This window comes from Oncorhynchus masou, chromosome 29, assembly GCF_036934945.1.
Source record: "Oncorhynchus masou masou isolate Uvic2021 chromosome 29, UVic_Omas_1.1, whole genome shotgun sequence".
NCBI lineage: Eukaryota > Metazoa > Chordata > Actinopteri > Salmoniformes > Salmonidae > Oncorhynchus > Oncorhynchus masou.
The window spans coordinates 38,941,043-39,057,086 of record NC_088240.1 but is presented as its reverse complement, the minus strand read 5'-3'; the positions used below and the strand labels follow the sequence as shown (position 1 = coordinate 39,057,086).

Below are 116,044 nucleotides of genomic sequence, written 5' to 3'. Positions count from 1 at the left end.
CTAACAGCAATAGTCATAATGGTTTCTGATAAGTATACTGTGCCTGGACGTTCATTTAACCTATCTATGGTTGTGTATTTTCCCGGTAGTTTTCAAATTGTCCATCACCAGAAAAATTCACTATTCTTCCACGTTACCGCCAAAACCGAAAGTGTCATTCAAAAGCATTATAAAATATATACTGTAAATGTCTGGATTTGATCAGAGCTTTGATCAGCATGAAATGCTCCATGTGCCCGATGAGCAATGTATTAAACACATATTATGAGCCCTACATTTATGACATATAATGAGTCCAAGCCCATAAAGGCCCAAATGATTATGTTGTTATCTAATTGGCTACATACTGTAGGTACATTAAGCACTACAGAAAAATGTAAGAACCCATAGATGTAATTAGCTATATGCTCCCTTTGGGTAAATAAATTGATCTAGCTCCAGTAGGCTAATCTTTTTGAGTGTGAACTATATTACTGTATTGTGTTATACTGTATTATATGGACTGAAATTACGCACATCGTTCAAACCATGGTAAAGCAGAAGAGAATGTGCGATTCTGGTGCAGCACATGCGGCTGTTATGTACTTGAGTGAAGACCCAAAAGCGGTTTTAACAGAAACAGAGTTCTTTTAATGAAAAAACAGGAATGGCATAGATCCTCTTCCGACGTTGTCAATGGCACAATAGAATACCCGCAGAGAGGGTGACAAATGAAACATAAAGTCCCTCTGATGAATAGCTGGGTAGCGGCGACAGGCTGCAGGTCGCTCTGGGTCGGTGCGGGTCACAGAGGAACGGTGGTAGCTGATCACACGTAGCATATGATGAACTGGACACGGTGCAAACAAAAGATAGTTAGTAGAGTGCAGGATGCACCTGCCAGGCAGACTCCGACAGGATAGGACTAGGAGAAAGCAAACGAGACGATAGCTTGCTTCTGGCATGGGAAACACAAACGAGAATCTGACACCGAAAGTAGCAGGAACAGAGAGAGAAATAGAGACCTAATCAGAGGGAAAAAAGGGAACAGGTGGGCAAAGGGTGAATGAGCTAGTTAGGGGAGATGAGGAACAGCTGGAGAAGGAGAGAAAGAGAAGGTAACCTAATAAGACCAGCAGAGAGAGACAGAGTGAAGAGAAAGGACAGGAACAGACATAATAAGACATGACAGCGGCCTACAAAATTACCAATATAGGCTAGCAAATTTGATTTTGAAATATAATTGTTGTATGCCGATTTGTATAATTTTCAGGCTGACGCATACGGTACAGTGCATTCGGGAAAGTATTCCATCCACATCAATCTACACACAATACCCCATAATGACAAAGCGAAAACAGGTTTTAGGAATGTTTGCAAATGTACTAAAAATTAAAAACAGAAATACCTTATTTACATAAGTGTTCAGACCTTTGCTATGAGACGAAATTGAGCTCAGGTGCATTCTGTTTGCATTGATTATGTTTCTACAACTTGATTGGAGTCCACCTGTGGTAAATTCAATTGATTGGACATGATTTGGAAAGGCACACACCTGTCTATTTAAGATCCAACAGTTGACAGTGCATGTCAAAGCAATAACAAGGCCATGAGGCTCGAGACAGGATTGTTTCGAGGCACAGATCTGGGAAAGGGAGCATTGAAGGTCCCCAAGAACACAGTGGCCTTCATCATTCTTAAATGGAAGAAATTTGGCACCACCAAGACTCTTCCTAATGCTGGCCACCCAGCCAAACTGAACAATCAGGGGAGAAGGGAATAGGTCAGGGAGGTGGCCAAGAACCTGATGGCCACTCTGACAGAGCTCCAGGGTTCCTCTGTGGAGATGGGAGTGGCCAGACGGAAGCCACTCCTCAGTAAAAGGCACACGACAGCCTGCTTGGAGTTTGAAAAAAAAGAAATGTAAAGGACTCAGACCATGAGAAACAAGATTCTTTGGTCTGATGAAACCAAGATTGAACTCTTTAGCCTGAATGCCAAGCGTCTGGAGGAAACCTGGCACCATCCCTATGGTGAAGGATGGTGGCGGCAGCATCGTGCTGTGGGGATGTTTTTCAGTGGCAGGGACTGGGAGACTAATCAGGATCTAAGTAAAGATGAACGGAGCAAAGTACAGAGAGATCCTTGATGAAAACCTGCTCCAGAGTGCTCAGGACCTCAGACTGTGGCCAAGATTCACCTTCCAACAGGACAATGACCCTAAGCACACAGCCAAGACAATACAGGTGTGGCTTCGGGACAAGTCTCTGAATGTCCTTGAGTGGCCCAGCCAAAGCACGGACTTGAACCCGATCGAACATATCTAGAGAGACCTGAAAATAGCTGTGAAGTGACGCTTCCCATCCAACCTGACAGAGGTTGAGAGGAACTGTTGAGAAGCATGGGAGAAACTTCCCAAATACTTATGTGCCAAGCTTGTAGCATCATGCCCAAGAAGACTCAAGGCTTGAATCACTGCAGAAGGTGCTTAAAGATCAGGGGCGGCAGGTACCCTAGTGGTTAGAGCATTGGACTAGTAACTGAAAGTTTGTAAGATCGAATCCCCAAGCTGACAAGGTAAGAATCTGTTGTTCTGCCCCTGAACAAGGCAGTTAACCCACTGTTCTTAGGCTGTCATTGATAATAAGAATTTGTTCTTAAGTACTTTACACCACTGCGTATTGCTCACTATGTCTACTGCAGAGCGGCATGAGAATTTGTTTTGATCAGTCATGAAAATAAAAATATTGAAAACAAGTCACCTCACTATTTTAAAAGGAGATGTAGAATAAGCTACGTCTATAGGATGAAAAATACCTTATTTTTGGCGACGGTACAGCCAACCTGCACTAGATAATGCAGTCAAAACTTGAAGTCAAAGTATCGATAATATCGTCCAAAATAAATATTGAGATATGTAACTCTATAAATTTAAAGCAGGGTCCTCAATTACATTCAGCCGTGGGAGAAATCATTTATTGAGCAGATGGCCGGGGAACACTACAAATTCACTGCAAGAATCCCATACAGATAGTATTTGACAAAAACAGAATTATTTCAAATGTTGATTTGGTGAAACAATCACATATGCCTCTATTTGTATGCTTAGGGATACTTGGGAACATATTCCCTAAATTAAAATCACTTGAGCAAATTTCCTGGTGATTTTACAGTCTTATGTCCAAAGTCAAAACTGATTATGTCACGACTTCTGCCGAAGTCGTTGCCTCTCCTTGTTCGGGCGGTGCTCGGCGTTCGACGTCACTGGTCTTCTAGCCATCAATCTCTGACCAATATATATGAAGTCAGCAGGAGAGGACACTATGCCCATGGACCTGGAGGAACGCGTTCAGGAACAAGCGAGGGAGCTTGACTGTATCAGCTCCGTCATGGATCACATTGTCATGAAAATGGATCGCTGGGAGAGACAGGGAGTTTCTCCAGCACCACCACCACCACAACCGGAATCTCCAGTGAACATTTTTTCCTTTCCTGAATCGAGGATCCATTCACGGCAGTATCCACACGGAGATACTGCCGGCTGCCAGGGTTTCCTCCTCAAACTGAACTTATATCTAGCCACGGCCTCCCCAGTACCATCTGACCGTGAGAAGAGTTACGCCCTCATGCCTCACCGGGAAAGCCCTGGAATGGGCCAGCGCTGTGTGTAGAAGGGAGGATGCGGCGTTGGACCATTTTGAGGAGTTCACCCGACAATTCCGGATAGTATTCGATCACCCACCTGAAGGCAAAGCAGCGGGTGAGCTCCTCTATCATCTGAGGCAGGAGACGAGGAGTGCCCAGGATTTTGCTTTGGAGTTTAGGACCTTGGCTGCCGGCGCTGGATGGAGCGACAGGGCCCTGATCGACCATTACCGTTGTGGTCTACGCGAGGACATCCGTCGGGAGCTGGCCTGTAGAGACACCACCCTCACCTTCGACCAGCTGGTGGACATGTCCATCAAGCTGAACAACATGCTGGCTACTCGTGGACATCTAGATCTGGGTCTGGTTGTTCCATCCTCCCGCACCCTCTCTCCCGAACCTATGGAATTGGGAGGGATGGTGCGCAGGGAGACCGGAGGGGGTTCCCGCTCGAGCAACATTCATGGTTGCAGAGGGCACACTGCTGATCGGTGCCGGGTTGGTTCCTCTGGGAATAGAGAGGGCAGGCAGGGCATTCTGGCGTCACCCCAGGTGAGTAGGCACCATTCTCATCCAGAGCCCTCTAATGCACTAATGTTTGTCTCTGTCTCTTTTCCTGATTTTTCACTGCATTCCCAGTATAAGGCACTAGTAGATTCAGGTGTGGCTGGGAATTTCATTAATAAAAGTCTAGCTCATAGTTTAGGGATCCCTATTGTTCCTGTGGATATGCCTTTCCCTATTCATGCCTTAGATAGTCGACCATTAGGGTCAGGGTTTATCAGGGAGGTAACCGCATCTTTGTGTATGATAACGCAGGAGGGTCACAAGGAGAAGATTAGTCTTTTCCTTATTGATTCTCCTGCGTATTCTGTGGTGCTAGGCCTACCCTGGTTAGTTTGTCATAACCCCACTGTTTTTTGGCCACAGAGGGCTCTCACGGGGTGGTCGCGAGAATGCTCAGGTAGGTGTTTAGGGGTTTCCGTTGGTGCTCGCCTTCTGTAAAAATAAGGCAACTCAATTACCACCCCATCGACGGGGGGGATTGTGCGATAGATCTCCTGGTAGACGCTACATATCCCAAGAGTCATGTGTATCCCCTGTCGCAAGCGGAGACGGAGGCTATGGAGACATATGTCTCTGAATCCCTGCATCAGGGGTTCATTCAGCCATCCATTTCACCCGTCTCTTCGAGTTTCTTTTTTGTGAAAAAAAAAGGATGGCGGTTTACGCCCGTGCATTGATTATCGAGGTCTTAATAAAATCACAGTGAAATATAGTTACCCGCTACCTCTGATCAATACGGTTATTGACTTAATGCACGGGGCACGTTTTTTCACAAAATTGGATCTCACGAGTGCGTACAATCTGGTGCGTATTAAGAGGGGTGATGAGTGGAAGACGGCATTTAGCACTACCTCAGGTCATTATGAGTACCTGGTCATGCCATATGGGTTGATGAATGCTCCATCAGTTTTCCAATCATTTGTAGATGAGATCTTCAGGGACCTGCACGGGCAGGGTGTAGTGGTGTATATCGATGATATTCTGATATACTATGCTACACGCGCCGAGCATGTGTCCCTGGTGCGCAGGGTGCTTGGTTGCCTGTTGGAGCATGATCTATATGTCAAGGCTGAGAAATGCTTGTTTTTCCAACAATCCATCTCCTTCCTAGGGCATCGGATTTCCACTTCAGGAGTGGAGATGGAGAGCGACCGCATTACAGCCGTGCGTAATTGGCCGACTCCAACCACTGTAAAGGAGTTGCAGCGTTTTTTGGGGTTTTCCAATTACTACCGGAGGTTTATCCGGGGTTTTGGTCAGGTGGCAGCTCCCATTACCTCACTGCTAAAGGGGGTGGCCCACTTTAGCTAAGGACGTGAGGATTTATGTTTCTTCCTGTTCGGTGTGCGCCCAGTGCAAGGCTCCTAGACACCTGCCCAGAGGTAAGCTACAACCTCTACCCGTTCCTCAACGGCCATGGTCGCACCTGTCGGTGGATTTTTTGACTGATCTTCCACCTTTACAGGGTTACACCACGATCCTGGTCATTGTGAATCAGTTTTCAAAGTCCTGTCATCTCCTCCCTTTGCCCGGTCTCCCTACGGCCTTACAAACTGCAGAGGCCCTGTTTACACACGTTTTCCGGCACTATGGGGTGCCTGAGGATATAGTGTCTGATCGGGGTCCCCAGTTCACATCAAGGGTCTGGAAGGCGTTCATGGAGCGTCTGGGGATCTCGGTTAGTCTTACCTCAGGTTTTCACCCCGAGAGTAATGGGCAGGTGGAGAGTTAACCAGGATGTGTGTAGGTTTCTGCGGTCTTATTGCCAGGATCGGCCGGGGGAGTGGGCAAAGTTCGTGCCCTGGGCAGAGATGGCTCAGAACTCGCTATGTCACTCCTCCACTAACCTTACTCCCTTTCAATGTGTATTAGGGTATCAGCCGGTTCTGGCTCCTTGGCATCAGAGCCAGACCGAGGCCCCTGCGGTGGACAATTGGTTTCGGCACGCTGAGGAAACCTGGGAGGCAGCCCACGCCCACCTTCAGCGTGCCATAAGGCGCCAGAAAATTGGCGCAGACCGACGCCGCAGTGAGGCCCCAGTGTTCGCACCAGGGGACAGGGTCTGGCTCTCGACCCGAAACCTGCCCCTTCGCCTGCTCTGCCGGAAGCTGGGTCCGCGGTTTGTGGGGCCGTTTAAAGTCCTGAGGAGAGTGAACGAGGTATGTTATAGGTTACAACTACCCACTCATTACCGTATTAACCCCTCGTTCCATGTGTCTCTCCTCAGGCCGATGGTGGCTGGCCCGCTCCAGGAGGCTGAAGTGCGTGATGTTCCTCCGCCTCCTCTAGACATCGAGGGGGTTCCGGCGTACTCTGTTCAATCCATTTTGGATTCGAGACGTCGGGCGAGGGGCCTTCAGTACCTCGTGGACTGGGAGGGGTACGGGCCGGAGGAGAGATGCTGGGTTCCGGTGGAGGACGTGTTAGATCCTTCCATGCTATCAGAATTCCACCGTCTCCATACGGATCGCCCTGCACCTCGCCCTCCGGGTCGTCCCCGAGGCCGGTGTCGACGCGCGGCGGGGGGGGGTACTGTCACGACTTCTGCCGAAGTCGTTGCCTCTCCTTGTTCGGGCGGTGCTCGGCGTTCGACGTCACCGGTCTTCTAGCCATCATTGATCCTTTTTTCATTTTCCATTGGTTTGTCTTGTCTTCCCACACACCTGTTTTCAATCCCATTCATTACCTGTTGTGTATTTAACCCTCTGTTTCCCCTCATGTCTTTGTCAGAGATTGTTTTATTGTCAGTATAGTGTGATTGTTGCATAGGTGCGCGTCAGGTCCTCGTACCCATGTTTGGTTTGTTTGTTCATTTATTGTTATGGAGCATACTCGTGGAACTTTATTAAAAGACTCCATTTTACACCCAGTTTGACTCTCCTGCGCCTGACTTCCCTGCCACCTATTACACCTATGCATGACAGATTAAAAAATAAAATATAATAATAACAATAAACTAAGAAGACTTGGGGGACCAAATAAAATTACCTATTTGAGAACCCTATTAAATTATTGCCTATTGGGGAATCCTGGTCTAGGGTTAATAATATATTTCAAAATAGCCCCTAGGGCTTCTATTGGTCATATTTTGTACAACACATTTATCAGTCACATCATGTTTTGTTTTTTATTCCCGTTGTGATTGGTCCCTGAACCCATGAGGCCATTTTGAACTATATAAAGTCTCATTTGTCAATCAATCTGTGAAACCCTATCGGGCAGATGGGAATGAACAATGAAGAAGAAGCAGCAGCAGCACTGGCTTTAAAACTCCCACAGTCCACCAAGGGTTGACAAATTTCTTTATCACTTCAGATCACTCTTAATTCATGGTGCTTAGTTGAAGAGCAAAGTTTTGGCAGAGTTCCCTTCCCTTTGCCTAGTTCTCAGAATGAGGCCTATTTCTGACTCGTTTCAGGAAACGAGGCATATGTGGTGTATCACTACTTCACAGGAGAGGCATTTAAATGTAAACATTTTATTTTTTATCAAGAAATGGCAGAAATGCCTTCTGGAACATGTTCCTTAATAACAAACTTATATGCCACGTGTAAATACGAATACAATTGTTAAATTACGAGCATAGTTGGTTTAGCCATGGAAAAAGAAGGGGACCTTCCCGCTCGCCATGATTGGCTGAGTTAATGGATGGGCTGGGCATGCCTAGAAATGAGTTCTGATTGGTCTGAAATGTAGCACGCTTCTGTCTATAACATGAGCTTCCCAGTATGTGCAGGTAGTCCTTTCTGAGACAGCTTTTTTGAAAGATATCACGAAGATATGCAAAGGTGTTTGATTGCAAATATGCGGAAGCAGTCAAAAAGAGAAAGGGCAACCATGGCATCTGTTAAATAGATAATTTCACATGTAAACTTTGTCAGAAAGTTGTTTTCATTGCAAGTTAACGTGTACTGTTAGCTAGCTAGCTAACTTTAGCTGGCTGGCTCGCTAGCTAATGTTACGAGTATGATCTGTGCAGTAATAGTATTCGTATCTCATAGCCATTTGCATTACTATGAATAGCCCAATGTTAGCTCGCTAGCTAACACTGAACCTAGTTGGCTAGCTTAGCTACAGATTCATGCAGGGTAGTAACATTATGTGTTGGGGTTATGGTTTATCATTTGAGTTTATTTTATTTTTACAGGGACAGTGCACATTAATCAACGTTTCAGTAAAAGTGCCGGTTTTAGCCAGCCGGCTAATTTTCAACCGCAGTCCCTGGGCAGGTTATTAAAAACAATTACAATATAGACAATCATTGAGCAGTGAGCACACGCAGAGCAACATAGGACAAGCAAGACATAGCATACAGACAGAGCAACATAGAACAAAAAGCAGCAAGACAAAATTCATAAAAGCAACAGTGTTTCCACACCTCACAAGCTACAGACAACAGACAGCATAGAAAGTGGAAATACACAGCTATGGATTATGTTCACAAATCTGATTGACCTTTAGCCATCTCTTCATGCATTTTGTGAAAGTGTGATATGTGGTGCAGTTATGTGTGTCTGGTGGCAGTGTATTCAGACATGGGAAGCTCTCACAGAGAAAGTGGATTTACTAAAGGTGTTTTTCCTTAAGGGAACTATACAGTCACCTCTCATGGCAGACCTTGTGGATCTGCTGCCATATGTTTGGGCTTTCTGTTGAACAAAAATACTGAGTGGAGGGGGAGCCAGGCCATTTAGGATCTTCAATACAAGACATGCGTCGTGTATTGCACAAGATTTTCCCAAGTCAGGAGCTCATGCTGTCTGAGGATGTAACAGTGATGATGGCTATTGGGCTTCTTATCAAGCACTTTGAGAGCCTGTTTGTAGACTGAATAGGTTTTAATGTTGTACAGCAAGATGGGGCCCGACTAGTCAAGCAGTATGTTAAGTGGGGGAGTATCATAGATTTGAAGTACTGTTTTGCTACCTCCTGTAGTCAAACAATTTCGTATAAATCGGAAATTAGCTAGGTTGAATTTGGTTATCTGAATTATCTTTATCATATGCTTTTTAAAAGAGAGGTCGGAATCAAGTATGATGCCAAGGTACTTAAAATCAGATACCACCTGGAGCTTCTCCCCTGACACATAGACATCTGGCTCAGTAGCATCTGTTTCACTCTTTGCGAAGAACATGCAAACAGTTTTTTTCACATTGAGATGCAAACACGATTTTAGCTAGCTACATGTCTAAACAAAAGACTCCACTATGCAAGTAACCATTTTACTGTCTGTTTACACCTTCTGGATCCTGCGCATGTGAGAAATAAACATATATTTTATTTTATAAAGTGTGTGTTTACCAGAGAGGGAAATGTGAAGAACAACAGGGCCTGCACAAAATTCAAATTAGGATGTATCGTTATGCCAACGAAACAGTGTCTAAGTTCTAAAATTATCTGGCAGAATGCCCTTCTTTATTTCTTCACACTCACAACCATAAGTAATTTTCTGTAATTAGCTCGCCATTAACTTGTAAATCAGGATCTTGTTGTGAGTTTATTTTCTTGTAATCATTTATACAAATGAGTTAAAATTAAGATGTTGTCAGCGATATGATATAGTAATTATTTGAACAGGCTTGCCAGCTAACTTAACATGAGCTAGCTAGCTAACAAGCTAGAAACGAACTATAACATTGTTTAGAAAGTTGCGTTTAGTTGCCTGGTTTGCTAAACGGACATATACTAAATTAATTTTTAACTGATGGGTTTATTGGTGTTAAAATACACCAGTTATGTATTTTGGACTATCAGGCTGTTGATGTCATGCAGCCTGTCATTTTTTGTTGTGTTTATATTTTTTCATAACAACAATGACAAGTTTGATGTCAGGTGACAATAGAATGTTCATGATGTCACTGCGACAAATGTCTACCAGCCTTTAGTCTTGAAATCTTTGGTTGTTTAGTACACTACTGTACACACTCTGTTTAGCACATGACCTCACATGTGAATCATTAATGAGATGGGTGGGGCTAAGGCTTAATTAAGAGGGTGTGAATGATGCTGAATGGGTGTAGGCAAAGAAGAGCTCTCCAGTAGGTGTACCAAAACATTAATTTTCTTTAACGTGGCGTTACAAGTTTATCAACTTTCGAAGCAGAATTACTTTCCCATTGTTCCTCAACCGTCGTGTATGATATACCATTTTCTATCTCTGAGTCTCTACTTTTATCCCATGTAAAAACATTTTTTTAAAATATATTTATACATAAGACTGAATCGAGCCAGTTGGTCACATTTAGGCCAATATAATATGGCTCTGCTTAAGCCTATTGTACACAGTATGTAGGGAACAGAACAAAAAATCCATGACATTTTACAGGTAGGGCTAGTAGGCCGTTCCATCTCTGTGGGATCGAAAGGGTCCCGAATGAGATGGCGGAAGAGGTTGTGCTCGGCCAGCACCTCCATCATGACCAACCCACTGGCCTAAATCATGATCAAGGTCATGGACGGGAACGATTTCGCATCAGGTAAGAAATATTTAATTTCATCCTTGAAAGTCATGAATGATTTCAGGAAAATGCTGTCTTTTTGGACACTGTTGGACTTAACACACTATGACACAAGCAAACTAGTAGTTTCACCCCACAACTGTTAGGCTATGAGCCTAACTTACCAAGGCTACATTTAGACAGGCAGCTCAATTCTAATATTTGTTTCACTAACAGGTATTTTGACCAATCAAATCAGCTCTGGAAAAAATTGATGTGAAAAGATCTGATGTGATTGGTATTGATATGTACAGGCTTTACATACTGTATGCATTCACAAACAACCTGAGAAGGTAGGTCACTATGAGGTCAAAAACAAACAATGGCACATTTCAAACAGAGCACACAGACACTCTGCATGTAAAAATAAGGTTGTCTCTTTGAGCATATGTCAATGATTCCATTTCTGATTTGCCAATTGCTCCCATCCACAGAGGTCGAATCTGTGTGGTCACACGATTGTCGTGTGTGTGTATGGGCCATCTGTTTTTCAGATGTGCACACTTCCAGCAGCAAAGCGTTGCTCGGGGTTTTCCAGTCAAATATGCAGACACATGGAAATAAAACCAGAGCATATGGAAAAGAGCAACGCTATGAGGTTTCTGGCTTGGGAATTGCAGGTCAGACACCAAATATAGGCATAAAGTAGTACAGATTTAAGGTTGAATGGCGGGAACCCGGTTACTGCCCAAAACCACTCCCTTTTCTAGGATAAATAACTGTGAGAAACCGGTAAATTATAATAAATTATTTATATGAACAACATGGTGTTAAATGGAACTCTTAAAATATGTGCTATGTCTAAATCTGACTTCTCTACAGCCTCTGCATGATGAATAATCAATGCTCAGGATGGGGACAGACAGTCCATCTCAGTATGGAGCGCAGTTCACAATGCACGTAGACTTATCATCTCATCATGGTAACTTTTTTTCTTGTGACAGGTAGACCTACATTTGCTGCAGCATAGCCCATGCTCCAGTATTATAAAGAGAATGCACATCTAATTTATCCATCTCCATCTGGCTTTCAGTGCAATTAATTAACAAGGTGACCATCAGTCTTTTTTTATTGCAGCTACAAATCAAATCAAATTTATTTATATAGCCCTTTGTAGATCAGCTGATATCTCAAAGTGCTGTACAGAAACCTAGCCTAAAACCCCAAACAGCAAGCAATGCAGGTGTAGAAGCACAGTGGCTAGGAAAAACTCCCTAGAAAGGCCAAAACCTAGGAAGAAACCTAGAAAGAAACCAGGCTATGTGGGGTGGCCAGTCCTCTTCTGGCTGTGCCGGGTGGAGATTATAACAGAACATGGCCAAGATGTTCAAATGTTCATAAATGAACCTTGAAATCAGCCCTTGCCTTGACAGGAAGCCAGTGTAGGGAGGCTAGCACTGGAGTAATATGATCAAATTTTTTAGTTCTAGTCAGGATTCTAGCAGCCATATTTAGCACTAACTGAAGTTTATTTAGTGATTTATCCGGGTAGCCGGAAAGTAGAGCATTGCAGTAGTCGAACCTAGAAGTGACAAAAGCATGGATTAATTTTTCTGCTTCATTTTTGGACAAAGTTTCAGATTTTTGCAATGTTACGTAGAGGGAAAAAAAGCTGTCCTTGAAAAAGTCTTTATGTTCTTCAAAAGAGATCAGGGTCCAGAGTAACGCTGAGGTCCTTTACAGTTTTATTTGAGACGACTGTACAACCATTAAGATTAATTGTCAGATTCAACAGAAGATCTCTTTGTTTCTTGGGACCTAGAACAAGCATCTCTGTTTTGTTCGAGTTTAAAAGTAGAAAGTTTGCAGAGTACAGAGTTTTAAAACATCCTTTTACTCAAATATCTTAGCTTTAAATCCATGCACGTGCGAGCACTCAGTCTTTCTCTCTCTCCATCAACGCCATTCAAATTGCATCCGAAATCGATAATCCTGTTCTATATATAGCCCTATATATAGATGTCTTAGCCTACCTCATTTCAGGTAATACATTCAATGCGGTATTGGCCTTATGTCTTGATAGAACGTATAGCCTCTGGCTCTTTCACAATACACAAGCACCTGTCCTCCACTGGCCTCTCCTTAAAAAACGTACATGTAGTTTGAAAGAAGAGCGACCGCGTGATGGCAGTAGGCCATAGCAGTTATGTATTCAGATGCATAACATCAAGGATGTCATTAGAATTGTAAAGATAAGGACAAGAAATGTATTTCATTTATTAACTGTTGAAAGCGAGGAAGGAATGAAGTAACAATAGAGAAAGAAAGTGGAGGTAGTCTAATAACATTAGGGGCAAAATTATGAAAGATACACAACATGACCATAAGTATGTGGACACCTGCTGGTCAAACATCTCATTCCAAAATCATGGGCATTAATATGAAGTTGGTCCCCCCCTTCGCTGCTATAACAGCCTCCACTCTTCTGGGAAGGCTTTCCACTAAATGTCGGAACATTGCTGAACCTTCTTCCATTCAGCCATAAGAGTATTAGTGAGGTCGGGTGCTGATGTTGGGCGATTAGGCCTGGCTCGCAGTCAGCGTTTCAATTCATCCCAAAGGTGTTCGATGGTGTTGAGGTCAGGGCTCTGTGCAGGCCAGTCAAGTTCTTCCACACCGATCTCAAGAAACCATTTCTGCATGGACCTAGCTTTGTGCATGGGGGCATTGTCATGCTGAAACAGAAAATAATTTTTACGAACGTCAAGGAATGCTGTAGTGATACGATTTATCTTCACTGGAACTAAGCGGCCAAGCCCAAACCATGGAAAACAGCCCTAAACCATTATTCCTCATCCACTAAACTTTACAGTTGGCACTATGCATTTGGGCAGGTAGCGTTTTCTTGGCAGCCGCCAAACCCAGATTCGTCCATCAGACTGCCAGATGGCAAGCTTTACACCACTCCAGCCGACGCTTGGCATTGCGCATGGTGACCTTAGCCTTGTGCACGGCTTCTCAGCCACGGAAACCCATTTCATGAAACTCCCGATGAACAGTTCTTGTGCTGACATTGCTTTCAGAGGCAGTTTAGAACTCGGTAGTGAGTGTTGCAACCGAGGGCAGACAATTTTTTATGGGCTACGCAGTTCAGCACTCGGCGGTCCCGTTATGTGAGCTTGTGTGGCCTACCACTGCGCGGCTGAGCCGTTGCTGCTCCTAGAAATGTACACTTCATACTACCAGCACTTACAGATGCCCGGGGCAGCTCTAGCAGGGCAGAAATTTGGCAAACTGACTTGTTGGAAAGGTGGCATCCTATGACATTGCCACGTTGAATGTCACTGAGCTCTTCAGTAAGGCAATTTTACTGACAATGTTTGTCTATGGAGATTGCATGGCTGTGTGCATGATTTTACGACTTTTGTATATCTAGTGTATGTACAGTGCATTCAGAAAGTATTCAGACCCTTTTCCCCATATTTTGTTACGTTACAGCCTCATTTTAAAATGTATTAAATAGTTTTTTCCCCCTCATCAATCTACACAAAATACCCCAGAATGACAAAGCAAAAACAGGTTTTATACATTTTTGCAAATAAAAAACTAAATAACTACATAAGTATTCAAGCCCTTTCCTCAGTTTTTTTACTTTTATTTAACTAGCCAAGTCAGTTAAGTAAAAATACTTTCAAGTACTACTTATTTATGACCAGTTTTACTTTTACTTCACTACATTCCTAAAAACAACTATGTACTTTTTACTCCATACATTTTCTCTGACACCCAAAAGTACTTCTTACATTTTTAATGCTTGGCAGGACAGAAAATGGTCCAATTCAATCACTTATCAAGAGATCATCCCTGGTCTACCCTACCGCCTCTGATCTGTCAGACTCACGAAACACAAATGCTATGTTTGTAAATTATGTCTGAGTGTTGGAGTGTGCCCCTGGCTATCTGTCAATAAATAAAAACAAGACAAGTGTGAGTCTGGTTTGCTTAATTTAAGCAATTTCAAGTCATGTATACTTTTACTTTTGATACTTAAGTATATTTTAAACCAAATAGATTTAGACTTTTACTTAAGTAGTATTTTACTGGGTGACTTACGTCATTTTCTATTAAGGTGTCTTTACTTCTACTCAAATATGACAATTGGGTACTTTTTCCACCACTGGCAATATGTTTGGAAAATCAAATCAGAATAAAATCACAGTTTGAATCGCAATACATATAGAATCGTGAGAGTGGCAAAACATATCATATTGCCACCTAAGTATCGAGATAATATCAAATATTGAGGTCCATGGCAATTCCCAACCCTAACAGACAGACGGGGTCCCTGGGTTTTGGCCATACATTTCTGGTAGAGAATAAATGTTTTTATTATTTCATCGATAGTATTTACAATAATGTCATTTTAGCTCATGAGACAAAGACTCGGTGACTTTGAGTAACTAAAGAATGTTTTCAAAGAAACTATGAAATTTGGAAACATATTAAAGAGAGTTCTGTTCACCACTGATACAAAGTAGCCCTGATACAAAGTAGCCACAAGTGTCCTCTTCTCACAGCCACTGTGCTAAACCACCACAAGCACAAGCATGCGGGTGGTTCAGTATTTAACATTTAGCTTGCTTGGTGCGCCACCTTGTGAAACATTAGTGTTAAATCTAATTTTCAACTTCCTTTACCATTTGAAAATGGCGGCGGTGGTTGTCAAGTAAACGAAAGGCGCTAACTAGTTTTTGTAAAATGGCGAAAATTTAGCGAGAATTGGTTGTATCTAGCTTTTTGATTGTTAAGGTGGCTGCGGTATTCAGTGAAGATTTTTACCATCTACTTCATTGCTGCTGTTTTAAGTGAAACATGGTCATGGCAGAAACAGAGGATGAAGAGTCAACTCTGGTAAATTGACGTGTTGCACCGTAGTTAATTCTCTATTCACTGATTGAATATGTCACAAAAGTAACCGAGGTAAAAACCAGTTTCAAATTGGATATTCGACGGATATTCGCGCTTTCAAACCACTTGAACCACAGACATCAAATAAGATGTTGAAAAATTGCGCACACATTGCGCAGGTATTATTTTCAGATTTGGACATTAATTTGCTTTCCAAAACTACTAAACGTGGAAATGTGAGCAGCATTTTGTATTCCGAGTTTAATTAGTTAGGAGTGTAAACAAAGTACAAACTTTTTTTTTTACATTCGAATGTCAATAGCTCCTTGGTCATGTGACCTACTTCACTCAAACAAGGTTCAGAATGTCCACTGACTACCCTTCTATATTGCACACACTTTGGTTTGTTCATTTTCATCTCACACGTTTTTACATGAATTTTCAAACTTTCTAATTTCAAAGGCTCCTTGGTCATGTGATCTGCTGACTTCAAACAAGGTTCAGAATGTACACTCAGTGGGCCTACACATTGCACACCCTTTAGTTTGTCCATTTTCATCTCACTCAATTTTACATACATTTTTCAAACTTGAAAATATCAATAGCTCCTTGGTCATGTCAGTTACACACCTAAGAAGCATGCAGTGGATATACACCCATATTGCATAACCTCTAGTCATGTATCTTCTATATATATTGTTGTATATTAATATTAGTTTGAAAATTAGGGGGTTCAGTCCAGTGTTAACCCTTTTCTTGAATATTTATCTATAATAATTGGTTGTTCTAAGTACTTACTTTCCCTTTTTTTGTTTTTTTTGCCACTGTATTTAACAGCAGTACACAATAGGAGAGCAACAGATAATATCTCCTTTCATCGTTAATATCAATCATAAAGGAAAAGGGCAAAGTTCGAGAGTCATGCTATTAATTGTCCAAAGCAGGGTTGGGGAGTGAGCGAGTGAGGTAGGCTGCAGTGGGTTAGCTGGTCAATACATATACTGAACATGTAACCACAGTAATGGTGGCCAGAAAATCAATGAATAAAAATTGAAATTTGACAAATTAAACAGAAATTGTAGACCTGTAATCTTTTCCAACATGTCAACAGACACTTACCTTCAAATAAGTACAACACATTTCAGTGTTAACTTTCTCTTATCCCTGGTTGATGTACATTTCAGAGCCTCTTCAGTGTGGATGGGGTATAGCATACACTTTCAACAAAGACAGAACTTCTAGTTTGTGTTCTTCACTCTGAACTCTTGTCTTCATTCCTAGGCACAGCACATGGAACCCCCGTTGGTATGCAAAACATTCAATCTAAAACAAAACAAAGCATAACACGTTATAAATATTATCAAATATCAATGCAGTATGACGAATTAGCCATCCATTGTGTATCATAAATTGTCATACATGCCGTCACTGTTGTCAAGAGATTATAAACATGTTAAATAAAGTTACTAACCCAGTCAGTCTTTGGGCCACATCCAGGTTCTTTATCAGTGTCACACATGAAACAGTTGTTGGCTTTGTTGAACTCTGAAATCATAGGCATAAACTGAATTTATGGCTGTCCCACACAACTACATAAAAATAAAGAATTTACATTTACTTTGAATTAAATGTCATTACATACCAGCCATTTTTAGTATATTCTACAGCCATTTCTTTTCGCAGTTGCTCCATGCGTTTTTGTGAAGGTTCTATGTAAATTTGGGAGGGGATGTTGGGGAAATTCTGTGCAACTTCCTTGGCCATCTACACACAAAGAAATGGCCCTAATTGTCACATAACAGCTAACCATTCATTATTGAAAATATAACTATCAAACCTGCATTACAAAGACCCCACAGCTGAAGGTGTCCTGCTGCACGGTGTGAGTTATTTCACCCTCCTTTCCACTTCATGTCCACCCAGTCATCTTTTCCATGGCAGGATCTTCTCATTTTGAAGTATCCTATTTTTTTATGTAAACATAATGGAATTAGTTGATTAGTTATAGGCAAATTAATTCACAGGCCAAAACTGTATGCTGATTTCCTTATCACTATAATCTAGTAGAGGTCATTTCCTTTATGCCCCATTCGACACACAGCCTAAATTATAGACACTGAACCATTTACAGGAGAATAATGAAAGTAGCATATAGGATCAAACCCTGTCAGAGTGAATAAATGTAGAGCGTTTGTAGACTTTAAGAAAAAAATATTAAGTGACAGTTTCATCAGTACGTGCTTAAAGAAAGTCATATCATAGTCACATAGATCACAGATGACAGTGCCCATCAAGTCTATGACAATAGAGAATTAATTGTAAGCACCAAAGTGTGTTTGTCAAAATAATATCTGAAAATGTCAGTTGTTGAACATAATACTTCTATTTGCAATAGCAATTTATGATATATGCATTTGAGGAATATTCCATGTATCAACACTACATGTAGGACGGACATAAGCAATTCCCACATACAGTATACACACAGAGGCATTTTTCAGCTATGATTTTACCACTCAGAATCCAGAATGGATATGACAATGGGGCCAGCACAGGACGTAATACACCCTTACACCAATTTACTTTTTGATCTTCTTGACTTCTTATCTGGTAAACTGCTACTGTGTGTATAGAAAAGAGCCCCAATTATGGGTTAGTGTACTCCAGTAAAAAAGGTCTGGTTTTGATGAAAAACTATTGCCCAGAGTCCCTGTTCATAGGGGCATGAGAGACTAGTCACTGGTAGAATTGAGTTGGCACTTTATTAGCCCAAACACCGACAGACCAATAAGGTTGAGGTTACTCATGGACAGTAATTAGTATTTTTTATTTTTTTTGCATTAACTGTCTAAGAATAGGATAGGATCCAAAGCGTTAGGAAATATTTGTTCCCATAAATGCAAAGGCCCGGATGTCTCTCCTCATACCTCTGGTATTTTAGTCAGACTGCCAGACTGTGTAAAAACTTTACGATGGGGCTGGCAATGGAGTTCCCATTAACTAAGCACCACAGAGACCAATAAGGAGAGAATACATACAGGTCAAGGGTGCCAATTGAATGTCAAGGGGTGTGTCTGTGCCTTTTGGATTACTCTCTCTTTGCAGAGAACCCCTGTGGTTCAAGTCAAGAGCTACCCTTCCCCTTTCAGTCTGCTCTGTGCATGTCTGAAAGTGGGTGTAGGCCAGCAGCCAAGAGAGTTTTTCACAATATGTCATAAAAAATTAATACACTTATGAATGTATGTAAAATGCTAATATGTATTAGATCCAGTACAATGGAATAACTATAGCTACCCTTATATAGTCAGTGGACCTTTTGAACCTTGTTTGAAGTCAGTAGGTCACATGACCAAGGAGCTATTCAAATTTGAAAGTTTGAAAAATTTATGTAAAATTGTATGAGATGAAAATGGACAAACTAAAGGGTGTGCAATACATAAGGATCGTCAATGGACATTCGGAACCTTTTTTGAGTCCAGTAGGTGACATGACCAAGAAGCTATTGAAATTTTAAAGTTTACAAATGTAATGTAAAAACGTGTGAGACGAAAATGGACAAACTAAAAGGTGTGCAATATGTAGGCCCACTGAGTGTACATTCCGAACCTTGAAGGCTGGACAGATCTGACCACTGGTAAGGATGCATAGAGAAGAAGGCTCATAGAGAAGATTAAGCATATTAGAAGGACAAACTCATTTGCTTTTATGGAGGACTGGCTTGACTTGTGAGGATGACCACACAAATGATTGTCATCATGAGCAAATCTATTGTTTTTTTTTACCCAAAATTGCAAAGGAAATGTTGTGATCTGTTTAATAATTAGGGATAGCCCCTTTTTCTTTTGGAACGTTTGCCTAAAATGACATACCCAAATCTAACTGTGTCCCACATCCTTACTAGGATGACTGAGTTTATTATTCACTAACACAATCTGTGTCTCAATTTGTACCATATCTAACCATATATTGAATGGATCGTTTTGCCTTATCTGTGGTAATACAGTGAGACCTAATGCTAGCTTGCTTCCTTTTGCTCTTTTTGTAGAGTAATTTTCTGTTGAAACAGATGTACAACAATGCGTTTGACTTTCCCTCGACATGTCCATAAATGATGTGATATTTTGTCTGTTTCAGGCACATTACTATGAGTATCAACATAATTATTCCGTGGCTTTGGAGGCAGTCAACCAAGTGACTGTTAGTTTCCCTGGGTTTCTCCCTGCCTTTATTAAGAATATGAAGCTTCTATTGACCCTGCAGGACTGTGAGAAAACTGTAGGCGCAGCACAGAGGTGAAGTATCCCATCTTATAGGTGTTTTTGCTCTAGAAATGGGGTTTTCTTGTTAACTTAAAATAATGATACTGGAAATATTAGCTGGCTTAATTTGTAGTTTATAAAGATTTGTTTGGATCAAATAAACACTTTCATTGCTGGATTTGGCCAATCAATAGCAGCCATGTAAAGAACGAGCCAGTCAGCCTTTGCAAGTGGGTCCGTATTCAAGTGCAAATGAAAATGGAGCGTGATGCCTGGAACCAGTGCATAATGACTGATCCATTGTTCCTGACTGCTCGCCCGCTGGACCCTGGCCAGAGCCACAGAATATAAAAAGGCCTTTGAGTTGAAGCGCTAGAGCTACACGTTTCCCAGGATGCACTCCTCCAGGTTCTATGAACTGCAGGAAGGAGGATCACTCAGGTGGAGCCTGTTTCTAAGGGAATTAAGCCCAAGACCAGAGCCATTGGTTTAGCCCTGCTGAGCCGTAGCTTTGTGAACAGGGATGGACACATGCAGTGCACAGTCCTGCTCTTTTTTTTCTCATTGTCTAACTTGGTGTTCTTCCTTAGATTGTATTCTCTACTTTTGCTCCAGCCTTGCCTGTCACATAAGCCATCATGGGAAAAACTCATATAAAACCCTGACAGCACCAAGTTTTCATTAGGATCAAACAAACATTGTTGGTCATTAATGTGATGTTTCCTCCCCCATTCCATACTCTTGCAGAAGGATAAAAACAACCTGGAAGCCCTGAGAATGCTCACTTTTCCCTCCTTATGCAGAGAGGGAGACATCACAGAGGTAAAGTTCAAACAGTACAAGCTAACATGGGAAACAGATTACACTAAAACCCATTGCCACACAACTAATTGTGAAGGGTGACTGTTTTCATGATGTGTACATGGTCAAACGGGATACCCTTTTTCCTTTTTGACAGTCAGTGAACCAGCTCTCAAATCTCATCAGCAGCTTGGACACCCAAGAGCCTCACAGCCCAGAGCTTTTCTACAGGATGCCCTTCGCTTTCACATGGGTGGTAAGACGTGTTTGATGGTTTGCAATAAACATATTTTACATAAAAGACACTGGTTACACCTCTGAAGAGATGTCGAACCCCTTCCCTTCACACTTGTAACATTGCAACAGTCTCTGAACTAGTACATGCCATGTGTGACATGGGGTATACACAAAGAAATACTCTAAAATTATCATTTACTAGTGTGGAATAAATCAAATCAAATCAAATTGATTTATATAGCCCTTCGTACATCAGCTGATATCTCAAAGTGCTGTACAGAAACCCAGCCTAAAACCCCAAACAGCAAGCAATGCAGGTGTAGAAGTACGGTAGAAATAGAAATTAGACAGTGATTCAGCAGAACCACATCATGGTGGACAAAAGCCTTCTCCCAAGCCCAAGGGGATGCTTATCTGGCCACTGAGCTGCGCTACCAGTTGGTTCTGCAGGGAAGAATCAAATGTGCTGTGAAGTCATAAAAGACTGCCATGACTCTGGATGAAACAAGTGTCTCAGCTTTGACAGGTTATGCTGATTGTTCTAGCATATGCTTTTTAGCTTTAATGCAGCAATGTATGTGATCACGCATGGTAGCCTAGTGGTTAGAGCGTTGGACTAGAGTCATGAAAGGTTGCGAGTTCATAATCCCCCAGCTGACAAGGTACAAATCTGTCGTTCTGCCCCTGAACAGGCAGTTAACACACTGTTCCTAGGCCATCATTGAAAATAAGAATTTCTTCTTAACTCAGTTGCTTAGTAAAATAAATAAATATATACCTATACAAAATTGGGTAATATTTATTGCTTAGTTGAGAAATGAAAGCAATCTATTAACTAATATTAAACCGTTTTTAAATGACTTACACATTATCTGTATTTCCAGGTATTATCAGGTGCCAGCTGATCGAGGGACACTTAGAGGATGCAGAGCAACAGCTGGAGTTTCTCATAGAGATCCAGCAGTCGGGAAATCAGGGTTAAGGCTGATAGAGGAAAGATATTCCACTGTTTAATCCAGTTCAAAGGCCAAGCCAAAGTAACCCTATTACACTTTTGACATTCATATCCACTATTTGGAAATAAAGTAAAGCCCAGTAGCCTTTTGCACAACTTTTTGTTGAGTAATTCTTGGTATTTTCTGTGTTTGTTAAGCCATTTACAGTGACATCAGCCTGAATGAGTAACCTCTGAGTAACAGCTGGTTCTGTGACTCTTAAGTTTTATGGCCTCTGCTGGTCCAGAGGATACTCTCTGGTTATGTCCCAAATGTATTGCTTTTGTAGTACACTATGAAGGGAATAGGGTGCCATTAGGGATGCACATTCTGCTGTACGATTGTGGTATAAACAATACTGTTTATACCAGTAGAGCTACCCTAGTCCTACTGAGCTGAATACTGTGGAGACCCTGTGACACCCTTGGCTTGCTATCTCCTCTCTTTCAGGAGCTGCTGTACCTGTGAGCTGTGCTGGCTATGAAGAAACACAGGCCACAGGATGATGTCACCAACCCGCTGAACGATGCAGTGGACACACACACTGCAGGGCCTGCCGCTGGTGGTGAAACTATTTTGAGAAGCTCGACCCTGACTTCCTGCTGCAGATTGTCACGGAGTACATAGAACTCTATCCTGCTAAGGTCAGTCTGGAGGGGGATGTGTGTGGATACATTTGTTCAAAACATAATTTCACACTTTATTCAGACAGTGTAGAAATTGTAAGGGGATATACAGTAGATGAGGGGATAAAGTTGGCGAAGGGGTTCTGCACATCTATGGATCCATTTATAGAGATTACTGTCCAGCCTCCTGCCACTCAGCTCCAGCATTAAACCTCTGTTTTGGACACTGTGGTCAAGATAGTACCTGGACTCCTTCAGTGTGGCTTGCCATTGGCCAAAGTCAGGTTTCAGTCAGGTGAGTTTCAACTGTATTGCATGTGACAGAATTCTGCTCTGTTTTCATGCCAAGTGGTTCTCAACATGGATGACAACAATAGGTTTGATGGCAATGCTGATGTCCTTTAGGTGACATTGACACTGCACAGAGCAGCCTCTAATATTGCCTGGACCAGTGTCCCTCCCATGCTGAGGCCTACCTGCTCATGGAACAGATCCACCTCCAACAAGGCAATTACAAGCTCTCCTCCTAGTCTCTAGAGTTCTGCCTCAGCCACAACTTTGAGGTAAGAACAGTATTTCAGATGAATGTGATATTAGATCAAACGGAACTGTTATGGGAACATCCCTCCTCGAATAACTCTGTGTGCCTCTCCCTGCCAGGTCCATGATCATCCTGTGTATCACCTAATAAAGGACCAGGCACAGAATGAGAGAAACTGAAATGACTGAAATATATTATTATGATCATGCGTCTAGGTCTCACCCAAGATATGCGCATAATTCACAACATTGCTATTGCTTAGATATACGGGAACCCAGCCTTGTGCTGACCTTTAGGCCTGGGATGTACAGGCCAAGGTGTTGGAGCTGCCAGACGCCGTCCCTATGCAGAAGCAGCTCGCTGCACAGATCTGTGCCGAGATCGCTAAACACTACACGAGTCTTAGAGGCTATGAGAGCGCAGTGAAATTCTACAAGGAAGCGCTTGTCTATTGTGAGAGGGATAGCAAGTTCGGTGCAGCTGAATCAAGCCTTCAAGTGTGTGCTCTCTGCAGCTGTAATTGTAAATCCCTAGCATCTCTTTCTGTCTCGGTTCTGTGCTGTTTTTGTATAGTTTGCTCATTTGCTTATTACGATAGTTTATCTTATCCGCTAAATTCTAATATAAATAAGTGACAATTTTGGGGGTGAATGTATGTTTCACACCCGGCCAGATATATTACTACATGTGCTCATAGGAAAGGATAATATTATTATCATGTTAGAAGATAATCGGTTAAGAAAGCTTAATTTTGAATGTTTTCATTGCTAGTAGGTGATGTTGGAGCTGGCTCGGTTGTACCTTACTCTAGATTATGTAAATGGCTGCCAACAGCAATGCAGTGTCATTCTGAAGAGTGACCAGGTCAATGAAGATGCAAAACTGGTTAGTATACGCCATCTCTGTCGAGTCCCATTTGAAAATGTTGTTGTAAAACTTGATTAATCAAATCAAATTGTATTTGTCACATGTGCCAAATACCACAGATGTAGACCTTACCGTGAAATGCTTACTTACAAGCCCTTAATCAATAGTGCAGTTCAAGAAATAGAGTTGAGAAAATATTTTCTAAATTAACTAAAGTTAAGGAATTTCATCCCGCTCCACTACAGCAATGTTGATGTTAATGGGGGCCTGTTCGGCCCTCCTTTTCCACGAGTAGCTCCTTTGTCTTGCTCACATTGAGGGAGAGGTTGTTGTCCTATCTCTGACCTCCCCATAGGCTGTCTCATCGTTGTCGAGTCATACTTGGCCACGCAGTTGTGGGTGAACAGGGAGTACAGGAGGGGACTAAGCACACACCCCTGAGGGGCCCCAGTGTTAAGAATCAGTGTGGCATATGTGTTGTTGCCTACCCTTACCATCTGGGGGCGGCCCGTCAGGAAGTCCAGGATCCAGTTGCAGAGGGAGGTGTTTAGTCCCAGGGTCCTTAACTTAGTGATAAGGCTTTGTGGGCAATATGGTGTTAAATGCTGAGCTGTAGTCAATGAATAGCATTCTCACATAATGTCGGTGTTCCTTTTGTTCAGGTGGGAAAGGGCAGTGTGGAGTGCGATTGAGATTGCTCTATCAATGTATCTGTTGGGGTGGTTTGCGAATTGGAGTGTGTCTCGTGTTGATGTGAGCCATGACCAGCCTTTCAAAGCACTTCATGACTACCAAGGTGAGTGTTACGGGGCGGTAATCATTTAGGCAGGTTACCTTCGCTTTCTTGGTCATGGGTTCTATGATGGTCTGTTCGAAACATGTAGGTATTACAGAGTCGGTCAGGGAGAGGTTGAAAATGTCAGTGAAGACACTTGTCAGTTGGTCTGCACATGCCCTGAGTACACGTCCTGGTAATCCATCTGGCCCCGTGGCTTTGTGAATGTTGACCAGTTTAAAGGTCTTGCTCACATCGGCTATGGAGAGCGTGATCATACAGTTGTCCTGAACTGCTGGTGCTCTCATGCTTGCTTCAGTGTTGCTTGCCTCGAAGCGAGCATAAAAGGCATTTAGCTCATCTGGTAGGCTCGCGTCACTGGGCAGCTTGCGGCTGGTTTTCCCTTTGTAGTCCATAACATTTTTCAAGGCCTGCCACATCCGACAAGCATCAGAGCCGATGTAGTAGGATTCAATCTTAGTCCTGTATTGATACTTTGCCTGTTTGATGGTTTCGTTTGAGGGCATAGCGGGATTTCTTATAAGCGTCCGGATTAGTGTTCCACTTCTTGAAAGCAGCAGTTCTAGCCTTTAGCTCAGTGCCGATGTTGCGGGTTATCCATGGCTTCAGGTTGGGAAATGTTTATACTGTCACTGTGGGGACGACATCGTCAATGCCGGTGACTGATGTGGTATACTCCTCAATGCCATTGGATGAATCCCGGAACATATTCCAGTCTGTGATAGCAAAACAGTCCTGTAGTGTAGCATTCACGTCATCTGACCACTTCCATATCTAGCGAGTCACTGCTACTTCCTGCTTTAGTTTTCGCTTGTAAGCAGGAATCAGGAGGATATGGAGGGCGAGGGAGAGCTTTGCATGCGTCTCTGTGTGTGGAGTAAAGTTGGTCAAGAGTTTTTTATTCTCTGGTTGCACATGTGACATGCTGGTAGAAATGAGGTAAAACGGATTTAAGTTTGCCTGCATTAAAGTCCCCGGCCACAAGGAGCGCCGCTTCTGGGTGAGCAATTTCTTGTTTGCTTATGGCCTTATACAGCCCTTTGAGTGCTGTCTTAGTCCCTGCATTGGTTTGTGGTGGTAAATAGACGGCTACGAGTAATATTGATGAGAACTCTGCGTAGATAGTGTGGTCTACAGCTTATCATGAAGTATACTACCTCAGGGGAGCAATACCTCGAGACTTACCTCAAGAGTTATTGACAAATAGACACACACCCCGCCCCTCGTGTTACCAGATGTAGCTGCCCTGTCCTGCCGATGTACAGAGAAGCCAGCAAGCTCTATATCATCCGTGTCGTCGTTCAGCCACTTCTCGGTGAAACATAAGATATTACCATTTTTAAATGTCCCGTTTGTAGGATATTCTTAATCGGAGATCGTCCAGTTTGTTTTCCAATGACTGCATGTTGGCCAATAGTACGGAGGGAAGTGGTGGTTTACCTACTCGTCGGCAAATTCTTACAAGGCACCCCGCCCTCCTCCCCCTTTTCCTCCGTCTTTTCTATTCGCTGATGATGGGAGATTTGGGCCTTGTCTTGACAAAGCAATATATCCTTCGCATCGGACTCAATAAAGAAAAAATCTTTGTCCTGTTCGAGGTGAGTCATTGCAGTTCTGATGTCCATAAGCTCTTTTCGATCATAAGAGGTGGTAGCAGCAACATTAGTTACAAACAATGAGGGGGGAAAAAAAGCCTGTAAAATGGCAGCCATCTCCTCTGACGCCATAGAATCCCCTCCGGCGCCATAGGTTCTATCTTTCCTCGTATATGATGGCTGACCTGACTTTTAGGAAGCAGCACTATGAGCAATTTTTTTCCCACTTTCAGCAGCTACTGGAGCGCAAACCAGGTGTGACAGGGCTCTGTTACTCCTGGATCTGAATACACAACTTCCCCACTGAAATAGAACTTAAATGGAGATTTGCAAATCTTTAAAAGGAAACTTAAGAACCTCAATGTAAATATACACTGCTGAGTTGACCTCCCCTGGACGGGAAGTAATGTCTTTCCCATATGTTCCTGCTAGACAACTACCCAACACTGGCACATCTAATCGACCTGCTGAGGAGATCTGGGAAGTTCGAGGAAGTTCCCAGGTTTCTGGAGATGGCTGAAAAACAATCCTCCAGGGCCAAGTTTGACCCTGGGTTTAACTATTGCAAAGGACTTTATCTGTGGTACGTATATGAATAACATTTATTCAATCCATGTATATTTATTTAGAATGGTATGTTTTTAATAATGAGGTTGTATTTGGTGCCCAGGTACACAGGTGAACCCCGTGATGGGTTGCGATATTTCAACAAGGCCTGGAAAGACAACGATTGGGGTCTGTCTTAACCCAGACAACGATACTATGGGAGGAGAAGTCTTTGAGAACTGACATGGTGAGTGTCATTTTGGAGTCACTTTTGTTATAAATAAGAATAAGATATGTTTCTAAACACTTCTACATTAATGTGGATGCTATCATGATTATGGATAATCCTGAATGAATTGGTAATAATGATGAGTGAGAAAGTTACAAAGGAATAAATATCATAACCCCCCAACAAATGCTAACCTCACCTGTTACTGTAATGGTGAGAGGTTAGCATGTCTTGGGTGCATGATATTTGTGCGTCTGGAACTTTCTCACAAATAATTATTCATGATTCATTCAGGATTATCCGTAATCATGGTAGCATCCACATTAATGCAGAAGTGTTTCGAAACATATATTCTGTTCTTATTTACAGTAAAAGTGACTCTAAAATGACACAATACATTGTTTATCATTCCTTTCTATTGGGCTCTAAATATTCTGAAACACAACCAAAACAAACAGCAAATGCTTTCAACAAGTGTGTAGTCACAAGTAGGAATATGGGACCAAATACTAAACTTTTGACTGCTTTAAAAGACATATTTGCCCCAATACTTTTGGTCTCCTAAAATGGGGGGGGGGGGTCCTATGTACAGAAAGTGTTGTATTTCTCAACAGTTCACCCGATATGGATGAAAATACCCTCAAATTTAAGATGACAGTCTGCACTTTAGCCTCATAGTCATTGTATCATCTCACACCCAAAGTGCTGGAGTACAGAGCCAAGACAACAAAACGTGTCACTGTCCCAATACTTTTGGAGCTCAATGTAAAAAAAAACAACTTTTTTTTAAACATTAGCTAAAACACATCTGTAAATTAATGTTATCCTTGCTCATTTATCTGGCTGTCAAGTTGTCATTGATGTAACTGCTCTTCATTTTCCATTTTCATCTATGCTCAGGAACTCCACTGAAAAGCAGGAGTCGGAGCAGCTTGCTGTGAGAACGGCAGAGAATCCCCTGAAGGAGTTAAAGCCCCACACAGCCAGTGGACACGTCCAACTACGGATCCTAGAGAACTACTGCTTTCTGGCCACCAAGCAGAAAACCAATGTTGAGAAAGGCCTGAATGTTTTCACAGAGATTGCGAACAATGAGGTAAGTCAACTCCAGATGGTGTACATGAGTGGGCATACACACCCTTAGAGCAACGCTAAGCTCACTGGATGCATTATCTCAGGCTTTCTCTTTGCTTAACACTTTATTGAGGTTGACTTTGGAGGTTTTCTTAACAGCTTATCTATTGAGCGACTTTCCCTTTTTATGGTAAGTAGTTTTTGTGTAAGAATGCACAACTTAAGAAGTTGTGTAAGAATGCACAACTTAATTCTCCTTATTGCTGACAAGGAAACATTCCAATTGACATTTTTGCATACCCTTGTCTACTTAATAGAAATCAAAAGGCATGTTAGATGTGATTGACTGTAAAACAACACTTAACTAACCTGAGCTCCCTGTTTTAACTTAGAAGGATCATGTGCCTGCACTGCTAGCCATGGCGACGGCCTACATGATTCTCAAACAAACCCCTCGAGCCAGGAACCAGCTCAAACGCATAGCTAAGATGAACTGGAGCATTGTTGACACTGACGAGCTTGAGAAGATCTGGCTGCTTCTGGCCAACATTTACATCCAGTCAGGGAAATATGACATGGGCGGGGACCTCTTGAAAAGATGTCTTTGCCATAATAAGGTCAATGTTGGGGGGTGGGTGGGCGGGCGGGGGGAGTAACATGGTATTTATTACATTATCTGGCTGCATAGCGAAGAGCCATACTGTAAAACCCTTGATCAAAACGAATCAGACTGGATTTTTGTCAATCACAGTAACGGTCATTGTTCATTTTCATGCTGTAAAGCTTCTGAATACATTATGGAGAAAGAGCAGGCATTCAAGGATGCAGCGCGGAACTATGAACCCCACTATAGGTATGTTTAAGGAAATGTTTTATATGCTCATGTTTTCTTTCGGTTTTTGGAGGCTCATCCCAATTATCCAAGGATGAGGAAGGACAGCTTTGTGGTCTCGGCACACACAGAGAGAGAGAGAGAGCGAGAGAGAGACCGTGTTTGATTGTTTGATCTCATTTGATGTTTTTTGTTGACATGCATTATTATTCTTAAGTATTTGGAAGTTATTATGGAGGATATTTTTCTCATCGTGTATCAAGGGAATTTTGGAGAGATGAGAAACAGTGCTTTTAATAATCATGTGACAACAATACAAAACACGTATTGTTATAGACTTATTTTTACCATGTGTTTTTCTTGCAATACAATGAAAACAGTGACTCTGTTGCAACACTCAATGAAGAAAGATATATTGTTGTGCAATAAATGTCACTGAGGCCAGGCACCACTGGCTGAAATTACATTTTAGCATCTACCAATCAATTTGAGATTTGTTGGTATTTCCATTTAATATTAGTATTTTCAAAAAAGTAAACATACAAATGTCAGTCTAGATGGAAATGTATATTTTCTTTAGTTTATCATACTGACATCATAAAAATGTCAGGAATTTTAACCACTTTAAAATTGACATACAGTACATCCATAATTTCAAAGCTCACTACATTGAATTGCACCTCATTTAAAAGTAAATATTATTGAGAATTGAACAAACTGGACTATATGTAGTAACTTACTTTGAAGAGATGGTAATTGGGTCTAAGTAGATGTTTGGCATTTGGTAGTCTAAATTCAATGTATTTGTCTTTACTGCCATTTCCTGGAAGTAAGACGCTTCCCACACACCAACTCACTTTCCTCAGCTTCAGAAGCATCTACATTCACCAAATATTGTGTGGTTATCCTTAGATATAGGGTACGTTCGTAAATTCACACTGGAGTGCCAGAGTGTGCTCTGGGCATTCTTAAATTCAGAGCGTTTTGCTCTCGGAGCGTTCAGGGCGCACACTGGATACTTCTGGCCGAGGAGTAGGGTTGATCAGACATAATTGCAGTCAAGCACTCAAGCTAGATGGCTAAAGGTCCAGTGTTGTACCCTGAACATAAATGAGAGAACATCTCACTCTATTTTTATCACCCTAGCAGAGCTGGTTAGGCTGTTATCATGTTGCTGGCAATAATTGAATTACGCATTTTTGCTGACGTTTACTGACACTGGCCATATTCAACGGGTGTTGAACATTTGTAAAATTCATCAATCATTCTGCACGTGTTGAGCATTCATAAAATTCAGCAGTTATTCTGTGCTCTGGCACATGCAGACGAGAGTGCTCTGAAATCAGAGTAAATAGCCAGAGTGAATATACACTGCTCAAAAAATAAAGGGAACACTTAAACAACACAATGTAACTCCAAGTCAATCACACTTCTGTGAAATCAAACTGTCCACTTAGGAAGCAACACTGATTGACAATAAATTTCACATGCTGTTGTGAAAATGGAATAGACAACAGGTGGAAATTATAGGCAAATAGCAAGACACCCCCAATAAAGGAGTGGTTCTGCAGGTGGGGACCACAGACCACTTCTCAGTTCCTATGCTTCCTGGCTGATGTTTTGGTCACTTTTGAATGCTGGCGGGGCTTTCACTCTAGTGGTAGCATGAGACGGAGTCTTCAACCCACACAAGTGGCTCAGGTAGTGCAGCTCATCCAGGATGGAACATCAATGCGAGCTGTGGCAAGAAGGTTTGCTGTGTCTGTCAGCGTAGTGTCCAGAGCATGGAGGCGCTACCAGGAGACAGGCCAGTACATCAGGCGACGTGGAGGAGGCCGTAGGAGGGCAACAACCCAGCAGCAGGACCGCTACCTCCGCCTTTGTGCAAGGAGGAGCACTGCCAGAGCCCTGCAAAATGACCTCCAGCAGGCCACAAATGTGCATTTGTCTGCTCAAACGGTCAGAAACAGACTCCATGAGGGTGATATGAGGGCCCAATGTCCACAGGTGGGGGTTGTGCTTACAGCCCAACACCGTGCAGGACGTTTGGCATTTGCCAGAGAACACCAAGATTGGCAAATTCGCCACTGGCGCCCTGTGCTCTTCACAGATGAAAGCAGGTTCACACTGAGCACGTGACAGATGTGACAGAGTCTGGAGACGCCGTGGAGAATGTTCTGCTGCCTGCAACATCCTCCAGCATGACCGGTTTGGCGGTGGGTCAGTTATGGTGTGGGGTGGCATTTCTTTGGGGGGCCGCACAGCCCTCCATGTGCTCGCCAGAGGTAGCCTGACTGCCATTAGGTACCGAGATGAGATCCTCAGACCCCTTGTGTGACCATATGCTGGTGCGGTTGGCCCTGGGTTCCTCCTAATGCAAGACAGTGCTAGACCTCATGTGTCTGGAGTGTGTCAGCAGTTCCTGCAAGAGGAAGGCATTGATGCTATGGACTGGCCCGCCCGTTCCCCAGACCTGAATCCAATTGAGCACATCTGGGACATCATGTCTCGCTCCATCCACCAACGCCACGTTGCACCACAGACTGTCCAGAGTTGACGGATGCTTTAGTCCAGGTCTGGGAGGAGATCTCTCAGGAGACCATCCGCTACCTCATCAGGAGCATGCCCAGGCGTTGTAGGGAGGTCACACTACTGAGCCTCATTTTGACTTGTTTTAAGGACATTACATCAAAGTTGGATCAGCCTGTAGTGTGGTTTTCCACTTAAGTTTTGAGTGTGACTCCAAATACAGACCTCCATGGGTTGATAAATTTGATTTCCATTGATAATTTTTGTGTGATTTTGTTGTCAGCACATTCAACTATGTAAAGATAAAAGTATTTAATAACAATATTTCATTCATTCAGATCTAGGATGTGTTATTTTAGTGTTCCCTTTATTTTTTTGAGCAGTGTATGAACGCACCCATATTCTCGAGACTTGCCCAGAGGGAATTGTTGATATGTTGTCAGTTATTTATTATAGAGAACGTTTTCTTCAGAAACATTTGCCAAAAATGCTTTTTACATACATGTCTTTAGTATTTTACAGATAGAAAAATTGTTAAATAATTTATCCACAATCTACTCTGATTCAGTCCACTTCTGGAGTGTCATAACAAAATAGAACCAAAATATTAACGCTGACTTAGTGGATATGTGGATATGCAAATACGTGTATATTTACTGAGACTTTGCATATTTTAATACAATATTTCAGATTTTGTTTTAAATATAAAAATAAGTATTATATTGTTATCTACATTCAACTGATGAAAGTGTATTGTGATTTGATTAAGTCATTACATAGCAAATCAGGGCATTTGGTTTACGTCCCAAATGGCCCTGGTCAAAAGTAGTGCACTTCATTGGGAGAGTGCCATTTGGGATGGAGACATGCAGTTATTTCCAAGGTAGGAATGAGTGTGTGCATCCAACTCAGTGCCAGTCAGTTACATTAGGGTTGATTTAGATTTTATGGTGTCATCCACTCTGTTGATAATGTTGTTTTGCTGTTGTTTGTTATTTTTTAATGAAGGGAAATACCACTCTGGGAGTGGACAGAACCCTCCCATAGGGACGTTAAGGGTACTATATTGAATGTTGACTCCCACTGCCAAGACACACACCCAAACTCGTAAGTATTGTACCAGTAGCCTAATGACCATTGAGCTTTGTTAATGACCCATAACATGTCTTTCAAATGGTTTTCTTTCCAACAGTATTTGAAAAGTCATCTATGAAGTTTAAGTTATAAGAACAGCATGTACATTATGCCAATTACCAGTGTATTGAGAAATAATATTGAAATACACACCGTAATGTGGAGTAGTGAACTACATGTAGTTCAATTAGTAATTGAATTAGCTTGGTGGTAGTTGAACTAAATTCAAATCTTGGTAGTGTTTTCAGTAGTTAATTCCTTTTTGCCATGTAACTAGTGGAACTACACACTACTATTTTTTGCAAAAATAGTTGAAAAGGCAAGATTTATTTTATTTTTCGCAATCAGACCTGCCTAATTTTCAATTTTTTTGTGTTTAATCGGCTAAATTACGCATTATGTAAACATCTGACTCCAGAGTGATGTGTTCTTGCAATTTGTAGTCTATGACATTTCATATTTGATAATTTTTCATGAAGTAGTTTGGATGGAGTGAACTACTTTTTCAAAGTAACTTCAGTTCAGTAAACTATATATTTGATCATTTTTCATGAAGTAGTTTAGATGGAGTGAACTACTTTTTCAAAGTAACTTTAGTTCAGTAGACTATATATTTCTTAAGGGTAGCTTTAGTGTAGATTAGCTTCTTCCAGAGTGAAGTAATTGGTAGCTTGGTAAACTATGTCTTCAGAGCAGCTTCCCCAACACTGCATGCACACACACTAATGGAAATTGTATGGAGTAACTTCATGTTTTGTAAAGAGTTGATATTAAGAATATAGAATGAATATTCCAACAGTAACTGTTTAGTTATTACTTTTTCAGTTATGGACATATAAGAGAATGGCTGTTCTACTATTCATATATGCCTATTTCAACTAGAAGATGTACTATAGACCATTCCTGTATTAATGCAAATGGTCACTTCCACAACTCTGAGCTTGTGCTGTAGGCTAAGTACCAAGAAGGAGAGGAGAACAGACATGGTGAATTGTGTCACTTGTTGATCCTACTTGACAAGACTCCTAACTGGGCACCGGAGTATTCCTCCCCGAATGGCTACGGCGTCCACGTCTTTTCTTTACCCCCTCAAGCATCGGACACTTTATGAATACCATCTGCTAGGGTGACTTGGCAAACAGGAATATGTTGGGATATGTCGCAGAGGGTCCAAAATGTTCGGCGAGTGGCACATTTTCAGTCATTCCTTTTCTTCAGGCTAAAAACTCAAGTTTGGACTTAGATTCTAGTGTAAACCGCAACGTTAAACGTATGAACCTGTCGTGTAATGCTCTTTACTGAGCCATCTGATAAGTTATTCTGTAGCTATCGGTTTTGCTTGAATATTTGACCATTCAATATTTGACCAACAGTTCGCTCTCTTATTGTATGACTATACATAACATTCACGCTACATAATCTAGCATAGCTCAAATTAATATACAGCTATGCTCACTTATTTCTGAAGGGTAGACCTATACCGCGTTTTATGTAGGCGACATTCTGTTATTCTTCTAAGTAGCCTGATTGGATGCGGTGCTTATGAGAGAGGTATAGGATACGTTCCTCCGCTATTTGTAACCCAGCAACCGTCTCAATGAATGGCTGGCTGAACAAATCCTATTATTTTAAGAATTGACACCATTATTAGATCAGACCTATCCCGCAGAGTCGACTATTTCCAATATTGCCTGAGACAAAGTGACTGCAAGATAATACTTTTTTTTAAATTATTATTATTTGGGGCACACGGAGAGGTCTAGCTTTGTAGCTGGAGTAAATCAAAGTGAGTTTTGCAACTGACACAAATAGACGCATACTTTATGTGCTAAATGATAAATTCATAATTTGTTCTAAGAATGCCTGCTACTTTGCAATGTTTCACTCATGTAATAATTTCATGGATTTGGGGTTTGACAGAAAGATCCGTTCTACGTACACGTGCCAACTAAAAAGGGTTCCACCCTCTACCTGAAAGGAGCGCACCTGGATCCAACGAGACGGAAGTAGTTTGTAGAGATTGAGAAACGCTCCACAACTGTACCGACTCTATTCTTTTGGGGCAACAATTTATCTGGAAATCCGCATATTTTGAAGAGGATTTTCTTTTAGCGATATTCTTGACATAATTTAATTGACTTTTTTTTCATCAAGGGTTTGGATTGCAGTTCCCATCCGTATTATGTAATGTCCAGGTAAGTCACATTATTTTTCCGTTAAGAATGTTAAACTGCAGTGCTATGACGAGTACATTGTATAGTAGCCTGATCTATCCTGTCGTTTAGGAGACAGTAACAACTCTTTTAACAACTCTTTTAATGGACAAAGTACTAGATCCAAACAATCACATATCTTGTTACGTTTTTTTTCTTTTCCATGCATGTGAGACTGAGTTATGATCTTGCTTATTGCCTCTGTTTATTTGGCACATTTGTCACGTTTCTTTCTAATTTACTTTTTAAGGTTACCTCCTTGCAACTGACTGTGTGTTTTGGTGAAGTGCTGTGTCAAGTAAATCTACCCCACCCATCTCCAGAAGAATGAGTGGTCTCCGCAGAGTTTTCCGAAGGCGATTACACCCCTTGAAACTGGTGATAGTGGCCCTTACCTTTGTCACATTTTTGTTCCTTATACAACGTGAGGTAGTAAGCCAAAGTCCCACACAAGAAGAGCCCTGGCTGAAGGAGATAGCTGTCAAGCGGGATGCCGTGCTGGGCATGGTGATGGGGGCCGTCAATAACTTCAGGGACGCCATGCCAAAGATGCAGATCAGAGCCCCAGTGCGCCAGCAGGAGACTGCAGGGGACTTTTCCTGTTTGTCAGGGACGTACACGGCTGCTGAGCTGAGGCCAGTCCTAGAGCGTCCACCTCAGGACCCCAACGACCCCGGAGCCTCTGGGAAGCCCTTTCACACAGACAAACTGAGCCCTGCTGAACAGAAGGAGAAGGATCGGGGAGAGGAGAAACACTGCTTTAACCTCTACGCCAGCGACCACATCTCTCTCAGCCGTGACCTGGGCCCTGACACCCGACCACCGGAGTATGTTATTTGTCAATAATTAACTAGCCATTTTTGTGCTGTTATGGTAGCTTTTACAGTTGTTTCCATATACATGCTCTAAAATGTATTGCCGCAGTGGCATATGCTTCAGTTCAAACCAACATGGCCATGTAAAGATGTCTAGTAAATCTTGGGGTCAGTGGCCCTGTTTATGATGAAAATTCTATCATTATAGGTTCTGTTGTAAAACAATCTAATGGGAAGCGAACATCTCGAAGGAGGTTTCTCCTCATCACATAGCAGCTCCACCGTGTGGTGTTCACTAGAACCATTCCTCTGTAGAGGGATTCAGTTTCCATATATTTATATGTCTTGTCTCAGTGGCTCAGTATGAAACCAAAGTCACATACTGAATGACCACAGAAGGAAGGAGAAAACAACATTATATAATGTGTCTCCAACTGACAGGATGGTTTTAACCCAAACAAGTCTTTGATATTTTCTTTTAGTTATTGAGGAAAATTTCACTCTAGGGTTTTTCTGTCTGAAACATTGTTTCAGCATGTGTGCCCAGTAACTGTGTTTGGGGGACTGTGTCTGATTTTGTTGGCATTTTCAAGGGAGTCCCATATCCCAATGACACAACTGAAACATGCATCCCTTTAAGGGAGGACTTCAGATGTTTCAGCCACAGTCCTGCACTGAAGCCCTCTCAGGGACCATAAAAGACACCACCTAATTTTGTTATTTTCTTTTGTAGATGTATCGAGCAAACATTCAAGCGTTGTCCACCCTTGCTGACCACCAGCGTGATCATTGTGTTTCACAACGAAGGCTGGAGCACTCTGCTGAGGACGGTGTACAGCGTCCTCCACACCTCCCCTGCCATCTTCCTCAAGGAGATCATCCTGGTGGACGATGCCAGTGTGGACGGTAAGGAACTAACCAGCCGGCCAGGCAGATGGCAGGACCACCGTGTTCTCACTTTAATTTTAGTCAGGCAGCCTGCTTGGCGGCCCGCTGGTGTGCCATGAAATGTACAGGCTGGCGCCCTGGCTTCTTGTGAAGGGGGTTCTAGCAGGAAGCAGCACTGCTAGTGAATGCCTTCCTAAGAGGGGCTAGCTAGTCTGTGGAGAATTGAGTCAGAGTTTGCTCTTGTAAACAGGCGTCAGGCTGAGGGAAACAAGGCCGAGGGAAAATAGGATGGTCATTCCACCTCCAAAAAGCATAAGAAAGATGATTTTAACACCACCGTCTTAGATTGTTCTGACATTGTTTCTGTAATTAGAAACCGGTAGGATTAGCATTTATGCAACATTATTTTGTTGAAATATAATTTTATCTCTGAGAAATTAAGCTAAATGATAACACCCAAATTTGCCATTTTAATTTATAGGATCCATATATAGTACCTAACATCCGATTTGGACCAAACTTTTTTCTAACAATGAGTTAGAAATGAAGCGGGCAACCCGAATGAAGGCACCGCCTTGTGGCGGACCTGGCGCCTGCAAGCTGACTTCGGTAGCCAGCTGGACGATGTTTCCTCCTACACATTGGTGCAGCTGGCTTCTGGGTTAAGCGAGCAGTGTGTCAAGAAGCAGTGCAGCTTGGCAGGGTTGTGTTTCGGAGGACACGTGGCTCTTGACCTTCGCCTCTACCAAGTCCGTAGGGGAGTTGCAGCGATGGGACAAAACTGTAACTACGAGTTGGATACCATGAAATTGGGGAGAAAAAGGGGTGAAAGTATACTTTATTACAATTTTTATGGAGAATCTAAAGACATTTTCAAAAGCCCCCCCCCCCTATCACTTCTCTGTGTCTGTCTGACAAGTACTAGCTGAGCTGCAGCTCAGAGCATTGATTTTTCATCCCATGTAATGTATTCTCAGTGAATTTGGTGGCAGTTTCTTTCCGCTGTTTAGTGAAATTAGTCATTGAAGTTGTTTGGTTTATGTCCTATCCTACATCCTGGTTCTGACCACTAGATGGTGCTGTTCCTGCTATTAGGTGATTCTTTTCTAAATAATTTTTGTACCTAACATTCAATTTGGACCAAAATGTTTTATAAAAACGAGAAAGACATGAAATGACGAATCCAAAGAAATGATCTATAATTATTGAACATTATGTGAATCCTGTACATTTAAAATGGCAAATTTGTGTGCAATTAATAAGCTAAATTCTCAGATATCAAATTCTAGTTTAATAAAATGATGTTTCCAAAATGCTTATCTTGTCTGTTTCTAACTACAGAAATGTTTTCAGGACAATCTGAGATGGTGGGTCTCATGGCTTGCTGATATGACATGGAACTCCCCAGGATGTTTTGCCTAAGGAAATGTTAGTGAACCGGGAGAGATGGGTTAGTATGGAGACAACTGAGATTAGATAAGATTAGAAAGTACTGTATATGTGAGTGACGATAGCTGTAAATAGCAGTAGAAGGTGTATTGTTGGCAGTTAGGGGTGGTAGAAATAAAATAAAAATGGAGGGATTAGAAATTCTGCAAACCATTATTTTTGATATAACCCCAAAACTATCTGCAATATTATACCTGTGATTCCCCGCAGGCAATGCAACCCCACTGAGTGACACTCAAAACTCTGTCATTTGTTGGGAATAGCCTGCTATTAGATGAAAGCCAGGCATCTCACTCACTCTTTCATTCACTCCGTTGAAGTGTAAGCTTCCACACTGGGGGGCCAAGTTGAGGTAGAGGCCTACTCCCCCGGAAACAGTCACTGCACTGAGGTAGGAATTTTAGCAGAAGATGAAATGACCTGATCATTTCATTGTATTTTGCTTATTGGTTTATTTCTACATTTTAAAGCTTTTTTTCTGGAGGTCGCTCTAGTAAGTCCTCTCGTATTGAACCTGATTGGCACTGTCCATTTATAGATCGGCAGTTCCACAGCTAATGCAGTTGGCTAATTTCCTTTCACAGATGCATTGAAGGAGGAGCTGGATGAGTATTTGAAGCGGCTGCACATTGTGCGCGTGGTACGTCAGCGCGAGAGAAAGGGCCTGATCACTGCTCGGCTGCTGGGAGCCTCTGTGGCCACTGGAGACATCCTCACCTTCCTCGATGCTCACTGTTAGTCCACACACACACACACACACACACACACACCATAGCAGTGACGTCAAAACAGCTGAGTCATCAGACTGGAACAACCAGAACAGCTCAGCCTTTTAGACATTTGTTAATCCACCTACACACTAATACTCAGAATACTAGCAAAATTCACATGCTGTTTCGGGCAAGGCAGTAATGCCACAACATATTATTGTTATTGGACTGTAACATATCTTTTGTTTTTGCGGTGGCTGCTTCCAGGTGGCCTGGTAAAATATCAAATGAGTGTTACATTTATTTGTTCAGCTCACATGTGATTTAACTTGTGGTATTTTAGGTATATTCTCAAAGTGATTGCTTTTGTACCACAGGCTTCCATGTTCTTTGTCGATAAAGTGTTTCACATTTAAAATGCAATGCTATTTAGTGGTTGTATTGTTCGGCTGATGGTGAATGCGTATCCAACAGGTGAATGCTTCAATGGCTGGCTGGAGCCTCTACTGGCCAGGATAGCAGAGAATTACACTGCAGTAGTGAGTCCTGACATCACAACCATTGACCTCAACACCTTTGAGTTTATGAAGCCCTCGCCTTACGGACAGAACCACAACCGTGGTAACTTTGACTGGGGCCTGTCCTTTGGCTGGGAGAGTCTACCGGACCACGAGAAACAACGGAGAAAGGATGAGACTTATCCTATCAAGTGAGAAGAACTATGTGAATGCCTACTTTCAGGCATGTCAAACACCTCTGTATTCCTTGATAGGTGGTTGTGAATGGTCTATTCCTCAGCTGAGTGTAAAAAAAAAAAGATCTGGACCCTCTATTCAGTGGATTTCTTTTATTTCACAGGACACCAACTTTTGCTGGGGGACTCTTCTCTATCTCCAAGGACTACTTCTATCTTATCGGAAGCTATGATGAGCAAATGGAAATCTGGGGAGGGGAGAATATCGAAATGTCTTTCAGAGTAAGAGAGGGATCACTTGCCTTTCTACATAGATAGATGGACAACAGCATGTGTTTAGGGTGTCATCAGTGCTATTGTAAATTATTCATCCTGTTTTCATATTATGCAGCAATACCGGTTACAGTATAGTCATCATGCCTAGTATTTCTAACAGTGCTGGGTGTGTTACCTCCGTCTGTCTGCCTGCCTGTCTGTAGGTGTGGCAGTGTGGGGGTCAGCTAGAAATAATCCCTTGCTCCATCGTGGGTCATGTGTTCCGCACCAAGAGTCCGCACACCTTCCCCAAGGGCACCCAGGTGATCGCACGCAACCAGGTGCGGCTGGCCGAGGTCTGGATGGATGACTACAAGGAAATCTTCTACCGACGCAACCAACAAGCTGCACAGCTGGCCAAAGACGTATGTGGTATTTCTGAGTGACATTGTTATATTTTTGTACATTTTAAACTCAGATAGGCAGGCTGATAACCCCAGAAATAGGACAGGCGTTCTAAAACCATTAATCCATCCCCTACAGCAGGGATTAGTAACTCGCGTCTGGTCCCCCTTTTGAAGGCCCTCGTTTGTGTGTGTGTGTGTGTGTGTGTGTGTATTTTATTTATTTACAGTATACCAAATATTAAGAATTAATATTGAGTTGCACCACCCCTGCTATGGGGGCTGAGGTCAGGGCTCTGTGCAGGCCAGTCAACTTCTTCCACACTGATCTCGAAAAACCATTTCTGTATGGACCTCGCTTGGTGCACAGGGGCATTGTCATGCTGAGACAGGAAAGGCCTTCCCCAAACTGTTGCCACAAAGTTGAAAGCACAGAATTGTCTAGAATGTCATTGTAGGCTGTACTGTTAAGGGGCCTAGCCCGAACCATGAAAAACAGGCAGTTTGGAACTCGGTAGTGAGTGTTGCAACTGAGGACAAAAATGTATATGCACTTCAGCACTTGGCGGTCCCATTCTGTGAACTTGTGTGGCTTACCACATCGCCACTGAGCCGTTGTTGCTCTTAGACGTTTCCACTTCACAATAACAGCACTTAAAGTTGAACTGGGCAACTCTAGCAGAACAGAATTTGACATGCTGATATTTTGGAAGGTGGCATCCTATGATTGTGCCACGTTGAAAATCACTGAGCTCTTAAGTAAGACTATTCTACTGCCAGCACCCGGTGTGGCTGAAATAGTCAAATCCACTCATTTGAAGGGGTGTCCTCATACGTTTGTACATATAGTGTGTGTGTGTGTGTGTGTGTGTGTGTGTGTATAAATGACTGAACAACTTACTGTTACGATTTAGAATAGTAGAATACAGAAGATGCAATTTCGAAATTTGGTTGAGCATCAGCAGTTTTCATCTTGTTATATCAGTCTCTGATAGTCTGTCAATTAGTCCATGTCAACTAACATTTTGTAGATTGGAAGGTTAGTTTAGCGGACAGCTATCTAAACTTGTTTTCATGGTCGAATTACCGGCCAGGTGGCCCCCATTGATTTTGTTAGTCAGTCTCACTCAGATATCCTATTATACACGGCTAACCTTTCTCTCCACCCTATGGGAGAATGTATAGAATTGCAGCAAACTTGCTTTAAAACTGCAACAGTTTCTCTACAACATGACAAAATATGTAGAACTGCACGAAATCATTAACATTTTTATCTCAGTTTATATTTTTGTCGTGGGCCCCACCGCCAGCAAAATTGCCCACCCCTGCCCAACAGTAATGTTTTCACAGTAGCAGTTTGCTCTGGACATACAGATGTTCTCATTCTGACTGCAGATGAGTTATTATCCCACTTGTAAGGGAACATTATTATAAGCCTTCCTCCCCTCGGCAGCCTTCCTCCCCTCGGCAGCCTCCTGTGCCACACTCTGGGCCTAGGCCGTCTGTTGGTTACGTATAGTCTGGAACATCAATTTTGATGTCCATTGTATAGTAAGTGCAATGGACATTGTATGAGATGTGAAATAAGAAGAATTGACTAATATCCTTTGTGACTGAGAGAAATCCATTTGAGGAAAACCTTCTGTGCTCAAGGCTATTAGTAGGTTATAGTTGTTAACAGGCAGGATGTCTCTAATAGCTTCATGGAGCAAAGCTACAGCAGTTATCAGCACACACACTGCTGTTTACATCATCTGCGTCACTGTCTCTCTCAAATGCTCTCATTACTGAAAGCCTGTCTGGAGGAGAATTCTCAGTTCCTTGAAATACTCTGCGTTTGTACTGTGTGTGAATCAATAACTGAGTAATGTCTGTTCTGCACTCTTTTGAAATGTTGAACGCTGGGTTGATTCCATGAATGAATTTAAATGAAGCAAAGAGAGGGAAAAGGCAGACATTTCTGGACTAGAGGGTTCATCATTTGCAATGGTATTTCAGCTGAGTTGTCTTATGTACAGATTTAGGATCTTAATTTGAGCCAGTTTGCTACAGCAGGAAAATAACAAAATTCAGAAGCCTTTTTAATACTCAAATACACTATAAGCATTGCAGGAAAGTTCTCCTGCAACGGGAGGATCAAATTAAGATTCTACATCTGTATGTGTACAAAATATTTTTGGTGCGTGAAAATTACTTGAAACGGGATTGGGTAGACTGAAACTCTGCCATACATGGTGCTGTCTTTCGAGCCGTCACCCATCAAGTCAATCAATCAAACTTTATTTTTCACATGTGCCAAGTACAACAAGTGTAGACCTTAACGTGAAATGCTTAGATACAAGCCCTTAACCAACGGTGCAGTTCAAGAAGAGTTAAGATAATATTTACCAAATAACCTAAAGTAAAGATTTTTTTTAAATAGCAATAAATAAATGCATAAAAATTAAATATATAAAAAATACATAACAATAACGATGATATTTGCAGGGGTACAGGTTATTTGAGGTAATTTTTACATGTACAGTTGAAGTCGGAAGTTTACATACACTTAGGTTGGAGTCATTAAAACTAGTTTTTCAACCACTCCACCAATTTCTTGTTAACAAACTATAGTTTTGGCAAGTCAGTTAGGACATCTACTGTGTGCATGACACAAGTAATTTTTCAAGCAATTGTTTACAGACAAATTACATCGTTATGTTTGGAGGAAAAAGGGGGAGGCTTGCAAGCAGAAGAACACCATCCCAACCGTGAAGCATGGGGGTGGCAGCATCATGTTGAGGGGGTGCTTTGCTGCATGAGGGACTGGTGCACTTTACAAAATAGATGGCATCATGAGAGGAAAGGTATGTTGATTTATTGAAGCAACATCTCAAGATATCAGTCAGGAAATTAAAGCTTGGTCGCAAATGGGTCTTCCAAATGGACAATGACCTCAAGCATACTTCCAAAGTTGTGGCAAAATGGCTTAAGGACAACAAAGTCAAGGTATTGGAGTTGCCATGACCAAGCCCTCACTTCAATCCCATTGAAAATCTGTTGGCAGAACTGAAAAAGCATGTACGAGCAAGGAGACCTACACACCTGACTCAGTTACACCTGCTCTGTCAGGAGGAATAGGCCAAAATTCACCCAACTTATTGTGGGAAGATTGTGGAAGGCTACCTGAAATGTTTGACCCAAGCTAAACAATTTAAAAAGGCAATGCTATCAAATACTAATTGAGTGTATATAAACTTCTGACAACACTGGGAAAGCTGAAATAAATCATTCTCTCTACTATTATTCTGACATCTCACATTCTTAAAATAAAATAAAAATAAAGTGGTGATCCTAACTGACCTCAGACAGACAGGGAATTTTTACTAGGATTACATTTCAGGAATTTTGAAAAACTGAGTTTAAATGTATTTGGCTAAGGTGTATGTAAACCTCTGACTTCAACTGTAGGTAGGGGTGAAGTGACTATGCATATATAATAGAAAGCGAGCAGCAGTGTACAAACAAATGGATGGTGGGGGGGGGGGTAAAAGTAATAGGCAAGGTGGCCATTTGATAAAATTTTCAGCAGTCTTATGGCCTGGAGGTAGAAGCTGTTAAGGAGCCTTTTGGTCCAAGACTTATCGCTCCGGTACCACTTGCCATGCGGTCGCAGATAGAACAGTCTATGACGTGGGTGACTGGAGTCTATGACAATTATATGGCTTTCCTCTGACACCGCCTATTATATAGGTCCTGGATGGCAGGATGCTTGGCCCAGTGATGTACTGGGCCATACGCACTAACCTCTGTAGTGCCTTGCACTCTGATGCCGAGCAGTTGCCAAACCAGGCGATGATGCAACCGGTCAGGATGCTCTTGATGGCACAGCTGTAGAACGTTTTGAGGATCTGGGGACCCATGCCACATCTTTTCAGTCTCCTGATGGGGAAAGGTTTTGTCGTGCCTTCTTCATGACTGTTTTGGTGTGTTTGGACCATGATAGTTCTTTGGTGATGTGGACACTAAGGAACTTAACTCTTGACCTGCTCCCCTACAGCCCCAATGATGTTAATTGGGGCCTGTTTGGCCTACCTTTTCCTGTAGTTCACGATCATCTCCTTTGTCTTACTCACATTGAGGGAAAGGTTGTTGTCCTGGCACCACACTGCCAGGTCTCTGACCTCCTCCCTGTAGGCTGTCTCATCATTGTCGGTGATCAGGCCTACCACTGTTGTGTCATCAGCAAGCTTCATGATGGTGTTGGAGTCATGTTTGGCCATGCAGTTGTAGGTGAACAGGGAGTACAGGAGGGGACTAAGTACACACCCCTGAGGGGCCCCAGTGTTGAGGATCAGTGTGGCAGATGTGTTGTTATCTACCCTTACCACCTGGATCCAGTTGCCGAGGGAGGTGTTTATTCCCATGGTCCTTAGCTTAGTGAAGACCTTTGTGTGCACTATGGTGTTGAAAGCTGAGCTGTAGTCAATGAACAGCATTCTCACATGGGTGTTCCTTTTGTCTAGGTGGGAAAGGGCAGTGTGGAGTGCGATTGAGATTGCGTCATCTGTGGATCTGTTGGGGTGGTATGCTAATTGGAGTGAGTCTAGGGTGCCTGGGAGGATGCTGTTATGAGGCATGACCAGCCTTTAAAAGCACTTCATGGCTACTGACGTGAGTTCTACGGGGAGGTTATCATTTAGGCAGGTTACCTTTCCTACCTTGGGCACAGGGACTATGGTGGTCTGCTTGAAACATGTTGCTATTACAGACTCAGTCAGGAAGAGGTTGAAAATGTCAGTGAAGACACTTGCCAGTTGGTCCATGCATGCCCTGAGTACAGGTCCTGGTAATCCATCTGACCCTGCAGCTTTGTGAATATTCGCCTGTTTAAAGGTCTTGCTCACATTGACTACTGAGAGTGTTATCACACAGTCATCCAGAACAGCTGGTGTTTTCGGGCATGCTTCAGTGTTGCCTTTTATGCTCGCTTTGAGGCAAGCATTTAGCTCATCTGGTAGGCTTGCTTCGCTGGGGAAGTCGCTGCTGGGTTTCCAGCAATAATAGTTTTCAAGCCCTGCCACACCCGATGAGCGTCAGAGCCGGTGTAGTAGGATTCAATCTTAATCCTGTATTGACACTTTGCTTGTTTGATTGTTCATCTGAGGGCATAGTGGGACTTCTTATATGTGTCCGGATTAGCGTCCCGCTCCTTGAAAGAGGCAGCTCTAGCCTTTAGCTCGATGCGGATGTTGCCTGTATTTCATGGCTTCTGGTTGGGATATGTACGTACGGTCACTGGGGGGACGTCGTCTACGCACCCGATGACTGCGGTGGTATACTCCTCAATGCCATGAATCCCAGAACATCCCAGAACATATTCCAGTCTGTGCTACTAAAACAGTCCTGTAGCGTAGCATCCGCGTCATCTGACCACTTCCGTAATTGGCGAGTCACTGGTACTTCCTGTTTTAGCTTGTAAGCAGGAATCAGGAGGATAGAATTATGGTCAGATTTTCCAAATGTAGGGCGGGGGAGAGCTTTGTATGCATCTCTTTGTATGGAGTAAAGGTGGTATAGAATCTTTATTTTCCTCTGGTGGCACTTGACAATTTTGTAAAACTGATTTAAGTTTGCATGCATTACAGTCCCCGGCCACTAGGAGCGCTGCTTCTGGATGAGCATTTTCTTGTTTGCATATGGCCTTACAGAGTTGGTTGAGTGCGGCCTTAGTGCCAGCATCGGTCTGTGGTGGTAAGTAGACGGCTACAAATAATATAGATAGTGTGGTCTACAGCTTATCATAAGGTACTCTACTTCATGCGAGCAATTCCTCGATACTTCTTTAATATTAGACATTGCGCACCAACTATTATTGGCAAAAAGACACCCACCACCCCTAGCTTCTCTGTTCTGCCGGTGCATTGAAAATCCTGCCAGCTCTATATTTTCTATGTCGTCATTCATCCACGACTCGGTGAAACATAAGATATTACAGTTCCTAATGTCCTGTTGGTAGGATAATCATAGGTCATCAATTTTATTTTCCATTGCATGTTAGCGAAGTAGGATGGATGGCAGTGGGAGTTCACTCTCTCGCCTACGGATTCTCAGAAGGCAGCCCGATCTGCGTCCCTTTTTCCTCCGTCTTTTCTTCATGCAAATGATGGGTATCTGGGCCTGTTCCCTGGAGAGCTGTATATCCTTCTCGTCGGACTCGTTAAAGGAAAAGGTTTTTCTTCCCGTTTGTGGTGAGTAGCAATTCTGATGTCCAGAAGTAATTTTCGGTCATAAGAGACGGTAGCAGCAACATTTATATACAGAATAAGTTTTAAAAAAGAAGTTACAAACCACGCAAATCAAACTAACAAAATAGCACAATTGGTTAGGAGCATGTAAGACCTCAGCCATCCTCTTCGGCGCCATCTTCAACCACGGAGCTCCAGCGCTAGATGGGCTGTGGGGAAGTGGTAATGGAGGCTTCCCTCCCAGTTCAAAGCCTGGGCAGTGTGAGTAATTAAGAAAGTTCCCCTCTTTAATGGCTGCTGCCTGGAATTGTTTCCACAGAGGGCCTTCGGAGACGTTGCGCAGCGTGTGGACCTCCGGGAGCGGCTGCAGTGCAAGAGCTTCTCCTGGTATTTGAAGAACGTGTATCCAGAGGTCTTCATGCCCGATCTCAACCCACTCCACTTTGGCTCGGTAAGCCCCCACGTCATTATCCCCTCTCCTAGGCTCTTTCCTGACCACAGAGAGATACAGTATGTCTGGCCACAGTGGGTTTCCATTTAGCAGCTCCAGAGGGCTCAGTGGAGGGCTCCAGGCCAGGGGAGTGAGCAGCTTCGCACCACTTAAGGTAGAGGCAGCTGGGCTTGTTTGAACCGCTTGTGTGGCTCACTGAAATCTCTTTCCTTGTGCCTCCAGGTGAAGAATGTAGGTAAAGACTCGTGTCTGGATGCAGGGGAGAACAACGAGGGAGGGAAGCGGCTGATCTTGTACCCATGCCACGGACTCGGAGGAAACCAGGTCAGAGGGAAGGGAATAAAGTGACTGGGTTCAGTCATGAAGGAATTAAGTACTTTGTCTGTCACTTTCGAAATCAAGAGGATGACTCATCGAGCTCTTTGTGATCCCTCAGTATTTTGAGTACTCGACCCATCACGAGATCCGGCACAATATTCAGAAGGAGCTGTGTTTGCATGGGACGGAGGCAGACGTGAAGCTGGAAGACTGCCAGTATAAAGGCCGCATCACATTTGTAGGAGCAGAACAGAAGTGGGAGTTAAGGGAGGTGAGACCAAAGATGCACATCTCTACTCTAATGGGCTCAGACAAGATTTCTACTTGAAGTCCTGGGGTTCATCCTTTTGACTGTGAAATAATATCAAATTGTTGGATGTTGATGCCTGCTTCTCTTTCATTATCTTCACCATAGACGTGGATGTTAGTTATTTCCTACTGAGGATGTTGGTGACTAATCTGTTTCTTCTCTCTGCGTAGAACCAGTTATTCTTCATCCCGGGATGGAATCTGTGTCTGAGTGCCCGTCATGAGCACCCCTCCTTGGTTGCCTGTAACCCCTCAGACAGATACCAACTGTGGCTCTTTGTCTGAGGACATGACACATGGACCTCGGCACTAGTGATGACGTGTGCCTGGGCATTCTAGGACCTTTAGGACAAGTAGCAATTGGCGTGCATTTTTAAACATATTATCAAATTGAATGTGTATTTATTTTTAAATGTAGAAGAACTGCTGCTGGAAAGTTGGGGATTTTGAGGAGAATATGCAACCTCGGGAAGGAAGCATTCAAACTGATACTGAAGACTTAAAAAGGAATACACTTTTTATCACGGTTTGGGTTAAGGGATTATTTTTCTTCTGCCATTCAAGCCAATCGCTGCTTGTGGATTGACGGCACTACCTGGGACTGAAATGAGTGACTTTGGATGGGTACTTAATGAAGAGATTTCCACTTGTCTTTGTCTCTTCTGTTTCTGTCTTACTCCAGAGGGAAATCAACGGTCCATTTGATTTGATTTAATTACAAAGGCTTGTTCTTTATTGCCTACACTGAATAATGTATTAATGCAGTAGATATGTGAAAACCAACAACAAAATGGAGTCTCAAACAATGCAACAGTGAACGTGCCTTTTGCATGAACAGAATAACTAAGATTGTATGCACCAAAGACTCGTCAAGACTCGTTACTTTTGTATTAAAAGAAATGTTTGTATTATAGGTTATTCAATATCTACCACTACTGCCTCTTTTTGTTGTGCAAAGTAATTATATCAGGAAGGTAGTAGACATGCATTCTCCCTTACCACCGCTAGAGGGTCTGATTCCCCTCTCACCCAGCTGGTTTTCCTCACAAGCCAATTGAGGATCAGAGGCGCCGCCCATACAGTGCCTCTGGTTATCTTATGTATATACTGTACTTTATGGACAGCTAATTATGATTTAAATGTAAATTCTCCAAAGTTGCATTTTAACCAAGGGCTTGAGTTGTGTGCTACTGTTATATTTGGCAACTCAAACTCATAATGATCTGGTATTTGTAAGATAAGTCATCTTTTCTTTCGCTTCTCCGTATTGCTTTGACGGGGCGTTCAGAGGTGTTTTAATCATAAGTATGTTTACCTTTCGGGGACAGGCTTTAGTAACGTAACATTTTCAAACACAATTCCACAGTCACAGAGGTGGTATTTGAAACAATCTGTTGTGTACAGTTTGACTGCATACCCCCCCCAAAAATGTAACTTTATATCTCTACGAGAATAGCTGGATTTTTCTTAGGCCCCAGGCCCCAGGTACTTTAAACAAGAAAATGTAATAAAGTAAACTAATGTTTTAGATGTCAGGGAATAATGTAAGGTTGACACATCTTAACAAGAGGTACTTTTGGATAGTTTAGTTCTTTGTAATGTATTTTTCTATGCTTGACAACGCATTTAGAAAAATATTTTTCTTTCGAATAAAATGCATTTACACGTTTTTGTATAATGTTCATGGGGATTGCAAATGTTTTTTAATATGTAGGCTAAAATGGGATCTGAAGAAAGGGAAACATTTTAAGCTTTGTTTACAACATGGAATATATGATTGTAGTTTTGATTCAAGTCTGAGTTCCCAGTATCCCACAGACATCAGTGTTTTGATCCAAGGATGTGGGATAGATTTGTATAAACTGTTTGTGTCGGTGTTAACTGACAATGGAATGTTAGATTTTTGTTGAATTTAGGGATATGCCTGGTCCTAGAACCGAATGCCCTCATGGCTGAGTCTTCTATTTGGATACTTGAGGTTTTTCATTTCTTATGTTCAACAGGAGGGGGCGCTGTGCACAATAATTCATCCTTGACGTATCCCTGTCCATCATTTTTACTGGGCCTTCAGTTATTGCAGGTGTACCCTTTCTCTAAACACACGTACAGCAGATATTGTTTTTTTTACAGAAAGAGTTCAAGCTAAAATCATTAAACACATGAAGAAAAGTAACACATGGTTTCATTTTATTTCCAAGCGATGTATTGTTAAAAAGCAGAAACACAACATGTTGGCTTTATCTAACGTTAAGAAACCAAAACACATATTGAAACATTTATACCATTTTGGGCAAAAAAGATTGTTTCACAGAAGCAAACATGATAGTAACCAACATAATGAAATCAGGCATATGGAGCTGTACAATTCACAACCATCATAAAACAAGTGAAATTTAAGACCAAAACATGTTTTTATTCAATACAGACTGTTCAGTATACCACAAATACACATTTAAATATCATTCATAATAAGCACCGAAAATCATACACACAGCAGAATGACTCAACTGGATACAATGTCACTGTATGTTGCCTTCTCTTAAATGCTTTGGCACTGATACTAAGTCATACTAATACAGTGACACTGATTCCCTGACAGCTGGATACACTTTACTTTGTCACTGAGGTGGTAACATTCTTACTCACCTCAGTGAGAAGTCAGGAGCAGAAACTTAAATCAAGTAGTAATCACATACAGGAGTGTATGAGCATGTTGGATGACTACTCTCACTTTAGGCTTCGAATAGGACAAGGATACATGCAGGGGTTCCCACTCTTTTATGGTGAGGGAATGTTGGTATTTAATTGTAAAGGCTGTTTGGAGTAACTGCTGTCCCTAACATTTCAGAACAATTAAAGCAATACATATCTGGAGAATTTAGTTCAATGGCCTTTACTTGTAAGTTATTTGAAGGTGGTTACAGTTATTTACAGATTTTTGGCTAATTATACTTTCTTACCAATCACCCGTGCTGATCAGTCATTTCTTAACTTGGTGCTGATATGAATCATTGGTATGATTTAACCTTTGATTGTCCAACCTCAAATGTCTTTTTAATATATATATATATTTTTTACAGTAACTGAGATTTGCATTTCATGCGCAACACTGTGGCTCGCAAGACTGTGACTTGTAGTGATCGTTTGAGCTGTCGTAAACACTTCCACGTGTGAGTTTCATTTTGCATTTCCTGTTACTATTGCACCGTTCAATAATTGCGTCACACAATGTTTGTGCAGACACAAACATCAATCTCTTCATGTATTTACGGTCAGTTGTCATACGAGAATGGAATGTGGAGCGAAATATGTCCTTGAAATCATCCCCCTATCCAACACAGCAATATAGTGTCCTCAGTTAAAAGAGTTACATATTTTATATTGACATGTATTTGAAATGAGGCCCCCAGAAAATAGTATTTATTGATTGGATAGTTGTATATGCTCTTTGAGAAATGAAGGTCAAAGTGCCGCATTAGCATATCACCTTCACAAAAGTGCAAACAGCTGTGAATCATTTAGACTTCAATGTCAACCATGAAATAATGCTCTTAGCATTACAATTCCAAATAAATAACTAAATGTTGTAGTCCGTTTCAAGCTTTTCCAAACAATGTAAAAGATCACAGGCGACAACACAAGGTTTGTACAGTACATTAATACAGATTTTATAAACCCAAATTGAACCTGGTCAATTTCTCATAAATGCCATTTGAAAGACCCAAAATAACATGCATTTATAAATATCAAACCATTTATAAGTATACACATACTTCAGAACCAATAAATAAACTGGGGACAATTCATTTTTTGCACATTTGACATATAGACATAGAAAAGTTCCATTCACAATATATCCATAAAACTTTACCTTTAAAATGACAAGATACATTGCACGGGCGTACAGCTTTCAGTTTTTGTTGACTGATTCCATCTCGCAGTTTAGAATACTAGAAATCAGGGATTTCATTAGAAATGTTTCTCATCATGGAACCTGCAGCTAAATAATGTCAATCTAATGTATGGTCTTGTAAATGACTTGGTAAGTTGAGCTCCCATTAAAAGGCCATATTCTCCATAAATAACACTTGGTCAGCCTTGTTCATTAAGAAAAGACAACATGAAGCCTACACAGACAGGTGAGTTAGGCCCACTAAACTGGTGCGACCTGGGGGAGATTCTCTGCTAATGCAGGGATCTTGGTGCTGACTGCTAAAGAAGGTCCTTCAGACAGACCATTAACGCTCGACACTTCCTTTGGCTGCTCTGCCACAAAACACTTCTTATTGTTCAGGTAGTTGTTGTGGAACTCCATCTGGCTGAGGCCCCCAGGCTGCTCAGGGAATGTTCCTTTAGATGGGACCATGTTGTTCTCCAGGTCAGGTATGCAGCAGCCCATGGCTGTGGTTGCTGCTGTGCCATTGGTCAGGGTGAAGGGCTGATTGGCGTACTGTTCCTCAGCCTGGCGGGGGTAATCTGTGTACTGCTCTGCAATGTCGACGGCCATGTTAAATGGTTCTTGTGGCACGGCACCGTTAGTAGTGCTTACTGTGTGTGGGAATGATAAGACCTCTCCATAGGGTTCACTGGGTTGGCTGGCTGTCCCGTTGGCTGAGGCAACAGCATTGGGAGTCTCCAACTGATAATAATCTGTTGGGGAGCTGAATAAATAAGAGTTTCCATTTATGTGGTCGTCAATGTGGTTGTCGTGTGGCAGAATGGCATCAGAGTAACACAACACAGAGGACAGGGGGGCAACCTCTGTGTTGGAGACAGGCGGCTTGCTGACTCCATTCTCAAAGTCCTCCGACGTGTCCTCCTCATCGCCATCCTCTTCCTCAGAGTCACTGTTCGCCAAGCTCTGAGTGCTGGAGTCAGACAGTCCACTGCATAAACTGCTGCTGTCCTCTTCATCCTCGTCATCTTCCTCATTCTCCTCATCATCCTCATATTCGTCTTCATCATCCAGAGGCTCGTCCATGTCGTCAGCAGTCTGGAGGTGCATGATGGCAGACTGTTGGACTGTTGGATCTGACAGAGAGTATTGGGTCTGGACCAGCGGGTTGCCATAGCCGTTGCTTTCGCCATGGTAACCGTTGGCAGGGGAGGCCTGCTGCTGCTCGCGGCTCTTCTCCAGCTCTAACTTCATGATGGTGTGCAGGAAGTGGGTCCGCACGCGGATGGGGTTAAACTCCACCCGGCCGGCCGCGTTGCTACAGCCCTCCTTGGTACAGCCACAGGGAAAAGACATGCGGTCCACCTGTAGATTGGACCACCTTGGGTTATATGACCATATATTCTGCAGTTTGCATGTAATAGATTAATGAACGTAATACTTTGACAATATCAGATAAGCTACTGTAGATGATACAGTACTTTTTCAATGATCTAAAATATTTGATCGCTTAATCACCCTTCTATTGAAATGCATTTGCCTGAAGACTAGGGGCCGCATAGAAGGCTTAATTCCAGAGCGGATAGAGTGGCACATCTGTGTCAATATGAGAGCGTGTACAAGTATGGTCAGACTACCCAGGGATTTACCTGGCACTTGATTCCTGCTACGCTGCATGCACAGGTCTCTGGGTCACAGAACACTCTGCAGTCGCAGCCACAGTCCTCCCTGGACACCCGGATGGCCCGCAGCTCGTGCTTCTCTTCCACGTCAATCTTCTTCACCCCCGAGGTCCGCAGCAGAGCCCGGCGCTTCTTAGTGGTGAGGGGCTGTAGAAAGAAGTACTCGTCCACCTCTGTGTTTTCCAGATCAATGTCATCGTCAGAGATGTCCTCTGCCATGAGCGTGTTGGCCTCCTCCGACTCCACTGTACCGTTCTTAGTCAGCTGAAAACAAACGAGAAGGGATCACATTTAGTCCGGTTTGAACCAGCTGAAACCAAAGACATGCTGCTTCTCGGAAGAGTACACAGAGTGAGCAGTTGGAAACATATAACATTCTATATTTATAAAAAGGACACAATATGTCATAACTGTATTTATAAACTGGATGGTTCGAGCCCTGAATGCTGATTGGCTGACAGGTGTGGGTTATCAGACCGTATGCCACGGGTATGACAAAACCATTTTTTACTCTTGTAATTATGTTGGTCACCAGTTTATAATAGAAATAAGGCACCACGGGGGGGGTTGTGGTATACGGCCAATATACCACAGCTTAGCGCTGTATCCAGGCACTCCACGTTGCGTCATGCTTAAAAACAGCACTTAGCCATGGTATATTGGCCATATATCAAACCCCCTTGGGCCTTATTGCTTAAGTATTTCTTTATTTTATTTTTTATTTAACCTTTATTTAACTAGGCAAGTTAAGAACAAATTCTTATTTGCAATGACGGCCTACATTGGCCAAACCCGGACGACGCTGGGCCAATTGTGCGCCGCCTCATGAGACTCCCAATCATGGCCGGTTGTGATACAGCCTGGATTCGAACCAATACCTTGAGTTTCATGGAGTTGAGTTTCTCCTCCTTCAGATGGTCTCGGAGCATGTCTCTGTGGATTCTCTCTTGCTCCAGGGCAAACTCTCCCAGGGAGTACTGCCTGACACCACTGTGTCTGTTGGACATGCCCAGAGTACTGCCCCCCTGACTGGGCACACTGGTGAAGCCCTGGCGCCGGCTGAAGTAGTACACCGTCACATTGTCAAAATGTACCCTCCTTGTTCTCACACGCTTCTCCCTCTTCAGTATAGAATCAGCTACAGAGTCAAAAGACGAGGGGAGAAGATGGTGAAAGGAAGCTGGGTGATAGCCCACTTCTTCATACATATAAATAATAGGGAAAGCAGGGTTATTGGTTCATACATGGATGAAAGATTAACCAGTTCGATGTGGTGGAAAGAATAGCCCATTTTAAATCAAGAAAGAGAATGTGAAATCACCAGTATGAGAAAAAGCTAGATTAACCACCTTGACAGCATACACGCACACTGTTTCAAGAGAAAGCACTTATTTAAAATTGGAATCATGTACATAGGAAAGAATTGTATGTTGTTGCTCACCATGTGCTCTCAGTGGTGTACAGTATGTGTGTAGCCATACTATAACAAGATAAAACGCTAGTCTGCTTGCTTACGTTTTGCAGGATTTGAATGCCTGCTTTTATTAGACTTTTAAATGAACCTCGGGAGTCCTCTTGCTAACACTCAGACAACTCAACCCAGCTTAGTAGAGCAGTGTTTCATCATCCCAACTCTGCCAATTGGCATGTCAGTACTACATGTGGCTTTTTAAGGACTGTTCTATGAGAGGGAGGGAAGGAGGGAGGAAAAAGAAAGCAAAGACAGAGAGCATAAATAATCCCCCTCCTGGCTCAGATCTGGAGTGGTTGAGCACAGCTTTCCCAGCGCTCACTTGATGTCAGAAAAACAGGACAAATGGGAACCATCTGGTTCCAGCAGCACTCCACCCTGTGCCATAAGGACAATGCATTCATTACAGGCATGGCAGCGCCAGTCTGGCCTTGTTGATGGGAGTTTCGCTTTATCCCCCCCCCCCCCCCTCATTTTCAAGCTTGCAATACGTAACGGTATCTCTGTATTTCTTCCTATTTCTTGTTCGGCCATATTCTAGTGACTTGTGATATTAGGGTTGCTATGATCATGTAGTTCTAACAATAAATCTGCGAGAATACATAGAAGCCCTTCGTCAAAGACCTCCCGATTCAGATTCAGAAATTCCAAGGCTTTGTTTTGCTCCTCTAAAAGCAATCACACAAGGAGAGGGGCTGGATTATTTCTCCAACACTAACGCAGCCCAAGACGGAGTTGTACTGTATTCTCCAGGCAACAATGCTACTGTACATCTCAGCACCACGCCTGACACAGTGTGACACTTCTTTAGTGAGGAGAAGCTCTGGGAGCCGTGTGCTCTGCTGCATGAACTGCTCTCTGATTCCCTTGGCTTAAAGCAACATCCTCCTGGTTGCCTTTATCTGCAGCAGCTGACCCAGAAGGCTCAGGAGTCTGGGGAAACAGCACCCTTGTCCCTGATCCCCTCGCCCCCATCCCCAAACACGTGCGCATGTATGGACCTACACAAACACAAGCGCATATGCGCACACCAGAGGAGGCTGGTGGGAGGCGATAAAGGAGGAGGGGCTCATTGTAATGGCTGGAATGGAATAAATGTTTGATATTGTTACATTTATTCCCTTTCAGCCATTACAATGAGCCTGTCCTCTGGCACACACGCACATGTAAACACAACACAGGGAGGAGCCCTGTCACTTACACCCACAATAAACCAGGGTAGGGTTACTGTATCCATCTTTCCCCAACACACAACATAGATCAGTGGAGGAACCAACCACTGACAATCCACACATTTTCCCCCAGGCTGACTACCAATAACATATCTGCTCATAGAAAAAAACAGGCCATCTAAAACACAGGTCTTTTTTTTTTTAAATCAGTGGCACGATCAGAGGTGCCTGCCAAACTGACTGAAGCCTTTCCGATGACAGGTTAACTCAACTCATAGCTTCTCAGAGCCTGCCAGACACACCACAACGCTAGAGACTAGAGAGCATCAGCTCATTCATCAGGCTGTACTGTGCTGTACTTCGCTGTGCCTGCTGACACAACACCTAATGAGAGACTGTTGTGCTGCTGCGGCGCTGCATTCATTCCCCTTTATTACAGCCCAGCTACACCAGCCCAGCACAGTCCATCCAGCCGTCCTCATGGCTACTCAGCTGTCCACACAGACACCAGCCCAGCACAGTCCATCCAGCCGTCCTCATGGCTACTCAGCTGTCCACACAGACACCAGCCCAGCACAGTCCATCCAGCCGTCCTCATGGCTACTCAGCTGTCCACACAGACACCAGCCCAGCACAGTCCATCCAGTCGTCCTCATGGCTACTCAGCTGTCCACACAGACACCAGCCCAGCACAGTCCATCCAGTCGTCCTCATGGCTACTCAGCTGTCCACACAGACACCAGCCCAGCACAGTCCATCCAGCCGTCCTCATGGCTACTCAGCTGTCCACACAGACACCAGCCCAGCACAGTCCATCCAGCCGTCCTCATGGCTACTCAGCTGTCCACACAGACACCAGCCCAGCACAGTCCATCCAGCCGTCCTCATGGCTACTCAGCTGTCCACACAGACATCAGGCTCAGCTTGCACAATGCCATGGATTGCATCTCTTCTCCTCTTTTAAAACACACCCATTGATGCAGCTTTTTGAATTTCCTCTTCAACCGAGTTATCTGAATGACATTTCTAACCGAGGGTTGTAATTGTGCTTCAGCAAGTCATCACAATGGCATGTTATTTTCATGCTGTTTCCTAATACACTCAACGTCCATTTTAGAAGCAACAATTACGATACAGAAGTATAATCTGAATGACACATGCTTCATTCAAAAAGTCTCTTTCACTAAACTACAATATGAATAATGCATGTAGCTTTTTGTCTGTTCGTGTCAGACTGTATCAGTGTTGAGTATATGTATAGCGGGAGAGAGCAGTGTGTGTGTGTGTGTGTGCTCACGGGTGAAGGGGCCCGAGGCTGAAGGGTTGACACTGTCACTACTGTCTCCGCTCTCGCTGCAGGAGACCTCGTCATCAGACTCCTGCAAGGAGGAGCACGGCGAGGAGGACGCCTCCACCTCGTCAAACTTCCTCTTAAGTATACCGCTCATGGCCCTCCTCTCCGTCTCCGCCGCTGCACCTGCAAAAGCCAGCACAAGGAAGGGTACACATTATTTAATGCCCAGCTTAGGCCCCGCCGGCCTCCACAGTCCTCCTCAACACAGTCAATTAGCAGTGAGCCACAGAACACAACAACCCCTCCTGCTACCCCCCTCCCCCCCCTGCCGTCACTACCTACCCGATGGTCCTCAGGCAATTGATCACCTTGACACAAAGGAGCTCGGGATGCGAGGCGAGGGATGCTAATTGCATGACGTGTCTACCTTGTTCACTCTGCTGTCTTTGATTGAGCGGCGACAGAGAAGGGACACTGGGGTGAGATTTTGCTTACTTTGCCCTTATTCATGAATGGTATTTCTAAAAACACTGCCTGAATATTTTTTTATCACAAAAGAACATGGGGCAAAAATTAAATGAGACGTTTCCGCCCAAAGCAGGATTGTAATATCTGCCCACGGCAGCATATGCAAACTAAAAACATAATGTGACTGTACTTAATTGCTGTTGCACCTCAAAAACACAATGCATGCATCCAGCCGGCTACTGATTGAAAATATCCCTTGGCTTCAAAATTAATTAATTTCCATCTTATGGGAAATTTAAAAAAGGCTGACTACGGCTTTACTTATTCTGGGATAGGCAGTGAATTTAAATATGCCTGAATGTGTGTGCATGCACACGTGAATGTGTGCGCGTGTGGCCGTGCGTGCGCATGTGTGTGCATAAGTAAAATAGTGATTTTGTAAAATGTGTAATGTTGCACATTCAGTGCTCCCTAGAGGGGTTCCAATCTGGGGCATGACTGAAGATAGTTTATAGTGGTTAGGAGGATATTATGACTGACATGGTTATAACCTCTTAGAAGAAAGAACGTGAAAATGTTCAAATGGACTGGGGGGAGGCACCCAGAGGGATGTGCTGCTGAAGTCAGAGTGTTTAATAGCTCCCAGGTTCATAGAAACTGAGGACAGGCCCTGGCTGCATCTCAAATTGCACCCTATTCCCTATAAAGTACACTACTTTTGACCAGGGCTCTGGTCAACAGTAATGCACTACGGTGCCTTCAGAAAGTATTCATACTCCTTGACTTATTCCACATTTGGCTGTGTTACAGTCTGAATTCAAAATGGGTGAAATAATATAGTTTTCCCACCTCATCCATCTACACACAATACCCCATAATGACAAAGTGAAAATATTTTTTGAGAAATGTTTGCAAATATATTGAAAATAAAAGACAGAAATATCTTTTTTTTTAATAAAAATATTGAGTATCAATACATGTTAGAATCACCTTTGACAGCGAACTGCATCAGTGAGTCTTTCTGGGTAAGTCTGTAAGAGCTTGGCACAACTGGATTGTACAATATATGCACATGATTATTTTGAAAATCTCTGTCAAGTTGGTTGTTGATCATTGCTAGACACCCATTGTCAAGTATTGCCATTGATTTTCAAGCCAATTTAAATCAAAACTGTAACTAGGCCACTCAGGAACATTCAATGCCGTCTTGGTAAGCAACTCCAGTATTATATTTGTCCTTGTGTTTGTCCTTCTGAAAGGTGAATTTGTCTCCCAGTGTCTGTTGGAAAGCAGACTGAACCAGGTTTTCCTCTAAGATTTTGCATGTGCTTAGCTCTATTCCATTTATTTTAATCCTAAAAAAATGTCCTCGTACTCAGTGAAACTCAGTGATATGTTGGATTTGCACCAAACATAACGCTTTGTATTCAGGATATTTCTTTGCAACATTTTTTGCAGTTTTACTTTAGTAAACATGATGCATGTTTTGGAATATTTTTTCTGTAAAGGCTTCCTTCTTTTCATTTAGATTAGTATTGTCATGTAACTACAATGTTGTTGATACATCCTCAGTTTTCTCCGATCACACCATTAAACTCTGTAACTGTTTTAAAGTCACCATTGACCTCATGGTGAAATCCCTGAGCGGTTTCCTTCCTCTCCGGCAACTGAGTTGGGAAAGACACCTGTATCTTTGCAGTGACTGAGTCTATTGAAACACCATGCAAAGTGTAATTAATAACTTCACCATGCTCAAAGGGATATTCAAATGTCAACCTTTAAAATGTTTACCCATCTACCAATAGGTGCCCTACTTTGGCATTGGAAAACCTCCCTGGTCTTTGTGGTTGAATCTGTTTTTGAAATTTACTACTCGACTGACAGACCTTACAGATAATTGTAGGGTACAGAGATGGGGTAGTCATTAAAAAAAATCATGATAAACCCTATATTTGCAGAGTGATTCCATGAAACTTGTGACATGTTAAGCAAATATTTACTCCTGAACTTATTTAGGCTTGACATAACAAAAGGAGTTGAATACTTATTGACTCAAGACATTTCAGCTTTTCATTTTTTTAATCAATTTGTTTAAAAAAAAAAATCTCTAAAAACATAATTCCACTTTGACATTATGGGGTATTGTGTGTAGGCCAGTGACACAGCATTTATATTGAATCCATTTTAAGTTCAGCCAGTAACACAACAAAATGTGGAAAAAAGTGTGAATACTTTCTGAAGGCACTGTATATAGGGAATAGGTTACCATTGGGAATAGGGTGCCATTTGGGATGCACGCCTTGCCGAGTCACTCATCCTCCCCAATGCCACTACAGAGGCCAGTGGAGAACAGCCACCAGTGACAACGATTAAACTGACTGATGGTGTAATTAAACAAATCAAAACAAGACCTGGTTCATCAGTCAACTGCACAAATACTAATGTAAGTGCCAAATTAGGCTACTGTAATAAGTGTTGAATTGTAACTGTCAAACAATGGGTTGTTGGAACTTGCTGCCTTTCCTCCACAAATCATTCTCCATATTTCCATCAACATGTCTTCAACCAGCCATTGCTTATATCAGTAATCAAGTTGCAATTATTTTTTATGCATTTTGTCTAAAATGTCCCTAAACACAGTTGATGTAGTGTATGTGACAACAACAGTCTGGCTTTTGGTTCTCTTACTAAATGATGTGGGATGCCATCTAGGTTAGCCTAGTGGTTAGAGCGTTGGACTAGTAACCAGAAGGTTGCAAGTTCAAACCCTCGAGCTGACAAGGTACAGTTAACCCACTGTTCCTAGGCCGTCATTGAAAATAAGAATTTGTTCTTAACTGACTTGCCTGGTTAAATAAAGGTAAAATAAAAATAAGAAACATATCTAATAAGACTTTTGTGTTTATGTTTGGGGGGTGGATCAGCTTTAATATTGCAAATAGATTGTGGCTTCTATCAATGTAATTGTCTGCATCATTTCCAATTCCATATACAGTGAGGCAAAATAAGTATTTAGTCAGCCACCAATTGTGCAAGTTCTCCCACTTAAAAAGATGAGAGGCCTGTATCTTTCATCATAGGTACACTTCAACTATGACAGACAAAATGAGAAAACAAATAAAGAAAATCACATTGTAGGATTTTTTATGAATTTATTCGCAAAATAAGTATTTGGTCAACTACAAACAAGCAAGATTTCTGGCTCTCACAGACCTGTAACTCCTTCTTTAAGAGGCTCCTCTGTCCTCCACTCGTTACCTGTATTAATGGCACCTGTTTGAATTTGTTATCAGTATAAAAGACGCCTGTCCACAACCTCAAACAGTCACACTCCAAACTCCACTATGGCCAAGACCAAAGAGCTGTCAAAGGACACCAGAAACAAAATTGTAGACCTGCACCAGGCTGGGAAGACTGAATCTGCAATAGGTAAGCAGCTTGGTTTGAAGAAATCAACTATGGGAGCAATTATTAGGAAATGGAATTACCCCGTGGGGTCAAAATTATCACAAGAACGGTGAGCAAAAATCCCAGAACCACACAGGGGGACCTAGTGAATGACCTGCAGAGAGCTGGGACCAAAGTAACAAAGCCTACCATCAGTAACACACTACGCCACCAGGGACTCAAATCCTGCAGTGCCAGACGTGTCCCCCTGCTTAAGCCAGTACATGTCCATGCCTGTCTGAAGTTTGCTAGAGAGCATTTGGATGATCCAGAAGAAGATTGGGAGAATGTCATTGGTCAGATGAAACCAAAAGAGAACTTTTTGGTAAAAACTCAACTCGTCGTGTTTGGAGGACAAAGAATGCTGAGTTGCATCCAAAGAACACCATACCTACTGTGAAGCATGGGGGTGGAAACATCATGCTTTGGGGCTGTTTTTCTGCAAAGGGACCAGAACGACTGATCCGTGTAAAGGAAAGAATGAATGGGGCCATGTATCGTGAGATTTTGAGTGAAAACCTCCTTCCATCAGCAGGGGCATTGAAGCAGGGGCATTGAAGATGAAACGTGGCTGGGTCTTTCAGCATGACAATGATCCCAAACACACCGCCCGGGCAACGAAGTAGTGGCTGCGTAAGAAGCATTTCAAGGTCCTGGAGTGGCCTAGCCAGTCTCCAGATCTCAAACACATAGAACATCTTTGGAGGGAGTTGAAAGTCCTTGTTGCCCAGCAACAGTCCCAAAACATCACTGCACTAGGGAGATCTGCATGGAGGAATGGGACAAAATACCAGCAACAGTGTGTGAAAACCTTGTGAAGACTTACAGAAAACTTTTGACCTCTGTCATTGCCAACAAAGGGTATATATAACAAAGTTTTGAGATAAAACATTTGTTATTGACCAAATACTTATTTTCCACCATAATTTGCAAATAAATTCATTAAAAATCCTACAATGTGATTTTCTGGATTATTTTCTCATTTTGTCTGTCATAATTAAAGTGTACCTATGATGAAAATTACAGGCCTCTCTCATTTTTAAGTGGGAGAACTTGCACAATTGGTGGCTGACCAAATACTTTTTTGCCCCACTGTGTGTGTGTGTGTGTGTGTGTGTGTGTGTGTGTGTGTGTGTGTGTGTGTGTGTGTGTGTGTGTGTGTGTGTGTGTGTGTGTGTGTGTGTGTGTGTGTATATATATATATGTATTCGGCCCCCTTGAACTTTGCGACCTTTTGCCATATATATATATATATATATTTTAATCCTTTTATTTTCCCCTAACCCTACCACCGCTCCCTTAATTAGAGTAAACTAATTGAGGCTTCTACTTCCAGCTTATACATACTATATTTGTTTAATGGACACAGTATATTTTACAATAGTTCTCTTTTGTTTGTTTTTAGTCCCATCCTTCAGCTACCATCAACCCCTCCCATCCATCTTTTAAACATCATCCAGTTTTGTTTTATTTTTGTCATATATTGTTCAACTGTGCTGTGATGTTTCACATCAGTTCTGAACCTTTCTATTCTCATAGTTTCTACAGATTGTAAATTAAAGACAACAATTTTGGCTAAGATTATTATTATATTATTGATATATTGACTATGACTTTTCAGATCACCCAGCAGTGCTATTTGCAGAGTTAACTCCAGGTAAATGTTGCAATTCTTCAGCCATTCCTGAACCTGTGACCAAAAACAAGCTACAGTGCCTTGAGAAAGTATTCGACCCCCTTGAACTTCGCGACCTTTTGCCACATTTCAGGCTTCAAACATAAAGATATAAAACTGTATTTTTTTGTGAAGAATCAACAACAAGTGGGACACAATCATGAAGTGGAACGACATTTATTGGACATTTCAAACTTTTTTAACAAATCAAAAACTGAAAAATTGGGTGTGCAAAATTATTCAGCCCCTTTACTTTCAGTGCAGCAAACTCTCTCCAGAAGTTCAGTGAGGATCTCTGAATGATCCAATGTTGACCTAAATGACTAATGATGATAAATACAATCCACATGTGTGTAATCAAGTCTCCGTATAAATGCACCTGCACTGTGATAGTCTCAGAGGTCCGTTAAAAGCGCAGAGAGCATCATGAAGAACAAGGAACACACCAGGCAGGTCCAAGATACTGTTGTGAAGAAGTTTAAAGCCGGATTTGGATACAAAAAGATTTCCCAAGCTTTAAACATCCCAAGGAGCACTGTGCAAGCAATAATATTGAAATGGAAGAGTATCAGACCACTGCAAATCTACCAAGACCTGGCCATCCCTCTAAACTTTCAGCTCATACAAGGAGAAGACTGATCAGAGATGCAGCCAAGAGGCCCATGATCACTCTGGATGAACTGCAGAGATCTACAGCTGAGGTGGGAGTCGTATATTCGTCGTATATTGCACAAATCTGGCCTTTATGGAAGAGTGGCAAGAAGAAAGCCATTTCTTAAAGAAATCCATAAAAAGTGTTGTTTAAAGTTTGCCACAAGCCACCTGGGAGACACACCAAACATGTGGAAGAATGTGCTCTGGTCAGATGAAACCAAAATTGAACTTTTTGGCAACAATGCAAAACATTATGTTTGGCGTAAAAGCAACACAGCTCATCACCCTGACCACACCATCCCCACTGTCAAACATGGTGGTGGCAGCATCATGGTTTGGGCCTGCTTTTCTTCAGCAGGGACAGGGAAGATGGTTAAAATTGATGGGAAGATGGATGGAGCCAAATACAGGACCATTCTGGAAGAAAACCTGATGGAGTCTGCAAAAGACCTGAGACTGGGACGGAGATTTTTTCTTCCAACAAGACAATGATCCAAAACATAAAGCAAAATCTACAATGGAATGGTTCAAAAATAAACATATCCAGGTGTTAGAATGGCCAAGTCAACGTCCAGACCTGGATCCAATCGAGAATCTGTGGAAAGAACTGAAAACTGCTGTTCACAAATGCTCTCCATCCAACCTCACTGAGCTCGAGCTGTTTTGCAAGGAGGAATGGGAAAAAATTTCAGTCTCTCGATGTGCATAACTGATAGAGACATACCCCAAGCGACTTACAGCTGTAATCGCAGCAAAAGGTGGCGCTACAAAGTATTAACTTAAGGGGGCTGAATAATTTTGCATGCCCAATTTTTCAGTTTTTGATTTGTTAAAAAAGTTTGAAATATCCAATAAATGTTGTTCCACTTCATGATTGTGTCCCACTTGTTGTTGATTCTTCACAAAAAAATACAGTTTTATATCTTTATGTTTGAAGCCTGAAATGTGGCAAAATGTCGCAAAGTTCAAGGGGGCCGAATACTTTCGCAAGGCACTGTACATATGGACAGTACCCAAACAAATGATCTAATGATTCTGTCTCTTCACAGCAAAATATTCAGAGCTGGGATAATTGTACCCCCATATATATAACATTATATTGGTTGCAAGAATTTTGTATGATAAATTAAGTGGAAAAACTAAGTTTTGAATCCGCCTTCGTTTTGTGTATCAGTTCATAAACCATGAAATACATTTTACATCTGAAATACATCTGAAATCTCTTCCCAACTATTTTGCAATCTGTATGGCACAGCTGTCAATGTTTTGGTCCTTAAATGTAATTGGTATACTTTTTTATTCATCACTCTCCGACTCGTCTTTGACACGGAAATAAAGAATCAGCGTTCAGCTTCAGTCTCAGTCCCAGTATCAGCCTGAGCAGCTTGTGGTGGAGTTCCATTCAGAGAGACGTGCCCATTCATCTGGAGCCGCTCTCTGCTATCAACTCATTACACATGCAAATACTGCTGCTGCCTTAAGGACAGTGTATGCTCCCCTATGTAGTGCATTTCCTTCACATACATCCCAAATGGCACTATAGTCCCTATATTGTGCACTACTTTTGCACTATATAGGGCATAAGGTGCCATTTGGGATGCATAAGATGCCATTTGGGATGCATCCAGTGTGGTGGAACCTGGAGAGAAATCAAGCCGCTGCCAAAGGACCATTGTTCCCAAGTGTCTGTGGTTGTACTGTGACATGGGTCTGCTTGCACCTGGAGGAGATCCAACGTAAACTACAGTACTTAGCGCTGTGGAATGTTCAATGTTTGGCATCAGGACACCCATTTTAATGATTGTCTGTCCCTCTGCACAGTAGACCAATCATTCAAATACACTAAAGCTAACATATGGAATTGTTTGTTTGGTTTTGAATTTTAGGACCCCTGTAGGTACTACTATAGACTGTAGGTACTACTATAGACCATAGAAATGCATTGAGTAACACATTCATAAATGGCAAAACAGACAGATAAAAAAAATAAATCATGAAGAATATGGATTTAACATGTATTTCCTATATATAAGAAAGCTAATTATTTGTTTTTGGGGGGGGGGACACACACATATTTAACCTTTTTTATTTTGGAGCCCAAACGGTTCGGACGCCACAGACGTTTTTGTGAGAAGATACATTTTCGGGGTGTCTTATGTTCTGACAAACACCGCTGTAGTTTGGCCAGCTTCCACAGAGGATTAAAATAAACTCCACATATTTTGAACCAAATCATATCAGTGTTTCCTGTTGGTACCGTTGATGAAATATTGAATCAGTCTAAAATTGTTACTGGCCCTCATCATTTAGCATTAAAGGTTGCACAAATAATACAGCTATTATTCACTGCCTGAATACAAATACATTTTTATGTCGCCTATAACCAATGGAATGACATTTTTATGTAGCCTTATAACCAATGGAATGACATTTTTATGTAGCCTTATAACCAATGGAATGACATTTTTATGTAGCCTTATAACCAATGGAATTACATTTTTAAATGCATTAGTTACTTAGTACCTCCTTTTCTACGGTTGTCATAATGGGCAGCTGGACAATCCTCACTGTAATTCAGGAAGAATACAAAATAGTACAGACAATTTAGTTCTATTTTCCACATGGCATGGCCCAAGTCTATTTTGTAATCATTTTAATTAGTTCCCCATTGTTGGAAATCCATTCGTATTCTTAGCCCTCAGCAGATGCTGCAATATGCTATGATAGCCAAAGTGGTTTCCATGGCGATGCCAACATATGAGCAGAAATAGTGATTTCATGTCTGAAAGTGATTCTGCTCCAGTCCTCATGTCTGTGAAACATAAATATCATAGTATGACTACATCTGACAACACATTATCACAGTATAGTTTAAAGAGGAAGATTTGAGGCACACAAATTAAGAAAAATTGAATAAGATTGATATAGCTACACTCAAAAATCCAAATCAATGCATATCATTTTCTGTACGAACAAGGATTACGCTTATTTCATATTGTAGCTGTCCTAAAATAGACCAATCCAATCTGGATAGGGTATCATCTCCTTAACACAGTGAATAGACATGACATCAAATGCAACTCAGTGGTTCATGCAAGCAGACTTCACTTCTTCGGGGCTTAGCAGCACAAGCCAGAGAGCAGAGCTAGTTCCTACTCGACATTTCTTTGTCTCCTCCACTGTTGTGTTCCAACTAATCATGGCTAGGCTGGGCATACACCACGGTGCAAGAGAAAATGCTGGGTGGAAATAATGCAGCAAAAGTCTGCTTGCAAAGCCCCTCCCTGTGCTGGCTTCACTGAGCGCACACACATGCACTGTACAAATCAACTGTATTCCTTTATGAACTGCATCCACAGCCCTACGTGACACACGCATGTTCTGAATCAAAACAGATCATGTTCCCCGTAAGGTTCATCTATCACTGTACACAGAGGTGACACACAATCCTCGCGCTGCAGACCTGCCACACAGAGAGAGTCACAACGAAAGCTCTCGTTCCCAAGCAATACTAACAAGCCCCAGCATCTGTAGCAAGTCGTCACACATCAGCCCTGCAAAAAAATAACAATAATCGATAACAGGGCACTTTGTGCCAGCCCTGAAAGAAACCACTGACCTGTGTCCACTGGCGTGTCCCGACTCCTCTGGCCCCCTTTCTTAACGTGACACTTGGGAGCAAAATCTAAATGAAGCACTTAGAATGAAGTGAAACATGATAAATGATAGGCTCCCATTTTGCTTTAGTCCACTGACTTCCTGCGACCCCAGTACACTGAGGGCATGAGAACCTGGTGAGAGGGAGGGAGAGGGAGACACACAGAGACTTGTCAATTTCCCAGCCCTGACGGCCACTGCCGGTACCATATGCTTTATTGTTAAATGACAATATTTAACTCTCCCTCTCTTTATTGTTAAACGACAATAGGTGCCTCTCTTTAACTCTCCCTCTCACTTCCCTCCTTCTCTCTCTTATTCACCCTAGCCACACAAAGACTCATTAGTTGTTGCCGGCTGAAAGGCTGGAGCCTGACTGGAGCAGAGGGAGGCAGCCTGTGAGATCACATGGGTGGTATGTCTGAGAGAGAGTCAGGCGTGCCTCTACTCCTGCTGTCTGCAGATCATTTTACCAGCATGAGCCAGGGAGGGAAGAGAGAGAGAGAGAGAGAGAGAGATGCTGAAGAAGTGAGAATGGTGAAGGGGAGGGGGAGGCGGAAGAGAGTTAGAGCGAGTGAGTGAGTGAGAGAATAAAGAGGAGAGAGAGGGGCAGGGAGAGGAAGAGAAAGATTTGATTTCAGGCACAGCACAATAACCCAGTCCGATGAATGGGCACAAGGCTTAAAACCGCAGGAGAAAACATTGTGTGGTTCACAACATCGACATTAGAAGCAAAATCTCCAAGTAGTGACAAATCCAGCATGAGAACATTCTTTGTGTTTATTTTCAAAGTCTTCTATCCACGGAAAAAATGATGTATGCCTCAGACAAAAGGGAATTACCACATACAAGCTAATTAAACTTAAGTTACCATCATAGGGATCACAGTGAATGCTACAGTATATGACCCACAGCCTGTATATCTATGAAATAGTTATCCCCATTGAAGTGATTACAATACAACCACTTCCTATCCCAGGAAGTCCTGGTGATTGTAAGTGAGGCCACGGCCAGTGAAGTGAAAGAGGAATGATATCATTCTCACACTCAATTAAAGCACTGCACTTCCTCCAATAGCTTTGGCCTAATCTACTGCTTTACAGCCAGCAGGGAAATAGAATCAACGCTGGAGCAGTGCTGTATTAAGGAGCATGGCACAATCACTAACGTGGCTGATTGCAGACAAAAGACAAACATACAGAGCCAAAGTTACAACAAAGGTCATTAAATCTACTTCATTACACGCACAAAACACATTCTATTTACTCCTCTGCTGAGGAAATGTGTATTCCAAGATGAAGACATGTAACAAATTGTGCCAGTGCCTTATACACAGTACATAATGTACATTAAATCCACCAGTGCATCTGTCAAATGCCGATGTTTAGTGAGCAGTTTCAGTGTGACGAGCATGTTTTTTGACAGTGTGACGGGATTACATTGTTTTATTGATGAACCATTAAAACCCAATTGCCATTCCTCCCAGGTAGTGGCAGTCTGCCGCTTCACATGTGTCCTTGCTGAACCTACTGAACTTTCCCTTGACAGAGATTCTGCTGCCCTCCTCCTACCCTCTCCTCTTCCTCCTCCCAGAGGACTTATCTTCCACTCTGCTGTGACAAGTAGCCTAAATCAAGTCCTGGCACAGGATGAACTCACCAACCACAAACAGACCATTACAGTATCTACAGTGAGGCATGTCACCTTTACACTTTGACCTACGGCTCTTCGACATGAACCACGATGCTTGAGTCATATAGCTATTATACAGGGACTGAAGAGGACCTCTGTTGACAGGAGGCTACAGTTGATCCCTATGTTGATTAGTCCTCTATGCCAAAACAGTTCATAATTGAAACCGGACCCTGGTCACTGTGTTGCCTTGGGTCGGGTTTTCGAGCCTATTTGTTGATCCCTTTGTGTTACAGTAGATCCCTTTGTGTTAACTAGCATATGTTTTCTGTAACATCATTTATGAGACCATATTAGTCTGAAGGAGGTTTTAATACTTTGTGAACGCAGCGAGAAGTCATTCTGGCCTTTAAGAGACATGGCTGCTTTGGTACAAGTGATTAACATACCAGCCACAGTGCACATTGTGAACAAGCCCAACGGTTATGCATATTGATAGCGATCTGTGAGCTGCTGAGCTCTCCAACACAAGATTAGAGTAAATCAACTCAAGCTGGACCAGATGTATCACAAGACATGCAAGTTTAATGTCATTCTTTCAGCATTGCTCTAATGCTTTAATAACAGTGGATACTTCAATGACTGTAGGTTAGGCATAGTGAGTTGGTGACTTGTCAAAATAAAAAAGACATTTATGAATGATAAATAGCACACAGCATAAAAGTCTAGTGAGAATATATAGTGCATTCAGAAAGTATTCAGACCCCTTGACTTTTTCCATATTGTGTTACGTTACAGCCTTATTCTAAAATGGATTAAAACTAAATGTTTTCATCAATCTACACACAATACCCCATAATGAAAAGGTTTTTAGACATTTTTGAAAAATGTATAAATAAAAAACGTATTTACATGATTATTCAGACCCTTTGCTATGAAACTCGAAATTGAGCTCGGGTGCATCCTGTTTCCATTGATCATCCTTGAGATGATTCTACAACTTGATTGGAGTCCACCTGTGGTAAATTCAATTGATTGGACATGATTTGGTAAGATCCCACAGTTAACAGTACATGTCAGAGCAAAAAACAAGCCATGAGGTCGAAAGGATTGTCCGTAGAGCTCCGAGACAGGATTATGTGGAGGCACAGATCAAGGGAAGAGTAACAAAACATTTCTGCAGCATTGAAGGTCCCCAAGAACAGAGGGGCCTCCATCATTCTTCAATGGAAGAAGTTTAGAACCACCAAGACTCTTCCTAGAGCTGGCAACCCGGCTGAACTGAGCAATCGGGGGAGAAGGGCCTTGGTCAGGTAGGTGACCAAGAACACGATGGTCACTCTGACAAAACTCCAGAGTTCCTCTGTGGAGATGGGAGAACCTTCCAGGAGGACAACCGTCTCTGCAGCACTCCAATCAGGCCTTAATGGTAGAGTGACCAGACATAAAACACTACTCAGTAAAAGGCACATGACAGCCCGTTTGGAGTTTGCCAAAAGGCACTTAAAGACTTTTAGACCATGAGAAACAAGATTATTTGGTCTGATGAAACCAAGATTGAACTCTTGGCCTGAATGCTAAGCATCACGCCTGGAGGAAACCTGGCACCATCCCTACGGTGGCGGCAGCATCATGCTGTGCGAACGTTTTTCAGTGGCAGGGACTGGGAGACTCGTCAGGATCGAGGGAAAGATGAACGGCGCAAGGTACAGAGAGATCGTTGATGAAGTCCTGAGCGCTCTGGACCAGGTTCTCAGACTGGGGCGAAGGTTCACCGTCCAACAGGACAATGACCATAAGCACAAACCCAAGACAATGCTGGAGTGGCTTGGGGACATGTCTCTGAATGTCCTTGAGTGACCCAGCCAGAGCCGGGTCTTGAAACCGATCGAACATCTCTGGAGAGTCATGGTAATAGCTGTGCAGCGACACTCCCCATCCAACCTGAAAGTGCTTGAGAGGATCTGCAGAGAAGAATGGGAGAAACTCCCCAAATGCAGGTGTGCCAAGCTTGTAGCATCATACCCAAGAAGACTTGAGGTTATAATCGCTGCCAAAGGTGCTTCAACAAAGTACTGAGTAAAGGGTATGAATACTTATGTAAATGTAATATTTCAGCTTTTCTTTTTTTTAAACCTTTTTTTGCATTGTCATTATGGGGTATTGTGTGTAGATTTATTAAATAGTTTTTTCCCCCATCAATTTTGGAACAAGGTTGTAATGTAACAAAATGTCAAGGGGTCTGAATACTTTCCAAATGCACTGTACACTGAACAAAAATATAAATGCAACATGTAAAGTGTTGGTCCCATGTTTTGTGCACATTTTGTTTTACATCCCTGTTTAGTGAGCGTTTCTCATTTGCCAAGATAAGATGTCTATAATAAAGCCCATTTGTGGGGAAAAACATATTCTTATTGGCTGGGCCTGGCTCCCCACTGGGTGGGCCTATGCTCTCCAAGGCCCACCTATGGCTACACCCCTGCACAGTCATGTCAAATCCATATATTAAGTCCTAATGACATTTATTTAAATTGACTGATTTCCTAATATGAAGTGTAGCTCAGTCAATTCTTAGTAACTGTTGCATGTTGCGTTTTTATTTTTATTCAGTATACTTTTACTCCGTGCTATTTTCCCCTTACTTCTTCTCTAACTAAATATCCATAATTTTCTAAATGGAATGCAGTACCTTATCTGTATTCTGTTGTATCCTTCTCTTATGGGTATCACATACTTTATGCAGCTACATTACATAAAAATGCAAAACATAAGCTAGAGAGATGGCATTTTGTTATAAACACTACCATTGCACCACGGCTATTGACCTATATTGTCTGATTTGCAAGAGGAGTTTTGATTTTGATGAAGCAAGTTTGTGACAGCAGGCATGAAAATAAACATACAAAAAATATATTTTAATAATCTGTGCCCAAGCTGTGCTGTTGTATTGAGGTCATATGCTAATGACTTGTCTGACCCAGAATGCTCAGTCAAGACATGATATTAGAAAATAGGAAATATAATTGAAGAAACATTTTGAAATAAATATATTTACTATATCTCATGCATTGGTGAATAACTAATAATACTGTCCTAGAGTCATATTTCCTCCATAAACACATACATGTTGTTCATCATAAACACAGGGTCAAATAGGCATTTCTGTGTAATTATCTTAAATCTTGAAGCCGACATTGTGTGGATTGGCTGAGCTGTGACTGAGATTGTATCTGATTAATGTTTTATCCTGCACATAGTTTTTAAAGCCTACATGCGCATCTCCACCATGAGTTTGTGCTTCTTGCTGAACGTTTTAAACTAATCAAGGGCTGAAGAAACATTAGCAGGAGCCCATATTTCAGGTTTTACTCTATTGAAAATCATATGCACAGTCTCTCTAGATCCCTTGACAGTGTAATAGTGGTGATGCTGTTGCATAGGTGATTTAAATATTGACTGGCTTTCATCAAGCTGCCCACTCAAGAAAAAGCTTCAAATTGGTTCAGGTTATCAGTCAACCTACCAGGCTAGTTACAAACAGCACAGGAATTAAATCATCAACATGTATGTGTCACGCCCTGACCTTAGAGAGACGTTTTATTTCTCTATTTGGTGAGGTCAGGATGTGAGGTGGGGTGGGCATTCTGTTTTGTATTTCGCCGAGTGTGGTTCCCAATCCGAGGCAGCTGTCGATTGTTGTCTCTGATTGGGAATCATACTTAGGTAGCCTTTTTCCCCCACCTATGTTGTGGGATCTTGTTTTTGTACAGCTCTTGTAGCCTACGGAACGGTACGTTCGTTTCGGTGTCACTTTGTTATTTTTTTGCTGGTTCTCATTGAAATAAATATGATGACCACAAATTACGCTGCGCCTTGGTCCCCTTCAAACAATGTACGTTACAGTATCGATCAAATCTTTACTAATGCTGCAGAAATCTTCTTGAAAGCAGTATCTGAAATCCATCAGATGCAGTGATCACAATATAGTAGCCATATCTATGAAAACCAAAGTTCCAAAGGCTGGACCTAATATAGTGTATAAGAGGTCATACAATAAGTTTTGTAGTGATTCCTATGTTGTTGATGTAAATAATATTTTTGGGGTCTGTGGTGTGTAATGAGTAGCAACCAGATGCTGCACTTCTATGAAATTGCCTATTCCAGTTACACTTAAGCATTCACCCATTAAGAAAATGACTGTAAAAATGGTTAAATCCCTGTGGATTGATGAGGAATTTAAAAGATGGTATGTTTGAGAGGGATGAGGCAAAAGGAATGGCAAATAAGTCTGGCTGCACAACTGATTTGCAAGTGTACTTAAAATTGAGAATTCATGTGACTAAACGGAATAAAAAGAGAAGAAACTATACTACGAAACAAAGATAAATGATAGCAAATGATAGTAAAAAGCTTTGGAGCACCTTAAATGAATTTTTGGGCAAACTCTATCATTCATTGAATCAGATGGCTCATTCATCACAAAACCCACTAATATTGCAAATCACTTGAATGATTTTTTTCATTGGCAAGATTAGCAAACTTAGTCATGATATACCAGCAACAAACGCTGACACTACACATCCAAGTATAAATTAACAAATTATGAAAGACAAGCATTGTAATTTTGAATTCCGTAAAGTGAGTGTGGAAGAGGATGAAAAACGTATTGCTGTCGAACATGAATGACAAGCCACCAGGGTCTGACAACTGGGAATATTACTGAGGATATTAGTGGACAATATTGCCACTCCAAATTTGTCATATATTTAATCTAAGCCTACTAGAAAGTGTGTGCCCTCAGGCCTGGAGGGAAGCAAAAGTAATTTCGCTACCCAAGAATAGTAAAGCCCCTTTACCGGCTCAAATAGTCGACCAATCAGCCTGTTACCAACCCTTAGTAAACTTTTGGGAAAAAACTGTGTTTGACCAGATACAATGCTATTTTACTGTAAAATAAATTGACAACTAACTTTCAGCACGCTTATAGGGAAGAACATTCAACAAGCACGGCACTTACACTAATGATCAATGATTGGCTGAGAGAAATTGTTGATAAAAAGATTGTTAGACTTCAATGAGGCTGTTGACATTATCAATCACATTCTGCTGATGGAAAAACATATGTGTTGTGGCTTTACACCCCCTGCTATATTGTGGATAAAGAGTTACCTGTCTAACAGAACACAGAGGGTGTTCTTTAATGGAAGTATCTCCAACATAATCCAGGTAGAATCAGGAATTCCCCAGGGCAGCTGTCTAGGCCTCTTACTTTTTAAAATATTTACTAATGACATGCCAATGGCCTTGAGCAAAGCCAGTGTGTCTATGTATGTGGATGACTCATTACTATAATCCCTGCAAAACTTAACAAAGAGCTGTAGTTAGTTTCAGAATGGGTGGCAAGGAATAAGTTAGTCCTACATATTTCAAAAACTAAAAGCATTGTATTTGGGACAAATTATTCACTAAACCCTAAACCTCAACTAAAACTTGTAATAAATAATGTGGATATTGAGCAAATTGAGGTGACTAAACTGCTTGGAGTAGCCCTGGATTGTAAACTGTCATGGTCCAAACATGTTGATACAACAGTACAATCAGATTTTAAAACAGATAAAAATACACCTTATGGAACAGCAGGGACTGTGAAGAGAAACACACAGGCACAGACACACAAACATACACGGATAAGACATGCACTCTACACACACCTACACATGGATTTTGTATTGTAGATATTGGATCGTAGAGTAGTGGCCTGAGAGAACGCAATTGATGTGTTGTGAAAAGTAATGTTATGTAATATTTTAAATTGTATATAGCTGGCTTAATGTTGCTGGACCCCAGGAAGAGTAGCTGCTGACTTGGGGATCCCTAATAAATACAAATACAATACAATACAATAGGAGCAACCTGGTCTCAGAGCATTTTGTATTATTCTGTACATAAATCCGTGACACTCAATTTAGTATATGTTACGTTTGGTATGGTTAAATAAGACAGATGGTTATGTAAGGTAAAAACGAAAGGAAGGTGGTTGGTTGGGGTGGATGGGTAGGCGTATAACGCAAATGTCTAACAGCCCAAAGGTTGCAAGTTTGAATCTCATCACAGACAATGGTTATCATTTTAGCTCATTTTCAACTACTTGCTACTTTGCAACTACTTAGCATGTTAGCTAACCCTTCCCTTAACCTTAACCATTTACCCTAACTACTAACTACTAAACTTAACACTAACCCCTAGCCTCGCTAATGTTAGTGAGCTAGCTAACGTTAGCCACCTAGCTAGAATTCGTAACATATACGTTTAGCAAATTCAAAACATATTGTACGTTTAGCAAATTCGTAACATATAATACAAATTGTAATGCTAAACATATCATATGAAATGGGTGATGGACATCCACAAATGAATACATACCATACGAAACTCAACATGCCTCGGATTTACGTACAGAATAATATGAAATGCTCTGAGACCAGGTTGATAATGGACATTGGTGCAGGGAGTGGGAAATGTATTTCTGATATTGTGAAGCTAGAGACAAGGGAACCGACTATAGACACCACAGCCTACATTCCAAATGACACCCTATTCCCTACATAGAGCACTACTTTTTATGAGGGCCCATAGGAAATAGGGTGTAATTTGGGACATATTCCTGTCGCTCTCTCTCTCTGAAGCCTGGGGAGAGGACCTCGCCAGTCTTAGCTAACACTCAATATGGTGTCTCATTCCAAAGTGCTAGTGTTTTAATTGTCATCATACAGCACTGTGCAAACATCCACGCAACCCAGATGGCTAGGCTGATTTTTGTCTAGTGGGAGATTCAGCTATATGCCAATAGGCAGACTGTCTGGGCGACTAGGGCCATTAAAGCCATACAATGAGATTGCACAGTGAAGAAGAACCCTAAACCACTAAAGATCTTCTGCCATGTTAGCAGTCCGAGGTTGGGCTTAAACTCATAAATCACTGGTGTGAGGCACGGCCATAAACAGCAACCTTTAGAGTCAGGCAGGGTCTCAGCTGGGCTCCCTGAGGAGAAGCTGTGGCCTGGATGATTATAGATCTACAGATGATGTCGATGGAGGATTCCTGCAACTGATGGCGGAGGGAACGTCAACACAACGTTGATGGATTTCACATTCAATGGCACTGTTTAAAAATAAATTATACATGGAAAGGCCACAGAGGAATATGTTTGGTGAGGGGGTCAGAGGGGACTCTCTCTCTCTCTCATAATCATGGGTTCAGGAATAACAGAATGCTCAAGGCAATTTTGTCAAAATTGAGTTATTGCCTTGTTCTGTTCAATTTTCTCCTCTATATAGTACTCTAAATACCCAAATTCATGTTGTTAAATTCAAAATAATACAAGATAGAAAAATTGTTGACACCATTCAAATCAATGAGGGTTCGGAACTTTAAAGCCAATAATCTCAGAATCATCTTTTGCAGATAGAACCTTATAGTCCCAAGCTTTCGGTATATCAATCCGCACACAAAATCAAATGACATGCATTTGCATACTTAACTATGAAATAATTAAAAATGGTGGAGGGGGCATATTTATATTCAAACACTCAACACACTAATATAATCTACATCTTATTCATCCATGATCAGATCATGGTCAAATTAAATTAAATTGAGAGGAGAACAACCAAGAGTCCAAGAGAATTGGAAAGTCACATGCACAAGGAACCATACACCAATTAAACACAAAGGAATCCATTTAAGGAAATGTAGCACATCTACAGACTTATGCAAATCAGACTTTCGAAATGCGCTCTGTACATTTGTTAACTTGCAGCTGCCTGAGGCTGTAGACTGCTCCACACACATGAAAGGAAAGGAGGGAGTCAGACCAGCCCACTGCTGTACACGGAGGGAGCTTGCCTGCCTGCTGCAGCTAGCACAGGGACCATTGATCCAATTCCCCCTCCTCACAGAACAATAGAGGAAACGCCAGCGCTGTCTTTTATCAATGCAGGTCCAGGGATAAGTGAGATAGAGGCTAATGCCAAGCATTAGGATGTTTAGGGTGATATTATATCAAACTGGGCTGCTCTGTTCCATTTCATAACATCGATAATGCATCGACATACAACTCCAAATAATATGAGTTCAGAGTTTCTAAGGGGGATGTTGTCATTACAATTCAATGATGGGTAAATAAAATAACATTATGTTGTATGCACCCAATATGGTTGGGTTATTGTTTGGTTATTTTCAAAGGCAATTTGTGTATAAAAAAAGCAGGTCATTTTATTATTTACATTTCCTCTTTTAAACATGCATTTATAAAAAGTTACAGTATTACTAAAAGGCAAAAGCTGATACTTGTGTTGAGTTAATGCTTGCAAGAAGCAGCACATGAATTCATCTGACATTAGTCTGACAACATACACTGAGTATACAAAACATTAAGAACACCTGCTTTTTCCATGACAGGTGAATTCAGGTGAAAGCTATGATCCCTCATTAATGTCACTTGTTAAATCCAATCCAATCAGTGTAGATGAAGGGGAGGAAGCAGGTTAAAGAAGATTTTTAAGCCTTGAGACATGAATTGTGTATGTGTGCCATTCAGAGGGTGAATGGGCAAGACAAAATATTGAAGTGCCAGGCGCATCGGTTTGTGCCAAGAACTGCAACGCTGCTGGGTTTTTCACACTCAAACAATTTCCTGCATGTATCAAGAATGGTCCACCACCCAAAGGACAGTTGGGAAGCATTGGAGTCAACATTGGGGGGGGGGGGACTCAATATTAGGAAGGTGTTCACTGTATATCAATCCCTTTTGTCTGCCATAATTAGTCAACCGAATGATGCAAAAACAGCTAAACTTGTTGGTGTAATTCCAGTCATGCACTGTGGAGGCATAATCGGGTACTTTCACCCTAGTTGTCAATCACAATCCTCAGCCAAATTATTCATAAAAGCATATTTTATTTATGGATGCATTTTCCCAAGCTACCTAAAAGTTTGCATAAGCCCTAGCTCTGGCAGAGACAGAACTGCCAAGGCACCTCACAGAGACATAGACGCTTTCATCTCTCATACAAGCAGAGGGAGCCAAGGTGGTGTTGGTCCATGTTAGGCAGACATTCTTATGATTTATAGATAGTATTATCTGTTGAGATCTTCAAGCATTTTCACATGCAAAACATTAGCTCTGTTATTTGGGAAAATTCACAAAGCAGGTTATACTGTAGTTGTAGGTGGACAGTGCAAATCTAATTATATTCATCTGAAATGAGAGAGCAAGAAATAAGATTTCAACTTGAAGATATATTTTATTTGTACTATAAATAATCTAAATAGACCAAATGAAAACATATCGCCTTTGTAGGCTAAGAACGATATGCAGCTCTCATATTTCGGAGGCTAAATTTAGCCTAATTAACTAACTTCATCCTAACGGATACGGACTCCCGCAAGCCGCCTCAGAGATAGAAATAGAGTCATCACCACCAGACAAACTCAGTTATCCATATACAAAACATCATCATTTTACTCACATGATTTTCTTTGTCACTAGAATATCTACTGTAAATGGAAATCGAATACAGTCCGTGAATGCAGGGGGATGCAAAAATATGATCATATCGTTATACTCACATAAATATTATGATTGTTTTAATTATGTGGTTACATTAAATCAACTCTTGGTGATTCACACATTTACTGTAAAAAAAAAGATATATTAATTTGACAGTATTACATTATTTCTGACTAATGATCTGACAAAATAAAAACATATACCACAATGGTAGTTGTGAGTTTTTCGCCACATTAAAACTGGTTGCCATAGTGATGACAGGCATAATGAGCAGATTAACTGCATGCTGGAAATCATTTGTTGAGAATTTATTCAGAGAAATGTGACATCCCCAAACTCGTAGGAATAGGAAAAGAGGTGCTCTTAATTTTCCATGGAATCAAAACAAATTGAGAAAAATTCACTTCCAAACGAAAACAAGTCTTGATAAGTATGCAGGCCCATTACCAATGAGAGTACATCAAATGAGATAGCATAATTATGGTTATATGTTATAGTTGGAATAATTATGGTACTGTAACTATCACATTCAGAGTTACTAACAGTAGTAAAATGCAGGATTTCCAGGGCAATATGTTTATGTGGACTGGGCTCCAGCAACTAACTGTTCATGTCAGATCCTAGTCATTTATTTCCAGTGACACAAAATAAACTACAAGACATAGATAGACTGGGACAGTAACTGAAAGGTTGCTGGATCAAATCCCCGAGCTGACAAGGTAAAAATCTGTCGTTCTGCCCCTGAGCAAGCCAGTTAACCCACTGTTCCCCGGGCCCCCCCGCACCTCTCTGATTCAGAGGGGTTGGGTTAAATGCAGAAGACACATTTCAGTTAAATTCATTCAGTTGGACAACTGACTAGGTAGCCCCCTTTCCCTTTCCTTATAAATAGAACCATCACTTTAAGCTCATCTAAAAAAAATGGAGGCGAAAAAAACAATTTCAAGTCAACCTATAATAAGCAGGAGAGAGAAAGCACTTTCCACATTGGTGTCATGGCAACATCTCATGGGAGCCAGCCAAACCCTGAACAACCTCGCTAGCCTGCACAGAGCCAGACCAAAGACCCTCAAGGACTCGTCACATCATAGACATTAAGATTAGAAACCAACATTCCTTCTGAGAGCGAGACAATTATTCTGTTTATATGAGTTGATATTTGTGCTGTTTGACTTAATTCAATACTGGAATACATATTAAGTTGATAAAATGGATTGACATGGTCTTCCATTTGCAAGACGGGTGTTACATTTAGTTGAGACATTAAAGCCTTCAGGTAATACAATAATAATATCATAAAATCATTGTTTCTCCAAGATAGATTTTTTTTTTAAAATAGTGTAATTATTTTTTTGTGATTTTGTTCCCTGAACAATAAACAGACAATGTCTTGTTCAGTCTACAGACATGCTTCCTACAGGGCAGAACATTCCAACTGATAAACAAGATGTGAACCGGTGATCTAAAGCACAAGCTACTCCCTACCCAAAACAATCTTCTAGCTTGACCTTTTTGCCCGTTTTACAAGTCACTATGAATGGAGCTGCAGGTCAACTTTAAAGCCAAGCATGAATCCCTGTCATTTCCACATAAAAGGAAGCCAAATTGATTTGGCGCTGAATGTGAACCTCCGTGTGAAGACTACTCACCCGCGCAGGAGTCATGCAGGGAGATTCTACTCTGTATGGTTATCTTTAAAAGCCATGCCACCTTCCCTGTGAATCTTTAATGGACCCCATTCAATGTGACAGAGCCCAAGCCATCTGTGCTACAATATGTAATAGCAACACATGGCAGATTCAATGTACCAGATTAATGATCCAGCCTAGCACCCAGTAAATACATTTAGTGAATGTTTCAATGTCCCCTAACTATGTCACATGTACTAATTCAATTATATTGCTGACCGATTGGATATACAAACAGATGGATCAGGGAGGACAAAATTCCCAGCCAAGGTAAGAGAAGGAGCTCCACTCTTGCCTCACAGATATCAATCTCTTTGCTGGAATGTGTGTGTGTGTGCTGCACATTGCTGTCTCAGTGGCTCCTTCCTGTTTGACAAAAGAGGATGGTTGAGGGACAACAAAGAGTGTAGTGCTGGATAATGAGGCACGTTGCCATATTCAAACCCAGTTCACTGCTTTACTGGCACAGCGTGTCTTCCCAGCTGCTGCCAATGCTGACATCCAATTACATGACCTATGCCATCTAACCCATTTTGATAAGGCATTGAATAATCAGCCTTGCAATTAGACCTCAAATCTAATGCTATTTTTCGTTTTTTAAACAACTAATTGACCGACGTCGATTAAAATATTGAAATTCTATTTAGCTTTTTTTCTGAGCTCAATGCACAGTTTCTCTAGAGATGAATCAGATCAAGCCCGAACAAGGCGATGTATGAGTTATAGTTTCCAACAGGCCAATATTCTACATAGTATAGTGCATAAAACGTGGTAATTGACTACAATGCCCATAATCCATTGCATTCCTACTTGTCCAGTCTGTGTGGCAACGGAGAGAAGAGAGAAGAACGTGAGATTGAGAGGGATAGAGAGCAATTGCTTCGCGAGGTAACTCTACCTGAAGATACATGATCTAAGGGATTGATAGTTGGTATTCAGCAGTCATAAAAGTATACCTCATTTACTTTCAAGAACTACAAATATTTTGATTTTGTCAGCATAGGCAGCAGCTGATGATGACCTGGAATGAAATAATAAAGTCATAAAATAAAACAAATGTAATATACACAACAACTGAAATATTTTAGTAAAGTAATGTAAATAAATGATGGTTAATAAGCCCAAAAAAATATCAAAACTGAAATGTATTATTATTATTTTTTAATAACCGAACCGACCGCAAAAAGCACAAATGTTTTGGTCTTCTAAAATGGCACCTATCATACTGACGTATACTACTGCTTGGTAAAGCCTGTATGGTGTCTGTTGAACAAAATAAAGGCACATCCACCATCAATGACTACCTTTTCAGCCTATTATCAACAAGGCCCTATAATGTAAGCCACTGGGTGTTGCCCCGCATCAAAAGCCATTGGGAAATTATTTAATGTACTGTAGATTCTGACACATTGCAGCATGTATTGAGTACCTAATGTCTTATTATAATCTCATAATGATCATGACTGAATAACAGCCAACATGCACATATCATAGATGTTACAATGTGTTTTGTATTCATTTAATATACCAGAAGCTGTGCCTTGTCTAACAATTCCTGACTACTGTATCGTTGTTTCTACTTCATAACCAGTCACTGTTGAGTAGACACTGTAACACAGTTCTCTCTCTGAATATCAAGATCAAATCTTAAGATAGCTTGTTGAGATATTTTGTAGCAAAACTGCAACAGCTGTGCAAAGCTTTTAATTGATTCTCAGAGCCAACGAATTCTACCAAAGGCAGGTGGCATCACATTTCTGCATTCCACTGAAACACATGACGTTAGGCAGTATAAATGAGAGATACAATATACTTAGCTAGTCTTACCTTAAATAAAAGATGTAGGTATGCTGTAGCAAATTGTCTCTATTCTGTGGAAGAAAATACATGTATTTAGATGTAAATGAGCCTAGAGTCAACTGTTATTTCCAGAGGCAGTGCCACATAACAATCAGGTTGAAAGTGACTATAAAATATAACCACCAATGAACTCAAGGTGATACAGGTAACAGAGAATACAGTGCTTTACATATTTGTTTCACTGGGAAGGTCTGTAAAGATTAACCCGTTGGAAATTATGTGTTTTTCATTATTCCTTTGAATAATAGTCAAAGCAATGTTAAAAATAACTACTGTAAATAAATAAATTGCTCAGTTAAACATGGAAAATGTCTCTTGTCATGCCAGCAAGCTCTATTATAGGAAAAAATATACTGAAAATGTGTGTTGATTAAAATCATGGTAGTAGCCGATTGGCAGTGCTCTTTCTGCACTCACCCTCTTAGTAAGAGAGAGGGAGTAGAGTGTGCACTATGCCTGACACAGATACATGTTCTCCAGGAGGACTCTGCAGAGAGCCAGCCTCTCCCTCCCAAATCTCACTGCTCTGCATGGGAGCATTTTAGCTACTTGGGTTCACATGTGTATGTACAGATACTAATAACACACACGGGCATGCATTTAAACGCGCGCGCGCACACACACACACGCCCACACACACACACACACACACGATATTCAATTATATGCTCCAATATATACACAGATCATACCGTCAATGAAAACTGTAACCAAACACATGATTTAACTCTATGCCAGATTGATACGGATAATGAGGTTCAAGTTGCGGCACTTACCATTCATTTCATGTTTCAGCCGTTGCAACGCCTGCTTGTTCAATGACGTCCCTCTCTCTGAGTAGCCTAATTAAGCATCTAAATTATATGGTTGTTTTTTTTGAGAATGTCATTCACTCCATTCATAAAAAAAGCTTTTTTAGGCGCACACTATTTAAGATTTGCCTACCTGGCACAGTCGTGTCACATCCACAGTGCACATTCATAGGCAGTTCTTCCGGTTTCTCTTGGAACAATGGTGCAGCATCGGTCTGACAGATACATCAGCAACGTGACTTCCCTTAACCAATCATTTCACATGGTTTAAGGAATCAGGAATCGTCCTCTCAAACCTTTGTACACGGTTTTGCCTACTTTAGGCAAAGCTGGGAAGACAATGTGCATCAATGCTAGCAACTATAGCCAATGGCAATATGGCGTTTATACACTTAACTTGGATACAATTGTATATTTTAAAGTCAACGGTGTCGAACTTGGCGTATGCATAACTTCGTCCCACGGAAGTGTCTGGGAACGGGATTAGTTTATAAATGGCAATGTATCACATGGTGTTGTTCTCCTACCACATTTAATTTCAATGTAAAGTATTCATAAATAACCTATGAATATAGTCACTACCATCTTCTCTGTTTTAATGCTCAATGTATTATGTTATTGACAAAACATTGTAGGAGAGTGGGGTACAATTAGCTATTTTTTACAAATCAAATTTTATTTGTCACATACACATGGTTAGCAGATGTTAATGCGAGTGTAGCGAAATGCTTGTGCTTCTAGTTCCGACAATGCAGTAATAACCAACAAGTAATCTAACTAACAATTCCTAAACTACTGTCTTATACACAGTGTAAGGGGATAAAGAATATGTACATAAGGATATATGAATGAGTGATGGTACAGAGCAGCATAGGCAAGATACAGTAGATGGTATTGAGTACAGTATATACATATGAGATGAGTATGTAAACAAAGTGGCATAGTTAAAGTGGCTAGTGATACATGTATTACATAAGGATGCAGTCGATGATATAGAGTACAGTATATACGTATGCATATGAGATGAATAATGTAGGGTAAGTAACATTATATAAGGTAGCATTGTTTAAAGTGGCTAGTGATATATTTACATCATTTCCCATCAATTCCCATTATTAAAGTGGCTGGAGTTGAGTCAGTGTCAGTGTGTTGGCAGCAGCCACTCAATGTTAGTGGTGGCTGTTTAACAGTCTGATGGCCTTGAGATAGAAGCTGTTTTTCAGTCTCTCGGTCCCAGCTTTGATGCACCTGTACTGACCTCGCCTTCTGGATGATAGCGGGGTGAACAGGCAGTGGCTCGGGTGGTTGATGTCCTTGATGATCTTTATGGCCTTCCTGTAACATCGGGTGGTGTAGGTGTCCTGGAGGGCAGGTAGTTTGCCCCCGGTGATGCGTTGTGCAGACCTCACTACCCTCTGGAGAGCCTTACGGTTGAGGGCGGAGCAGTTGCCGTACCAGGCGGTGATACAGCCCGCCAGGATGCTCTCGATTGTGCATCTGTAGAAGTTTGTGAGTGCTTTTGGTGACAAGCCGAATTTCTTCAGCCTCCTGAGGTTGAAGAGGCGCTGCTGCGCCTTCTTCACGATGCTGTCTGTGTGAGTGGACCAATTTAGTTTGTCTGTGATGTGTATGCCGAGGAACTTAAAACTTGCTACTCTCTCCACTACTGTTCCATCGATGTGGATAGGGGGGTGTTCCCTCTGCTGTTTCCTGAAGTCCACAATCATCTCCTTAGTTTTGTTGACGTTGAGTGTGAGGTTATTTTCCTGACACCACACTCCGAGGGCCCTCACCTCCTCCCTGTAGGCTGTCTCGTCGTTGTTGGTAATCAAGCCTACCACTATTGTGTCGTCCGCAAACTTGATGATTGAGTTGGAGGCGTGCGTGGCCACGCAGTCGTGGGTGAACATTCAGCATCACTCTGTCAAGGGAAATATAGTCTTCTTTCTAACAAAGATATGTGTATATTTCAGGATGTTGCATATCCCTGAAATAATGTAAACATTACAGGTTTGGAAACATAGCTTGTCCCCAAAAAAGTGGTCTCTTGGCACAATTTACCCCGGTATGGGGTAAGTTTAGCCACGGGACAGGGTAAGTTAAGCCACCTACAAATTTCTGTACTTAATGAAATATTACCACTACCTTTTTAAAACCATGTCTATCTTTATTTCCCAAACTCAATTCAACACAACCCCAATCGCGTTTTGTCTTTTAATAATTTTAAGCATCTTTTAAATCTGCACAAATTTGCACCCTTTGGGGTGACCCAACCAAATTAAAATAGAAATGTGAGTTATAGATCTGTCATTCCCATTGAAAGCAAGTCTAAGAAGCGGAAGATATGTTCTATGTGCACTATTTCTATGCTTCCTGTTCTTAACTTTCGTTTTTGCTTTTACTTTCGGTTTTGTCCACCATCTTAAAACAGGTGAAAATACAATATTTTTGGTTATTGAAAATATATTTCACAGAGGTTTAGATGGTACAATGATTCTCAACACTATTTATTGCTTGTTTTGTCAAACTGAAATTAGATGAACTATTAGAATTTTAGGAAAATGGAGGAGAGATTCCTGCATATTAACACAGGCTTAACACCTAACAAACACTTTTTAAAATCACTTTTAGCATTGGCCAGGCTCTATCGTTACATATCCCAGTGATAATGCCTTGCATTACCCCTGGGATGAAAACACTTCAATTTGCTATACTCGCCATTGCCTCAACTTGCCCCAAGGCAAACATTTTGACTATATTAGCCCACACAGCTACAAGGATGCACTTCCATGCTAGGTTTAGGACCTCATATTGAAGCTTTTAGAGACCCCCAACTTTGTATGGTTTCCTAGAAACAAAGGTGGCTCAATTTACCGGACTCTCCCCTATTAGTATACATTACATAGACCTAGAAAGAAATGTTTCTATAGTCTACACCAAAATTGTGTGTGTACACTATGTAAAGTGTTTGGGAAATTATCAAAACCATAAGCCTCGTGTTTACCACCATGATTTGCCTTGACTTAGGTTTCTGACTGTTGCAGATTGCTGAAGTACACTCCCATCTAGTGGATACTATATGAAGGTACATTACTTTCTCAACAACGTGTGAGAGATGTTAACCACAGTATTGCACACCCTCTATTGATCAATTCCACCCAGGCCTATGGAAGAAGGGACTCAGAAGACCGACTTCTTTGAGATCCTAAGTCAAAGACGGTACACGTGTGCAGTAGCCTGTGCATTTCAGTCTACGTAGACACCCACGTTCTATGTACACAATGCTCTCTCTAACACCATGGCAGCTGTGTGGGGGATGTGCTTCTCTGAAAGAACAGTAGATGATGCTAGTAGTTCACTTGCAGCAGGGATGTGTAGAAATACACAATAAGCTACGGTACTCATTCATTAGGCAGTGATCATTATTTTTGAAATGTTTTCCTTATTTTACACATTCTCATTTACAGCAACGACCTGGGGAATAGTTACATTTTCAGTGCTGTTTCCTGTACTATTGTATAAAGAGCAATTCATCTACAAGAGGCCTGAATAGAGAATACACGTATCATTCACTGTAAATGACCAATTAACATCCAATTGGTTTGGACTATTTGTGTATTATGAACTACATTATTACATTGTGTAAGTTCATTGTTTCAATTGGATAGTCATAAATGGTTTAAATGAGGGAAACCCATAAGGGAACCAGTGTCATCCCACTACTCAGATGTAATGTGTAATTCTCTGACACAGATGAAACCGTGTCTGGGTAGTAGATTATATTGTAGAAGAGGTTTGGGTTATTACTGTAACTAACATGCTATTGGCCATTTCACTGTCACTGCATTCTCCCAGCACTGTCATTGTGTCATTGGGCTAAAAAGACCCCCCCCCCCCACCAAAAAAAGCCATCTAATCATTCATCCTCCATAACTCATTTACATTGGCACTCAAGTGAGTCTGCAGGAATTGTTAAAAATACTTTTTTTGTGATACATTGCAGTGACTACAGTATGAATTGTGTGAAGATCTACCATTATATAATATTGTGTTTTATTAGTACAACCAGAGAAAAAAAACTATTTACTCTACTACTTAGATTAATGAAGTGACCTAAATGTTTTAAATTCAAGTTGTGTTTTGTAATTCCCTCGTCCTTGTTTTACTCAGGGTGACTATTTGTTTTTGGCATCTCCATTAGAATGTATCTGAAGAATTTCCTCTGTAATGCTTATTAGCCCCTGGCACATTACAAAATCGTATAATTATAACCAATGTGTTTATATTCTATGAGAAACAAGGTGCTCATTATTGACTTCATTAATTTCAAAGTTTGAGACAATAATGGCAGCTCTGCTATTATGACTAATGGTGAAAAGTCTGTGTTTGTCTGTTAAAGCCGTGTGTAGTAGTATCTTAATTGTCTTTGGTCTAGCTGCCTCCGGGGTGTGTAACACAAGCATTCTGAATAGATAGAGGATCCAGCTCAATGTGACACCCTGCTCTGGCCTGTCCTGAATTATGCAACCATCTCAAGTGAACTGAGGATATCTGGTGTCCTTCCATCACCGTTGTGTCATGGTCGTGCATTAGGATGAAACCTCTCTTCAGTCACAGCAAGCAATGTCTACATTTAGGGAACATTTAAAAGTTAGGGTTTTAAAGTCATGCTACGAGTTACGGTGTGGTCAAGTTGAAACGTTAACACTGAAGTATGAAATGTGGTGTAAAAAAAGAGTGTTGAACACAGTAGAATTTCAGTGTGTGCGTGTCTGTGTGTGTGTGTGTGTGCGCTCCACAGAGGTCTTAATGTCCAAAGCCAGTCAGTTACCTCAGTCTGTTGAAAGAGACCTCTCAGACTTCAAAGAAAGTGGAACCCTGTGGAGTGTATTGAGCTGTGTCTTCCCTCCCCATACATGTAGCCTGTGTACCTGGACCAGGCTGATACAGTTTCCCAACGATGGAAATTCAATCAACCTGCGTATCAACCTGCATAAATGAGAGGAGCCCCGACCACAAACGCTCTCGTCTCTCTCCAAACCACAAGTGGCCATTGCCTCTTAGGGCTGGGAATTGCCAGGGACCTCATGATACAGGCGGCAGGGTAGCCTAGTGGTTAGAGTGTTGGACTAGTAACCGAAAGGTTGCAAGTTTGAATCCCAGAGCTGACAAGGTACAAATCTGTCGTTCTGCCACCGAACAGGCAGTTAACCCACTGTTCCTAGGCCATCATTGAAAATAATATTTTTTTCTTAACTGACTTGCCTAGTAAAATAAAATAAAAAATACAATATTATCATGATACTTCAGTGCCGATACGATATGTATTACGATTCTATATGTATTGTGATTTGATATTATGATTTTATTGCGATTCAATGTTCCAGGTACAGCCAACTAGTGCAAAAATACTATTGCAACTATACGATATATTGTCAAAAGTAATATCCCAAAATGTAACTGCATAGTCTTCCCCCCCACATCACTAATGCCTATAATACACCGGCTAAGGGAGAACTCTAAGTCAACAAGAAGAGAAGGGAGGTTAGGTATTTCAGAGATAAGACTGAAGAATCCCTCAGCACAGCAAACTGTGAGTTTGTTGTTCTCTCATGTTATCAAACCACTTGTATTTTTATTTATTCCATTTATGTAGATGGAGATATGGCATTTGGATCATTTTGAAGAAAAGCTTTGTGTAACTTGAGATATGCTGCATGGATCGTATGTCTCTGGAGCAGGTCTCAATTGAAATGCACTCGTAAAATAAATAGAGACAAAGTGGAGTTCTGAATGAATTTGTCTCAATATGCCTGAAACTAGATCAAATCAAATTCAAATCAAATTTATTTATATATCCCTTCGTACATCAGCTGATATCTCAAAGTGCTGTACAGAAACCCAGCCTAAAACCCCAAACAGCAAGCAATGCAGGTGTTGAAGCACGTTGGCTACGAAAAACTCCCTAGAAAGGCCAAAACCTAGGAAGAAACCTAGAGAGGAGCCAGGCTATGAGGGGTGGCCAGTCCTCTTCTGGCTGTGCTAGGTGGAGATTATAACAGAACATGGCCAAGATGTTCAAATGTTCATAAATAACCAGCATGGTCAAATAATAGGTCTGGGACAGGTAGCACGTCCGGTGAACAGGTCAGGATTCCATAGCCGCAGGACGAACAGTTGAAACTGGAGCAGCAGCACGGCCAGGTGGACTGGGGACAGCAAGGAGTCATCATGCCAGGTAGTCCTGAGGCATGGTCCTAGGGCTCAGGTCTTCCGAGAGAAAGAAAGAGAGAGAGAATTAGAGAGAGCATACTTAAATTCACACAGGACACCGGATAAGACAGGAGAAGTACTCCAGATATGACAAACTGACCCTAGCCTCTCGACACATAAACTACTGCAGCATAAATACTGGAGGCTGAGACAGGAGGGGTCAGGAGATACTGTGGCCCCATCCGATGATACCCCCGAACAGGGCCAAACAGGAAGGATATAACCCCATCCACTTTCCAAAGCACAGCCCCCACACCACTAGAGGGATATCTTCAATCACCAACTTACCATCCTGAGCCAAAGCCGAGTATAGCCCACAAAGATCTCCGCCACGGCACAACGCAAGGGAGGGGGGGGGCGCCAACCCAGACAGGAAGATCACATCAGTGACTCAACCCACTCAAGTGACGCACCCCTCCTAGGGACGGCATGAAAGAGCACCAGTAAGCCAGTGACTCAGCCCCTGTAATAGGGTTAGAGGCAGAGAATCCCAGTGGAGAGAGGGGAACCGGCCAGGCAGAGACAGCAAGTGCGGTTCGTTGCTCCAGAGCCTTTCCGTTCACCTTCACACTCCTGGGCCCGACTACACTCAATCATATGACACACTGAAGAGATGAGTAAGCCCATGTAATGCTTTGTAGGTTAGCAGTAAAATCTTGAAATCAGCCCTTGCCTTAACAGGAGTGTAGGGAGGCTAGCACTGGAGTAATATGATCAAATGTTTTGGTTCTAGTCAGGATTCTAGCAGCCGTATTTAGCACTAACTGAAGTTTATTTAGTGCTTTATCCGGGTAGCCAGAAAGTAGAGCATTGCAGTAGTCTAACCTGTAAGTAACAAAAGCATGGATTAATTTTTCTGCATAATGTTTGGACAGAAAGTTTATGATTTTTGCAATGTTACGTAGATGGAAAAAATCTGTCCTTGAAACAGTCTTGATATGTTCGTCAAAAGAGAGATCAGGGTCCAGAGTAACACCGAGGTCCTTCACAGTTTAATTTGAGACAACTGTACAACCATTAAGATTAATTATCAGATTCAACAGAAGATCCCCTGCAAACTGGTCTTGACTAGAAGAAAAAACAAACTGTCAGGGGAGGTTCTCTTCTGCACTGTTCAACCAATCCAGTGGATGTGGAGGAGGAGTTAAGATGGAGTGTATCCTTGTTTACGTCCAAAATCAGAAGTTCTCTTTCCATTTCAGCTGAAAACTGGAACATCCAGATGTTTGGGACTCGGCAGAGGCTACACACCAGCACAGTAAACATGATATCCTCTTTCATGTTTCATCCATCCCACCTTTTACAATCATAAGTGCTCGACATAAAAGCACTAGGGATAGTGTCAAAACCTGAGCAAGTGATGACGTTACCTCAACAAAACATGGCCTGAGTGCCGTTTTAAGTACACGAGTAGTACATTACCGCACACAATCTTCATTCAACATTCAAGGACTGCTGCTTCACCTTCGCATCACAAGTAGGTTTGGATAATGTTAAAAACTGAAAACAGTTTCAGTGAGTGAGGAGATAAACAGTCAAAAGCACTCCACGTCTCTGTGGGGTTTATGATGACAACTATGAGATGATCCAAGGTAATTGAGGACCCACCCGCCTAGATTTTTCGCACTCATTTATATGATTATGATTTCACTGTAGCCTATTTGTGATGATTAGGCAACATTCTCTTGGTGTCTAACCAGTGGCAGGTTGTGTCTCTGGTTCATTGAGTTGGGTGATTTTTTTCCCCCTTCCTCGCATCCTGATATAATACCTTGTTAGAATCATGTGCTTTCTGTCATGTCAGAGGGAATTCAATCTGTCTGACATCCTTGGGTGCTACTCCTACGATATACACTGAACAAAAATATAAATGCAACATGTAAAGTGTTGGTCCCATGTTTCATGAGCTGAAATAAAAGACCCCAGAAATGTTATGCACAAAAAGCTTATTTCTCTAAAATGTTGTGCACACATTTTTTTACACCTCTGTTATTGAGTATTTATCATTTGCCAAGATAATCCATCCACCTGCCAGGTGTGGCATATCAAGACTGATTAAACAGAATGATCATTACAAAGGTGCACCTTGTGCTGGGGACAATAAAAGCCCACATTAAAATGTGCAGTTTTGTCACACCACACAATGCCACAGATGTCTCAAGTTTTGAGGGAGTGTGCAATTGGCATGCTGACTGCAGGAGTGTCCACCAGGGCTGTTGCCAAAGCATTTGTTTATTTTTCTTCTTCTTCTGAGACCAGCCACCCAGGGAGCTGACAAAACTGTGGGTTTGCACAACTGAAGAACTTCTGCACACACTGTCAGAAACCGTCTCAGGCAAGCTCATCTGCGTGCTCACCGTCCTCATCAAGGTCTTGGTCTGACTGCAGTTCGGTGTCGTAACCGACTTCAGTGGGTAAATGCTCACCTTCGATGGCCACTGGCACTCTAGAGAGGGGAGATGGCATGGCGTAGTGTGGGCAGGTGGTTTTCTGATGTCAACGTTGTGAACAGAGTGCCCGATGGTGGTGGTGGGGTTATGATATGGGTAGGCATAAGCTATAGACAATGAACACAATTGCATTTTATTGATGACAATTTGAATGCACAGAGATAATGTGACAAGATCCCGAGGCCCATTGTCGCACCATTCATCTGCCCCCATCACCTTATGTTTCACCATGGTAATGCATGGCCCATGTCACAATTCCTGGAAGCTGAAAATGTCCCAGTTCTTTCATGGCCTGCATACTCACCAGACATGTCACCGATTGAGAATGTTTGGGATGCTCTGGGTCTACGTGTACAACAACGGGTTCCAGTTCCCGCCAATATCGAGCAACTTCACAATCAACAGCCTGATCAACTCTATGCGAAGGAGATGTTGCACTGCATGGTGGTTACACCAGATACGGACTGGTTTTCTGATCCACGACCCTACCTTTTTTGTAAAGGTATCTGTGACAAACATATGCTTATCTGTTTTCCCAGTCATGTGAAATCCATAGATTAGGACTTAATGAATTTATTTAAATTGACTGATTTTATTTTATGAACTGTTACTCAGTAAAATTGTTGAAATTGTTGCACTTATATTTTTGTTCATTGTAGAAATATCTGAATTATTGAATTCAAGTAACACAGCCCTGTAAATGCTGTGTATTTGCAGCCCTCAAGAACAAATACGTTTTAATGGCCTAAGATTCAAACTCAAAGTACATTATTCCTGCAAGTCAAAGACATTTGATTCCTTTAAAATGTATACGAATAGGGATCTATGGATGACTCACCGTCTTGATACAGTAATATGACCATTTAAAAACATTAAACATGACATCCACTTTGTTCCAGATTTGGGTGACCCTTAACTCTCATTACTATTATCTGATAGCAGTGTGAAAGTTTAGGTCAGGCTTTGACTAACTTTGTGGATTGTGAGCGTGTGGCTATGAGAGGACTAGACTTGTCTTAATTTGTCTAACTTTGGGATAAAAGAGCAGGATTAGGATAGACCTAACAGCGACCCTACTTGCTAGTCTAATGTTGCCCTGACCAAAACGTGCACCACGTTTTGCTCCTCTGTAGGAAAAAGCCAATCCTCGTACTGTGTGAGACGGCAAGGCTCACGGTGACCACTGATTAGAATGCCCAGTGCATTCAAACACACTCTCTATCCAGGAGTGACCTAGTTGATATGTCTGGGATGAATGTCTGTCACTTCTGTCTGTGTCTAATTTGCTTGAGTAATATATTTTGACCTTCCCTGTATTATAAATAATGAGTTTTAATGACACATGCCCTCTTGTCATTTTCTTTACGGCCACCATCTTGTCCCCCTCTGTCTGTGGGGATTGTTTAATTCACTTTCATCCTGAATCAGATTATTGCTGTGGTCTCGTTTGCAACAAGGTGACCTGATATAAATAATGAGCATGTCTCACGCTGGTGGTAATTATACTCGATCAAGTTGTGGCATTGTGACTGAACTCATGACATTTAATTCTGTAGATTAGGGGATTCAAAAGCCAATCAAATTGTCAGTATGTTCTTCATCACTGTCATTTGTGTACCCCCCCCCCCCCCGACAAAGTCACGGCTGGACTTCGTAACGTAATATAGGCTACGGCTGTTAACACAATGCAGGGTAATAGGCCTCATTGTTTTTACATTAAATACAACAAAGCCTTAGCCGAGTCAATTGGGTAATGAATTTTTCTCTAATGTTTCAGATTTAACATTGCTTTATTGGACGGTTATGTTGTGCAAGAGACAACAAGCACGTAGACTTACACTAATATGAATATATTTTATTTGGAAAGGCAGTCCTATAGCAAGACATGCATGATTACGAGCTTCTTATTCTGCTAATGGAAGCCAATCTTGTTGCTTGTCAGCCCTGTGTATGGCTGATGGATCAGAGTGACAGGACATTAGTGAGTAAATGACAGCCGTGTGATCCATGACAGGCTCGCCACTGTCGAGCTCGCAGCTGTATGGCAGTGCAGGTAAAGGATTTGTGCTTGAACAAGACTTTGAACGATCCCTACCATAGTTGAACACTGTAAGGTGTTGTGTGATTATGTTATGTTCGATTCATAGTTGAGAATTTTGTATAGGCTCTCTGCAATGCATTGCAGGCGGTCTTCAGTATAGTGTAATGACTTGACTCTACCATAGAGTGGCAGCCAAGAGTCTAGACACCAGCAAATCCAGTGTTCCTCAACCTTTTCTGTTATATACCATGGACTGACTCTTTGAGGTTTGGGCCCCCTTCTTGAAAGACTGCCTAAATTGCGCTCTTGCAAATGAAGTCACAATGTGACAGACAGGTTCTGTGGCAGTTGATGTATAGTTTGTTTGTCAATAAGTTTGCCAAAACCAAATATCTGTAAAAATATATATATAATTTAAAAAAATGTCGCCCTGTGTCAATATGTTTATCATAGCAGGATTTGACAGGCATTTTTATGTTACATATCAGTCTCATGTTATTTCTTCTGAGATGGCCTCGTGAGTCTCTGGCTGCAGTGCACAGAGCCTTTTGGTTTTGTCAGATACAGTCAGTGTCACACCCATGTCATCATGGCCTCCTGAGAAGATGTTGTTTCATGTACTGTACCTATACATAAGCAGTCATTTCAGGCAACACTCCAACGAGACACACACACACACAGTACCAGTCAAAAGTTTGGACACACCTACTAATTCCATTTTGTAATTATTTTTAAAATCTATTTTCTACATTGTAGTGTCATGACTGTCCTGACCAGGTCAGGTTACAGGAGACCACAACCCTACAGATTATCTCTCAACCCCAACAGAGGAGGAGAGATCTAGGGGTCTGAAGATGTGGGGGGGTTTATGACCCCTCACGCCCCTGGTAAATCTCAGGCCACAGACAAATTCCTTTGTCCTGTTACTATGGAGAACCAGCCTCAGAACATTAAACATGAAATAAAGGGACTTTGGAACAATGGTTTCTGTCAGCCACAATGGTGGTGATGACGATAGATGGAATATGAAAATGTATGTCATTTTTGTTTTGTTATTAAAGGTTAATAGATGACGTTATTACGAAAACATTGTAATGTGAATAGTTTTCCTAGTATATGTTTGATGTTTATACATTGTACGTTGTATGGAAAATATCCAAATCAAAGAGAATGTTTTGGGGAAGATGAAATGTTAAGTTAGTTGTCTAAAATTGGATTTGAATCAAATCTAGACCTTGCCTCATTAACTTGGTACGCCCAGAGAATTGCCCTAAAGGCGGTTACGCCCACTTCTGACCCAAGGGTATAAAACCTGTGAGTATAGAATTTACAGGAGGAATACGTGACCCAAGCTGCAGCAAGGTCTAAAAAGTCAATGAAACCAGAACGCAACGCAAGTTTGAAGACAAAGAAATCATCTTCTACCCAAGCTACGGATGAGTAGCTGTGTCTAAGCGGGTGAATTCAAGTCGGACCACCTAGCCTCCATCTCCCATCGAATCGTGGTATCTAAAGGGATTCATTCCTATGCTGTGAGCTCTGAGTTACAGATCTGTCTGTCCTCAGAAGACCCCTTCCAGAACAAAGGGTGAGGGAACAGACTCCTAAGCCAAATGGACACTGACATTGGGAGGACGATCAGGGAAGTGAGCAGGAGAAGTGCGTCATCGAACAGTTGAACGGTCCACGCAGAGAATCCTCAGAGGTCATCCACACGTAATTACATCATTATATTCTGACCCATAAGAGCAGCAGTTTGGGGCAAGGCTAGGGTTAGAATAGCATAGCTGACAAATTCACCCAAATGTATATTTCTCTTGTGTACTTTCTTTTTTTCTCTCTCTTTTGAAATCCCCATTGTGGGTAACACACACCATAGTGTATTGGCCCATTATACTAAGTTCTAATCAATAGCCTAAAATGTGTTTTGTCTATTTGTATCTTTTATCATAATTTTAGCTTTTTAGTAAATAAATATTCAACTAGGATTGGTGTGGTAAGAACTCATTGGTGAGACCCGGGTCCGTGCAGATTCACGGGCTATACGACATTCAGAACGTGATTGGTAGAGGCAACTGGTTAATTAGCAGCTGTTGTAAAAATCGATATTCTGATATTCTTTGAGTTAATTTGGGAAATAGAAACTCAATAAAAACTAGTTTTCCCATGTTGCCCCAGGTTAATGAGTTAATAATTGCTTGATTCAGTTAATCACGCAATTAGAAACTTTAATCATTCGATGAACAACAGTCATCCCATGAACTTATACAACGTCACGACAGTAGAACAATAGTTAAGACATCAAAACTATGAAATAATACATATTGAATCATGTAGTAACCATAAGAGTGTTAAATATATTTTGATTTGTTTGATATTCTTCAAAGTAGCCACCCTTTGCCTTGATGATCATAACCACCACCGATAAAAGACAGTACTGTGCAGGCGTCTTCATCGACCTGGTCAAAGCTTTCAACTCTGTCAATCACCATATTCTTATCGGCAGACTCAGTAGCCTTGGTTTTTCTAATGACTGCCATTCCTGGTTCACCAACTACTTTGCAGACAGAGTTCAGTGTGTCAAATCGGAGGGCATGTTGTCCGGTCTCTGGCAGTCTCTATGGGGGTACCACAGGGTTCAATTCTCGGGCCGACTCTTTTCTCTGTATATATCAATGATGTTGCTCTTGCTGCAGGCGATTCCCTGATCCACCTCTACGCAGACGACACCATTCTGTATACATCTGGCCCTTCCTTGGACACTGTGCTATCTAACCTCCAAACGAGCTTCAATGCCATACAACACTCCTTCAGTGGCCTCCAATGCATGCTTTTCAACCGTTCACTGCCTGCACCCGCACGCCGGACTAGCATCACCACCCTGGATGGTTCCGACCTAGAATATGTGGACATCTATAAGTACCTAGGTGTCTGGCTAGACTGCAAACTCTCCTTCCAGACTCATATCAAACATCTCCAATCCAAAATCAAATCTAGAGTCGGCTTTCTATTTCGTAACAAAGCCTCCTTCACTCACGCCGCAAAACTTACCCTAGTAAAACTGACTGAAAATCGACTTTGGGCGATGTCATCTACAAAATAGCTTCCAATACTCTACTCAGCAAACTGGATGCAGTTTATCACAGTGCCATCAGTTTTGTTACTAAAGCACCTTTTACCACCCACCACTGCGACCTGTATGCTCTAGTCGGCTGGCCCCCGCTACATGTTCGTCGCCAGACCCACTGGCTCCAGGTCATCTACAGGTCTATGCTAGGTAAAGCACCGCCTTATCTCAGTTCACTGGTCACGATGGCAACACCCACCCGTAGCACGCGCTCCAGCAGGTGTATGTCACTGATCTCCCTCACCAACTTGAAACATCTGCTATCTGAGCAGCTAACCGATTGCTGCAGCTGTACATAGTCCATCGGTAAATAGCGCACCCAATTTACCTACCTCATCCCCATACTGTTTTTATTTATTTACTTTTCTGCTCTTTTGCACACCAGTATCTCTGCCTGCACATGTTCATCTGATCATTTATCACTCCAGTGTTAATCTGCTAAATTGTAATTATTCACTCCTATGGCCTATTTATTGCCTAACTCCTCATACCTTTTGCACACAATGTATGTATTCTTTTTTTTCTACTATGTTATTGACTTGTTTATTGTTTATTGTTTACTCTATGTGTAACTCTGTGTTGTTGTCTGTTCACACTGCTATGCTTTATCTTGGCCAGGTCGCAGTTGCAAATGAGAACTTGTTCTCAACTAGCCTACCTGGTTAAATAAAGCTTTCCACACATTCCCATGGGTAAAATATGTTTTAACGGATGAACGGATGATCTCCGCTTATGTCATGGCTCTTTTTTCACTTGAGACAGTTATTTTTAGATAATTTCTTTGAGTTTCCGTCGTGGCTTTGAGGGTCTGGGATTGGGTGTCAGGCTCAGGCTTGACTGTGTGTCATAGGACAAGCACAGGCTAAATATATGTTCTGTTACTATCAATGTGGACCTTCTGCTCATCCTAACATGTGTTGCTGTCTACTTGACAGCCGCTGTGTTTGCTGTGTATTTCACACCTTAAGATATGTTTGGTCACAGGTCTTTGAAGCCGAGTTGGGTACATGGTTACGTTGGGATATTTGTCATCTCTCAGCCCACACGTCACTTGTTTTCTCTGTGTGAATGCATCCTTTTTTAGGTGTCCCGTTTAGCTGGATTTGACACATTTGTCTGTTATGGTCTTGTTCCTAGCCTCACCATTATCTTTATACTGCTCCTCAGGGCAGCTGGGCCTCATGTTGTGGTAAAGTTAAGAGATGGACAAACTTCTGGTAGATGAGGGTGAAGTCACGGGGGATTATTTTACAGAGACCTGAGGGTGTAAGTCACGGACAGCTGTGCATGTATGTGTGTGGGTAGGCAGAACAGCCATATGTCTGCCTTGTTTCTGTTCAACATAATGATTTGTGGGGAAGGCCATACCTGACATTACATTTGAATGATGTGCCTGCTCAGGTAGAATATCTACCCAAATAGTTTATCAACCTCTTGTGCAATCTTCTTATTACAAGTCATGTCAGACATCGAGCAAAAGAAGTGATACTGATTCACAAAATCTTTTTTAATGGCTCTATATCTCCTGTGGTGTGACAGAGTAAAGTAAGAGGGTAAACCATTTGAATCACAATATGTGAGTCAGATTGGAATATTGGATGTGTCATTTTAATCGTCCTCCCAAGTAGTAATCCTCCTCCCAAAAATTTGCCAATATAATTTTTGAATTACATTTCAAAACTTGGCCACGGATCTAATTGAGGTGAGGAAAGCTCTCTGACTGGTCTAGAGCTCTCTCACATGTGCTGAATCCCTCCTATTTCTATTTCTATTTATTATGGATCCCCATTAGCAGCTACTCTTCCTGGGGTCCAGCAAAATTAAGGCAGTTATACATTTTAAAACATTACAATACATTCATAACATATTTCACAGCATTTTAAAAGTGTGTCTTCAGGCCCCTACTCTACTACCACATATCTATAACACTAAATACATGGGTACGTGTGTGTATAGTGTTATCATGTGTTTGTATTCATGTGTCTATGTTTTGTGTTGCTTCACAGTCCCTGCTGTTCCATAAGGTATATTTTTATCTGTTTTTTAAATCTAATTTTACTACTTGCATGAGTTACTTACATGGAATAGAGTATCATGTAGTCATTGCTCTATGTAGTGCTGTGCGCCTCCCATAATCTGTTCTGGACTTGGGGACTGTGAAGAAACCTCTGGTGGCATGTCTTGTGGGGTATGCATGGGTGTACCTCTCACAAATACAAGTAGTGATGAAGTAGATCTCTCCTTCACTTTGAGCCAGGAAAGACTGACATGCTTATTATTCATTTTAGCTCTCTGTTTACATCCAAGGGCCAGCCGTGCTGCCCTGTTCTAAGCCAATTTACATTTTCCTAAGTCCCTCTTTGTGGCACCTGACCATAAGACTGAACAGTAGTCTTGGTGCGACAAAACTAGGGCCTGTAGTGTGGTGTGGTGACCATGAAGAACACAGGTAGATGCTAATGCTATACTCCAGTCCTTCAGCACTGACCCTCCAGCACCCAGACTTACATCTCTACTCTGTCCTTCAGCACTGACCCTCCAGCACCCAACCTTACATCTCTACTCTGTCCTTCAGCACTGACCCTCCAGCACCCAGCCTCATGTCTCTACTCTGTCCTTCAGCACTGATCCTCCAGCACCCATCCTCACGTCTCTACTCTGTCCTTCAGCACTGACCCTCCAGCACCCAGCCTTACGTCTGTACTCTGTCCTTCAGCACTGACCCTCCAGCACCCAGCCTTACGTCTCTACTCTGTCCTTCAGCACTGACCCTCCAGCACCCAGCCTTATGTCTCTACTCTGTCCTTCAGCACTGACCCTCCAGCACCCAGCCTCCCGTCTCTACTCTGTCCTTCAGCACTGACACTCCAGCACCCAGCCTTACGTCTCTACTCTGTCCTTCAGCACTGACCCTCCAGCACCCAGCCTCACTTCTCTACTCTGTCCTTCAGCACTGACCCTCCAGCACCTGGCCTCACGTCTCTACTCTATCCTTAAGCACTGACCCTCCAGCACCCAGCCTTACGTCTCTACTCTGTCCTTCAGCACTGACCCTCCAGCACCCAGCCTTACGTCTCTACTCTATCCTTCAGCACTGACCCTCCAGCACCCAGCCTCACGTCTCTACTCTGTCTTTCAGCACTGACCCTCCAGCACCCAGCCTCACTTCTCTACTCTGTCCTTCAGCACTGACCCTCTAGCCCCCAGCCTCATGTCTCTACTCTGTCCTTAAGCACTGACCCTCCAGCACCCAGCCTTACGTCTCTACTCTGTCCTTCAGCACTGACCCTCCAGCACCCAGCCTTACGTCTCTACTCTATCCTTCAGCACTGAACCTCCAGCCCCCAGCCTCACGTCTCTACTCTGTCCTTAAGCACTGACCCTCCAGCACCCAGCCTCACTTCTCTACTCTGTCCTTCAGCACTGACCCTCCAGCCCCCAGCCTCACGTCTCTACTCTGTCCTTAAGCACTGACCCTCCAGCACCCAGCCTTACGTCTCTACTCTGTCCTTCAGCACTGACCCTCCAGCACCCAGCCTTACGTCTCTACTCTGTCCTTCAGCACTGACCCTCCAGCACCCAGCCTTTTGTCTCTACTCTGAATTAAACATCCAGCCCATACATCCAGCCTTTTACCATTCTTCCTGCCTGCCTGCATGAATCCAAACGGGTCATTCCTCACATTGTCAAACTGCCATTTGGTTCTTTCCAGTGAGGAGTTTTCTGTGCTGCCACTAAGCTTCACACAAATTAGAATTTTTAATCCACCCACATCCTCGTGAGACCCAGACATCCTTGGTGAGAGGAAGCAATATGCTCTCTGCCTCAGCATGAATTATTCCAACAAAAAGTGTTATCTTCAGGCACACCCTGTCGCAGACCACCACAATACAGCTTCTTAGCCAAATACAGTCAGGCGTTTTATACAGTATATGGTGCATTGTTTTCTTTGTGGAACATATTGTAATAAAGCTCACTAGAAAACCCGAGAGGTGGGGCAAGTACTGGATTGAGCAGAGTAGCGTGATGCTGCCACCACATTCGTTTGAGCGGTATGGTCAGCGTCAGAGGGTAGAACACCAAAACTCAACACAGATATAGCAAACAATGATCTTTATTAACGACACAATTTCACAAGACGGCGTGCATGAAGTGCTAGGCGACCTACCTAATTCCTGCAGTCTGTTTAACCCAATCAGAAGTGCAGTAATGACCTGAAGAATATGTAAGACACACGCGCTATTAAGTGTGATAACGTGCTAAAAAGTGACACTACAAACACTAGCGAGGTATACAGTTAAAGAGAACTGAACATCCAAGGTTCTGCTACTACCTCACTGCAAACCGGGCCGAGCCCAATGAAACGCAATCGAACAACCATTTCAAATTCACTGCACACAGAGGCATAATAACCTACACAAGGTCCAGAGACCCACACATGATAATAAAGTCTTAGACCCCCCCCCCCCCTACTTTGAGCCAGTAGACTGCACTCCCCGTTCTCTTCGGCCTACATAACCCATGCTGTATTAAAAAAAACATCCTAAAAACATTTAAACACTTAGTTCTCCCATTTGGCGGGACCCCCCCCCCCCATGGGGTTTGGCGTTTGCACCGACCGTTGGGCCGGTTGGTGTGGATAATGGCAATACGGCAGTGGATAAATGTCCATGGTGCACTGAATAGGTCATACCATGGATCATTTCACTATTTGATTTTGAATTTTAGGTATCAAAAAAATATTTAATTTGGCCTTTACTACTTTAGCCCATAGAAACACACATAAGGGGTTAAATATTATTTAACCTCTTGTTTTTGTTGGCACAAAACTACCATACTTCCATTTGTTTGTATTGTTTGTATTTGTTTGTATGGGTTAGCTTCAGACGAGTCCTGTGACACTTGTTCGTGAGAGTCTCCCCTTTCCATAGGGTGGTCATATTCATTTGTAGGCCGAACCGTTCAGACGTTTTCGTTTTCGTCTCATGGTCTGACAAACACCACTGTAGCTCGGCCACCTTCCAACTTCCAGATGCGGACGACCGACATAGGAGGATGCTGTGGATTGAGACATGATGCAGCCCATGATGGAGCCTATGATGCAGCCCATGATGCAGCCCATGATGCAGCCCATGATGCAGCCCATGATGCAGCCCATGACGCAGCCCATGACGCAGCCCATGACGCAGCCCATGACGCAGCCCATGACGCAGCCCATGACGCAGCCCATGCTTAAACTAACGGATCTTGATGGTGATATTTTTATTGTGTTACAAAGATTGACGCAGGGGTGGTTTTAGCCTGATTAATTATGTAGAATAGAGGAGAACACTACACGCACGCTCTGTTTGCAAACACTGATCAAGCTTAGCTAATTAATTTGCATGTCAAAGAACATGCTACAACACGTAACAGGTGTCTTGCTTTATCAAAGATCAGCTAGTATACCCCACCACATGCTCCAATCCTCCCTCCTCTTGGGATAGTATAGTTCCTATACCTTCTTTGCTAGCATCATTAACTAAGATAAACGTATTGTGAGGGTCTGGGTAGGACAAGACTGGTGCCGTAGTGAGGTTAACTTTCAACTGCGTGAATGACCACTGGCAGTTTCCCCTTGTTGAAACCGTCTTCCTTTTTCAGTAAACTGGTGCAAAGGGCGGGGCTATTTCAGCTAACCTTTTCACAGACCGCCTATAACAAGACGCCAGCCCCACAAACCTCTTTACTTCAGTCTGGTCCTTAGGAATGCAGTTTCTACCTTGGCTGGATCTGCCATTACCCTTTCGGCTGACATTTGGCCCAGATACTGTACTTGAGAGACAAAGACATTGCACTTGGAGGGCTTGACCTTGAGATGAACCTGGCACAGCTTGGATAAAACTTCATACAAATGGAGGAGATTTTCTTGAAAGGTACAACCGAACACGATAACGTCATCCAAATGTCAATCTGCTAGGACTACGTCCATCAACCTCTGGAAGGTTCTTGGTGCGTTGCATAAACCAACATTTCAAACTAATTTAAACAAGATATGTTTTTTGGTCTGTCTTTGGGGTCCACCTGGACCTGCTTGTGGCCACTGGCCAGGTCGAGGGTGGAGAACCAGCGAGCCTTGCTCAAACTGTAAAAAGCATTGTAAATTCTCAGGAGCGGGTAAGCATCTTCCTCAGTGACATCATTGAGTCTCCGATAATCAGCACAGAAGCGTAACGGGCTGCCCATGAGCTACATGACGGGAGGAGGATGCCAGGAACATCTGCTCAATGTGGTCTATGGCTTCCTATTTCAGTTTGAAGGGTGATTCTGAGAGGGGCCATCTGCCTTACTGGTATCTAATTGATCCATCGTAAGGCGAGTTCACCCTAGATCTGTATCTACTGAACTAAACACAGAAGTGTGTCGATGGAGCAGTTCACAAATGGAAGGAAGTTCGCCAGGTTTGAAACCTATCTTCCAAACCAAAGTGTACCACAAGGGTGTTTACAGACCAGGGCGGCGTGACGCCCTCTTCATTCCACTTTTCGGAGTCTCCTGCTTCACTGTGTACCTCCACCTGAGTGAACAGTGTGCCAATTTTCATGCCCAGTTTTAGAGTTTGGACCTCATCAGTCACATTAATTACAGTTGAAGTTGGAAGTTTACATACACCGAAGCCAAATACATTTAAACTCAGTTTTCACAATTCCTGACATTTAATCCTAGTTAAAATTCCCTGTCTTACATGCGGACCAGACCGGACACGTCGCGTGCTCGAGCGTCGCAAAATAAATTTAGTCGTGCCGGTAGTCGTGGTAATACAATGAAAGTTGTATTACCACGATCACCATATAAATTAAACAATGAAAAAGCCTGGAAGGAGGAGAGATGACTAGAAACGTTTTATGTGTGGATTAATTGTCGGAGTAGAGGTCCTTGTGCATTTCAGGTAAAATAACAACTCAATGTTTATATCCCAGGACAAATTAGCTAGCAACAGCAAACTAGCTAAATAGGACAAATTAATGTTAGCTAGCAAGTGCAAGCTAACTAGCTAAATTGCCATACATGTTTAATGCTTTTCGACCTGTCCCCAAATTAATGTCATTGGCTCAGAGTTTGTTTTGATATTTTAACCTGCATGTCGTGATCGCGTTTGGTGTGGGGGGGGGGGCAAAATCAATGTATGCACGATAGCGCACGCGCGCAGCCGGTTTGGGTTCCGTGTTAGGTCAATAAGGATCACCACATTATTTTAAGAATGTGAAATGTCAAAATAATGGTAGAGAGAATGATTTATTTCAGCTTTTATTTCTTTCATCACATTCCCAGTGGGTCAGAAGTTTACATACACTCAATTAGTATTTGGTAGCATTGCCTTTAAATTTTTTAACTTGGGTCAAACGTTTCGGGTAGCCTTCCACAAGCTTCCCACAATAAGTTGGGTGAATTTTGGCCCATTCCTCCTGACAGAGCTGGTGGAACTGAATCAGATTTGTAGGCCTCCTTGCTCGCACAAGCTTTAACAATTCTGCCCACAAATTGTCTATAGGATTGAGGTCAGGGCTTTGTGATGGCCACTCCAATACCTTGACTTTGTTGTCCTTAAAGCCATTTTGCCACAACTTTGGAAGTATGCTTGGGGTCATTGTCCATTTGAAGACCCATTTGCGACCAAGCTTTAACATCTTGACTGATGTCTTGAGATTTTGCTTCAATATATCTACATACTTTTCCTCATTGTGATGCCCATCTATTTTGGGAAGTGCACCAGTCACTCCTGCAGCAAAGCACCTCCACAACATGATGCTGCAACTCCACAACATGATGCTGCAACCCCCGTGCTTCGCGGTTGGGATGGTGTTATTCGGCTTGCAAGCGTCCCCCTTTTCCCCCCAAACATAACGATGGTCATTATGGACAACAAGTTCTATTTTTGTTTCATCAGACCAGAGGACATTTCTCCAAAAAGTATGATCTTTGTCCCCATGTGCAGTGGCAAACCATAGTCTGGCGTTTTTATGGTGGTTTTGGAGCAGTGGCTTCTTCCTTGCTGAACGCCCTTTCAGGTTATGTTGATATAGGACTAATTTTACTGTTGATATTGATCGTTTTGTACCTGTTTCCTCCAGCATCTTCACAAGGTCCTTTGCTTTTGTTCTGGGATTGATTTGTGTGGCTCAGTCGGTAGAGCATGGCGCTTGCAACGCCAAGCGTCGTGGGTTCGATTCCCGCTGGGGCCACCCATATGTAAAAGTAGTGGCCCCAGCCGACTTGTAAGTCGCTTTGGACAAAAGCGTCTGCTAAATGGGATATAAATTTGCACTTTTCGCACCAAAGTGCGTTCATCTCTAGGAGACAGAACCCACGTCTCCTTTCTGAGTGGTATGATGGCTGTGTGGTCCCATGGTGTTTATACTTGCGTGCTATTGCTTATACAGATGAACGTGGTACCTTCAGGTGTTTCGAAATTGCTTCCAAGGACGAACCAGACTTGTGGAGGTCTACAATTTTTTTTCTGAGTTGTTGGCGGATTTCTTTAGATTTTCCCATGATTCTCCCATGAGTATCAACTAGTAGATGAGTGTCCCACCAACTTAGTTTAGCATTGAGGTAGACCCCGGAAGTGTTCTTGTCACATCGAGAAGCCAGTCTAGAAGAAGGAGGAAGGGGGATGGGCATTTGGCCTGCCGTGCATGCCCCCTCAAGTTTCTTGGCAGGTAGGGGCAGTTTTGCCACATATGACTGTTACATACACATTCCTAGCAGACTTCGCCCCGGCCTCTGTTCCCATGGTCAAAAGCAAGCCCACTTTATCCCAGAGCGTCGGGTACACTTGTCACGTGTACCGGGTCGGCTGGTCTATTGGAGGGAGGGGCTTGGCCCCTTTTTATCTCTGCGTGCAAGCCTTTTACCTCTTGTCATAATCCTTCTACTACACAGAGAAAAAACTCCATTTGAGCATCACTAGTTGACACGCCCCGAACTCTGGCATCGGGTTTATGTGACTATGTTCCAAACTTCTGATGACTTCCATATCGGAAGCAGTACTTATGGCCTGCTGCAATATACCAATATACCCAATACACACCAATCTTAGTAAATAAATTAAATTAAGAATATATAAATATATGGACAAGCAATGTCAGAGTGGCATAGACTAAGATACAGTAGAATAGAATACAGTATATACATATGAGATGAGTAATGCAAAATATGTAAACATTATTAAAGTGACTAGTGTTCCATTTATTAAAGTGGCCAGTGATTTTAATGTATATGTATATAAGCAGCAGCCTCTAACATGCTAGTGATTACTATTTAACAGTCTGATGGCCTTGAGATAGAAGCTGTTTTTCAGTCTCTTGTTCCCAGCGTTGGTGCACCTGTACTGACCTCACCTTCTGGATGATAGTGGGGTGAACAGGCAGTGGTTGTTGTCCCTGATGATCCTTTTGGCCTTCCTGTGACATCGGGTGCTGTAAGTGTCCTGGAGGGCAGGTAGTTTGCCCCTGGTGATGCATTGGGCAGACCGCATCACCCTCTGGTTGCGGGCGGTGCAGTTACCATACCAGGTGGCGATACAGCACAACAGGATGCTCTCAACTATGCACCTTTAAAAGTTGGTGAGGGATTTAGGTGCAAAGCCAAATTTCTTCAGCCTACCGGGGTTGAATATGCACGGTTGTGACTTCTACACCACACTCTGTGTGGGTGGACCATTTCAGTATGTCAGTGATGTGTACGTCGAGGAACTTGAAGGTTTCCACCTTCACCACTGCAGTCCCGTCGATGTGGATAGGGAGGTGCTCCCTCTGCTGCTTCCTGAAGTCCACGATCATCTCGTTTGTTTTGTTGACGTTGAGTAAGAGGTTATTTTTCTGGCACCACACTCTCAGAGCCCTCACCTCCTCCCTGTAGGCTGTCTCGTCATTGTTGGTAATCAAGCCTACTACTGTTGTGCCGTCTGCAAACTTGATGATTGAGTTGGCCATGCAGTCATGGGTGAACAAAGAGTACAGGAAGGGGCTGAGCACGTACCCTTGCGGGGATCCAGTGTTGAGGATCAGTGAAGTGGAGGTGTTGTTTCCTACCTTCACCACCTGGGGGCGGCCCACCAGGAAGTCCAGGACCCAGTTGCACAGGGTCAAACTATTTAAGTGCCTTTGAACAGGTTATGATTGTAGATGCCAGGAGCACCTGTTTGTGTCAAGAACTGCAAAGCTGCTGGGTTTTTCACGCCACCAAAAGAACATCATGCCAACTTGACACAACTGTGGGAAACATTGGAGTCAACATGTGCCAGTATCCGTGTGGAACACTTTCGACACCTTGTAGAGTCCATGCCCGACATATTGAGGCTGTTCTGAGGACAAAAGGTGGGGTGAAACTCAATATTAGGAAGGTGTTTGTTATGTTCTGTTAATTACTGATGTCCCCTTTAAGAATGGAGCACCCTTGGTTATGCGCAGTGTTGTTCTATGTTATTCTGGTACTAACTCGTTTTAGTAAATGTGAAGCTCCAGTTCAATTTCTTGTATTCAGAGTCTTTCTTATTATAGAAATAAGTAATAAGAGCTAAGACACTACAATGGCGACGATGATGATTACCTGCAGCGTGCATTACGAATGCAGATGGAGCTCATAGGAAGAGAGGAACATTTTGACCCTGTAGCAGAACAGCTAGCAAGCAGTGACGACGAGGGGAGAGCTGATGAGAATGAGGCGGCAGATCAAAGACCCGTGGAGCCGGAGGTAAAGAGAATGGCTAGAATCAGGAAAAGAGATGTGTTTGAAGACATGCAATAAAACTGGGCAACTTACATTGAACGACTGGAACAGTACTTCATTGCAAACGACATTGCTGATAACAAGAGAGTACCAGCGTTGTTGAGCTTTATTGGCCCAAAAACGTACAGTTTGCTAAGAGATCTGACTGCCCATCTGAGCCCTCAAATAAAACATTCACAGAGATTGTGGAGATATTGCAAAAGCACCTATCACTCCTCATTGCGGAACGTTTTCATTTCCACAAGAGAGATCAGAATGAGGGGGAAGGTGTTAGTACATATGTAGCAGAGTTGAAGAAACTGTCTGAACATTGCCAGTTTGGAGAGAACATAAATGACACATTAAGGGATAGATTTGTTTGTGGACTGAAACATGAACACATTCAAAAATGTTTGCTCGCAGAATCAGATCTCACGTTTGCAAAGGCTGTTGAAATTGCTGTGGCTATGGAAATCGCGACTAAAGATGCATTTGAGTTGCAAAGTAAAAGAAATACTGACCTGTTACAAACTTCCCTGCACAAGTTTTCTCGCAGCCGACAGCGCCCACGTGTGGCCTAAAAATGCATCAGGTGTGACAGAGATGGTCACAGAGACTGCCGTTTCAAAGACGATATTTGTCACAAATGCAGTAGATGGGGGCACATTCAAAGAGCATGCAGAGAGCATGCAAAATTCAGTCACAACAGGAAAACTGAGAAAATGAAAGGTTCTGTGAATGCACTAGCAGAGAACAGTGGCAGTGATTCAGATGAACGATTCATTGATACAATGGAGTTCAACACAGTGACTTCTCCCAGCAGTAGCATAATATGGGTGACACCAGATATCGACAGCAAACCCCATATGGAGCTGGACAACTGTTTCTGCAGTGTCTATAATTTCCACTACGGTCTTCAATGAGCACTTCAAGCTGAAAATACACAAGTGTGTTGTTGAAGACCTACTCAGGAGAGAGATTGAGCCCAGGGCATTGCAGTTCAGAATGCGTTATGGGGGGCAAACACAGCAGTTACAGCTGTATGTGGTGCCTGGAACTGGCCCCCCATTATTTGGCAGGGAAAGGCTTGCTTTCAAAAATAAAGCTGAACTGGTGTGACTTGAAAATGCTCCACACGTTCCAGTCCAAAGTGAAAGGCACAGACCAAACACTGGAACACTTGCGGAAGAAATACAACACAGTTTTCAGTGATCAGATGGGAACAGTAAAAGGCTTCACAGCAAAACTTGTACTAAAAGATGACGCAACCCCAAAACTCTGCAAAGCCAGATCTGTTCCATACTCCCTGAGACCAAAGGTGGAAGCGGAAATCGATCGCTTGCAGGATACAGGGATCTGACGAAAGTGGACAGAAGCGAATATGCCACACCCATAGTTCCTATTGTGAAGAAAGACGGGTCTGTTAGAATGTGTGGGGACTTCAAGGTAACTGCGAATTCAATGTTGCATGTGGATCAATATGCCCTGCCATGTCTGGATGACATCTTTGCTGCACTAGCTGGTGGGAAACACTTTAGTCAAATCGATCTGAAACAGGCCTACCTGCAGCTACCGGTTGAAGAGAGCTCCAAACAGTACCTGACAATAAACACACACAACGGTGTCACGCCCTGGTCGAAATATATTGTGTTTGTCTGCATCTATTTGGTCAGGCCGGGGTGTGACATGGGTTTATTGTGGTGTGTTTTGTCTTGGGGGTATCTAGCATAGTCTATGGCTGTCTGGAGTGGTTCTCAATCAGAGGCAGGTGTGTTGAGTGTTTCGTGGGTGATTGTTCCTGTCTCTGTGTTTATTGTCACCAGATAGGCTGTATAGGTTTTTACATATTTATTGTTTTGTTTAGTTATTTCATGACTAGTTCCTTTTATTAAAGAACATGAATAACCACCACGCTGAATTTTGGTCCGCTTCTCTTCCACCAGACGAAAGCCGTTACAGAATCACCCACCACAACAGGACCAAGCGGCGTGGTAACAGGCAACAGCAACAGCAGGAGCAACAAAGAGAGGAATGGACTTGGGAGGACGAATTGGACGGAGAAGGACCCTGGGCTCAGCCTGGAGAGTATCGCCGCCCCAAAGAAGAACTGGAGGCGGAGAAAGCTGAGAGGCGCTGGTATGAGGAGGCAGCACGGCGACGCGGATGGAAGCCCGGGAGTCAGCCCCAAAAATTTCTTGGGGGGTGGCTCACAAGGAGTATGGCGACGCTAGGTAGGAGACCTACGCCAACTTCCTGTGGTTACCGGGGGGCTAGAGAGACCGGGCAGGCACCGTGTTATGCTGTGGTGCGCACGGTGTCTCCAGTGCGGGTGCATAGCCCGGTGCAGTATATTCCAGCTCCGCGTATCGGCCGGGCTAGATTGAGCGTCGAGCCAAATGCCATGAAGCCGGCTCTACGCATCTGGTCCCCAGTGCGTCTCCTTGGGCCGGCTTACATGGCACCAGCCTTGCGCACGGTGTCCCCGGTTCGCCTACATAGCCCAGTGCGGGCTATTCCACCTCGTCTCACTTGGCAGAGCGACCGGGAGTATTCAACTGGGTAAGGTTGGGCAGGCTCGGTGCTCAAGAGCTCCAGTGCGCCTGCACGGTCCGGTCTACCCAGTACCACCTCCACGCACCAGCCCTCCGGTGGCAGGTCCCCGCACCAGGCTTCCTGTGCATTGCCTCGGCCCAGTACCACCAGTGCCAGCACCACGCATCAGGCCTACAGTGCGCCTCGCCTCTCCAGCGCTGCCGGAGCCTTCCTCCTCTCCTGCGCTGCCGAAGTCTCCCGCCTGTTCAGTGCTGCATGAGCCTTCCCACTCTCCTGCGCTGCCGGAGTTTCCCGCCTGTTCGGCGCTGCCAGAGCCTTCCTCCTCTACAGCGCTGCTGGAGTCTCCTGCCTGTTCAGTGAAGCCAGAGCTGTCAGCCTGCATGGAGCAGCCAGAGCTGTCAGTCTGCATGGAGCAGCCAGAGCTGCCAGTCTGCATGGAGCAGCCAGAGCTGTCAGTCTGCATGGAGCAGCCAGAGCTGTCAGTCTGCATGGAGCAGCCAGAGCTGCCAGAGCTGTCAGTCTGCATGGAGCAGCCAGAGCTGCCAGTCTGCATGGAGCAGCCAGAGCTGCCAGTCTGCAAGGAGCTGCCAGTCTGCAAGGAGCCGCCAGAGCTGCCAGTCTGCATGGAGCAGCCAGAGCTGCCAGTCTGCAAGAAGCCGCCAGAGCTGTCAGTCTGCATGGAGCAGCCAGAGCCGCCAGTCAGCATGGAGCAGCCAGAGCCGCCAGTCAGCATGGAGCAGCCAGATCCGTCAGTCTGCCAGGATCCGCCAGTCAGCCAGACTCTTCCAGATCTGCCAGTCAGCCAGACTCTTCCAGATCTGCCAGACTCTTCCAGATCTGCCAGTCAGCCAGACTCTTCCAGATCTGCCAGTCAGCCAGACTCTTCCAGATCTGTCAGTCAGCCAGACTCTTCCAGATCTGCCAGTCAGCCAGACTCTTCCAGATCAGCCAGACTCTTCCAGATCCGCCAGTCAGCCAGACTCTTCCAGATCCGCCAGTCAGCCAGACTCTTCCGGATCTGCCAGTCAGCCAGACTCTTCCAGATCTGCCAGTCAACCAGACTCTTCCAGATCCGCCAGTCAGCCAGGATCTGCCAGATCCGCCAGTCAGCCAGGATCTGCCAGAACCGCCAGCCAGCCAGGATCTGCCAGATCCAACTACCTGCCTGAGCTTCCTCTCAGTGCTGGGCTTCCTCTCAGTGCTGAGCTTCCTCTCAGTGTTGAGCTTCCCCTCAGTCCCGAGCTACCCCTCAGTCCCGAACTACCCCTCAGTCCCGAGCTACCCCTCAGTCCCGAGCTGCCTCAGTCCCGAGCTGCCCCTCAGTCCCGAGCTGCCCCTCAGTCCAGTGGGGTTCTGGGTGAGGACTACTAGGCCATGGTCGGCGGCGAGGGTGGACTATCCTAGGACGCGAGGAGGAGGGACTAAGACATTGATAGAGTGGGGTCCACGTCCCGCGCCGGAGCCACCACCATGGACAGACGCCCACCCGGACCCTCCCCTAATTGTCTTGATGTGCGTCCGGGAGTCCGCACCTTAGGGGGGGGGGTTCTGTCACGCCCTGGTCGAAATATATTGTGTTTGTCTGGCCGGGGTGTGACAGGCCGGGGTGTGACATGGGTTTATTGTGGTGTGTTTTGTCTTGGGGGTATCTAGCATAGTCTATGGCTGTCTGGAGTGGTTCTCAATCAGAGGCAGGTGTGTATAGTTGTCTCTGATTGGGAACCATATTTAGGCAGCCATATTCTTTGAGTGTTTCGTAGGTGATTGTTCCTGTCTCTGTGTTTATTGTCACCAGATAGGCTGTATAGGTTTTCACATATTTATTGTTTTGTTTAGTTATTTCATGTCTAGTTCCTTTTATTAAAGAACATGAATAACCACCACGCTGCATTTTGGTCCGTTTCTCTTCCACCAGACAAAAGCCGTTACAAAAGGTCTATACAGGTATAACCGCCTGGTTTTTGGCATTGCATCAGCCCCAGCCATTTGGCAACGAATTTTTGACCAGATTTTGCAAGGAATCCCAGGAACCCAGTGTATCCTGGATGACATGATCATAACAGGACGCACCGCAAAGAGCACCTGGCTAACTTGGAAGAGGTCCTGAAAAGACTGAAAGAGTATGGTCTACAGGCAAACTTACACAAGTGTGAGTTATTCAAAGGCAAGATTATCTTCTGTGGACATGAAATCGACCACAATGGATTGCACAAAACACAGGACAAAATTGAGGCAGTGGTACAGGCACCACGACCACAAAATATCACAGAAGTGAGATATTTTACGGGACTGATCAATTACAACAGAAGATTCCTCCCAAACCAGCAGTACTCCAGCCTCTAAATCAGCTTCTGGGAAAGAATAGGACATGGCGGTGGACAGAACAGTGTGAAAATGCATTTCTTGAGGCATAATGGCTCATCACATCTGAACAGGTCCTGATGCATTATGACCCTGAACTGCCAGTGAAGTTGGCTTGTGATGCGTCCCCTTATGGCTTAGGGGCCATCCTTTCACACACACTGAACGATGGGCCAGAGAGGCCAGTTGCATTTGCGTCACAAACATTGAATGATGCAGAGAAAAACGATTCACAAATCGACAAAGAAGCACTGGCTCTAGTGTGGGGTGTCAAGAAATTCCACGCAAACCTATATGGCAAGCGTTTCACACTGGATATGGATCACCAGCCGTTGCTTTCCATTTTCAGTCCAAAGAAAGGCATTCCGGCAATGACAGCAGCCAGGTTACAGCGATATGCCCTGTTCCTTGCCAGTCATATGTATGACATTGATTTTAAGCCGTCGTCCCTCCACACAAATGCAGATGGATTATCCCGACTGCCGTGTACAAAAGAAATACAAAGGAGTGTGGATGCAGTGGACATTTTCCATACCGCTCAGCTCGAGGCACTACCGGTCACAAGCACAGTTATCAAACAGGAGACAATGAAAGATGTGACCTTGTCAAAAGTGTACACCTACACCATGTCAGGATGGCCAGCTACTGGCAGAAAGGAGCTGACTCCGTATTTCCAGCGGAGAAACAAAATTACAACGTACCAAGGATGTTTGATGTAGGGAATGAGAGTCATGATACCCCAGAAATGCCAACATCAGGTTTTGCAGCAACTACATAAAGGTCATGTTGGAATTGTCAAAATGAAGCTGCTCGCAAGGAGCCACTTCTGGTGGCCAGGTCTGGATCAACAGAAAATATGGCGAAGAACTGTAGCGGATGTTTGGAAACCCTCCACATGCCTGTTCCTGTCCCAGTCCACCCATGGGAATGGCCCGCAGAGCCATGGCAGAGAATTCATGTGGACTACGCTTGTCCCTTTGAAAAGCACATGTTTCTGGTTATATAGTTGATGCCCATTCCAAATGGCCAGAGGTGTTTTGCACTGACTCCTCCACCTCAGCTCAGACGATAGAGTGTCTCAGAACAACGTTTGCACGCTTCGGTTTGCCGCTGCAGCTGGTAAATGACAATCCAGCAAGCTTTTGTAAGTGACGAGTTTGCAAGATTCATGTCAGTAAATGGAATCAAACACTCAAACTCAGCTCCGTACCACCCTGCCACCAATGGGCTGGCAGAACGCTTTGTGCAAACCCTAAAGCAAGGACTCCGTGCAGCAAAACGAGAGGAAGGGACTTTGCAAACAGAACTGGTCAAGTTCCTGGCCTCCTACCGAAACACCCCACATGCCACGACAAATGAAAGCCCAGCCGCACTGATGTTCGGGAGGCCTCTCCGCACACAGCTGGACATCATGAAGCCAAACAGGCGTAATAAAGTGCTGAACAAACAAGCCAAGATGCTCTCCGGTGGCCAGGAGCGCCATCTCCAAACAGGACAGGAAGTGATGGTGCGAGACTACAGAAGAGGAGGGAAATGGATAAGAGGGAACGTACACACACACAAACGGGACCCAGAACTTACCAGGTTCAAGTGAGCCCAGACATAATGTGGCGGCGTCACATTAACCAAATGCATTCCACGGAAAACAGCACAACAATCGAGAGAGAACAGGCACAGAGAGCTCCTCAGAGTGACACACAGGGAACTGTAGAGGACGGTGGGGCAGTAAAGAGACCCCAGGCTGAAAGAAGGGAACGTGTTGATGAAGGTGCTGCTATAGCAGAAGCTATAATGGAACAAGCACACACTGAGGATGTTCAGGAGCCTCCAGACAATCCAAGGTGCTGCCCAGAACGAAGGCACCGTCCACCAGACACACACTGAGGATGTTCAGGAGCCTCCAGACAATCCAAGGTGCTGCCCAGAACGAAGGCACCGTCCACCAGACACACACTGAGGATGTTCAGGAGCCTCCAGACAATCCAAGGTGCTGCCCAGAACAAAGGCACCGTCCACCAGACACACACTGAGGATGTTCAGGAGCCTCCAGACAATCCAAGGTGCTGCCCAGAACAAAGGCACCGTCCACCAGACACACACTGAGGATGTTCAGGAGCTCTCCAGACAATCCAAGGCGCTACCCAGAACAAAGGCACCATCCACCAGACACACACTGAGGATGTTCAGGAGCCTCCAGACAATCCAAGGTGCTGCCCAGAACAAAGGCACCGTCCACCAGACACACACTGAGGATGTTCAGGAGCTCTCCAGACAATCCAAGGCGCTACCCAGAACAAAGGCACCGTCCACCAGACACACACTGAGGATGTTCAGGAGCTCTCCAGACAATCCAAGGTGCTGCCCAGAACAAAGGCACCGTCCACCAGACACACACTGAGTATGTTCAGGAGCTCTCCAGACAATCCAAGGCGCTACCCAGAACAAAGGCACCATCCACCAGACACACACTGAGGATGTTCAGGAGCCTCCAGACAATCCGAGGCGCTGCCCAGAACAAAGGCACCGTCCACCAGACACACACTGAGGATGTTCAGGAGCCTCCAGACAATCCGAGGCGCTGCCCAGAACGAAGGCACCGTCCACCAGACACATACTGAGGATGTTCAGGAGCCTCCAGACAATCCGAGGCGCTGCCCAGAACGAAGGCACCGCCCACCAGACAGACTGGACTTATAAACAAACAAACAGAAACAAAGTTCAAATTAAAAGATGCAAAATAACTACAACAAGTTCTGGGAAATATTTCCGTTGTGGTTTGGTACAAAATATCTCTGATTGTATAAGAGAAGGAATGTTATGTTCTGTTAATCACTGATGTCTCCTTTAAGGATGGAGCACCCTTGGTCAAGCACAGTGTTGTTCTATGTTATTCTGGTACTAACTTGTTTTAGTCAATTTGAAGCTCCAGTTCAATTTATTGTATTCAGAGTCTTTCTTATTATATAAATAACTAATAAGAGCTAAGACACTACAGTGTTCTTAATGTTTTGTACACTCAGTGTATATGAATACATCTAAGAAAAAAAACGTCATTTAACAATAAATGGAATATCTGAATTGCCATCAAAATCACTGAACAAGAGTAAAATGTTGTATGTGCTAAATTTAAGTCAATATCTGCTGTTTTATAAAATTGCAAAACGTTTGGAGTATCTTCATCTATTGTCCAACTGTTGCATTTATTAGAATTGTTTTTAAAACCTTTTAACAATTTCGATGACCATTGCTAGTTGTATAGCACACATATTCCCTCTAAGGTGTCATCAACTACATAATGTATTGGCCATGATATAGCAACAAACACATTATCTTTATATACTGTATGTACTGTAGCACTAAAGGCCCCAAACAATCCTCGGACATCCACTCAGACAATCCCATAAGCCAGGTTAGTCTACCCTCTCCCATGCTTGGACGGTGGTAAACCCCTAGAAGCCAGTTCAGTGCAGCGTTCAGCACTCTGTTGTGTCTGAGACAGTGGCAGAGCTGTGTCTGCAGCTCCATGGCTGGTGCATGTAGGAAAATACCTCTTGATAAAGCCTACAGTGTTGGCTACACATTTATCCAGTCATCAGGGCGGACGGATAGTGCACTTGGTCTCCAATTACCAAACACACACACACACACACACACATACACACATACACACACACACACACACACACACACACACACACACACACACACACACACACACACACACACACACACACACACACACACACACACACACACACACACACACACACACACACACACACACACACACACACACACGTACTGTGCCTGGTGAGGAAGCAGATCCGCGGTCCACTGCCATTGCACTTGTCCTCTCACAACAGAAACAAAGAACTGCTGCCTCGGTGCAGTGGATAATCACATTACAGACATAGAGCATCATAACAATTTGATTTGATATTGGGGCTGTGTTGTTAATACACAGGCTAATGTATTCTTCCAGTGTTAATGCTAATGTAGATGCAAAAAAGAGACTTATGTACATTGACAGTTCTAGCTCTGAATCAATATGGACAACACTTGAGGCGAGGTAAATCACATGAAATATATGTACTTGAAGCTTAATGTCCTCAGCTTTCATAAGACATTATTTTTCTGTCTGTGTTTTACTGTTACCAACTGATCGTGTAATAGGCCTGT

At 42.8% G+C, this 116,044-nt stretch overlaps 2 protein-coding genes and 2 long non-coding RNA genes across 13 annotated transcripts; 2 read left to right on the top strand and 2 right to left on the bottom strand.

Moving 5' to 3' along the window:
• Window positions 1–679: 679 nt before the first annotated feature.
• Window positions 680–17,543, bottom strand: LOC135519598 (uncharacterized). 2 transcript variants are annotated; one of them, XR_010452309.1, is made up of 4 exons: window positions 17,179–17,543; window positions 17,008–17,081; window positions 16,656–16,859; window positions 680–829 (listed from the first exon to the last, which is right to left on the bottom strand). It is a non-coding gene; the product is annotated as an uncharacterized LOC135519598 (long non-coding RNA). The 2 variants fall into 2 exon arrangements; XR_010452308.1 differs by lacking the exon at window positions 680–829 and adding an exon at window positions 12,936–13,363.
• Window positions 15,343–28,014, top strand: LOC135519597 (uncharacterized). Of its 4 annotated transcripts, none has more exons than XR_010452305.1 (9): window positions 15,343–15,539; window positions 19,671–19,828; window positions 20,543–20,617; window positions 20,754–20,852; window positions 21,718–22,472; window positions 22,624–22,749; window positions 22,860–26,836; window positions 26,924–27,046; window positions 27,929–28,014. It is a non-coding gene; the product is annotated as an uncharacterized LOC135519597 (long non-coding RNA). The 4 variants fall into 4 exon arrangements; XR_010452307.1 differs by having other exon boundaries at window positions 21,718–22,749; window positions 22,860–23,017; window positions 26,686–26,836; XR_010452306.1 differs by having other exon boundaries at window positions 21,718–22,749; window positions 22,860–23,880; window positions 26,686–26,836.
• Window positions 28,015–31,631: 3,617 nt separating this feature from the next.
• Window positions 31,632–49,510, top strand: LOC135519592 (polypeptide N-acetylgalactosaminyltransferase 3-like). Of its 3 annotated transcripts, none has more exons than XM_064944829.1 (12): window positions 31,632–32,570; window positions 34,752–34,792; window positions 35,061–35,637; window positions 36,359–36,531; window positions 38,547–38,696; window positions 39,147–39,381; window positions 39,531–39,648; window positions 39,846–40,046; window positions 46,572–46,703; window positions 46,926–47,027; window positions 47,140–47,292; window positions 47,502–49,510. In XM_064944829.1, the coding sequence occupies exons 3-12, from the start codon at window positions 35,138–35,140 to the stop codon at window positions 47,613–47,615; spliced, it is 1,878 nt and encodes a 625-aa protein (XP_064800901.1). In that variant the 5' UTR covers window positions 31,632–32,570; window positions 34,752–34,792; window positions 35,061–35,137; the 3' UTR covers window positions 47,616–49,510. The 3 variants fall into 3 exon arrangements, with proteins under 3 accessions (XP_064800901.1, XP_064800900.1, XP_064800899.1); XM_064944828.1 differs by lacking the exon at window positions 31,632–32,570 and adding an exon at window positions 33,346–34,383 and having other exon boundaries at window positions 34,518–34,792; XM_064944827.1 differs by lacking the exon at window positions 31,632–32,570 and having other exon boundaries at window positions 33,346–34,792.
• Window positions 49,501–82,524, bottom strand: LOC135519593 (cysteine/serine-rich nuclear protein 3-like). Of its 4 annotated transcripts, none has more exons than XM_064944832.1 (7): window positions 82,445–82,524; window positions 82,276–82,341; window positions 81,467–81,510; window positions 56,848–57,027; window positions 53,786–54,045; window positions 52,875–53,171; window positions 49,501–52,590 (listed from the first exon to the last, which is right to left on the bottom strand). In XM_064944832.1, exons 4-7 carry the CDS (start codon window positions 56,996–56,998, stop codon window positions 51,484–51,486), a joined length of 1,815 nt encoding a protein of 604 aa, XP_064800904.1. In that variant the 5' UTR covers window positions 56,999–57,027; window positions 81,467–81,510; window positions 82,276–82,341; window positions 82,445–82,524; the 3' UTR covers window positions 49,501–51,483. The 4 variants fall into 4 exon arrangements, with proteins under 4 accessions (XP_064800904.1, XP_064800903.1, XP_064800902.1 ...); XM_064944831.1 differs by having other exon boundaries at window positions 82,276–82,353; window positions 82,445–82,494; XM_064944830.1 differs by having other exon boundaries at window positions 82,276–82,478.
• Between the last annotated feature and the right edge of the window lie 33,520 nt (window positions 82,525–116,044).

Bases quoted from the DNA above. Each gene is read 5' to 3' on its own strand.
- LOC135519592 (XM_064944829.1), top strand. From the start codon at position 35,138: ATGAGTGGTCTCCGCAGAGTTTTCCGAAGGCGATTACACCCCTTGAAA. The intron at 36,532-38,546 runs GTAAGGAACTAA...TTCCTTTCACAG, and splicing joins GGACGATGCCAGTGTGGACG to ATGCATTGAAGGAGGAGCTG. The intron at 39,382-39,530 runs GTGAGAAGAACT...TTTATTTCACAG, and splicing joins GATGAGACTTATCCTATCAA to GACACCAACTTTTGCTGGGG.
- LOC135519593 (XM_064944832.1), bottom strand. From the start codon at position 56,998: ATGAGCGGTATACTTAAGAGGAAGTTTGACGAGGTGGAGGCGTCCTCC. The intron at 53,172-53,785 runs GTATTGGTTCGA...GTTTGTTTTCAG, and splicing joins TCAACTCCATGAAACTCAAG to CTGACTAAGAACGGTACAGT. The intron at 52,591-52,874 runs GTAAATCCCTGG...TCCAATCTACAG, and splicing joins TAGCAGGAATCAAGTGCCAG to GTGGACCGCATGTCTTTTCC.